Source organism: Bactrocera oleae, chromosome 2 (genome assembly GCF_042242935.1).
Source record: "Bactrocera oleae isolate idBacOlea1 chromosome 2, idBacOlea1, whole genome shotgun sequence".
In the NCBI taxonomy this organism is placed as follows: domain Eukaryota; kingdom Metazoa; phylum Arthropoda; class Insecta; order Diptera; family Tephritidae; genus Bactrocera; species Bactrocera oleae.
Window position 1 is genome coordinate 36,559,806 of NC_091536.1, and position 144,179 is coordinate 36,703,984.

Consider the following 144,179-nt stretch of genomic DNA (forward strand, 5'->3'; position numbering starts at 1 on the left):
CCTGAGGTGCATAGAAATTGGCACCAATGATTGAATTAGAGACATCTGCCGATAGAGACTGCCGATAGAGACTAGGCCGATGTTTAAAACGATTGTTACGACACCGTAAGTATTAACGGGTGTTCCGTTAACTGCGATGAGTTGGTAGCCGGTCGCCATCTTCGTATTTGTTGCTCGTCTGTGAGGGTAAACTGTAAGTTCGGAATCTGTCCACTAGAAACTGCGTGTGTAAGTGGTGATCCGTAATGAAGAGGCGATATGATGGTGGAAGATAGGCGCTTTCCCGCTTGTTTGCAACTAGGTGTGCTTTTTTGAGCCAGGTTGCCAAACTTTTTGTGGTACCAGCAGGTGTTGCTGATTGACATGGCAAGAGAGACCGATCTGCTTCTGTTGATATTATGTTAACGAAAACGTTTTCGTCCAGTGGTTTGATGGGTGTACAAAATCTTCTGAAGATATTTCATGGTGTGAGCGAGTTGTTGTTCTACGTCTGTAGGATTGGAGTCTTGAGATTTGTATGCGATGTTGCAGCAATGTGTTGCCCTGTTGTGTGAGTCGGTCGTGCGTTGTGTAACCAAGCACGCTCACATTGGGTCTGGGAAATGTGAGAGCCACCTTGTTTTTAACACTTCCTCATCTATGTCTGGAACTAAACTTCGAAGGTGTCGAAGATGAGGGCGTTCTGTCGCCTAGGCACTCACCGTCTAGAAGTTGTAGGATTTTCGCATCTCTCGACTTTGAGTAGCAAGCTATTAGTGCGGTCTTTAAATGTTGATATGGCTTATCGGTTGGTGGATTTAAAATGACATACTCAGAGTCGGCAGCTATGCGTGTGTCAATCAACGGGATTGTGTGGTGGAATTTGTCCACTTCGTTCGTGAAATTGTGATTGCGGATCTGTGATTCTAGTTGTGCAAACCAGAGGGCTGGCCTGTTTGGGTAAAGCTTAGAACACGCACTGTTGCAGGGCTGGAATTGTTTTCCAGGAATACGGAAGCTTTTGGTAGGTGTGGTGTGTCATCGTCGGCAGGCATTTCGGATAATATTTAATTAATAAATATAGAAAATAACGAAATAATAGTTACGATATGTTTGCACTGATAACGCAAAACGCTGCCAGATGATAGTTAGGTGGTGTGACTTTAGCCTGATGTCACCTCGGCAGGCATTTCGGATAATCTTTAATTAATAAATATAGAAAATAACGAAAAAATAGTTACGAAATGTTTGCACTGATAACGCAAAACGCTGCCAGATGATGGTTAGGTGGTGTGACTTTAGCCTGATGTCACCTTCAGTAGTGTGATCGTTATTGGTAACGGGGTGCTTGCTATAAATTCCACCGTTGATCCAAGGTGACCGCTAAAGTCCACGTCGGCGTCAGTAGAGTGATCATGAACCACTAAGAGTAGTCGCTTACATGATTAAATTTATCCAAAAACTTAAACAAATGGTTAAATGAATAACAAATGAACCTTCCCTACAACTAACGCATTCCGACCTGCAACATGCCAAAGGTCAGCCTTATTTATTTTCATTCACGAGAATTCAAAGTTAGCCGATAAGAGAAGCTCACTTCTCGTTTTAAATCCTTTTTTGGACACTAAAGGATTAAAGCCACAAATTAAAAGAACGATTTTTATGTGTAAACAATGCACATTGTACAAACACAAAATTCGCACGCAGATCATGGCAGCTTTACCACCTGAACGCTGCAATTTTGCTCTTCCTCTTAGCTTTACTGGGGTCGATTTTGCTGGACCTTTCTAACTACCGTTTTATAATCTGTACATGCAAATCTAGCACTAACAAACGCGATTAAAAATTAACCACAACATATATACGTATACATATATGTATATATAATTCAAAATTATGAGCCAAATCATATTTTAATATATTCCTATTTCAATAGAAATGGACGTAGACGATATCCACAGCACTCCCAAGACTGTGAGGTCCGTAATTGTAAGGTTCGACATTAATACGCTCCCGCAACGTGGTTTTCGTGGTATAAACAGTGAAAGTGAACTTTTCAAATTAAAAATTAATTTGCAAAAAAAATATAATAAAGTGATTTATTATTAAATTATTAACTTTTGTTCAATTCCCCTTCCTTAACTAAAAGTAAAGAAATAGTCAAGTGAGTATAACACTGCACCCAAGGTGAAAAAATAAGTGAAACCACCAGTCAGTACTAATTTTGTGCCATTGAAAAGCCGTGGTGGGTTCACATTATGAATCAAAACAACCTGACATTTAACTCATGCCCATGAATTCCAAATTGGATAATGCATAGCCTCCTTGACGTCGATAGATTTGCATGACACCAAGTCCCCCGACAACAACTGTTCTAGCATTGAATTTAATTCATTAACGTCCACAGTTTTTGCTGCCAAAATCGCTCTTTCTGCCAGCCATTCAAGACTTTTATATTTTGTGTGTACACTGTGTAATATTATATATTGGCGATGAGAGTATTTTGTGAGTTGATATTTATGCAGAAGTCAGTCAGTAATTTTATGCATCCAGTATTTTTATGTACAGCAACTTTTCCGTTGCCAATATCTAACAGTTGTTTTGAGAAAGTTCCGACAGATGAAAATGAAGCATATGAACACGCATGGTCACTGTCTGTTTTACTTTTTTAACATTACGCCACATTCGCTTTGATATCATCAGCGTACATTAAAAGTGTTTAAAATCACGTGCAAGAAGTAACAGAGTACCGCCAAATAGTTTGTTGGGTTTTTTTTTATTCAATATCCTATCCAATGCCCCAAGCGAATGTTTGTGTGCCATAGTGCCATTTTCGATGTATAAATGATACTTTCATACAATTTCAGCACTGTGGCCATGGACGATTGTTTTTTATGTTGCACACTGCATCTAATAAGGTTGCTGCAATGCCAGATGATGCAACGGGCAATGCGATTCCATTTTTGATCGTATCTCAGCAAGAAATAAAGAATGTTTTCCTATTTGCACCCAGCATAATGCGGTCGTAAGTTAATGTTTGTTCATCTTTTAGTAGTGGTACTTTGTGAGTAAAAGTCGCTGGCAATTAGGCAGTATCATATTGCGTTTTACGGCTTTAATTCTGTGGTCATTAAATCTGATTCATTCCGGGTTGGTGAACGATCATCGAATCTTTATGAATATCCAACAATATTTGTGCTCGAACCGGGAGTCATATCATGTGTAGTTTAATGCAGCTGCAGGAAGCATACTGTCTCAATGATTATCATCTTCTAGCAATCCTAGTGCAAGACATGCATCTTCATACGTTGGATACTGTTGTCCTTTTCTACACGTATACTTTGAAATAACAATGGTTCGGCGACATAAACCAACAACGGTTGCAGATAAAAGCACTCAGTCAGGATTTGGTAATTCGGTATTTCATTATTTTCATTTATTGGAGAAGCATTTACATTAGATTTTCAATTCTAAATTCACTTCCTTTATTCACATACTTGCAAATATATTCGATGCTCTTCATCGAACTGCAGAATTCAACATTAATATACATAAGTATTGAATGCTCTGCCAGATAATGTTAATGAATATTCTCTGGTTTTGTTCAGTAGTGGTGAATATAGTACCACCCAACGATTGACTGCATTATCGATACTTTTAGCCCTAAGAAATAATGTTAAATCCATTATTAGAAAAAAATTAACTTGAGAGTTGCATTGAGAAAATGGATGTCGGCTTCGTTTTCATTCTTACTCCGTAATGTTTGCTGGGTCAAAAGTGACAACGGGAGACACCTGGCGGTGATAACTGATTGATCGATATACTACAATTATTATATCGATTTCCATCTTGTCGATCTGTGGATGAAACGGAATAATATAAAATTTTATTAAAATCGGTTCAGTCGTTTCGGAGGGGATTGGCAACAAAGTTCAGGAATCAAGCACCAATGAATTTTTCGGATACACGTCCAAAAATTGTCGAAATCAGACTCGTACTTAACTTAACTTCTGAGCACATTTTCACTTATTATGACATCAGAAGCATTAAATGTATAGTGATGATGGCACGGTAAAGTTCCACGTGAATCAACAACAACCAAAGGGCGTGGTATCACTAATTTTTTGGTCAAATCTCAGAAACTCCCCGACCAATTTTATTCAAATTTAAAGCTACGCACCCTGAAATTATATTATATTAATGTCTGAAAATCGACGAAATCGATGTACAACCTCGCTCCTTCCCATCTATGGGATATTATATTACATCTGATTATTTCATTTAACACTATATAAATCAAGCATCAGTGAATATATCGGAATAACATTTTACACAAGTAGTGCATTCAAAATGGATAAAATCCAATCATTCATTCCAATCAACTTAACGCGGTATATACCAGTGAATATAATAATAATAATAACCCAACGATTACCCTCCTCCCGCCCAACCGACGCGAGGGGCGCAATCCGCATACGTGCGGAATTAGTCGAGTCAGAAAAGGCAAGAGAGTTTTTTAAGTGTTGAGATCTAAAACTGCTCAGCTACAGAAACAAAAATTTCAACAGCTAAGATCTAAAGTTACAATATAATAAATTGTTTCATTTTCATTTATTAAGAGAAAACAATAAAGTCTTTTTAATTTTGAAAAGTGAGTCAGATAAGTCAAATGTGCTGGAATGAGAATTAAAATCATGACATATACGGCGGAATGGCTCGTTTAGTTCAAAATTTGATCTACAGGATTTTAGCAGTAAAGGTCTAAACTGCCTCGAAAGGCGAACCAGGATATTAAATTTAATTTCAGACAGGAGAAAAGAACTGCAAACAGTTCCATTCAAAAGTTTCACTAAGAATATTATACCAAGCATTTCCCTACGACTAGAAAGTGTAGGTAGATTAATAAGTTTTAAACGACAAGTGTATGGAGGTAGACTTACCCTAGCATCCCATCGGAAATGCGCTAAGGCGAAAAGTAAAAACCGACTCTAACTTGTCAGAATGGATTTAGTAGCTAGGGTTCCATACCACAGAGCCATATTCCAATATAGGTCTAACCAAAGTTGTATAAAGTGTTTTAGTAATATACGGATCTCTAAATTCTTTAGACCAACGTTATGTGATTTATCTTAGAAAAATTCAGAGAGCGTATAAAAATGTAATGTCAAAAGTTATGTACTAAAATCAAAATTATTGCATACTTTCAAAATCTGCATGGATTGAATTTATTCGGGTTGTGCAAAATTCCTCCAGACTACATTCAACACAGTGAGCAGCTCATGTTGCACTTCCAGAGAGAATATGAAATTAGTCCAGTATTAAAAAACACTCCGGTGTAAAAGTATATAATACTTTAAAATTTTCGTACGAAATATGCAAATTATCCTTGTAAATAGTTTGCAACGTCAAACATTTTACACATGCATATGATCTAATTAGAAATTCAAAATAAAAGGGGAGGTCCGCTGTCCAAAGACATACATATTTAGTTGCGAACATATTTAAACATTAAAATTACATAATATTTAATAAAATAAATACATTTTAGACAACAACATTTAGCGATGTTTCATCAAAATGAAACGTCAATAAAGAGCTTTAGAAAATTAGTTAAACATCGTAAGACTTAAATATATAATATAAAAACATAAATTGGGAATTTTAAAATATTTGGTCTACAATATATTAGTTTACTTATATATTATAGCACAACAATAATTTTGTTGACGTGTTTGGATGCTAAATTCATTATAATATGAAAATTATGTAAAAACCAGACATTTTAAATCCTCCAAAAAAATTAATGTGAATTTTCGAATGTGAAAATTCGAAGCAAAACCGTTTTTTATCATCTAAGAAAGAACCTGCCAAAGTACTCAAAAGCATCAATTGGGTTAATTTTTGATTTATACCATTTTAAATTAAAAACACGTTATATTGAAGATATAAAACGATCTAATTCTAGAAATCAAAATTCATCGACCAATAGTTAAAATAAGAATAACGGTTAACTAGATTAAGTATTAACACTGACTTAACAGTTTATTAGAAAAAGTTTGATTTATTGAAAGCATTTGTATTTCAATTTATACTTTTCACATAAATATCATAACTGGTTGAGTCTCTATTTAGAAAATTATAAACAATATGATCTATACATAATAAAACTGATTTATCCGTAATGCCACTGAGGCTCTACAAATATACTATACATATGCTCAACCGTTTTCACACCGATTTATACATATGTACAAGTACAAGTATGTACATATATCTGCTTAAAACCAAAATCACATTAGTACAAGTAAGGAACAAGTAAGTTCGGGTGTTACCGAACATTTCATACCCTTGCAATTTGCAAATATCAAAGCCAGGGAAATACCTTCAGGTCTTGGCAAAACTTCATATTAAAAACTGTTGCAAATTCAACATTCATTATTCGACGAAACATATATTTAAGTCATCCTGAAATGAGAGATATATAACGGAAGGCACTAAATTTAATAAAATATATTCAGTTGATGTGAAAAAGGTCCACCAGAAGATAGGAATTGATGATATTACGGATATGAGATTAAGACCAAAGTCTAAACCAACTCATTCATGTTCAGCGATAAGTCATTAATATAATAAGGTTTGTTAGAATAACGGAAATTATTATATGTAGTGTAGTTTCAAATATTTTTGGCATTAAACTAAAGTACATCCAATATTATACGTTCAGTTAATTTTGCTAAGATATCTTACTATTGACCGATATATACTGTATAAGTCCAACAAGTATCTGGGGGCTTGAAGAGTTATGGTCCCATTTTGACAACATTTAGATGTGAGATATCATACCTTAAAGGCAATATTTGTGCAAAGTCTTATTCCGATATATTAGTTGGTGCTTGATTTGTATACTGGGAAGTGAAAAACTCGATGAAATTTAAAGTTATGTTATATGGGAAGTAGGCATAGTTGCAGTCCAACTTCGCCCATTTTCGCAGCGTAACATGTGAATGAAATAATCCTATGTATCAAATTTGGTTGAAATTGGTCAAGTAGATGTAGAGATATGTCATTTTCCTAAATGTGGCCGGTGCCACACCTATGGTCTAATTTTGACATCGGTTCTTATAAAACGCTCGTGGGCCATCCTAAATGTAAAATTTAATGTTTCTGACGCATTGAATTATCGCACTTTTAGTGGTTTTTAACAAGACCATTATATGGAGCGTGGGCGTGGTTAGCTTCTGATTTCACTTAATTACACGCTGTCCGAAGAGGTGTCAAAATGATTTGTCCTGTGCAAATTTGGGAGATCTAGCTTGAATGATGTGGGAGATATATACATTAAGCGGTTAAATGGGTTTTGTCAAGCAAAAAACTGCAAATTTTCAATAATTTTTTATTTATGTAAAAATTAAATATTTTATTCAAACTTTCAATTATTCCATAAATACATATTTTTCAACGATTTTGTGAAATTTTCAAAGGAAAATATTCAAAACTCAGCCAATTCGACGTCATTTCCGGCAGTCTCTCGGAGAAAAGGTGCCTCCGTGTTGACAAGATCATCAAAAGTAAAAAGAAAAAAATATGTGCTTTAATTAAGACCATAAACTAGGTATTGCACGAAGGCAAAACAAAACAAATGAAAGTGGTTTTTTGGCAGACGTGTTAATAAAAAAAGGGAATTTTTGGTCATATTTATCAACGTTTTTCCTATTTGTTGAACAGGTGTAATTGAACAAAAAAAATCCTTCGTTCAAGACCTTGAAAATTATATCTCGAAGATCTGTGTAAAATTTCACTAAGGTCGGTTGACCAGTTCGCAAGAAATATTGACAACCGACATTGAAAACACAGTTTCGAAAAAAGAGCGTTTAAAGTTTTAAGTAAAGACAACTGGCAAACATATGGTTGTTTACCATTCAGAATTTACTGCCCTGCGTTGTCTTAGTGGTATGCTTGCGACATGTCCAGTTTTCCCAACAAAAAACGGACTACGATTTGCTTGGAAATACGCATGAATCTACGATCTATCACCGGTCACGATGCCATAGACGTGTTTTGAAGCATTGCTATAGTAATTTTTTTTAACATGTCTCTTGAGCAATGGACACGAGCCTTCTATTGAGAGGTTGGCAAATTGTGTGGGCTCCACCGAGAACAATTTTTTTTACAATCAAATGTTCATGCAATATTAATTGTATCGCGTTTTAATCCAATTATGTGGCCGATATGAATACTTTAACAACACAAATAGAGCTCGTATGTCGTTCTGATTAAGAATAACATCAAAAATGTCAGAGTTTATGATAAAGTTCTCAGTTGCCAAATTGCAACACTAGGGTTGCCAAACCCCGAAGTATAAAAGGCAATCTATGTATAGCGGACCTCGAGTGCGCAACTGTTCATGTCTGTATCTACAAAACTATTACTCCGATCAACTATAGAATTTAGCACAATATTTTAGAGATGTTATAAAATTCAATAAGACAATAAAAATGTATTTAATTTGAAGCCGTATAACCCATTTAACCCCTTATTAGGGGCGGAGCCACACCCACTTTTTAAAAATTCTCAAACCACAGGTGTTCTCGCTATTGCGATTTGTTGTGCCAAATTACAATTTTGTATCTTAATTTGCGGCTTAGTCAGCGCTTTTTAGGGCTTTCGATTACTGGCGTTTTGTGGGAGTGGCAGTAGTCCATACGCTACGTACTCGTCTTTTATTTTCTGCCAAAAAACACGTATATCAAGTTTCATTAAGATATCTAAATTTTTAGTTTATATTCACATACATATATAAGCCTTTATATGACTCGATTATTTTTAGGTGATACAAACAACCGCCAGGTGAACACAGCTATTATACTCTGCAGCAACAAAAAGCTAATATTGTATCATTATACTGTATAATTTAGTGCACCAGGAATGAATTCCATAAAATGACAGTGTCACTGAACACAAATATAATATTATATAAATGCGTTTGCATTTTTCATACAGATGTTTTGTCAAATTAAGTAGTTAAGTAAGTTTGTATGGCAGCTATAGTGCTCCGGTCATTTTCTTTAAACAAATTTTATACCGTATTATTTATTATTTAATGAAGAACCATACTCAAAAAGAAAAGAAAACATTCACTTGATTAAAAGTTAAGGAATAAATTGTTCACTTCTTCGAATAAATAATATTAAAATAAATTGTTTGTATTTTTTACAAACATTGTTTTTTGCAAAAATTCGTAGTATCAAATGAAGCAGGACATTTTCACTCACAATCGTACCTGTTAATTAAAATATATACCTATAGCAATAACTTTCAAAATTTTTCGAATTTCGAAAAACTGACGAAGTTTTATTTTTTATTTAGGACCAATAAAGTTTGTGGTACGAGAAAAGCTGTCATGTACTTTTCACAAGATGTAAGTATTATCACAATAAGCAAAACAATTTGAACATGTTAAATTCCATGGATAAAATATTAATCAAAGATTTCATGAAAACTCGACCAAATATTACCAATAATTTCGGAAATAAAAAAATCGATCACTATTTTGACCTAACGTTAAAGCGAATAAATATGAATAACTTTTGTCGTTTATTTCTTTAGAAAATAAATCATTAAATAATTATCATTTGAAACCTTAAAAAACGTTACATACTACATATATTCAAAATTCAATAGATCATTATTTTACACATGGGTTTTTATATGTATATTACAGTGTTGCACTACAAGTATTGCTAGTGTTTGGTTTTGATCGCAATCAGCTTTCCCTCACTTGTTTTAACTCATACTCATTGGGGTGGTCCAGAAAAGCTTTATTATTAATATTTCCCTAATTACCGTGAAATTACTGTACGAAAAGACCACAAAAAATGCTGGTAAAATTTGAGCTCTTTATATCTTTATATTAATACAATATTAATAGAAAAATAACACAGGAAGCTCTTAATAAAAGGTTTTTCCAGTCCAGTCGAGGATCTGTGGGGAATATTTGCTAGAGCTTTTAAAAATGGACGCCAGTTTACTACCGCAAAAGAGTTGAAAATGGCAATACACCAAGAACTTGCTTCAATCGGAAATAAAAGAAAGCAGCTTATTAACAAACTTAATTTATCAAAATATTTGCTAAATGTAATAAAGAATATATATGATTTTGAGGTACTACTTCGAAAAATAACGTAAATATTGTAAAAATTGTCTTTTACAATTTTAGAATGGACTTTGACTTAAAATAACTTTTGAACAAGTAGACTTAGCTAAATTTGATTCCGGACATTTTTTGTAGACCGTTAAACTCTCTACAAAAATAAGTTTTCATTTTTACTTTGCATCAAACATCCCAATAAAATAAAAAAATATTCCTGTGTTATTTATATGGGAAATCAAAAATTACAATGCGCCTCTTATTAATACCAGCAGTTTTTGTGGTCATTACGCATCGTATTTTCACGGTATCACAGGATTTTGTTTTGGTCCACCCTAATACTAATTTAGGTGTATATGCATGTATGTACATTTATCCTTTAAGCTTTACTAAACAATTAAGAGTAGAAAAACTATTTGTATATCAATTTGCTTTATACGGGCTAAGACCATAATTCTATAAAACTGATATTTATTTGCATATATATGCTAGTAGCGTAACATGTACAAAAATCATTAATTTATCAGTGTTAAATGCGACTGCGGTAAAATTTACATGCGCCTTTACGTGAATTTAGTGGACACCTCTTTTAAATGCGGAGTTTACTAGCGACATTTTTTATGTTTTGCATTCTTGTTCGTGAACTATTTATTATTGTTTAATTTTTTTCGCCCTTTACCACGCTCTACCTTGTAGAGGCAAGTAACCCGTGCACTGTTGCTGATGTCCGTTTGAAATAAAGTTATTTTGATTGCGATATGCCATGGCTAAACTGTTTGACATTAATGAATTATTGCATGATTGCTGTTGAATTTGATTGTGGCTTCCAATCGTCCCATTATAGCTAGCAATAAGGGAGTTTGATGTATCTGGTGAATGGGAGTTTGTAGTTTCACCCGTTATAAGATTTAAGCCACCAGTGATGCTGTTATTAACTTCCGTGGTAGCGATATTCTCATTTATGTTAGTGTTGTTATTACTGGTATTACTTGTATTACTAGCGGTACAAGCCTGTTGAGATAGTGGTGTACTGCTATTACCCGAACATGGCTTACCATCCTTTACGAGAACTGGTACTGCTACACGTCTGGGTGAACTAGAAGTCTGTAAATGAAAATATATTTTATCTTTAATTGCTTTTTATTATTTGTAATGTTGTATTAAAAGTTGTTTGAAAATTAGAAATTGAATAACTTTTATTTAAATGGGCACATTGCGTGCAAAAATCGTAAGCAAAATTTTTTTGAGAACTTTCGCAATTTTCAATGATCAAAGCTTGAGAAATACTTTCAGGTGTAGGCAAAACTATATTAAAACGAGTATTGACATAATCTTATATAAAAAAGGCAAGTAATTCAGTATTAGCTATTCTACAAATTATAAATGGATAAAAATCGTATCTAGTGTCTTATTAATTTATATTATAGGTCGAAGGCATACTGGGGGCTAGGATAGGTATTGAACCATGCTCCAATTTTGATACAAGTGCCTATAAAGTCTTCCTGTACCATCTTGGCGATGAAATTTAATGAAGGTGGAATATTTATTTAGCGAGTTATCGAGATGGAATATTTAGTAAATTTCAACTTAGCGTTATATGGAAAGTGGGTGGGGTTATCATCCATTTGCTCAAATTTGTGCCAGCAAATGCTTCAGTTAAACACAAAAACGTTAACTTTGATTGCTGAGGCTAAAAATACAAAAGATTCCATACAAGCACTTTATTCCGATCGAAGTTACTTTATATAGCATCTATATGCTATAGTGATCCGATCTGAACAATTTCTTCGAAGAATCCATTAATGCCTTAGACAATAGCCCATGCTAAATTTTGTGAAGATATTTTGTCAAATAAAAAAGTTTTCACTGAAAGCAACTAATTCCGATCGTTCAGTTTGTGTGGCTAGTATATGTTAAAGCGATTCCGATAAATGAGCAGCTTCTTGGTGAGAAACGGACGTGTGAAACATTTCAGGCCGATAACCCAAAAGCTAGGGGACTAGTTCGCGTATATACAAACAGACAAACGGACATGTTTAAATCGACTCAGCTCGTCACGCTGATCATTCATATATACATAAGTATATCTTATACAATAGAATCTCCGAAGTTTCCTTCTTGGTGTTACAAACTTTGTGACGAACTTAAAATACCCCTACACATTCAACAGGGCGTTATTTAGTATTCCTACTAAAACTCCTACTAAAAACATCATAGAAATGAGAGATTATATCAATACGATAAATTTATAAACGAATATTTTTGGAACTCGGCCATATGATAAAAGTATAGTATCATTAGGTGGAGAAAACGAACGCATATTATGTACCAAATTAAGCTGTCATCAAACTCAAACGTTTAATACCCAACTCTGAGGAACTTTGGAGTCCGTATGATTTTTTGACTCAAGATAGTAATAGTTATTAAGCTTTAGATAATAATGTGATGTGATTCTAAAAATGGATAAAATCGGTTTAGTACTTCTAGGCAAAGTGCCCCGATATATCCTGATTTTGATTACCAGATCCTGAACCTAGTATAGATGATTTCGATCCTCACTTTCCCATAGTTCCCATAAACGCCGATTGAGAATTTATGTCTAATAAAGAATGATGTATATAATTTTCGGTTGCACCTTTACCTTTCTTATATACACATAATAAATATTTGTTGTCCCTTATGAATATTTCACTCTCTTTTAATCCTTACACGTTACGAGACGCTACTCTACGAGATTGCGCCAGAACATAGCTCATGCTTGCGTGTTTATTTTATTATTCATGCCCTGAGCCGTAAGCACTGTGAATACACAAAATAGAACTTACTGAAAATCTGCACAAGTGTCTAAACTAACGATTTATATAAACGACGTGATAGTTTTTTACAATGATTCATTCATTACTTCTGTTTTTATCTTCAAAAACTAGTCAAACTGAAGTTTCCTTTACATCTACAGTTTTGTGCTGGTCGATTAATTAAAATAATTAGTAAATAATTAAATTCTAACTTAAGGAACATTACGCACCTGGTTTTGTTGGCTTTGTTCTGCCATCGCCTTTTCCTTTGCTTGACGCTTGCATTTATACCTGTGATTTTGAAACCATATTTTAACCTGTTAAATGGGAAAATGTATTATAATTTTATAGTATTTTGAATACAAGTGCATGTATGTAAATATAAATAGATGCACTTAAATAATTTAGTTAAATTTGGTACATAAAATTATACTGATTATGTTCCAGTGTAAATTGGATGAAATCGGAATACAACCACGCTCACTTTCCATATACAACATTTTTTAATTCCATATGATTCTCTAACATTAGATTATGTATATAAATCACCCACCTATGAAATTATCGGAATTTAACTTTGCACAAATATTGCCTTCAAAGATTTGCCAAAGGTGCACATGGTTGGCTTTTTATCGAAAATATCGTTTAATCTGTAAAATAAATATATTACAGAAGTTCAAATAATAAATTTTCACGATACTAATGTGTCCTTATGCCTAATTTGGATAAAATCAGGTCAATACTTCCCCAACCCCCAAATACCTAATATAAGGATAATCGCAGAGATCAATACATCGGGTATATTGGGGCTAGGCTTAGTCTACACTAAGCATTAACGTTTGCATTACTCAAATTATATTCAACTAGTAGCAACCGCTTCTTAGCTAGCCAACTGCGCGAGTGAGCCGGGCTGCACTTTATTTCTTGACATTATCTCCCCTCCCGTGCCCAATGACGCATGCAAGTACTTCGCATATTATTTTTCAGCCTACTCGAGCCGGATGAGCCGCAACCACTCGACTTTTTTCTAATACTTACATTTTTAAATTCGTTATATCATTCGAATGGAACGTCCGAATCGAATAAATCAAAAAGTGATATAAAGGTATTGAATCAGTCTTGAATACTAAGTAATTTATTTTGATAAGCCACAACACCAAGAAAAAAAAGAAATTTTATAGGGGCATCATTTTAATTAATTTTTTTTTAAATAAAAGTACACTTGTTGTGACGTAACTATAATATAGTATAATAAACCCAACGATTACCCTAATCCCGCCCAACCGACGCGAGGGGCGCAATCCGCATACGTGCGGAATTAGCCGAGTCAGAAAAGGCAAGAGAGTTTTTTAAGTGTTGAGATCTAAAACTGCTCAGCTACAGAAACAAATCATTCTATCACACCATGCAACCAAATTGTTTAAGTCTGTTTGCAACAGACACCTTTCCTCAGTTGAAGTGTATGATTTAAAAGGCTTTACGTCGTCAGCGTATAATAAAATTTTTGAGAATTCTATTACTGAAGAGATATCGTTAATAAACAACAAGAACAGAATCGGGCCAAGATGACTACCTTGCGGAACACCTGAAGAAACATTAATTGTATCTGAAGGTGTATCCTCAAATATCACTCGTTGTGTTCTATTATAAAGATAGGAAGATACCCATTGAAGGAATCTTGGCTGAAAGCCCAGCAGATCAAGTTTATGTATGAGAATCGAGATATTTACTTTATCGAAAGCCTTGCTAAAGTCTGTGTATATAACATCCGTATGCTTATGTTCCCTAAAACCCAATGATACGTGGTTTACAAATTCAAGTAAGTTTGTTATAGTCGAATTCCCTTTACGAAATCCATGCTGAGATGAGGAAATTAACGGAGAAATCGAAAAGGTTATATGGTCAGTGATGATAGCTTCAAAAAGTTTAGGTATAACTGATAGTTTTGCGATACCTCTATAGTTTTCAATGTTGGATCTAAATCCACCTTTATGCAAAGGGATTATAAATGACTGTTTCCATATTGCAGGAAATATACCGTGTTTAAGAGAGGAATTAAATATCCTTGTCAAAGGCAGGTAAATATATTTGGCACTATTTTTTAGGAAGCATGAGGGTATCATGTCTGGGCCATAACTAAAAGATGGTTTTAACTTATTTAAATTAAATAGGATGTCTTCTTCAGAAATAATTGGAGCGTTAATTAAAGTATTCGAACACAGCACTTGCTGATAAGAAAAAGTTTTGGAAGAATTATTACAGTAGTTTGACTTGAAAAATTCTGCAAACATATTGGATATAATATCATTGTCACTTGAAATGATAGATTTGTATTTCATTGCGGACGGAAATTTGGAAATCCTGCGTTTGGAGTTGACGAAATCATAAAACGATTTTGGATTACTTACAATATTTTTTTTTACATTATTTAAGTAATTCTTATAACATTTTTTGTTTAGGTCAAAATATTGTCGACGCAATAGAGAATATTTAGAATAGTCGACAAGTGAACCGGTTTTTTTAAAATGTTTAAAGGCTCGAGTTTTTCTGTTTTTCAATTTATATAACTCTTTCGAAAACCACGGACTTATACTTTTGCTTTTATTAACAATTACTATTGGAACATACTTTTCAAATAATTTCATAATAATGTTATTAAAATGAGAGACACTCAATTCAATGTCACCATTATAATTAGGCCATGTTATTTTAGAAAGTTCTGTATTTAACTTTTTAAAATTAGCTTTTGCAAAGTTAAACCGAGTACAGAAGCACGAAGTTTGAGGATTATTATCCCGTACAATGCCTGAGATTTCGACAGATATTTCCAATGCAGGATGATATGAGTCCTCTGGTAGAACAAGAGGATTACTCTGAATAACGGAACACTTTGCAGAGGTATCAACGTATACTAAATCTAAGCATTTACCAAATTTATTCGGAATCAAATTAATTTGGTTCAGACCCAACTCGGACATTTTTTGGAAAAACTCATTAAAACATGATCGATTGCAAATCGGCACGATATAGTCATCGAAAGGTTTCCACGAAGCACACGGTAAATTGAAATCACCTAATACAATTATTGAATCTGCATTATTTGCCATCGAGGTAGCACTATTTATTAAAGAAGCATGCTGCATGTATACAGATAAGTCGGAATGGGGTGGTATATAAGATAGGGTTAAATAAATAAAGCAACTATTAACGTATACTCTAATACATTTAAATTCAAATGAGTCGGTCCCTGGAACAAGAATATTTTCAGATGGGATAGAGGAATGCACGGCAAATAGAACACCTCCACCGATTCTGTTCAGTCGATCACATCTAAAAATTTGAAATTCGCTGTTTAAAATCTCATTTTCAAAAAAAAATAATAGTTAGACATATGCTGCCGCGTCATTTTTTGTAGATGATTGTATGTTCTGCAAAGTCGTATTACATTATTTGGTTCTATAATCAATAGTATTCGCTGCGGACGCTATGTAAGGAATTTTTATGTAATATTTTTACCTTAGGTAACATTATTGGCGTTTAACTCATTAGCGCCCGCCGTACTCCTCGGGTAAGTCTTGGTTTTTCAATACTTTTGTATTTACTTAGTATAGTATAATATATATATTTAGTTATAAATAAAGGTTATATTGATTTACCAAATAAAGTTTTGTTTTTTTTTGTGCAAATGTAATGGACTTTATGTTATCATCAATATATATGTACATTTTATATACTTTCAGTTAACATACATATTTTACGAAATGGCTCAGCGACGAGTATTCACGAGTGGTGATGGGTTCTGATTATGAAAATTGCGATGAGGAGCCCCTAGTCGCTACAGCTTCTACCTATCAGCCACCGAAAAAAATAACTAAAAATTTTCAATCTAATCCATCTGATTTACCGGTGATAAGAATATGTGTTCCCATTCCTTCCTTTTCTTTCTCGGTATTATAATCTATAGCTATCCAAGAACGACGAGCTAAGATCAGGGAAATACTGAGTGATAAATATCCTGTTCAAATTTTCGAATCGCTTTTTCATAACGAAGTTTTTGACCTAATTATTTGTAACAGTACGTTATACGCTGCACTATATAACAGAAACGACTTTTCATTGAATCCTAATGACTTGAAGCGTTTTCTGGGCATCCTGATATTGTCAGGCTATCACTAATTGCCACGAGAAAGGTTTTATTTGAGTTTTGATGAGGATCTTGGCGTGCCAACTGTTTCTATGGTTATTGTATGTCAAGAAATCGTTATTTAAAAATCAAAAGGAATTTTTATTTTGCTGGTAATGATCTGAGGCATCGTCCACATCTGATAGGATGTTCAAGATGAGACCATTTTTTGAAATACTTGAAAAGAACTTCTGTCAATGGGTAGTTTTCCATCAAGATTTATCGATAGACGAGTCGATGGTTAAGTATTATGGACGTCACCCTGCTAAACAGTTCATAAAGGGAAAACCCAGGCGTTTTGGCTATCGTAATTGGGCTGTTAGTAGCTTTTGATGTCTATTGTGGGAAATCGACTACTCCATATTTTGATCCATTGGGTTCCAGAAAGGTGAAATATTTGCTGAGTAAAATACCAACGCAGAGCCAAAATAACACATTGTGTATTTTGATAATTTTTTTTGTTTACAAATTATGTTCTGCTCCTTGACTTGAATTCTATGGGATATAGAGCCACTGTAAGAGAGAATAGAAACAAAAAATATCCAAATCTATCTTGTAAGGATATGAAAAAGAACCTCTTGCTGTATTCGATTATAGGATTGACAAAAACAAGGAAATACTATTTATTTGCTGGAAAGATAATGACGTTTGCACAATTGGAACGAATTTTGATAATTTTGAATCTGGCATTTTTGATACTGAGTTATTGCACTTTTATTAGTTTTCAACAAAAAAGTTATATGGGGAGTGGGCGGAGATATCATCCGATTTGACCTCTGTAAATTTGGTTGATATAGCTTGAGTGATTTAGGAGGTACAGCCTTTTTTTTAAGATTTTCAGACCGGCATCTATGCTCCCTAATACGATTTGTTGTGCTAAAATAGAGCGTAGTTGTGGCAATTTATACGTTTTCGATTAATGGTATTTAGTTGGCGTCGCATTTAACCGACTCCGTCTGGCAGGCGGCGTGGCCATGCCCCTAAAAAATTTAATGTGTATATTTCAGACACCATTCAAGATATAAATAATAAATATACTTGTATATATAAATAATTATATTAATAACATAAAATTTGCACATTGAAAATAAGTGAAAGCGGATGATAACACCTTATATAACGGTTTTGTTAAAAACTTCTTGAAAAGCGATAAGTCAATAACTAAATCCGTCATTGACATTCAATTTTACCTCGAGGATTGCACAAGATTCATTGGAGCAGGTGTCAAAATTGGACAACGGGCGTGGCACCGCCTCACTTTAGGTGAAATCACACATCTCCGGACCTATTATACCAAATTTAGTATATAAGATAATTGTGCGAGAAAGGGCGGAATCGGTTTGCAACCACACCTGCTTCCTATATATGACAATTTTAAAACCCATTTATCCAAATCAATTAATGTATCGGGATAGAACGAATAGCAAGTCTAAAAACTGAAAAAATCGGACCATAACTATTCAAGCCCTCAGATACCGGAAATATGGACCCCAAAGCCTTTGGCTGACTTTTTACCGAAAATATCGGTCAATGTGAAATATAATTGAAATTAGGAGAGAATCCTTCCTGGATAATACAAGTAGTATGCCTATATGTCCAAAATGGGTTTAATCGAGTCAATATATCCCTTAGCTACCTAATAGAAAGATTTTCAAACTTCCGGCTTTATACCCAATATATTTGCCAATGTATGAATTATCTTAATTAAATTGAGTGGGCGTGTTTGTTTTCTAACGATTCAGCTCTGAACCTAAAATAGATACAATTGGGAAAAAACTTGACCCAGCCCCGTTATAACGAATATCAGGATTTTCAAACATTCGGTTGACTTTACTCCTTACATATTGTTGATGATACGTGAGGCACCTTAATGAAACTTAGATATCACCTGTTTCTGTTAATAATACGTATTTCACATAAAAGTAAGCAGCGCCTGGCATGTTTATTTATTTATTTATCGTGCTTTTAGTAGTTTTCCACAGAACCGTTATATGTGGAGTGGGCGGGGTTATCATTCGATTTCATCTATTATTACAGCGTTGGTAGAAATGCTGAAGGAATTTGTGCTGCGCGTATTTGGTATACTTACTGTATGCGCAAAAAATCTCTTGTGAGCTTGCACACGAAGACTTTTGTTTTATAGGCGAGGAGGCGACGAGTTGCTCTTGCTCGGGCGACATGCTTTATGTTCTTATTCGTAACAGTGCATTTCTACGCAAATCGGTATTCCTTATCGTTTTAAAATTCTTTCCATTGTTGTAATTGCGCTCAGTTTCTGGTGTATAATATTAATCTATTAATCCTATTAATCCCTTATGATGGACTGCTTTATATGCAACCTCAGAAAGTGGTAAATGGGGAATACAATGGCATTGCGGTAGTTATAAAAAAAATATAAAAAGCTATTTGTAGAGACCTACGATGTTAAAACTCGGGCTGGTGTATCAGCCCAAACGTCGGTGGGAGGAGAGGTTGCTACCACCGGTGGTCACAGCGGTTTGCCAAGCTGTGTCGCCGGCGGCCACACCACCACTGCAACGGAAGCAGGTTGCAGTGTTTGTAATACTACTGCCAACCTAGCTCTACAGGGCACTGGTACCACAGACCACGAAAACATCGACCGAGAGAACGCTGTAAACATTAACACGAAAAAAGAAGAAGTGCTTCTGCGCTCTCCTGAGCAGGTGACTGAGGGCTTCAACTCTGGCAACAAGAGAGGGCCCTGGAAAAAGCTAACCAAAGAAAGGCTGAAGGCTTAAAACGATTCAAGGAGGCGGTCGGGATATGTAGCCGACTCGAGGACAAGCTCAACCTAAAGAAGGGCTTGGGTCTAAGAGGTGGTGAAAAACGGTCGGGCACATTTAGCCACACGGAATTGGTGCAGTGCCTCGCATTCAGCGTTTGCGAATCAGTGAAAAGAGGCAGCGTTCGACAGAGAGTAAACCAAAGGCAACCTCGAAAAATAGAAAGTGCAGAGACGTAGACGAGAAGCTAAACGTCAAGCACGACAACGTCCAAAGCAGCGACGGCAGATGTCACAGCAGCAGTGGAAAATAGAGGAAATGAAGATATTGGAAGCCCTCTTCTAGAGGATGGACTCAGAGCCAAACGCATCCACGCCGTCATTTTATGGAGTAAGATGGTTTAGCGGAGTCAAAATCCTGAAATGCAACGCTGACCCGTCTCTGACATGAGTGAGGGTAGCTGTCAGAACTCTTCCGAACCTATGGGAAAACGAAAAACTGGAGCTGGTGAACAGCAGCAACATTCCCGCTAAAGCGAAGGTCATCGTACCTCGCATGGTAGACCCGGAACATGTGCTGCGACTACTACAATGATACTGAGCATGGCGAAATCTCCAAATGAGGATGAAGGCCAAAGCTACATCCTCGAGATCAATAAGAAGGCAGATGACATTCCCTATGCGAGGCTCGGGAAAAGATCTCTCCCAGCGTATTCCTTCACCTTAAGAAACGCCACCCCCAACGGTAACAAAAACAAGATGGAGAAAGATGAAGTGGAAAAGGATCTCGGCATAAAAGACATCATGGTGAAGACGGATCCAAAATGGAGGGCTGAAGGTACTTCAGGTCTTCAATTTTCACAAAAGTAGGATCGTCTATTCTGAGCTTCTTCTTAACCTAGATAAGGGTGGTTACGACGTGGCTACTTCCAGAAACGTTCCAAACAAAACACTGTACCAGTGGAGATGCAATGGTAGAGAACTGGAGGGTGCTAAGCACACCGTTATTCTCTGACCACAGGAACATCTACTTCTCCATCAGACCTGAATCAAAGATAAGACACGAGATAAGCCTAAATCCCGAAACTCAAACTGTGATCTCTACAGGCAGACCTAGTCAGTGTGTACATTAATGGCTGTAAGGCCGTGATTAGTCCGATCTATGAAGAAAATACTACTGTCAACTTTCAGGAATACATTACTACGGAGAATAAAAACTGGCAATTCGCACATTGGACCCACTCATATCTCCCGTTACAGATGGAATCATTCCAACCATGTTGCAAAATTCGCTTGTCTATCCGTGCCGTGGCTTAAAGCGATTTTTGGAGCATGCCTGAAGTTTAGATATTTGTCTCACTGATGGAGAGAGGCTAAGGTAGTTTTTTCACCTACTCTAAAGAGCTTAGACCTATAAGCTTAACTTCCTTCCTGCGGGGAGCATTAGTAAAACTTTAAAAGTGCATCGCAGGCGCTCACAAAAAGCAGATTAGTAGAGACAGCATTCCGTACACAGGTATTTAATATCCAAAGGGAGCTTGAATATAAGGAATACGCTTTTGGAGCATTCCTGGACATTTCTGGAGCATTCAATAACGTTTCTACATAACCTATTATATTCTATTTAAAAATTTAATAATAGAAGAATAAATGCATAAGTATCGGCAATTACATACATATGTACATATCAGTCCTTTAAGTTTTAACTTTTACAATATTTCAGTCAAAGTTATTAACCCATATAACTGACAAAGGATCTATAAACATATCTAAGAATCATAAATAATATTTTTTTACTTTATGCACGTTTTGGAAACCGTTCTGTAATAGGCAAAAGTCTTACGTGGAATTTCGTGACATTATTATTTTTTAGTTAGCTGATTGTTTAGATTATAAACGTAAACAATAATTACAAGCAAAAAAGGGTTAAGTTCAGGTGTAACCGAGCATTTCATACTCTAGCAACTTGAAGGATCAAATCCGGGGAAATACCGGAAATCATTATAAACGGTGTATAGGCAGCAATAAAAATCTGGGCTGATCTTACTAACTTTTGACATTGCTCAGGTATTAAGATATCTTAAATATTGATCGATATTTACAGTATAAAGTCAACCGGAAGTTTGAAAAATTGTATATTAAGTAAATCAGAGATAGTATTGAGCAGCTTTTATTTACTTTACCACATATTAATAACAAAACAGATGACCTCTGAGATTCATTATGGTACCTCACATGCTATTACCAATATAAATGGACTAAAGTCAACCGAATGTTTTAAAATCCTGATTTTAGTTATATGGCGGCTTGGGCAAGTTTTCATCTGATTTTATCCAATTTATGCACAAAGATGCATTGTTATTAGAAAAAGACGCTATTTCAATTTGATTAAGATAACTTTCCTATTGACCGATATTTGCGGTATAAAGGCAGACGGAAGTTCGAAATTCTTTTTCCAATTCAACCCATTTTTGCACACGGGCATATTAGGAGAATTCTCTCTAAGTTGCTATAATATAACTCACAGATTGACTGATATTTTCGATATAGAATTCGCAGTAGGAACTTTGGTCCATGTATTCGGTACCTGAGGGCTTGAACAGTTTTGGTCCGATTTGATTAATTTTTGGTCATAAGCTGGCACACTTTAAAGACGCTATTTGTGCAAATTTTTATCCCGGTACATTCATTTGTGCTTAATTTGTATACAGATCTTAAAATTATGTTATATGGGAAGTATGCGTGGTTGTGGACCGATTTCCTTCATTTTCGCACTGTAACATAGGAATACAAAAATGTTATGTACCGAATATGGTAGAAATTGGTCGAGTAGGTACCGATATATGGGTTTTCTTCTAAATGCATGGTTTTATTTAGTTTTTAGACCACAGGTGCCTGTTACTACTGCCATCACCTGTACCGAATTACAGTTTTGTATCGTAATTTAGTGCTTCGATAAGGCACTTTGTAGGTTTTCGATTAGTGGTAGTGGTACGATTACGTCCATATACGAACTTGTCCTCCCGATTTGACAAAGGAACAAGCGTACCAAGTTCATTCAGTTTCATCACGATTTCTCAATTTTTACTTAAGTTACAGCTTGCACAGACAGACACCCGGATTTCAACTCGTCTCTTCATCCTAATAATTACTTGTAATATATACTTACATTGTGACCCGAAAGTTTATGGAAATTGTCATTTAACTGCCCGCGCTGATTATTCTTCATAATTTATTTTTTGTTAAGTTGATGGCACTGTCCTTAATTACTATGCCAAAGCTGAGCGCGATCTATTAACCAGTTTGTTTGCAGCAGCTGTTGAAATCAGTCGACCTCAGTAGAGTTTTGCGATTTTTACAATGGAAAAAAATATTGAACAAAGAATTTGCATCAAATTTTGTGTTTCGAACCAAATTTCGTATGCGGAATCAGTGCGAATGTTAGAAAAGGCTTATAGTAAATCTGATCTTTCGAAAACCTAAGCCTACGACTGGTACAAAGACTTTAAGGGTGGATAAGGACATGCCTCTTTCCGGTCGTCCTTCGACGTCTACCACTGATGATAATATCATATCAAAAAAATAATATCAATATTAAAAAAATTAAGGAAATCGTGCTTGAAAATTATCATACGAGTGCCAGATAGATAGAACTTAAGCTAAACATCGGCCGTGAAGTAGCTTGTTTGATTTTGAACGATAATTTGGGCATGAGACGCGTCAATGCTTGGCTTGTTCCAAAAGAACTGAGTTTTTTTCAAAAGGACCATCGTGTGCAACGATTTTAGGACCAAAAACTCGTTCTATACTATCGATTAACCGCCGTATTCAGCAAATTTGGCCCCATGCGACTTTTTTTTCTTTCCAAAACTCAACTCAACTCCGTGGAACCCGTTTCGACTCGATTGAGGCCGTAAAAGAATATTCGCAAAGGGAACTGAAGGCAGCGCCCTGTGGTGACCCCTGAAATATTTTTTTTTGGGCTGTCCACCATCAGTAGTGCTACAAAGTAACCTTGTTGGTATGCACTTTGCTAGTCTTCCAAGATTTGAGCTGTTTCTCTAGCATCCATTTCTTCACTCAACCTTTGATGGAGCTGAATGGTATGGGGCAGCTTAGGGCAATTGCCTTCCCAGCTGCGAACTCGTCTGCCTTTTTGTTTGTTTCTATTCCTATATGACTGGGTACCCAGAAGATATTAATTAAGTTACATACTGAGTGTCTAGTTATTGCCTGCTTGCATAACCTAACGCAGGGAGACTTAGTATAGGCGCTACCGACAGCCATAATTGCCGCTTGGCTGGTTTATGGACTTGTCGGAGCAGAAGCCCACGTGGGATCTTCTATTATGCCATCAATTTCTGCCTGAAAGAGTGAATTGTAATCATTTAGTTTGAAGCTACATTCTGCGTATGAATTACTACGGAAGAAGCCTGCTCCAGTTCCTATTTCAGCCTTTGATCCATCGGTGAATATGTGGATTTCACAGTTAGAACTGTCGTTCGCTGAACCATTGGTCCATTCTTCTTTACTGGGGAATAAAAACGTTGAGTTTAATTTCTCATGGATTTCCTTTTCTCGCTCGTATGGCCAATTTAGCCCGAGCTCATTAGCAAGGTCGAGTATAATACCATGCCCACAGTGATCCCGACTCTGACTCCATGGCCAAAATCAAGATGCATTAAGCATTGCATCATACATCACTTGAATATGTATTGGCCGGATAGCGAGGATAACCTCCAGAGCCTTTGTTATTGTAGTTTTTAATGCGACCGCAGTTCCGTTGAATCTGTTGAATCTGTTGCAGGGGTTTAATGCGGTACTTTTTTGATCGTTTTAAGTAAGTTTTTCGTCTTGAAAAAACGATTAAGATTCATCCCTGTACAAAAGAATAAAGCTCTCTCTATCGAGTAGAAGTATTAATTCATTGATCAAGGTGAATCCAAGCAAGAGGGATAAGGTGCCTGTTTGCAGGGTGGCACACGTGATCTGGCGAACGATTTTTTTCTTCCTTCCTTTCCCATCGTATATAGCTTGTTTATTGCTTAACATATGACTTAACCAGGCCAGCATGTTCTGATTAATGTCAAAAGATGCGAAAGCCGATATCAGTGCAGCCGTACTAGAGTTGTTGAATGCACCTTCCACGACAATGAATGCCGCTAGGGTAATTTCTCTTTTTTCTAAGGAACTTTCTATTGTCCGAACTACCTCGTGTGGGGCGATGTCAACCGATTTCCTTTTGACCTACGCGTGCTGCCTGAAATATTTTGGACGCATGCAATCAATTATGTATTCAATTGTATATTTATAACCACTACTCAGCTCTTGAAAACAATGGCTTTGGCAGTTTAGCCAAACTTAATCCATTTTAGCAATGGTAAAATGTTTGCCAAATAAGTAAGCGGTTTTTAAAGCAATGTCTTTTAAATGAAAAACATACAAAAAAAGTCTACAGACACGGGAAATGGCGAACTACAAATTGGTACACGAAGACCACTCACTATCCTAATGCCTCTAACGAAACAATCGTGGACCATTGCTCAACAAAAATAGTATTATAGCAAACTAATAGCGACGAAAGGGGAATATTGCAAAATTTCTTTAAAATCAACACAGGAGTCGTGAAGAAGACGAGTTAGGTTAAGACACCTCGAAACTCAAATCTTCAGTATGCAGGTAAGCAATATAAAATCTCTAAGAGTGTTCAAGTCGCCATAGAAGTTCTTCTAGCTTCTGGAAAGACCTCTTTCAGCAGTCAAAGAACGAGCCCTATTTGAAAAACAGCCATAGAATCTAACCTAAACATCTAAGTGAATGATGAGTAAGAAATATGAATGACAAAAATTTGTGTTGAAGAATTTTTTCTATAGAATGTTCAAAAACTTCACGTTACTGCTGTGCTGGCTTCCTTAACTATGCATAGAATTGATTTCTTTAAACACCTACAATTCTGCGAGCAACTGTGCTGATGAACTGTTGCGGTTATATCGAATGTTTAATTGAACAAATGTCTTTTGAACCAACGTCGAACTCTAGCAAGTCATATAATTCCGGCGTTCAAATTCCTAATTCTTATTTTTTCTAACTTTAGTGTTTTTTTCCCCGAAAACTTCGAACTTGCTTTCGTCAGAAAAAAATACATTATTCCAGAATGTTTTGACCTTAATTTTATCTTTTTCCGCAAATTCTAATCGACGCTTTTGGTTCTGTGCAGAGATTAATGGTTTTTTTCTCGGTACTCGGCCATACAAACCATTAGTATGCAATGCTCGCCTATTCGTGCTGGTACTAGGACACTCTGGACACTTCTCCAGACATTTGTACGGCACTGACAGTTGAAGTTATCTTTGCACCTCTCACAATTGATCGCTTTTCTGTATTACTGAGTCGCCTTCGCTAACCCGAACGTGTTCGATCTCCTAGTTCAGCAAATTTTTTGGCTTATCAATCATTTTTTTGACTATATTATGACTTCTTCCAATTATCAAAGCAATTTCAGTAAAGATTTTCTTCGTTTCATAAAGTTTATCACTAATTTTCTTACGTCTAGTGAAGTTTGCTTGTCCATTGTCAAATTGAGGTGCTCTACGCTAATTTCCAAAAGCAAATAATATTCTATCCTCACGAGGGTAGTAAAAAATATTAGAATGAAGAACTTACAATAAAAAACTTGATAACGGTACATTTTTTGTATAAAATAAATATGCGAGGCCTACTACCGTAATTGCACACTTATTATTTTGACCCGTGAAATGCTGAGTATATTTAGTTTTGATTGCGGTTTTTTGTATTTGTAGATTGTTTTTAGATTGCAGTTAATTTTTTGTAAGAACAGTATTTAGTCATTTTTAAATGATAATTTATTTGAAAATTTAAAATTTTATTATACTGAAATAGGGAGCGAAATGTGGTATAAAAAGAAAGCGCACACTTTCTTTTGGAAATTTGTATACAAGTTTAGTGGAGTTTCGATTTCATAGACTGATACTTTATTAGCTAAATACTTTAAATACATTTAAAACATGAATAAAAACACAAATTTGTCGTCTAAATTGTATCTTTCGAGTAAAATAATAAAAGGGTAAGAGTTATAATAACTTAAAATTTAGTTGCATATGTATTGTTTTCTCACAAAACTTCTCAGATAACAAAAGCTGTGTTTGGTTGGTCAAAATTATCGAGTTGAATTGAAGCATCTCATTAGAGTCGTATAACTTCTATCTTCAATGCTGCCAAGTTTTGTTTTGCTTATTTTAACTCAATTTTACTATTGTAAATGGTTTAAATGACAAATGCAAATACAAATTTCTTTTGTTTCTTTGCGGTGCAATCCTGCGCTAGCATGTCTTTCTTAACAAAAACTAATTTTGTCGCTTTAAAGAAAAAATTGTATATTAATTTGTCATTTGAACTATTCAAACAACATAAAAAATTAGATTTAGCTTAATCAGTTCTATTTTTCATAATAATATAGGTGAATTTATCGAAAATCTATTTGAGGCACAATAATTTTAAAAGCCGAAATGGAAACTAACAAAAATAAGAAGGGAAGGGCTAAGTTCGGGTGTCAGCGAGCATTTAATACTCTTGCAACTTGCAAAGATTAAATCGGGGGAAATTACTTCAATTAACTAATTTTATAAATATAATATATAACTTATACATTGACCGACATAATCCGGTTTGTTAAAATAACGAGAATTATTATATGGGCTATATGAGGATTTGGGTAATTTGTAGACCAATATCAATATTTTCGGCATTAAATTATGTATATTATCCGTTCAGTTAATTTTGTTAAGATATCTTACATATTGACCGATATAGGTATACGGCATAAAGCCAATGAGAAGTTTGAAAATCTTATATTAGATATTCGGGAGGTAGGAGTACTATTGATCCGTTTTTGTCTATTTTGGGAATTAATACATATTATTACCAGAAAAAGATGATCTCTGAGTTTCATTGAGGTACCCCACATACCATCAACAATATACCATACCAATAAGGAGTAAAGCCAACCGGATCTTTCAAAATCCTCATATTAATTATATAGCGCTAGTGCAAATTTTAACCCGATTTTATTCATTTTAGACACAGAGAGGTACCGTTAGTAGACAAACAGGCTTAATCAATACAATTAAGATAACTCACATATTGATTGATATTTGCGGTATGAAGTCAGCCGGAAATTCGAAAATGTAGGTATATGGGTACTAAAAAAATTATTGATCCCATTCATTTTTTGGCACACGGGCATATCAATCTCAGATAAATATTATCTCTGTGTTCCTATAATATGTCTCACAGATTGACCGATATTTTCGATAAAAAGTTCTCAAAAAGAACTGGGGCCCATATGTTCGGTATCTGAGGGCTTGAACAGTTTTGGTTCAATTTGGATAATTTATGTTTTAAGCTGGTATACTTCAAAGTCAGTATTCGTGCAAAGTTTTATTCCGAAACATCGATTGGTGCTTAATTTGTATACTGGAATGTGAACGATTGTACGGACCACGCCCACTTTTAAAAGTTATTCAAACCGCAGGTGCCCCTCCTTTGAAAGATTTTAAATTTTGTGGGCATGGCAGTGGTCCGATTACGCCCATCTACGAACTTGTCCTCCCGATTTGACCAAGGAACACGTGTATAAAGTTTTATTACCTCAATTTTTTACTCAAGTTGCAGCATGCACGGATAGACAGACAACCGGAACTCATCTCGTCATCCTGATCGTTTATATATATAAGACCCCATTACATCTCAATTAGCTTTAGGGGGTACGAACAATCGTTAGATGAACAGAACTAATATACCCTGTAGCAACATTTTTTTCATTTTGTGCAGTCCACATCATAAATAAATTACCTTTTTTAGAATGCATGTAAAGCGAATTGAGGAACATTTTATTTAGTTGGTTTGTTTTTATTACAGAAAAGGAACATGAACTAATGAATTATCTGAAATTGTTGCACTCAAACTTAGTTCAATTTAAAAATATTTGGTGGAAAAACAGAGGCAAAAAAAGAACAATAAACAAACCCGACTTAATCAATGAGAAGTATAACAGAATACCTCCAGTTCCATTCACTATCAGCAACATGTTGAAAAATGGTTCAATATCTGGTTATCAAGAATCTATCAGTTACGTAAGTATTGTTAAGCTTTACCGTAAGAAGGAGTCTTGGTTAGCTTCTAACCAGAGCAGGAAATGACAGCTGTCTGTCAGCTGTAAAATCTACAAGAAAAATCAGCTTCATAGACGGCGTTCAGACGGGGACACCTTTATCGCTCATTATCATTATTTATTATACCTATTTGCATTCATATATTCATATTACATACAAAAAAGGGGTAATAACACCTAAATTTCCGAACATAATGAGCGCTGTTGCAACCATGAAAGGAATTTCAAAGTGAAAAGGAATGGCGAATTTCGTAGCAGCAAGCTGAACAACACAAAGGTCCCTTCGTCTTTCCATGTGGTCTATTCATCTACGAAAACCGGCTTGAGCGGCAAAAAGAGTCCTCGTCTAAAAATGCACATACATGGCTGATATCGTTTTCACAGTTTTTGTGTGTTCACGTTCAAGTTTTATAAACTGTTTTCCTCACGCACTCACAATAATCAAGCTATCTGTAGGTAACCTAACCACAGCTTGGTGAAAACGTTAGTGTCGGTTGGCGCTATCATCCAGTTAGAAGTGTACATTTTGATATGTGTCATCAACGTAGTAAAAAAAATATTATAATACTTGTGTTATTATGGTATTGTTACCACATGTCTGTCACAGGCATTAAGCTAACAAAGGTTTGAGAAGGGCCGAATATTGAGAAAAGTTCCTCGTGCTCTGTAAACCGAATGATTTCATACATTTTGAAGTCGTTGTATTCCTCATCGAAACTGATGTTTGAAGCAAATGACAGTTATTTTCTACTGATGTAGAAATATTTTATTTTTCTCAAACTAACATTAATGCTCCCGTGAGAGTAGTGCAAAATAAGGCCTTCACATAACAAAAGATTCGAAGTAAGTTTTAAAGGATAATTCAAATTCGTGTTGCTGATGTGCAGTATCGATTTCTTGCAAAAAGACGTTTCCACAGACCGTTGCGAAAGATGCAGACGTTTGATTAGGAAGAAGAATTGTATCGCAAGTACTTAGTTTACTAATAGAGGTTTTTGAACGGACATTGTAGAATGGAAAATGCATGATAAGGATATAATAAAATCTAAGCTACATTCCTTAGACGTATGTCAGGTAATTACTACAGTGTCGCAGTGGCTGTTGAGTTCAGTTGAAAATTCCTTCCACAACTTTTCAATTCGTATTTTGATTCTTTATAAAATCCTTTAGCGAAATCTTGATTATTTCTCATAAAATTGAGTACAACTGTTTAATATATAAATTTTAGTTTGTCCCTAAAAAGTACTAAATACATACATATATGTATGGACAAGATTATAAAGGTTTCATTATTAATCAAATATCACACGTTAGGTTACTATAGGTTAGGTAATTAGATTGATATCCGTAAAGTAAAGAATGATCCCACTAGGACAGCTAGAAATGCTATTTCGTTGTGTCCAATTAGTACTCCTATCATTGCTGTCATGGACGTACTGGTTGCTAACGCATACTGAACTCTCACAAGATCCACAGATACAATGCTAGAATGCAAGATGAAGCGGAGTACTGACCAGTCTGATGAGATTACGGTGCTCTTCCTTGCCAGCTTTGCATTTTCCAACGATTCCGCTGTGACTCGACTTCTAGAACAGGTAGATGCGATTAAAATTGAATCTCTTCGTTTGTATGTGAACATGAAATACAGAACATAGCTCATTGTGAAAATTTAAAACTGAACGCTTATTTCTGTTGTTATAAACTAAGATTAAATGATGCAATGTTATTTTTAATTTTATACAAAAATAATTGGCAAAGTGTACATACATAAATTTGCAGATAGGTCTTTTACCTATTGGTCTTAATTTTTCTTATTATTTATCTCATATTCCTCATTGTTTCTCACAATGTTTGGTTTTGAGCTTGGCTTAACAATTGATATTTTTATTGCTTTAACTTTTAATTGTAATCATTGTAATTATTATAACTATTATTAATATTGAATATTGATTAAATGTCAATATTTTATATATTACATTTCGTTTTACTTAGTGGTGGTTATTTCAATATTGTAATCTTTTCATCTTGTCGTTTTATTATCATGGCTTGTAATATTCCAAATTTCAATATTAAAGGCGAGTTTGAGTTTGATCGTTTTGTTTCATGCTGACTATCAGGTAGAATCTTAGATTCTATTCACGATAATTACTCACACAAGGTCCGGATGGTAGAGGAATGTGTTGGTTTTGCTTAACACGTTCACCCCGGCGCATATCACCGGTGGCTCGCGCTAGACCGCCTCATCGGGCGGCGTGTACATTGGTTTTGTCAAGGCTTTCGATAGAGTAAGTCACTTTACACTTCATTAATTATATTTCTTCTGTAATAGAGACCTCAAAAGATGAATTATTTTCCGACGGTAAAAACTGTCTGTTCCAAACATACTTAATAATTTGGTTTGTGATAGAAATGACATGCCACTGAAGCTTAAATGTTAGACGATCAGCTTTAGCGTAGTTATGTGAACCCTTCTGCCTATGTAATAAAAAAACTATAGTCTAGAGCAAGAATTTAACTTTGTTGATTTGGGAGTTACTATGGACTTCTGAGATTAATTTTAACCTTCACGTGAATACCATGGTTTTGAAAGTTAAAGGGCTCTTAGATTTGTTAAACGTTGGCCGAAAGAATGTAGATATCTGTATGTAACTATAACTAATTTTACAACTTTGGTCAGGCCCTTTATGGAATATGGAATCCTAGTTACCAATTTCTGATAAGTTACAATTCGTAAAAAAACAATTTTTTACTTTCGCCTCAAGGGACTTGCAATAGGATTCTACGTAAAGCCTTTTTCCATACCTCTAAATCTACCTACACTCACTAGTCGCAGGAAAATGCTTCGCATAATATTCATTGCGAAAATCATGAAAGAAACAGTATGCAGTTATTTTCTCTTATCTGAGGATGAATTTAATATTTAGCATGGGTTTAAATATCTGTTAAAATCATGTAGATAAAATTTTGAACTAAACGAAGATTTCCGCCGTATGATTTTAATTCATATTCCTACATATTTGATTTATATAGCTCCTTTTTCACTATATTAGTTAATATACCTATATATAGAATCGCAAAAGTTTATTATAACATATTTTTTAATCTTTGCTGTTGAAATTTTTGTGTCTGTAGCTGAGGAGTTTTAGATCTCGCTTAAAGAACGCCGGTTGGACGGTAGGAGGATAATAGTTAGGTAATATATTATACTTGTAGCTAAAATTTAGTATAGCTAATACCGCTTTGTACTGTCATATGCTTTTATTCATAAATATAATATAAATATTAAAATATTGAAAGGTAAAAGTTGGATGAAGGAAACTAATATAAGACCTTAGTATCAAATTTATGAAAATTTTAAAATATAAACTGATACTTGAAATAATACAAAAATTAACAACCCTAAAACATATGATTACTATGAATATGGCATTTGAAAGAATGACAGCATGAGCCTGAGCATGTTCAAGATATAAAATATGCTTAATCATAACCTATCACGTTCGTTGAATTGTTTTTTCTTTTCTTTGTACTGAAGAACAAAGAATAACTCAATAGTTGTTGTTATGGGAAAATAAATGCATACCTACCCTAAAATATCAGTTGTCTATTGTAATGTCATGTCTTATTTAAGGGATGCTTTAAAGTACCTTTGTGTTAGGTACTTCAGTTCAAATAATTGTGGTTTTATTCACATACATCATAAATACCACTTCCTTCAATATACATATGTATAATTTTTATAGTTTAGAAATAATAGCGTTTAGTGCGATTTTTCACTTCATTGACAAATTTTAGTAACTTTGTTAAAATGTTCATATATAATATATGCATGAATATATATTTTTTTACACGCACGTACTACATATTGCTTGTGATAATTGTTTGGAACATAAATTTCTGTTCCAGATTGCTTAGAATGTAAAAACGGATTTATTATGACACTCTCTGTGAATACGACGATCTTTGCAATGGATAGCAAGGGAAGGTTACCATAAGACATATTAATGAAATTTGTTGTCCAAATTAAAGTAACTAAATGGTTAGACATACTTTTAAAGTTGAAAAGAACAGCATCCACTTAGTTTTGCGATATAAAAATGCCGCGTTCTTGTTCTAAGAATTTAAGGTTGAGATATACTTATATAAATATATATATTGTACATATATTGATTGCGTAAGTGGAATGGCAAAAATCAAAAGATTTTTATCAAAAGACCTAATGCAGACCGCACTAATGGTTGACAGCCAAGTTAGCGGGGCACTTTACATGGAGTACTGAAAACAGATATTACTAAGTACACATTTCTCACGGTCTAATGTTAGACATTATCATTCTGTCAGACTCCTTAGTCAGGATTATGGCCTTAGCCAAACAAAAATTCACTCTAGTGGTTTCTAGAGGGATATAGGCTGGATGATCCCCGAAAGACTTCGCTAAATCTTAAATTAAAAAGAGTTAACCATCCCGCTTTAAAGATCATGGTGACAAACGTGATGATAATATTTGCGGTTTAGAATATAAGCTGGTCATGTGCGGTTATACAAGAGGCGACTTAAGCAGCTCCTTTTAAATACGTAGTCAAAACATTTTTTCCAAGGCAGCAAATAGATTATGGGTATACAAATGACACAGAAGTTGCACTTGCTGCTGCTGAATGGCATCCCAAATCGGCTTCAGAAGATCGCAATATATCAAAACCCAAAACGCTTAACAGAGGTCTACACAAAATGTTTAATTGATAGTATACACATAATCCGGACTTAAGAGAAATTAAAAACCTTGGCATATTTATTACGGATAATAAAGAGCTATCTGTTTCACAGACTACTGTTATATGACACTAATAAAGCGTTTAGTACGTAGTTAGAGACATTAATTCATTGGTAAAGGCGGACTAGATACCATTTTTCGTTTTTATATTCTGAACAGAGTATATTAAGTTTACAATGATATTTGTAAGACCCAAAAGGAAACGTCGGAGACCTTATAGAGTGTGTATATAAATGATCAGCATGACGAACTGAGTTGATTTAGCCATGCCCGTCTATCTTTCGGTCTGTATATACGCGAACTAGTCTCAGCTTTTGAGATATTGGTCTGAAATATTGCACACCTCTTCATCAAGGAGCTGCTCATTTGTCGGAACCGCCGAATTCGAACCACTAGCGCATATAGCTGCCATATAAACTTGAACATACAATTTTGCATAGATTATTATCCAAGGTATTACTACGATTTTCGATCATATTGTTCAGATCGGACCACTAGAGCTTATAGCTGCCATCCAAATTGACCGATCACCTGTGAAGGGTTTTATTAAGTCTCCGCTCATCAACCAGAACACAAAAATATCAAGTAATTATAAAAAGTTTAATAGCTGGTGGGGTAGTCTCAAAATTTTAGAGCTTCTGCTAGACGTTTAGGCATGGAATGTACTAATTTTCTCGTATATTGGGCTGCAATTTTACTCCATTCATCCAATATAACGGTCTTGAGCATTTCTTTGCTGGTAATCGTATGTGTGCGAAGTCTGCGCTTCAATAGAGCCCATAAATGCTCAATTGGACCGAGATCAGGTAACTGTGGAGGTGAATGTAGCTGTTTTATAGCATTGTAAAGAAGCCAAAGGCGAACAAGTTCCGCTGTATGCTTAGGGTCATTGTCCTGTTGGAAACAAAACACATTTGGCAATCAGCACTTTGCTTCATTTGTGGTTTTAAAATATTTAGATAAACAAATTTATTCATTATATTTTCGATAAATTCAATGCCACCAGCTCCACTTGCTGCCATACATCCCCTCAATTGAACTTCACCCCCACCATGCTTTACGGTTGAAGTAAGATTTCGCGCTTCAAAGGCCGTACCAGTTTTTCGCCACACTATCTGTCTACCTTTTTTTCAAATATACTATATTTGGTCTTATCCGACCATAAAACTGGTCCGCAGGAAGATATAGGTTTGCGAATACGGTTTTTTAAGGAAATTAATCGATTTTTGCGTGCCACTCGCCCATGATATCCAACACTTTTTAATATTTTTCTTGCTGTGTCGCTGCATGTTGTTTTTTTAAATCGTATTTTTACAACTTCTGCTATTTGGGAAGCGGTTAAACGCGGATTAACCTTTACAAGAGGTACAACTTTGCGTGTTTCCCGATCAGTCGGACGTTCAAATCGAGGCTTTGAAGTAAAAATTCCCGTTTTTTTGAAAATCTGGATGGCGTATCACACTGATGACTCCGTTCTGTTGACAACTCACCCAATTTCACGAAAGCTCCCTTTATTTTAATATTATTTTCCGCTCATCAACACTTATTTCCTTGCCTTTTGCACTCATTTCGATTAAAGCTGAATAATTCGAAAAATTTACTCACAAAATACAGATTTATCCTTCGATTATCTAAATCTGTATTATTGACAACAACGCAAAAAAATTATCAGGTCTTAAACGCGTAGAAACTACAATAAACGAATGTAATAAGCAGTGAGCGGATACTTTTTCTGCTTATTCTCCATTAGTAGAATTCAAAAAATGCTGTTAACTTTGCAAACGCACATAGGAATTCCATAAAATTTGGCGACTGTAATGCTATTAGCATGCGCATCTGATATTCTGAAAAGAACTTCTAAAACGCAGGTATTTTATTAATATTTTTATTGAAACACAATCCACGGATTGGTTAGCGGAGGCTTTTTCTACCTAGTGTATATAGACTGAAAAGGTGTTTCTTAAGTCTAAATGATCTATTGTTTCAACTCTTGACTGAACAACGTTTACAAATCGTTCAACTTTATTACGAAAATTCACGTTCTGAAAAGAATATGTTTCGTGCGCTTCGCTCAACTTATGGTGAACATAATCGGCCTACTGAGTGTACTATTCGGAACACCATCACCCATGTTGAGACTCAGCATTCATTATTTAATCATATTCGACCGAATAGATCACGTCCAGCACGCAATGAAAAAAATATAGGGGCCGTAGCTGAGAAAGTCCACGAAGACCGTGAAGAGTCGGTTCGGCGCCATTCAGCAACTCGGACTGATGTATGGAACGACTTGGCGCATTTTACGTCGAAATTTTAAAATTAATGCATACAAAATACAGCTTATGCAAGAACTGAAGCCGCCATACCTTACAATTTTGTTCAGCGATGTGGTCCATTTCTGGCTCAATGGGTATGTAAACAAGCCAAATTGCCGCATTTGAGACGAAGAGCAACCTGAAAGATTCAAGAGCTGCCATTTAATCCAGAAAAAATAACGGTTTGGTGTGGTTTGTGGGCCGGTGGATTCATTGGTCCATATTTCATCAAATATTATAAATGTATATTTTCTACCGGCAGACCTTGTTGTCTCTAGTGATGTTCGGATATAGTACTATGTAAAGTACTGTAGAATGATAAACGATTCTACTTATTTTCAGTTAAAAACAAAAAAAAACAACACATAGCTAAACTTTATATGTAACAGAGTTGTAATTTACCATAATATTAAAAATAATTCCAACTTAACAAAACACAAGACAATACCAAACTTTATATGTAACAGAGTTATAATTTAACACTATATAAAAATAATAATTATATATTATATATGTTTATTTTTAAACCACACTAGCTAAGCAGCTGGAGCATGTTCAAAGAGCGCCCCTCATCGGCATCTTGGAGCACTGAGGACTACCCCAACAATGGCACTTAATACCATTCCAAACTGTATACCGGTAGACTAGCTGGTAGGTGCTTGGCGGGAAGCTGGGTATATGATAGGCCCCGGACAGGGACACACTGAAATTCTTCACGGCTTCGATTGCATTTCTTCCTACCAAGATCACTGCACCGCAGAACCTTCTTCAGACGGTTCCTTCTCGGCTCACACGCATCTGCGAGGGTTTTGTGGGAAGGGCGAAGCCGTTGGAGAAGGGGTGCAGTGAGCTTCTTCAGGGACGGATCGAAGTTAAGGGGAAATGTAGGTGGTGAGGTCTTCTGTCGGGAACTCTCCATCAACACTAGTTTCTGACTCTTCCCAGCGGAGTTGGCTGCCATCAAGGCAGCAGTAGATGTACAGCCTCCTTTAGAGAAGGGTGCATTCACTCCGACAGCCGAGCGGCTGTACTAGATTTGAGCTCGCTGACTTTGCGCTCAAAACTAGTAAAGGAGTGCAGGACCTCATTAACAATAGCTTCAGGCTCTTCCATATTAAACAGGTATAGGTGCCCGACCCCAGCGAAATCATTGGAAACTGCAAAGCCGCTGAGCTGGCTAGGAACTGCATCCTTTCCTAAATTGCGTCCGATTGGAGTTGAGTCGGTTCTCCGATGTCTGCTTGCATTCTGGCATTGGACAATTGGACCTCCAGTGAGATCAGAATTAATATTATTGTATTCAGATGAAAGCCGATTTATTTTTTGAGAAATTATAAACCCTGCTTTGAAAAATAGATGCTCAAAAGGAACTGACGTTGCCACTATACAAAATAAGAGTCGAGCAATCTTATGAAGTGATGGGTAGTGGACTTTTGAGCCTTATCACTCTAAAATGGTGTTGCGTTTAAGAGGAGAATGAAAAGTTGCTAATGAATTAGAAATTTTGTCCATATGTTCCGTTTGCTTCTTTTTGGCTAAAACAAGTTTGCGGTGGTGTTTCCAAAATCATAAGACACCTCAATATCTGCATACGAATCACTACTGCTTTTTGATTCCGTTTTTACAAGCTCCCTCAGCCTTTGAATAATCTTAGCTCATTCCAGTGGATATTTGAAATGTACATGCTTATATCTGAAGTACGGTAACCATTGGAATACCACTATGGTGCTCAATTTGACCAAAACGTTTTTGAATTTCTGAAGTAAGTATTGCTATCATAACTGAAATAGCTAGGATTGAACTTTTCATTTCCTTAATTTGGGAAGTTATACAATTAATAGTTGAATTTTTGATAACCTAACATAATTTTCAGCAGAAGTTTCCCGGTATGCAAATTCGAAAGGTTTTAGTATTATTATTACTTATTTAGTTACCTCAATTTCACTTCCTAAATACATTTCGGGCCTATTCGAGGTAAAAGAAATCATCTGACAACAAATTGAGACCGTTTCTAAAAATCTTTGTAACATATAGTATGTAAAGTTCCATCGGGTTTTGACATCTAGCTTAAACTTATTTGTTGCACCTGCAGCAACGCCTGCTTCCATCTGTGTGCGTCGAAGTCTATCTAAATTGATGACACTATTTCTTATCCATAAAACATTAGCCCTTACTTTAGAAATTACATCTTTAACGTCATTTAATTTTAAATAAGTTTCCAAAGTTATGTTTAGAGTGTGAGCAAAACATGGTAAATGGCCAGATTTTCCCGTCAAATAAACTGCGGCATTTACCATGTTTTACCCATTATCAGTTACAATCCAGCGTATTTTGCTTTTTTCTACATGCCAACTCATAAAAATCGAATTTAATATGTCTGCAATGTTGTCGGCCTCAATTTTAAATCCTTTGTAGCAAGGTTGCAGCTTTGTATATTTATGCTGTCGTTACGTTATACTCATATCGTTACGTTATACTCATACATGAGAATTGTCAAATATCAACGATAATAATAATAACCATGTTAAATCAGCTACAAACTCTTTACTTGGATTTATTTAAAATCTCTAGTAAAAATCATATTTTTTAAACAAAATAAGAGAACCAAAATAATAGTTATAAAAACTAAACATATAGGGGAAAACTTGGCTTTTCAGTTTTTTTATGCATCAGTATAAAAACGTTGAGGTCATGTAAAACCACCTTATATATAATGTTTTGACTGAATTTAAAATAACCGGTATTTATTTGTATATAAATTTTCCAAGCCAGTGTTATGGCGCTTTGCATGCTTATAGGTACAAGTTTGAAGTATTACCGCAAAACTTTATCACACATTTGCTATGAATGCATTTAGCATCCTTTTCGTTAATTTTTTCGAAATGTTCCCAAATTTATTATAGGATTTTCTTGCCCTCTACCGAACGTTTCTTACAAAAATTACGAAATTTTGAAATACATATGTATGTATGCACTAAAAAGAAATTGCGAAAAAAAAGTTCTAACGGGTTTATTTTTGAGCTTTGATAGACGGTTAATATTTCGTTAAATAGCTCTTGGATTTTTTAATTGCACTCAACCTGGAATGGACTTTATCAGCTTTTGGGTCACTGAAGGTGGAATCTTGCTCCATTCTTCGATTAACGCAGCTTTCAAAGATTCTTTGCTGGTTATTTGGTGTCTTCTGATTTTTCTTTCTAAATAATCCCACAAATGCTCGGTAGGATGGACATCAGGAGATTGGGCTGGTGTTTTTAATTGTTTGGGTGTCTTGTAAAGAAGCTATTCCTTAACAACATTCGTCTGACCTTACTCCATTTGATTGGTGATGGTATATGAGGTACATTAATGAAAGAGTGGGAGTTTTATGCCGGATATTAATAATTTTTTTCTCAAAGGAGTATATCATTTGACTTTACGAGAGTATATGATGTTCGGTTACATCCGAACTTAGCCCTTCCTTACTTGTTCATTCTGTTTTTATAATCTTGCAACTTGCAATAATCAAAGCCGGCTGAATACCTTCAGGTGTTGTTACTTTATATCAAAAAATGTTGAAATTCTGAATGGATTACAATCAAATTCGGTAATTTATTAAATCATATTATAGGTCAGACTAACTCAGTTTTATTGCTAGATTTAATTTCGCGAAAGCTAAAATTATATTAAAAACATCTTCGAATGTGATAAAAACTGAACCGGAGAAGCTTAATTTAATAATGTGGAAAACTTCAACCAGAGCATTAAACCAAGGTGAACCAAATCGTTACATATTCAGCGCTAAATCATTAATATAATTTTTAAGGAAAATTGTTCTCTTAATTTCATTAAAATATATCACATATTTTAAACCTAAACGGTTTAAAGTCAGCTTGAATGTTGGAAATCACCATACAGGGTATATTGAGGGTACAGAAAGGTTGTTGCATTAACCTTTGAAATTATTAAGGCATACTCGAGAACATATTTTCAAGCAATTTCATAAATAAAACTTACTAAACTCTCACGCTCACCGACATATACGGTATAATCTTTGTAAAAATACCAAAACTCATTTTACGTACATATAGATTTAGGGGTAATATGGACCCAATTTAATTAAGACTTGGCATCACTACACATTGATAACGGAAAAAATGCTCTCTGAGTTTCATTCAGATACCTTACTTATAAAAGTTGGAAAATTTTTCTATTGGGCATATGGGGGTCTATTAGGTATATAAGAGAAGTATTGACCCGATTCAATCCATTTTTGACATACAGACACAGTATTATCAGGAATAGATTCTCTCCGAATTCCAATTACATATTTTATACATTGAACGGTAATTTCGGTTAAAAGTCAACCATGGACTCTGGGGTCCACATTTTCGGTATACGGAGGCTTGAACAGTTTTAGCCCGATTTTGACAATTTTTAGATTTGAGATGGCATATACTGAAGGCACTCTTTTTCCCGAGTTATATTTCAATATGTATATGTATATGTATATTTATTAGTGCTTGACTTGTATACTGGAGAGTCAAAAAATTTTACGGAATTTAAATTTTTTTGATATGCGAAGAACGAGCTCGTAGGCGTTGTTTTACGCCGATTTCAAATTTGGTTGTTTTCACCTAAAAGTGGGCGGTGGTACGTCCATGGTAAAATTTTTGTATTGGCTCTTATAAAGTTTGATTGTACCATTCTATGTCTAAATTCAAAGTCTCTGACTTGTTAATTTAATGAGTTACCTCACTTTTAGTAGTTTTAATCAAAATCGTTATATAAAGAGTGCGCGGGCTTATCTGCCGATTCCATCCATTTTCACAACGTCGGTAGAAGTGCAAAACAGATTTGTCTATAGGTGAAATGCACATTAGAATTTAGGAATGTGCGGCCACGCCTACTTATTTAAAACAAATTTAAACTGCAGATGTGCCTCACTAATGCAATTCGTTATGCCATGGCGTTTTGTGGGCGTGGCAGTGGTCCGATTACACATATCTACAATACCAGCCTTCATATGGTGCGAAGAAATATGTGTACTAAGTTTCATCAAGTTATCTCAATTTGTACTCAATTTATCACTTGCACAGACGGACGGACGGACGTTCAGGCAGACAGTAACCCGGATTTCAAGTCTTATCTTCATTCTTATCATTTATATATACATAACCCAATATCTAACTCGATTAGTTTGAAGTGAAAAAACTATCATACTCTATAGCACCATGTTGCAAGAATATAAAAATTAATAGAGTCGATGTATTACAGTAGCACAACAAATGTACCCCAAGGCCGAATCTGCTCCGGTATCCCCTATAAAATGTTTGGTTACACCCTAATTTGACTCTTACTTACTTGCTTTTCAATTACAGTTTTAGTATTATCGCATGTTCCTAGACAAGATTAGCAAGCCCAACTTAACGTGAAATTGGTGTGCAATCGTCACAATTAAAACGTACGCCACCGCTTGCATATACAGGAAACAAACATAACATTTAATCATTGCAGAAGCCTATTTATATCAAGTCAAGATGACTAAGCCCGGAAAAGTACCACACATTTCAGCACCACATCAGAACCGACGTAACATTAAAAAGTGAATTATAATATTTTTTATTAATAGCTTCAAAGATAAAACTGAGAGATCTGTTACTGCCGTTCAAGATCACTAATAAAACATATATAACAACAAAAACAAGTAAGGAAGTTCTAAGTTCGGGTGTAACTTAACATTTTATAAAGATAAAATTTAAAGTCAAGCACTATGATTCATCGCGATTTTAGTAGTTTTTAACTATACCGTTATATGGGGAGTAGCCGGGCTTGTCACCCGATTTCACCCATTTTGTCACTGTTGATAAAGTGCTAAAAACATTTGTTCGGTTTAGGAGATATGCATATTAAACCTATTAGGGTTAAATTTAAACTGTAGATGATCCTCCCTAATGTGATCCCGTATACCGAATAACAATCTTGTATCTTATTGTGTAGCTTAGTTATGGCAATTTATTCGTTTTTGATTAATGGCGTTTTGTAGGCGTGGCAGTGTGCCGATTATTCCAATCTGCGTCTTAAGGTACCAAGAAACATGTGTACCAAGTTTCATAAAGATATCTCAGTTTTTACTTAAGTTACAGCTTGCACGGACGAACGGACGGACGGACAGTCGGACAGACAGTCACCCACAGTATTTATTGTTGAAAGTTCAAAAAACGGTTGTTTTAATGTATCAATCACAAAAAAGGATATTAATAGTTACTCGATATATTAAGAGGTCAATATAATAATGTTTGATCGCCATAAATGTTGGGTATTTTAATTTAAATACCCAAAATTTTAGATTTTGCCTGTTATTGCAAAATGTTATAAAAAACGCAAATTTTATGGTATTGTAATACTAGAATGTGCTGGACATTTATTTATTACTATCTTCCCTCCTTTTTCTCTCAAAAGCGCTCCCAATGTAGTGATGGACTTTGAAGAATTGATATCATCAATAAGTAACTTAGAACACCAGTGTGAAAAAATTGCAAAAATGGTGCCTATTGTCGTTGTTATAAAAATTTATTACAGTGAGTTGTTAATGCCAGCAATACGAAAGTGTGTGGTTGGATACAAGGAGAAAGATAAAGACAGGTTAGTCCAAACGTTTAAATTGTTAGTTTTTTATTAAATAATTAAATTAACAATTTCAATGAATTAACTTTAATATACCTATAATGGCATGTGAAAGTAAAAAGTGAATCATAAATATTTTTATGACGCTAAAATACTAGTTTTTGATAGGTTATTTTCTAATCTTAATACATACATACAGATGAACAATAGTATTCTTAATACATACATACAGATGAACAATAGTATCGCCACTGAACATGCTATACCTGAATTAAGCTCAAAATTTGAAAAAACATAAGTGAAATATTATATATTCCATGTATTAATTATTGACAATAAAACCGTAAATGAAAAATAATAAATTATAATATATATTTAAACTAAAAACACCAAAAAGTTGAAAAACTGCTTGGAAAAAAGCCACTTACTGTATAGGAAACCTACTGTCGCCTTATGGAATGAAGCCGCCACTTTTACATAAAATTTGTATCTGGCAATACCATATCTTGCATCATATGTGAATATGTGTCAGAACAATATACTGTTAGTTTGTATTTTGCCACATAAAGTAAAAATTAGTCGTAAAGGTAAAGATACCACAGAGAGAAAAATAATCGTGCATTTTTTTATTGGAAAATATATAAAAGAAGTGTGCTCTATTGTTTCAAGACCGCGATCAATCGTGCGCAGCATTTCAAAACGTTTCGAAGACACCCACGCACAGTTTGACGTAGGCTGAATGAAGCTGGGTTCAACACCAGGGTTTGCCGCAAAAAACCTTGCATGAGTAATATAAATAAGAAGAAGCGCTACGTTTTTGCAAAAGAGCACCAATCTAAAAGTATTTAATTTTGTGAAAAAGTGTTATTCTCCGATGAAAGTAAATTTAGTATCTACCGCTGAGATGGCCGCATTTTAACATGGCGGAAACAAAATACAAAACCTTAGAACTTGCAAAGCACAGCGAAGCACGGAGGTGGTGGGGTTATGGTATGGGGGTGTATGGCGGCGTGAGTAATTTCATTTTCATAGATGAGACTATGAAAAAATAAGATTACTTGGCCATTTTAAAAGCCAATTTAAAAACCAGCGTTAACAGTCTTTGGTTGGGAAATGATTTTTATTTTCAACATGATAATGATCCGAAGCATACGACTGAAATTGTGCGGCTTTGGCTTATTTATAATGTTCCCCATTAACTTTGAAAACCTCACCAGTCATCCTACCTTAACTTTATCGAGCATCTCTGAAATTTGCTAGATAAAAAGGTTCTAAAATATAACATAACGTCGAAAGGGCAGTTTAAAGGAGTCCTGTCGGAGGAATGGCTGAAAATCGGTGCGGATGTTACAAAAAATACAGTGCGTTCAATGCACAATCGTTATCAGGAAGTCAGGGGTTGCAAACTAAATATTAAACTTTGTATAAAAACTTACTTAAAATAAGATTGTTGAAATTGGCGAATACTTTTATCCAAGCAATTTTTGGACTTTTTGGTTTTTTAGCTTTTGGTGTTTTTAGCTTAAATATTACGATTTATTATTTTTCATTTAAGTTTTTTTGTCAATAATGAATATATGGGATATTGTTTATTGAAATATAACGTAAAACCTAACATTTAAAATATTTTTTTTTATATTTTGAGCTTAATTCAGGTACAATATGTTCAGTGGCGAAAGATTTTGTTCATCTGATATATTAACAGTATATGCTTCTTATTGAATTTTTAGACGTACACAGTTAAACACATATATTTCCTTTTTATTAAAATATTAATTGTAACGCTTATTATAGGAATGATGTAATATACAAAATATTATATATTAGTTTAAATAGAATACTATATATTAATTATTGAAATTAAAAAAATATATTTTGTTTTTAGCAGTTTAATTGGAAAAGTATGGATCTAATAGTACAGGGCTGTTGAAATTTGATAAATTTGATTTTGATTGTAAAGCAGAGTTTGGGTGTAGGGCATGCAATCAGCTCTTATCTGTAAACTTGAAGTGGGAAAAAAGGTAAGAATTAATGCGGTTCTGGACATCATTTACCAAATGTAAGCGAACACAGTTTAGTAAAAAGGAATGTTTTTAATTTCAATCAAATTATCGAATTCGGAAATAAGGATATATTTTACCAATTAATGTTTTGGAATGATTTTTCTAATCATTTAATAATTATAAGTTTCTGTGGTAAAAGAAGCCCCGCAGGAAATAAAGTTATTTGAAAGAGTGAACTATGCGGAAATAGAAGTAACAAATTAACTTGATATCAGGAGCCCTTATGGGACAGAAATTGGTGTATGAAAATTATTTAGAATTCTGGACGAATTTGTTTTCGGAATGGCCCGTGATCCAGGATGTATTAGCAGTTGAGATGCCAAGGGCTTAGTCAGAAATAAAAAACGGTGACGATTTTATGCAACGAAATGACACTTAAGAGTCATATGCAATATTTACCTAAATTTGATAAAATTGTGGAGGTTGAGAAATATGGCGATAGGTAAAATAGGTAATAGTGCCATGACTGTGATGGTGTAAAATTGTATCATTTTATTTAAATTTTAAAGACGTTACTTCATCTTTCAACTACCTTAAGGGTTGGATCCTTAATATAAATAGTTTAAAACTAATCTGGCAATTCCTGTCGAGCTCGGGCATTTTGAAAATGATTTTAGACAAATTAAAAGGGGCGGTGGTAGATGTGTTAGGGTAACATTTTAACGAACAATTATATATGTAAATATTATCTATAGCCCTTAATTATTTTACCAACATTAGTAGGTTAGTTTTCCATACAAATTAAATTTGAATATTGAAACTGAAAATAAGAAAAAACGTTAACTTTGGTTGCACCGAAGCTAAAATACTCTTCATAAATACAAAAGGTTCCTTACAAGAACTTGATTCCGATAGTTTGTATGGCAGCTATACGCTATAGTGATCTGATTAAAAAATTTTCTGCGGAGATTACATTGTTACCTTAGGAAATAACTCGTGGTAAATTTTGTGAAGATACTCGTCAAATGAAAAGGCTTTCCAATAGATTAGATTAGATTAGATTAATTTTGAGGTATGCACCGCGACCTATGGTCTGTTGTGCCCTCCCCTAAGTCATATCGTATCATCTAGGCCCAGCATGTTGATAAATTCCAAAATTCTGCTGGGTGCTAGTGATGCGATACAATCCCTGTGTGGAAACATTGGATCCCAGGGCCTTGATTCTGCGTCTGCAGACTGCTGTGCAGTTCATCAGCAGATGTTCAGGGGTTTCCGGCTCTATGTCGCAGAACCGGCAGTTTCCATGCAAGCACTTTATTCCGATCGTTCATTTAATATGGCAGCTACATGCTATGGTGACCCAATCAAAACAATCACTTTGGTGATTTCCTTAAATAATGCCTTAAATAATGACCCATGCCAAATGTCGTAAGATACTTCATCGAATAAAAAAGTTTTGCATACAAGCACTTGATTCCGATTGATCACTTTGTATTGTAACTATATGTTTTAGTAGTCCCATATCGGCCGTTCCGACAAATGAGCTGCTTCTTGGTAAGGACAGGTGCACAAAGCTTAAAAACTGAGGGACTAGTTCGTATATATACAGACAGACGAACAGACAGATGGACATGGCTAAATCAACTCAGCCTATCACGCTGATCAATTATGTATATATTTTATAGGGTTTCCTTCTGGGTGTTATAAACTTTTTGGAAAACTAATATACAGGGTATAAAAAGGAAATAGATTAATTAAGTCAAAAAATTATATTTGAAAGGTTAAAATTTTATGGAAAAGAAAAATATAGATATTGAGCATGAAAGTAATTATTACATCTGAGAATTTTTAATTTTATAAAAAATAACATTTACACTGGACTAAAATATAAATATTAAGCATAAGTGAAAGTTAAACTTTAATCCAAAACTAAAAATAATATAATTTTTAAAAGGGCGTAAACCTATAATAATTATAAAAGTCACTGCTTTCGCAAAAAAGGATAGGACTACTGATTTTCTAAATAATATAAAATAATAAAAATAATAATATTTTATACCAACTAAATTAAAAGAAAAATTAAAGTTCAAGCGATAGATATAATATCTTTGGTCAATAACAAATGTGAAATATGAAATTTCAATATCAAGTCTATACTATTGTTTTAATCAAACATTAAAAAAAAATTATATTAGATACAAATATTTATTGGAATTATTGAAGCGAATCAAATGTCCACCATAGCAGCAACTGCATTGCATTTATGTTTGATGTTAGGGAATCAAGCATACCGTACCAATAAAGGGACAAAGAGAGGACAACAAAACACCTTCAGAAATCAACACAATAGACCAGTGCCAGTACCGCGTTCCGACCAGCATAAATCGCAGGCTATCAAATAACTTTTTAGGTTAGCCACTACAAAGGCCATACTTTTCTAATATAGGTAACCAATTCGAACATAATCATAACGTATAATGACCAATATACCAAACCATCATATCGTCCTATGGCAGCAAAACCACAACCGCGACCAAAACCGATGGATATTGACAGAAATAGTCAAACTAAGTAGAACCGGCTACAATTTTATTAAGGTTAAAGACCATCCATTCCAAGTACCGGAAGGAATTTTAATATTCAGACATACACTTACCAACAAACAGATACAGAAAAACCACTGCCAACTATTGCTGCTATTTACAAGGCTATTACAAGTAGAACAAGAAGAACAGAGAGATTGACATGCTGAAACAATCCATTCTATATTTAACGAAACTACTGGGGTAAAAACAACTACACGTTTTATGCAAAATGTCTTGAATAATCTTGGATTACGAGCGCGACGTCCAGCTAAAAAGCCACTTCTCATTACCCGAATAAAGAAACAGCGGCTAGAGTACGCAAAATCACACAAAACTTGGACTGCATCAGACTGCGGAAATGTTATTTTTTCCGATGAATCCAAATTTAATAAAAGGTGAGCGTTTTTAACAAGGACCGCAAAGAAATTAAAACTTACAAACCAGGGCAACAGCTATTTGTAAAACAAAATAGCATATTAGGATTTAAACTTTCACCACGATATAAAATAGAAAATTTGTTCACAAAAGAAACATTAGAAATGTCTAAGTGAAAATCTGAAGGCGAATAAAGCTCAAATGTCCAATACTCTTAATGTCGCTGCCCATGTCACATATTATTACAATTTGTAAAGGAATAGAGAAATTACAGATGTCATCCATAAAATAAATTCAATTAATAAATCTTCAGCAAATAGAAGTCGAACTCGTAAAATAGAGCACTCTCTGCATTAAACACACTCACTTGCCAAGGCCGCCGAACTAGATCCATATATTGGATTGGAGCCACGAAATACGATGCAGGAAATCTTGATCATGATGATTTATCAATTGTACAAAACAATCTCAATTGAATTAACTGAATGATAAAAAATACAATTAAGAAAGATAATAATAATAAACCTTAAATACGCAATTTAATGCGCAAATCTATATATAATTAATACTTTACTTCAAAACGAAATAGAACTGCACACAATTTTTCAAAAAAATAATATAGCAACCCTATCAGTTGAAGAAATATCAGAGCTGATACATGTGCTGTCGTACATAACAAAACAGCAATAGTTTATATTATAAAAATTCCAGAATAAAAACCACCTATCAAAATTTATTTATAAACCAGTATTAAAAAATAAACTAAGTTCACTTCGAAACAAATTAAATATTTTTGTCCAAAGATTCCGTGGTAAAATAACCAAAAATTTTAAAATATCCACTAATATAAAACTCTGTGAAAAACATGAATAAAAATATTATTTTTAGTCCCAAATTTTTGAATTAAAAAATCACAACCCTGGACTTTAGTAATGCAGGATCATATCCTGGAAAGCGAAGAGATTGGCAACATCTTAATCTTAATACAAAGCAATATACGAGGTGTGTTCAAAGGAAAATTTGAATTTTGATTTTTCGTGGGCTGTGTACATTCGATTATCGATATTTTGGTTTTGTTATAATCTGACACATATGTTTATCATGTGCTTGCATTAGGAGCCAGTTTCGATTATTAGTTTGTTTTTGATAACAGAAAAAGGTTAGTCACGTTTTAGTATACTCTTCGATTTTTTGTTCCAAAAAAGCTAAATTTTGATTAAAAGCAATGTCGCATTAGTATCGCTCAGGAGTTGTTAAATGACGTCAACAACGATCCGGGCTGGCTCAAACGGGTCATAACTGGTGAAGTAACGTGGGTATACTCGTATGGTTATGACGTCGATCAATCATCCCAATGGAAGCTGTCAGATAAGCCACAACCGAAAAAGGCACGTCAAATTCGATCAAATGTGATGGTTTTGCTCACTTTTTTCTTTGGTTACAATGGTATGGTGCATCATAAGTTCCTGCCAAAAGGTCCCAAAGCTAATAAGGAATACTACAAGGAAGTTATGCAACGTTTGCGTAATCATTATTTCTGTATCACTATAACGCACCAGCGCACACATCAATACTTATTTGTGATTATTTGACCAAAAATAAAACCGTAATCATGCCTCAACCACCGTATTCACCAGATTTGGCTCCTTGCGACTGTTGCGACCCAACACTGAAGAAACCAATGAAAGGAAAACGTTTTGCCACAATTTATGAGATCAAGTCAGAATCAAAGAAAGAGCAGATTTCCATAACGAAAAACGCATTTCAGAGGTGCTTCTAGGATTGGAAAAAGCGTTGGCACAAGTGTATTAACTAAAAAATTAAAAATTAACCTTTTTCTGAGAACACACCACGTAACCCGACATCTGAAAGAACATAACTCATACACTATTGAAATGAGACTATAAGCAACAAAAAATTCAAAAACAAGAAGAAAACAACATTATCGAAACATCACCAAACAATTTGACCAAATAAATACTGAACGCTGCACTGATATCAGCTATCGCTTTTATTGACATTAATCAGAACCTGCTGACCTGGTTAAGTCATATGCTTAGCACTAGATGAGTCATATACGATGGGGAAGGTATAAAAATCGCCCACCAGATTACTTGTACCACTCCACAGGGAGGCATCCTCTTGCTTTGGATCATCTTGATCAACGAATTATAAAAACTTCTCGACAGGGAGAACTTCAACGTCGTCTGCTACACGAACGACGTCGCTGTCCTCTGTTCAAGGATGAATCTGAACCGCCTATCCCTTCTAATAGAAACGGCCTCTTACAACTAGGCCGAGGGTCACGGCCTAAGTGTTAGTCCGGAGAAAAGAAAAATCTATATTTTCACAAGAAGGACGAAAAACTGACAATTAAATATCTCCTACTTACGGGACAGAACTACTGTACTCTCGAGTTTTGTCAAATATCTGGGAGTTATGGAGCTGGAAAGAACACATTGAGGACAGGGCTTCCAAAGCCTTTCGAATCTGGACCTCCTACAGAAGAGCCATTGTCCCGAATTGCGGAATACGACCACATATGGTATGAAACAAGTACAGGAGCGGGTTTCTTCTGTAGTAATCCGTACACGAAAGGCAGCTTCAAACTAAATGACAACAATTCGGTCCTTCAGATGGAAATTGTGGGCATAGCAGAAGGTGCCAAGGGGGATTCTATTCTAACCAGCAAGTCCATAAACATCCAAGTGGATAGACAAGCGGCAATTAAGGCCACACGTAGCATCAATACTAAGTCTCATTGCCTTAGACTATGCAATCAAGCAATAGCTCGACTTTGAGTAGGTAACTCGTTTAAAATCATTTGGGTACCCGGTTATATAGGAAAAGAAGGAAATGAAGGAAATGAAAAGGCAGACGAGTTGGTCCGTTGTTGCCTCAGACCTTATAGGAACATCTCAGGTCTTGGAACACAAGCAACACAGGGTATACTACAAAATAACGTTCGGAGAGTGTTGATGGTGACCAGACCAAAAAGTTCCTACTTTTAGGCAAAAGGGAGCTTAGCAACATTGTAGGAGTTATCACAGGGCATCTTCCCTTAAGCTCAAATCTTTAGAAAATGGGAAAAGTGGATTCGGCGGAATGCAGAGCATGCACAAAGGATGATGAGGCACTGGAATATTATCTTTGTGAATGCCCAGCCTTCAGCCGGATGAGAAGGGATATATTCCACAGCTCCCAATACTCCAACTTAATAAAATTTGGGCAGCTGGAAAGTAAAAGAGTAAGAGAAGGAAATCAGGTTTTTTACCATATCCTCAATCATTTTAAAGTGCATGATGTATTTATTTAGGTTTTTGGACATTTACAAAAATCACTGCGAGTTTGTAATCAATGAATTCGTTATTAGCAGGTATGACTTTATTGCATCTAGGTATACTATTACGAAAACTCCAAGTGGAAAGTTGCTGAGGAACATAGTACTGACATCGCCGTCGACGGCCTAGAACATTTAGTGGGATACATTTTTAAAAAATTAAAAACAGTGGCTGAATTTGATAAAGATCGAAAGCATACATGGTTTAATAACGTAAGCGCGGGCGGAGTGGTGAAGCCAACTGAAAAAAATAATGGAGGTGATGTCCCAATGAGAAAAAATATTTGAAAATATAAAAGTCTTTTAGACAATAATATAATAATTTTTTGTTTTTCAAACTCGTCTCACTGTAAGTTCGATGATTTTGGTTTAATGACGTCAATGTTGTCGCAACCGTGTATTCTATGAACGATGATGATCATCGTTATTGACTCAAAATATATGTGACAAAGTGTGAGTGATTTAAAAAACAAATATCAACAAAAATTTTCATTCTTTAAATTATTTTTAAATTTGGAACAAATGAAGATTTTAACTTTTGATCAATTAAAAATTACACAAGGTCAGATCAAAGAGAGAATGTGGTTTCATTAAAAGCTCAAACTGAAATGTCGGCCAATTTCTAAAGTCGGCAAATCATAAAATGAAGTGACAAAAGCTTAGATATATCGAATCGAAATAACAAGTAAGGAAGGGCTAAGTTCGGTGTAATCGAACATTTTATACTCTTGCAATTTCCAAAGAAAAAACCGGGAAAATACTCTTAGGCGTTGCCAAACTTTTGTTTAAAAAAATTCAATAGACATTATTCGAAGAAACCGAAAGAATAACAATCAAATTTCTATCTTATTAATTTAAATTATTGCCCATAGGCTCATTTAGTTTCATTACTATTTCAAATAGTATCCAAAATCTCAAATTTAATATATTTGGGAAATAGTCAACCGAATAATCGGAAGTCATTGTATTAGCGATATGAAGTTTAGGCCAATTCGATTAAATTCGATTAAATTTTTAATTTCATTAAAATATTACAAATATTGACTGACATAAAAGCTTTAAAATCAGATGGAAAGTCAACATGACTGGAAATCACTACATCGTGTACAAGTTGGTTGCGAAATTTATACCCTCAACAAGAAACAGCACTACTAGCTTATGGTATCGGTTTTTTGGGAAGTAAAAATAATTTTGTTAATTGATTTTATGCAGAAAGGTAAAACAATCAACTCTGAATATTATTGTAGCCTTTTGGATCAGCTTAATGAAAAATTCGTGAGAAAATACCTGGTTTGCAGCACAAAAAAAAATAATTTTTCATCAAGACAATTTAACAATGACAAAATTCACTGAATTAAATTACAAAACGAATTGCTTGAGCATCCACCGTATTCACCAGATTTGGCTCCCAGCGATTTTACGGGTATTTTACAGATTTTCCGGTAAGTCATTATAGGGATGGCAAAAAATTATTAGAGGATCATTGGAATAAGTGTATTGAAGTTAAGGGAGGCTATATTGAATAAAAAATATATTTCGTACCAAAACCATTTTTTTTTATTTCGTGCCAACCTGTATATAAAGCAATGTGAAAGGTCAATGCAACAAGCCCAGAACCTTATCTGCCCCCAATATACCCGGTTTAGTGATATCCAACTTTCTACCTAACTTTAATCTGTTTAGCTTGGTGAAAGTGTATGAAATTTTTATGAAATTAAGTGCACAAGTTTTCTTAAAAATTATAAAATTGAATATGAACGAAATTAATTTAGACTATGCTCTAATATAATGAATTTCGATCTCCTGGTTAACGTTTCCCAGATTAACTCAATATGTATAGTTAAGCCTATTCGGTTGAATTTATAACTGATGTTAAAATGATTTTAATAAAATTTCACGCTCACGCGAAGTAAAATATATAAATAAAACTAACTTGATTTGATTGTAATACATTCAACTTGTTGCTACAGAGTATAATAGTTTTGTTCACCTAACGATTGTTTGTATCACCTAAAACCTTGGTATCTTGGTACCGTAAGACGGTTGGTATTGCATATGGGCGTAATTGAACCACTGTCACGCCCACAAAACGCCATTAATCAGAAACAAATAAATTACCATAACTAAGCTCCACAACAAGATACAAGATTCTTAGTTGGTACACAGGATCACACTAAGAAGGGGCATCTGCGGTTAAAATTTTTTTTAAAGTGGGCGTGGTCCCGCCTCCTAATAAGTTTAATGTGCTAAATACTGACTATATAACGGTACTGTTAAAAACTACTAAAAGCGCGATAAATCAAGTACTAAACAAGCCAGAGACATTAAATTTTATCTCTGGGATGGTATAAGATGATTTTATAGGAACCACGTTCAAAATAAGATAGTAGATAGGGCGGTGCCATACTTTTAGGTTAAAACCCATATTTTGGGATCTGCTTAACCGATTTCAACCAAATTCGGTACATAATATTCTTCTCATATTTCTATGTTATAGTACGAAAATCTTACCATTTATTGTTCTAGCAATAACACTAATTCATCTTTTATTCCTCCAATAAAGTGGTTCTAATAACTCAATTGAATTAAATTATAATATTGATAAAATCCCCTTCCACCCTTAGAAATTTAAACTCCATCTGATTTTTTCAATTTCCAGTATGCAAATCAAGCAACAATAATTATGTCGGCGTAAAACCTTGCGTGAAAAATACGTTTAAAGTATGCCACCTTGTGACCAAAAATTATCTAAATTGAACCAAAACTGTACCCATAGGTACTGAATAAGTGGACCCGAGTACCTATAGTTGACTTTTTACCGAAAATATCGGTCAACATAGAACAAGGCGGCAAGATCCACAAAGAAATCTAAAACGAGTATACCATTTAACTTTGCGAGAGTATCAAATGTTCGGTTACATCCGAACTTAGCCCTTCCTTACTTGTTTAATATAAAATGTTGTCAATACCTGAAGGTATTTCTCCGGCTTTGAGCATTGCATGTTGCAAGAGTAATGTTCGGGTGTTCCCGAAGGGGTAAGAGGAAGGGGTAATCCTTACTTGTTACGAATCATGTTGTTTTTTTAGGGTTTATATATTATTTTTGTTATGTATTTATACATAACTTTTATTTATTTTATGAATTACAAAATTACTTATTTATATAAGCACCTAGCTTTTCATGAGTTGCTTTTTGACCTTCCTATAATTTTTAAGGTTTATATACTATTATAATTATATATATCCTTTTATGTAACTTATGGGTGATATAGGCCTACTGAGGAACCGATCAACCAAGTATAATATCAATAACGCGCTAATTACATACCCCAATGGTATTGTGGAAGTGGCAAAATACTCGAAAGCTATTTTTAAAATAACCAACATAATTTTTTCGGCAGTAGCACTATTGGCCAAGGTTATAAAAAATGTGAATTTTGAAGGGTTATGGTTTTATTAAGGTAAACCAGGTAGTATAGTTCTGAGTATTTTAAAGACCTTGTTTTCATGCTCAAATTCTGATTTTAGACATTGAAAAACACTGGAATTTATTTTTTAGCTCCTAAATTTTGCTTTTGCCATTAAAGAAATATGAAAAAAAGTTTCTACAAAAGCAAATTTTAATCAAAAAAAAGTGTTTTCCCTTATTTTTGGTGTAGGAGAAACTGAAATTTAACATGCAGAAGCCAGACCCAAAAATTATGTCGACCAGTATACCATATTTAATGTTCCTTTTATGCTACAAAACTCTAATTTCACAAAAAAAATAAAAAGAAGGGGATTGTGTTGCTCAAATATTTTGGAGGAGTGGACGTGGCTCCACCCTTTATTGTGTTAAATGCAAGAAATGTTAAATTATATAGCAAATTAAATGTATATCAGTTATAAAATATAACCGACGTGGTTTTGTTTGAAGGTGAGCAGTATTTTACTACCATATAACAATAGTTTAAATATTATTCGATTATTCTACTTTATCATAGGTATCTTAATACGCATCCGATTTATGGCAATTCTCATTTGAAAAGGACTAAAGTGGACTCATACCTTTTCTAGCCCCCATGTACCGAACATGAGAATCTATTATATATGATGCATATCCTAATAAAAATAAGTCGTATTCAATTAAGCAATATATTCTTAAACATTGGCAACGAAAAATTGATAAAATCGGTCATTCCCTAGTTAAGACCAAATGTAATATCTTTCGCTGTTCGGGTTTTTTCGAGCATAATTTAATTTGATGTGAGTGCGAGCAATCAGCGCGCCCTTTATCTCGCTTCTATAACCCATTATATTCAACCCGTTTGTCTGCTTGAATTATACCATACTTGTACAAAGATTTGTGAGACTGATATCTCGATATAATCAATGGAGAATGAATTATTAGGGTTCATATCTCCTCAGCGTTAATTAAATGAATATAGTGATTTTTGTGCTTAATGTCGATCTTAATGTGTGAAATATATAACTAAATTAAGATTAAGGTTAAGTATGCAGGCTCTCTTAATCCAAATATAATATCTCTTATTAACCGCGACAGTATATACTTTTCTGGTATACCTGAATTTAGGCTTTACTTGCCGTTATTTGTTATAGTTACAGTAATTATTACCTGAGTTGGTGTCAAATGTATGAGACTGGCTAAATGCTCTCTTTCTGGTGCGGATAGGTACCTTTGCTGCTTAAAGCGCCTCTCTAATTCGTACACCTACAATTTTAAGTAAGAAAAAACAAAATAGTTTATTAACATATATTAAAGCAGCTACTAGATATCAGTCATATGAATTTGAAATAAAGAAGCAAGAAGTACTTATTTTTTGCCTGTACAATTGAACAGCCTCTCGGACTAAACATATTTATTTTATGTCCTTTTATATATAATTTATTTTTATATAAGTGAAGTAATAAACAGATAAAATAAATAAATACAAATTTTTTGTTAAATATTATATATAAAATGTCAAAAAGAATTCAACATTTTTTTACAATAAAGTTTTATAATTATATCAAAATATTTTACACGCTTTGACTTTCGAGACCACAACATATTCGACTGTGCCCTAACTTATATACCATATGTAACTCTCAATTTTTTTTTTCTTTATATGAAGACTAATGAAATTTATTTCGTATCTGGACTAATGTATTTAAGTATGTAAGTTTTTCCGCAAGGTAGTCATCTTGGCCCGATTCTGTTCTTGTTGTTTATTAACGATATCTCTTCAGTAATTGAATTCTCAAAAATTTCATTATACGCTGACGACGTAAAGCCTTTTAAATCATACACTTCAACTGAGGAAAAGTGTCTGTTGCAAACAGACTTAAACAATATGGTTGCATGGTGTGATAGGAATGATTTGCCATTAAATCTGAATAAATGTAAGACGATGTGCTTTTCCCATAGATCTGTGTACCCCTCTTCTTATGTCATAAAACACCATATTCTGGAGCAAGCTTTTAACTATGTTGATTTGGGGGTTAATATGTTGTCCTCAGTTTTGTTAAACGTTGGTCTAAAGAATTTAGAGATCCGTATATTACTACAACACTTTATACAACTTTGGTTAGACTTATATTGGAATATTGCTCTGTTGTATGGAACCCTAACTACCAAATCCATTCTGACAAGTTAGAGTTTGTTCAAAAACAATGTTTACTTTTCGCCTTAGCGCATTTCCGATGGGATTCTAGGGTAAGTTTACCTCCATACACTAGTCGTTTAAAACTTATTAATCTACCTACACTTTCTAGTCGTAGGGAAATACTTGGCATAATATTCTTAGTGAAAATATTGAATGGAACATTTTGCAGCTCTTTTCTCCTGTCTGAAATTAAATTTAATATCCCGATTCGCTTTTCGAGGCAGTTTAGACCTTTACTGTTAAAATCCTGTAGATCAAATTTTGAACTAAACGAGCCATTCCGCCGTATATGTCATGATTTTAATTCTCATTCCAGCACATTTGACTTATCTGACTCACTTTTCAAAATAAAAAAGACTTTATTGTTTTCTCTTAATGAATGAAAATGTTACAATTTATTATATTGTAACTATAAATCTTAGCTGTTGAAATTTTTGTTTCTGTAGCTGAGCAGTTTTAGATCTCAACACTTAAAAAACTCTCTTGCCTTTTCTGACTCGGCTAATTCCGCACGTATGCGGATTGCGCCCCTCGCGTCGGTTGGGCGGGAGGAGGGTAATCGTTGGGTTATTATTATTATTATTATTATCTTCTCTAAATTTCCTATTGCATTTTCATGGAGCAAGCTCAAACCTTTAGATTCAGTTATTTGTCGATATGTCTTTATGCACCTAACTAAATCGGTTGAAACATAATCTTCATTTCAAGCACTACTAATATATTTAAGTATGGTTAAAAAAAATTAAATCACATGCTTTTAAAGCACATTAAACTAAAACCTTACCTTGCATACCATCAAACCATTATTCGAATCAGCTGTTTACTAATGTGACAAAACTTGAAAATGACTAAGTTTGATATATTGTAAATACTGAATAAAGTATACTAAGTCATTTACTTGTATGCTTGTATACATGCTTACTTTACAAATGTATATCACATTATCGACTGAATAAATACGCATTTGGGTGTTAAATTAAGTTTATTACGTTTTGTAAATCCTCTTAAAATATCTGGATTTTTCCATAAACTCAATAATTATAAGATTTTGTGTTTTATTTTTATATTTCCTCCTATAAAAATAAAGATAAATTAGATTGTAAAAATAATAGAAATTATTTTCTTAACTTACATTTCAAACTTTTCAGCGGCTCTCCTATGGCTTTGTTTCTGATAACAAAACCGTTAAATTGGTTTTCGTGACACCCAAAACCGATACAATTTCTGTTTCGTACGTCAAACCAACAATATCTGAACACATGACACCTACTACATTTTTTTATCAGTTTCAATTCTGATTCCGACAACTATGAGATTCTACAATACCCCTAAATATTTCAACAGGAATATGTCCGTTATTATGTACATGGGTATCACAAAATATGTAGACAAGGAGTAATCAGATTAAGACGGGTAACTAAAAAACCGAATAGGGTAAATACAGTCAGAGGAAGCTTTCCAAGGAAAAATAGAAGTATATATCTCTTTTTAAACGACATATACTGATTATTCATTCCTCCCAATTTTAAATGACGGTTAAATAAGGTTAATGTTGCAGATGGTATTAATCCCACCATTGCCACACACCCAGAAGATGGCGTTAATAAAGTTCTTTAAATAAGTAGAAAAGTCGAGTGCAGCGGAACATTTCAGCCTCTTGCAACTTGCAATGCTCAAAGTCGAAGAAATACCTTCAGATGTTGGCTAAACTTTATATTAAAAAAGCAAGAAAGAGCTAAGTTCAGGTGTAACCCCACATTTCATACTCTTGCAACTTACCAAGATCAAAGCCAGGGAAATACCTTCAGGGGCATACGGTTTGTTAGAACCAAGAAATTCAATATATGTATGTAGGATATGATAGTTTAGGGTAATTTGTGAACCAATTTCACATATTTTCGGCATTAAACAATAGTATATTCAATATTATACTTCCAGTAAATTTTGCTAAAATATCTTACTTATTTGCTGCAATATGCGATATAAAGTCAGCCGGTAGTTCGAACATCATTCTATTAGGTATATGGGGGCTAAAGGAATTATTGAGACGATACAACCCATTTTTGACATACAGGCATACGAGTATTATTATCAGAAAAGGATTCTCTTCGAATTTCTATAACATATCTCACAGATTAAATTGATTCATCGCGCTTTTAGTAGTTTTTAACAACACTGTTATATGGGGTGTGGGCGGGCTTGTCACTCGATTTTACCCATTTTCTCACTGGCGATAGAAGTGCTAAAAACATTTGTTCGGTTTAGGAGATATGCATATTAAACCTATTAGGGTTAAATTTAAACTGTAGATGATCCTCCCTAATGTGATCCTGTATACCAAATAACAGTCTTGTATCTTATTGTGTAGTTTAGTTATGGCAATTTATTCGTTTTTGATTAATCGCGTTTTGTAGGCGTGGCAGTGGACCGGTTATGCCAATCTGCCAAGGTACCAAGAAACATGTGTATCTTTTTTACTCAAGTTATAGCTTGCACGGAAGGACGGACGGACGGACGGACGGACAGTCGGACAGTCGGACTGACAGTCACCCGGATTTCAACTCGGCTCTTCATCATAATAATTTATGCATGTATATATATAACCCTATATCCAACTCAATTAGTATTAGGTAATACAAACAACCGTTAGATGAACAAAACTATTATACTCTGTAGCAACATGTTGCAAGAGTGTAAAATTGTTGTGAAAGCATTTAGTATTCATTATTCGACGAAATCGTGAATGGATTTCAATCAAATTTGGTATTTTATTACGTTTTATTATAAGTAATAAACTCACTTAGTTTTTTTGGTATATTTTACTTCGTGTCAGCTAAAATATTATATTAAAATCAGTTTGAAATGAGATATTTGTGATTTAAAGGCAATCGAAAGGACAAAATTTAGTAAATTGAGTTGATGTGGAAAACGATCGGAATAATTTATATTAAGGACATGAGGTTAAGACCAAACTCTAGATCAACTTAATTAATATTCAACGCTAAACCCCTAATATAATTTTATAATTTTTAGGAAAACTGTTTTACTAAATTTCGTTAAAATATCACAAATTTTGACCAACCTGAACGGTTTAAAGTCAGCTGGAAAGTCGAAAAACCACTATACAGGGTATATTGTGGGCGTGTTGCATTAACTTTTGACATTGCTTATGTCTACTCAAGAACATATTTTCAAACAATTTTATTAATAAATATCGCACACACTGACCGACATATTCGGCATAAGGTTTGGTAGAGTAACGAAAATCATTATATGTAGTATAATACAATTTCATATATTTTCGGCATTAAGCTATAATATATCCAATATTATACTTTCAGTTAATTTGGCAGAGATAATTTACATATTGACCAGTATAAAGGCAGCCGGAAGTTTGAAAATCGTATATTAGATAAGTATATGGGAATAGGGGTAATACTGAACTGATTATATCTATGTTTGGCATTTCTACATATTGCTAATAGAAAAAGATGCTCTCGGAGTTTTATTAGGGTACCTTACATACCATCATTAATATATAGGGATTAAAGTCAACCGGATGTTTGAAAAACCTGATATTAGTTATATGGGGGCTAAGCCAAATAGCCCGATTTTCCCCATTTTAATTCCAATGATGTATCCTTATTAGAAAAACACGCCCACTCAATTTTACTAAGAAAACTAAAATATGTATACACATTGGCCGATATATGTGGTACAAAGTCCACCGAAGTTCGAAAATCTTTCTATTAGATATATGGGGGCTAAGGATTTTCTGCATACAGACATATCGCTATCAGAAAAGGATTCTCTCCGAATTTCAAAAATATATCTCACACATTGACCGATATTTTCGATAAAAAGTCAGCCGTAGCCATAGGTGGTCCATAATTTTCGTATATGGGGGCTTGAACAGTTATGGTTCGATTTTGATTATTTTTAGAACTGAAATGATTAAGATATTCCCGGCAGTATTTGTGCAAAGTTTTATCTTTAGTGCTTAATTTATATACTGGAAAGTGAAAGAATCGGATGGATTGTAAAAATTGTGTTATATAGGTCCGATTCGCTCATTTTCGCACTATATCACAGAAATGTCAGGATAATATTATATTAGCCACGGAATTTGATTGAAATTGACCGAGTCAGTTCGGAGATATGTGATTTTACTTAAAGGCGATCGGTGCAACGCTCATTGTTCAATTTTGACACCGGCTCCTATAAAACTCTCTTGGGCTATTCTATATGTAAAATGTAATACCTCTGACGCATTAGGACTTGGAGCTACTCTCACTTTTGAAAGATTTTAAAATCACAAATGCCGCTTCTTAATGCGATTCGTTGTGCCAAGTTTCAGATTCGTATATTAACTTGTGGTGTTGTGGCGTTATGTGGTCTGATCACGCCCATCTACGAACTCGTCCTTCTGATTTGACCAAGGAATACGTGTGCAAAGTTTCGTGACGATACCTTAATTTTTATTTAAGTTACAGCTTGTACAAACAGACGTACGGTCGAACAGACGGACAGGCAACCGGATTTCTACACGCCTCGCTATCCTGACTATTCATATATATAATATATATTGTACATATATGTGCTTTTTTTTAACTATTTTTTTTTTGCGGTCCCATGGTGAAATTTTGTTGGAAATACCAAAAAAAAATTCCCTGAAAGTTTGAGCTCTTAATATTAAAAAATTAGGTTTGGGGGCCCGTACTACCACCCCGCAGGTGCAAGTTATAACTTTACCGCAATGGAGACTTTTGTAGAACGTTCAATTCTGTGGAATACCTAATGACGGTTGAGATAGTTCCATCATAGTCCGCTGAGTTATAAAATTAAAAAGGAAAAAATCAAGTTTTACGTGTATTTTAGATGGAAAATCTTTACAGGCCTTGGTCTAGTACTTACTATTAATATTAAGAGCTCAAACTTTCAGGAAATATTTTTTGTTTTGGTATTTCCAACAAAATTTCACCATTAGATCGCAAAAAAAATAGTTCAAAAAGAAAAGCAGCCTAATATACAAGTATATATACTTGTACATGTATAACGGATGATCCAAGTAGAGGTACTTTTTCAATAACCTTTCTTTGACAGATCAAGGGATGAGTCATGTCAAGCTGTCATGCTATTTTTGTTCATTATTGTTTGGCATTTGATCATGAACAACATTTACAAATCGTTCAACTCTATTACGAAATTTCACGTTCTGTAAATAATGTGTTTCGCGCGAACGAATAGACCACGTCCAGCACACAGTGAAAAAAATATAGCAGCCGTAGCTGAGAGTGCACACGAAGACCGTGGAGAGGCAAATCGACACCGTTCGCAGCAACTCGGACTGAGGCATGGAACGATTAGGCGCATTTAATGTCGAGATCTTAAATTCGAAGAGTACACAATAGCTTTTGCAAGAACTGAAGCCGCTCGATCTTTCCAACTGACATCGCGACGCCCTATGGGCTCATGAAAAGTTCCAAGAAGATCCGACGTTTTCGAGCCAAATTTCGTTCAGCGATGAGGCACATATCTGGCTCAATGGGTATGTAAACATGCAAGATTGCCGCATTTGGAAGAAAGAGCAACCTGAACAGATTCAAGAGCTGCCATTTAAGCCAGAAAAAACAACGGTTTGGTGTGGTTTTTGGGCTGGTGGAATCATCGGTCCATATTTCTTCAAAAATGATGACGGTGAGAACGTAACCATTAATGGCGACCGTTATCTCACCATGATAACTTTCAATAAGACGGCGCCACTTCCTAAACATCGCATCAATCAATGGATTTATTAAGGCAACACTTCGTTGAGCAGATAATTTCACGTTTTGGGCAGGTCGATTGGCTACCAAGATTTTGTGATGTCACACCATTAGACTTTTTCCTGTGGAGATATGTAAAGTCTTAAGTCTATGCGGACAAGCCCGCTTCGACTCAGGTCTCAGAGCAAAATATCACGCGTGTCATTCGCCAGTTACCAGTCGGTACAATGCTCGAACAATTTATCGAGAATTATTGTTAACTTGATCCTGCTTTCTTATTGTTCCTGTGCACTAGTTATATGCTAAGTCAACCAGGAAGTAGAATAATTTCGTTTTAATACCTCATAATACACTTTGAGAATGGATAAAATCGAATAATAAGAACGCATCTCATACAATTCAACACAATCGCGGCTGTTGCATCTTCAATTCAGGCAAAAATACAGTCATTATAATGAATTATTCATGATGACTTAAATCTGTTTCCGTACAAAGTTCAAATAGCAAACCAGTTAAACCCTCTAGATTTGCCTATTCGCATGGATTTTTGTAATAACTTGTCAAATTTCCTGCTTATGTCTGATAAGAGCCATTTTGATCTTAACGGAAATGTAAATAAGCAACAGTGAATCATATACAGAAATAGTCCGAAAGATGGAACTTCACCCAGAACGAGTCACCGTGTGGTGCGCAGTTACATCAAGCTGTATTGTCGGGCCATACTTCTTCGAAGAAAAGGGTGTAACAGTAACTGTCAATGGGCACCGTCAAAGACGTATCCCTTTAAATAGCGTTTGGTTCCAGCAAGATGGAGCAACTGCACACATAGCCAAACTTCGTTTATTAAAAATTTTGCATAGGCCTTTTATTCTTAAAAACCATATTTTCACATATAATATTCGGCTGCATCCGAAAAGTTATCTTTCTTGTTCATAGTAAGTTTACATTGGTTTTAAAGATGCGTAACACAAAATAGTAATATTAAATATTCTGGGGAAAATCGTAGAATTAGTGTAATCATTAGTAATTAATTGAAAGGGTCGCTTGAAAACTAGGTTTGTTGACATGCTTTTGAGCACAAAAAAAATTTCATCTACAGAGTGTCCCCAAAACAAAGGTACTTTATTTATAAATCATATAGCATACACCATTATCTATTGAAAATGTGCTCTTTAACACGCACCTAATATCATGTAAATCGGATGACATACCAAGTGTATCGGCAGAAAATGTAGTTGATTATAGAGAAGGTACACAGTGCGGCCATTATCAAAATATTTCACTTTTCGCAGGGGAACTGAAAACGATGAGCGTGTTTCACCACTTTTGGGAGGGGTACTGAAAACGATGAGCGTGTTTCACCAAATGGCCACAATTAATATCAGGGGACTGAAAAATAGCAGAATTGAGCATTTTCAATGGTAATTGAGAAAAGTAATGCTAATTTCAATGTTAAGAATTCGTATATTTACAATGCGCAAACGACTTTGCATATAATTTGAAGATATTCCGCCTATACAGGGTGGCTAACGAACCGTGCTACAAAATTAACCCGTAATAAGTTTCTTTTTAGTCAATGCATTACATATATTTTTTTTATTGCATTGAAAATTTTATTTTATTTAAACAATTAATTATTCCTCCATGCTCAACCACGCATACCCTAATTCGGGATTGCATCAATTTAGTCAGATTCCTGGGTTTGATTTTGTACACCTCTTGCTTGACATAACCCGATAAGAAAAGACCAAGCGGTCGCAAATATTCTTATACATAATATTATAATATATGTATAATTATGTGTGCATGTAAACAAATAGGAAAGTACCTATTATAATTGTTAATTTGTGTATATGAAACGTATGCATGTAAATAAGTACACCCATTGTTTCATACGAAATCTCCGTTGCCACGGACAACCAATGGCCGAAGCTCCCGCCTTTTGTTTTCTTGTCAAAGAGTCACTGTGTCGAAGGACTGACTGACAAAGCGTCACAACAATGTTTTAAAATTGAAAAATATATTAAAATTGTAAAATATTTTAAATCGACAAAAGCTTTGTTGCCAATTTTGTAATTTTTTTTGTGTTTTGTGGGTTTGCGGGGTTGCAACTTTTCCCTTCTAGAGGAAACATCAGAAATTTGTTGAATTTATGATTTTGTGTAATAAAGTGCCACAAAAAAAGTGCCACGTAAATAATAAGGAACTTTAAAAAAAAAAAAATATATAAAGTGCCACAAAAAAAAGTGCCACGAAAATAATAAGGAACTTTTAAAATAAAAATATAAAGTGCCAAGAAAAAAAAGAGGAAATAAAATAAACCACCGTGGGACAAGTATTGTCACTTCCAGGGAAAGAGAAAGTGAACAATACCAGCGAATCAACAAAGGAAAAAATTACCGACTAAAAAGTGTGAAGTAGGAGGCCCCTGAGTAGCAGACGCAAAAAGGACGACGAGGGAAAAGACGTCAGCCGCTTCACCAGAACGATGGTCCTATTATTGTAAGTTCTAGATATATATAAATAATAAAATAATAAATAAATTCAGAAAAAAGAAAAAAAAGCTAGATCTATAGCCCTAATAAATGTAAAATCTTAAGAATTCTATACCATAATTCAAATTATGTTTGCAACATTGTAATTGTTTTACCACTTACAAATATTAGTATATCAATTTATTTTAAAATATTTGTGACTTATTTCAAAATATCTAAACATAAAACCAGGGTCGTACACCCTATAAAAAAAAAAAAGTATATTCAAGCTGCGATTCACCACCTACGGGGGGACCCTCCAGCTTATAACAAAAAATAACTCTGCGATTTACCAAAAACGGGACCCTCCAGAGATTATTAACAAATAAATAAAAAAAAATATATATACTTATAAACAAAGACTTGTACAGTCTATAATATTGAAAGGAAAAAAACATTTATAACAAAAAAATAACTCTGCGATTCACCAAAAACGGGACCCTCCAGAGATTATTAACAAATAAATTTTTCAGAGCACAATATGCCAATAACCAAAAATACAACTACCCACAACCCTCTCGACAACAACATTACCCACAACAACAATTCATTCAATCAAAATATTTCCAACCAAAATATACCCAAACAACAAACAAAAAATTCCTAGAAAATAAATTCCATCCCGAACTAGCATTCCACCACCAAATCAAAATTTCAATCCTTACAACCGTTTTCAAAATAACAATTTATTCAACCAACAACAACAAAGATCTCCCCCTCCACCAAAACCTCCTCAGCCAATGGATGTAGATGTTAGTTTAAGAACGAACGCTATAAACTATACAAACCGACCACCAGCTCAAAATTTCGGCAAAAGACCATATCAGACATCTATAACTAACCACCCACAACCGAAAATTCAAAGAAACTTCCATGTAAACTCAGAACTCGAACCGAACAATGAACACAATTATCAATACGGTAATGACTGCCAAAATAACGACTACTTAAATAGTGACTATAATTACAATCCTTCCGATACAATACAGAGGTATGAGAATGAACCATTCCTAGATCTGACAGATGTACATTTTTTAGGTTAAATAGCTCTTCGTTGCCTTATTTCAAATGCAAAACGAAGAGCGGACAAATTTTAAAAATATTAGTAGACACAGGCTCCAATAAAAATTATATCCAATCAGATTTAGTACCGAATCCTAAAAGAAATGATAACCATTTTTATGCAAATTCTGTTGGCGGTAAATTAAAAATTACACATCACACTTTTTTAAATTTATTTAACATAGAAGAATGCAAATTAAAATTATTCTTATTACCAGCTCTTTCAACCTTTCATGCAATACTTGGAAATGATAGTCTAGAAGAATTATCAGCAGTAATACATACTAGAGAAAATTTTATGATTGTAGCAAATAGACGGAAAATTCAACTCCATCAATATAAGGCTCAAGATGTTAATTCAATCCAAATCCGTGATGAGCACATGAAATCTTCAGAAAAGAACGAATTTAAACAACTTATACAAAAACACAAACACCTATTTTCAGAACCCAACGAAAAATTAACTTATACAACAAAAGTAGTAGCAGAAATCAGAACAAGTTCAGACACACCTATTTATTCAAAATCTTACCCATATCCGATTAGTTTAAAACAAGAAGTAGAAAAACAAATAAATAAATTACTAGAAGACGGTATTATTAGGAAATCCAGATCACCATATAACTCACCCATATGGGTTATACCCAAAAAAGACGACGCATCAGGCGAGAAAAAATTCAGACTGGTTATTGATTACAGAAAACTAAATACGGTTACTATTGCAGACAGATATCCCATACCAAAGATAAACGAAGTACTGTCACAATCAGGGGAAAATCGAGTATTTTCGGTAATCGATTTAAAAAGTGGTTACCATCAAATTCCTCTTAAGGAATCTGACGTGGAGAAAACAGCTTTTTCGGTGAACAACGGAAAATATGAGTTCACTAGACTACCATTCCGACTAAAGAATGCCCCATCCATATTCCAAAGGACATTAGATGATATACTCAGACAACACATTGGAAAAATATGTTATGTCTATATAGATGACATAATAATATTTAGCAAAGACGCAAAATCACACTCAGAACATATTGACACAATTTTCGATACACTCCGTAAAGCTAATATGAAAGTTCAAGCAGACAAATGCGAATTCTATAAAGATCAAATAGAATTCTTAGGATTTATAATTTCATCTGCTGGAATTTCCACAAACCCATCTAAAGTAAAAGCCATAGAAAATGTCCCATATCCCAAAACACTCAAAGACCTTAGATCATTTTTAGGACTCTCAGGATACTATAGACGCTTCATAAGAGACTACGCAAAATTAGCAAAACCACTTACGAACTTACTTCGTGGTGAAGAAGGCAGAATTTCGAAAAATATTTCAAAAAAAAAAAAATTAATATTCAATTAACAGAAGAATCCAATGAAGCATTTGACAAAATTAAATCCTCTCTCATTTCAAAAGACGTCATACTTCAATATCCTAATTATAATGTAGAATTTAATCTTACAACAGACGCTTCAAAATACGCAATAGGCGCAGTACTAGAACAAAACGGTAAACCCATTACTTTTATTTCTAGAACCTTAAACAGAACAGAAGAAAACTATGCAGTTAACGAAAAAGAAATGCTTGCCATAATCTGGGCACTCAATTCTCTTAGAAATTATCTGTATGGTCAAGCTAAAATTATAATACATACTGATCATCAACCACTAACCTATTCACTTAGTAACAAAAACAACAATTCAAAACTAAAGCGATGGAAATCAATTCTAGAAGAATATAATTATGAATTAAAATATAAACCTGGAAAATCCAACATAGTAGCGGATGCACTCTCAATACATTTTAGTAATTACAAAGTTAGACACACACAAACAAAAGTTAAAAAACAAATTTTAGAAAAATTTTATTTGCCAAAAATGTTACAAAAAATCAAAGTAATAGGTAAACAATGCAGCATTTGCGCAGTAAACAAATACGATAGACACCCTAATAATCCAGAAATTCAAACAACCCCAATTCCAGAATATCCAGGACAAATAGTGTATATAGATATATAGGTACATAGCCGACAAAAATTTAATATTAACAGCAGTTGACAAATTTTCCAAATACGCACAAGCAAAACTAATAGAATCAAGATCTTCAGAAGATATACGAGAACCACTTAGACAAATCATTTTCAATTTTGGGGTACCGCAGAATATTATAATAGACAACGAAAAATCTTTAAATGCCAACTCAATAATTTTTATGTTAAAAGACCAACTTAGGATTAATATACATAGAATACCTCCACACACCAGCACAGCTAATGGACAAGTTGAACGTTTCCACTCCACTTTATCAGAAATAATAAGATGTTTAAAATCAGAGAATATAGAAAGATCCTTTCCAGAACTTCTAGATAGAGCAGTTTACGAATACAATTATTCCATACATTCAACTACAGGACAAAAACCTGTCGAATCATTTTTTGGACGAAGAATATATACCAACCCTGAACAATAAGAAAAAGCAAGACAGAATAATATACAGAGACTGAGACAGAAACAGGAACAAGATTTAACTCTTCACAATAAAAACAGAAAACCATTTAATAACTATAACATTGGACAAACAATCTATATCAAAATTAATAAAAGATACGGCAATAAACTGACTTCAAAATATAAAAAAGAAATAGTAAAAGAAAATCATAACTCCACAGTTACAACACAATCCGGCAAAATAGTCCACAAAAGTTTTATAAAAGGATAAAGAATAATAATAAAAAATAAAAAAAATAAAATAAAAAAAATAAATAAAAAAAAATACTATTTTGAAAAATAAAGCCCTTATCCTCTCCTTTCTAGATTTTTTGCTGCGGTAACTACAGCAAATGTGCAAATTCTAGATTACAGTTCTTCCCAATTGATAACAATAGACAACGGACCAGCAAAATTGCAAACAGGGAATTTTAAAATTATTTATATTATAGAGTCAGAACAGTACGAAAATATAATTAGTACTCTTGAAACAATAGTAATGGAAAAATTAATGGCACACCCTCTTCATCCCATTCTATCATCCCTGCTAAACCAATCCAAAACCTACTTAAATTCAATTAAAATTAATAAAAAATTACAAAAGAGATCACTAGATTTTATAGGTACCGCGTGGAAATGGATGGCAGGAAATCCTGACCATTTTTTTTTTTTTTTTTTTTTTTTTTTTTTGCGGGTGAGGGGGTGGAAAATGCCTTCCGCATCATCAGTGCTGTCGTCACAGCAACGGTATGTGCCACTTGCAGGTCACTAAAAATCCCCCCTCTAGGGAACACAAATAAATTAACAAAAACAATTAAAGAAGACAAAAAGGTGGAATATGACTTAGTTCTAACCATTAATTTCAAATTAGAAATTATAAAAGAAGAATTAATCAATACGGCTTACGCAATTCATTGGGCCAAAGCCAATATAGTAAATTCATTTATATTGTCAGATAAAGAAATGAACATAACAAAAAAAAATTATAGAAAATGAAAATATACCATTTTTTAATATAGACGAAGCGTTCGAATTCGCTGAAGTCAAATTAGCAGCAAACGAAAATTATTTAATTTATATAATAAGTTTACCGACAACGGGATCTGAAGAATGTAGGTCTACAGAAACACGACCAATAAAGAAAAACGAAGTAATAAATAAAATAATGTTTAAACTAATATTATTATGTCCAAACAAAGTTTATGGCATATATACCAATTGTAAATCATATAACAGCATATCAATTTGCCCTAAAAACGCAGTAAAAGATATATCGGATGATGCATGTATCACACATTTATTAAATAGTAAAACGGAAAATTGTACGAAAATTAATAATGAACATATAAAATCGGTCGAAGAAATTTCAAGCGACTTAATACTTTTAAATCAATTTAATGATGTAATAAAAATTAATAATGAAAGTTTAATGGTAAATGGCACATATTTAATAAAATATCATAATGCTAGGTTAGAAATAGATGGAATATTGTACAACTCAAATATGATAACAGGAAAAAAGCCATTACCAGCAATATTACAGCCACTATCTAAATATAATAATTTAGAAGAAATATTGTCATTAGAATTAATAAAAAAATTTCAAACTAACGAGACTATACATTTGAATCTATTAAAAAAACAAAATAATGTATTTTTTTCAATAAATATATTATCAATGTTTGTAATATTAATTTTAATAATATTAATGTTCAAAAAAATGAAAATTAAAAATAATTCTAATATAACTGAAACCAATACAAATGAAATTGGTATTCAAAATTTGTCAAGATTTTTTGTAAGAGCGTCGAACGAGGACGTTCGAATTTAAGGGCGGAGGAGTTAGCACCAAATAAGCTATCCCTCCCTAATAATATCAAACTCGCAAACTAAACGTAAAGTGCAATACGACTCTTCACCTGAAGGCCATATTGCACGCGCAATTAAAAAATGCTGACCGAACACTTGTTTCCTGTGGGAACGGAATGTCAACCGTTTCCCGTAAACAACAGCGGCAGCGCTGCTTTAGAATTTAAGCTTAATGTTAAGTAAAAATAGAATTAAGATTGAGTGTAAATTATTATTCCAACCAATAAAGTTATGTTCCACTAAAAAAATATACCTTTATATTTTTTTACGGGTTTTAGTAGAAGAAAACCTAACTTACATAGTTACGATAGGTTGTCCGTGGCAACGGAGATTTCGCATGAAACAATGGGTGTACTTATTTACATACATACGTTGCATATAGACAAATTAACAATTATAATGGGTACTTTCATATTTGTTTACATGCACACATAATTATACATATATTATAATATTATGTATAAGAATATTTGCGACCGCTTGGTCTTTTCTTATCGGGTTATGTCAAGCAAGAGGTGTACAAAATCAAACCCAGGAATCTAACTGAATTGATGCAATCCCGAATTAGGTGTCGCATATGCGTGGTTGAGCATGGAGGAATAATTAATTTTTTAAATAAAATAAAATTTTCAATGCAATAAAAAAATAAATGTAATGCATTGACTAAAGAGAAACTTATTACGGGTTAATTTTGTAGCACGATTCGTTAGCCACCCTGTATAGGCAGAATATCTTCAAATTATATGCAAAGTCGTTTGCGCATTGTAAATATACGAATCTGTAAGCGTACATTTCTTAACATTGAAATTAGCATTACTTTTCTCAATTACCATTGAAAATGCTCAATTCTGCTATTTTTCAGTCCCCTGATATTAATTGTGGCCATTTGGTGAAACACGCTCATCGTTTTCAGTTCCCCTGCGAAAAGTGAAATATTTTGATAATGGCCGCACTGTGTACCTTCTCTATAATCTATATTCTATGCAATAACCTTACAGTCATTGATCAAACAACATCGTATTTTGTCATTGTGTTGAAAATGTCAAATTTCGTACCGGAAAGTGATGATTTGCGGAAAGCATTAATTTTTTATTTCTATTTGAAGAAAAGGGTAGCAGAGTCGCATCGAATGCTTGTCGAGACATATGGTGATCATGCTCTATCAGAAGTAACATGCAAAGGATGATTTCAAAGTATCAGAGATAATGACTTTTATGTGAGAAATGAAGAACGTGGAAGACCACAAAAAAAGTTTGAAGATGCCGAACTGCAAACAATATTGGATGTAGATGAAGCTTTGAGTCAAATGCCAATGGCAGCCATCGAATTGTTACTGGCGATGAAAAATGGATTTATTTTAAGAATCCTGAAAGGAGAAAATCATGGGTTATGTCGGGACAACCATTAACATCGACTACAAAAATAGATCGATTCGGTAAGAAGGCAATGCTCTGTGGTTGGTGGGATCAGAAGGATGTGATATATCATGAGCTTCTAAAACCTGGTAAAAATGTTAACATTAATCGTTACAGACAACAAATGGTCAATTTGAACCATGCATTGATCGAAAAACGACAAGAATGGGCCAGAATACACAGCAAAGTAATTTTGTTAGACGACAGTGCACCTACACACAAAGCAAAATCGGTTCAGGACATAATCAAAGAAATTGGCTGGGAGCTGTTACCCCATCCGCCGTATTCACCAGACTTGGTACTTCCCGATTACCATTTGTTTTCATCGATGGGACACGCATTGGCTGAGTAACACTCCGATTCCTACGCAGAAGTCGATAATTGGGTATCCGATTCGTTTGCTTCAAAAGACGAACATTTCTATTGGCATGGTATCCACAAATTGTCAGAAAGCTGGTCAAAATGTGTAAAAATCAATGCTGAATACTTTGAATAAATTTTTTCCACATTCCCATTCAAAATTAGTATTTCGTTTTCACAAAAAATTAAAATTTTTCTATGTATTTTTCAAAAAACAAATATAAAGTCTTGAGTTAAACTTGAAAAAAAATCGCTGAGACAAACGAATTGATGAAAACAGCTTATGGTGATGATTGTATAAATCGTACTCAAGCTTGTACTTGGTTTAAACGAACGGTCGTTAGGATTTAAATGACAACCAAAAGCCAGGTCGTCCAGAAGATAGTAGTGTGCTGAATTGGTGGAAAAAGTCCGTGAAATTATTGGTATCGTATAAATTTTACTACGAGCATGTTGACTCCCGCAGCCAACCAAGGAATCCAAACACTATTTAGATAATTTTTACTGAACATTTGGGTACAATAAAGGTTTGTGCGCGTTTTCTTTCAAATGAATGAGAAACAAGTAAGGAAGAGCTAAGTTCGGATGTAACCGAACATTTTATACTCTCGCAAAGTCAAACGGTATACTCGTTTGAGATTTCTTTGTGGATTGACTGATATTTTCGGTAGAAGGTCAACTATAGGCACTGGGGTCCACATATTTAGTACTTAGGGGCTTGAACAGTTTTGGTTCAATTTAGACAATTTTTGGTCACAAGGTGGCTTACTTTAAACGTATTATTCACGCAAAGTTTTACCCCGATATAATTATTGCATTGCTTGATATGCATAGTGGAAAGTGAAAGAATCAGATGGAATAAAAAATGGTGTTATATGGGAAATAGGCGTGGTTGAAGTCCGATTTAGCCCATTTTCGCACTATAACATAGAAATATGAAAAGAAAGTTATGCACCGAATTTGGTTGAAATCGGTTAAAAAGATCCCAAGATATGGGTTTTCAACTAAAAGTGGGCGGTGCCACGCCCACTGACTAATTTTGAACGCGGTTCCTATAAAGTTATCTCATACTATTCCAGAGATAAAATTTAATGTCTCTGGCGTGTTTATTGCTTGATTTATCGCGCTTTTAGTATTTTTTAACAGCACCTTTATATGGGGAGTGGGCGGAGTTGCCACCCGATTTCAACTATTTTCACACTGTAAGTAGAGGTTCTGAAAATTTTTGCTTGCAGTGAATCTTGTTATTATAGCGTTAGCGGTTTAGGAGATATGCACATTAAACTGGGGACCACGCTCACTTTAAAAAAAAAAATTTAACTGCAAATGCCCCTCCCTAATGTGATCCTGTGTACCAAATAAGAGTCCTGTACTTATTGCGCAGCTTAGTTATAGAAATTTATTTGTTTTTGATCAATGGCGTTTTGTGGGCGTGGCAGTGGTCCGATTACGCCCGTCTGCAATACTAACCGTCTCACGGTACCAATAAACTTGCCTACCAAGTTTCATAAAGATATCTCAATTTTTACTCAAGTTAGAGCTTACACGGGCGGACGGACAGGCAGTCGCCTGGATTTCAACTCGTCTCTTCATCCTGATCATTTATATATATATAACCCTATATCTAGCTCGATTAGTTTTAGGTGATACAAGCATCCGTTAGGTGAACAAAACTATTATACTCTGTAGCAACAGGCTTGCGAGAGTATAAAAACGGATTTCTCTCTTCAACCATACCTCAACGGAGGTGCAGAAGGACATTCCTATAAATGACATTAAAAAAATCTAATATATTGAGTATATTGAAACCTATTTTGAATAAATTATACTTGTAACTTGCAAAGATTATATAATGTGCAAAAAGTTCGGATATTTTAAGGACACACCTTGTATGTTATTTGAACAAACTGGTTACAAGCTGAGTCAGTTTCAGACTTTTCTAAAAGAAACGTTGAAATGAAAAATAAATGCTAAGGTACCTAATGTAAAGTTTTCACCCAAATTCATATATCTTATTTATTTTGATACAATGTATATAAAAATAAACAAAAACATATTTAATTTTAGGTCTAAGCTAATAATTCTTACCTGAGCTTGGGTAAATAATACTCTCCGTTTACGTCGCTGTGTCAAGGGGAATTGTAATGGCTTCGAATCAGTTACACTACATGTGGCTAGGCTTCCCATATTGGCCATATGTCCCATCGAAGTAGTCGCTGACCCACCCATTAACCTGGTAACTGCGAAATTGAAATACATACTTAAATTAAGTTTTTAATGTAGTATTTAAATATTGAACTACAATTATTAGTATACATAGCTTATTAGAATAATTTAGTCCTAACCATTATTAAGATATGTTGTTGGATGGAAATAATATTGGCCGAGTAAGTATGTAGTATGAATATATTTTCGAATATAAAAAAGTCAATAGAAAGAGCAACAATACAATAAGCAACAATCTAATGAAAATATAATATTATATTTCTAATCTCAACAAGATGTAGCATTATTACTAAAGCTATTTTGCAAAATTTCATCAAGTAAATAGTTGCCTCCGAACAACATTCGAAATTCTAACAGTTTCAATTCAAACGTTTCAGAACGCTTCTTCATTAAAACAACGATTGAATTCCAAACTTCAGTCGGTTAACCCGCAAATAGGTTTAATTCATCGACAGTGGACGAAAAAATTAATAACTCCCAGGAAAAAATTTTCTGTTCAAATCCATTACAAACCAGGATGGCGCACGTTTTAACACATACTTTTTGAATTTGCCCACACTCCACGATGCAATTCACAATTAAAAGTGGGTTTAGTTGTCTTTATTCTTCACTATTAGTTAACTCGAATATTATAAACCCGTTAAATCAAATAGCGATTTTATAATTTACTTTCGTACAGTGAAATATTCAAACTGTTTAATCCTACAATTTCTTGAAAATTAAAATTAGCGAAATGAAAAGTATTTTTTTTTTTACAATATTGTCAATATATATTATATTTGTGTTTTATTTTAGGTTCCATTTTTACGACTGGTTGTGTTACTTCGTAAATATTTTTAAACCGGTCGAAATTTATTTTTAACAACAATTCATGGATTTATTGTCGTATATTTATCTTGCTGCTCTTTATTATTATAAATGGATTTTTTAGAATATGCTGAAATTAAGTTTATGGTACTAGTACCTTATTTATACGATAATGCTAAGATAAAACTATAGTATTGACTATTTTGTGTGGAGCTTAATAGAGAGTTTACACGTAAGTTTGGGTAGCACTAACCTCTTTATATTATATTATACATTAATTGTTTCTGTTATTTAATCGGTGATTTCACTACCCTCGTGAGATATTATATTTATAACCTAATTATTTCAAACTCACTAAAGTTTTATTAATTCGGTATTAAGAAACTGTGTGCTTTAACGGCTAGCTATTTTGCTGGGTAAATTAACACATGCTATGAGTAAGGTAAGGCCGCAATGAAACGATAGGTGATATTGTATTTTTGTAAAACATTTATTTTAATAAAAAGTTGGACCAGCAAAGCTACATTCAGTACCATTGTACAGAGAGTATAATAGTTTTGTTAACCTAACTACTCTCTGTATCACCTGAAATTAAAAAAATTGTTACCTACGAGAAGGAGTTTTAAATTATGAATATTGAGTGGTATCAGAGAAGAGTATTATAGACACGACGGAAGTGTTTAATAAAAGTACTGCGATAGTGACGGCAAACGTATTATTATTTATTATGTAAGTAATTTACTATTAAATTCAGTTTTGTACAAACTTGCTGCTTTCTTTTTATTACATTTTTGTTAATTTGAATTTCTCTGGACTGTAAGGACTAAACATTACATTGCAATACAAAGCAAAATTCAATTTTCAAGTATTGATAAGAAACAAAATTTTGGTCAGAATGGCTTTAAACAGTTCCTATATTTTGTATAGTTTTTTCAAGTGGCACACACATTTTCTACACAAACAATCACTTTTATGTATTGAGTAATCAACCTAAACAAACAATGACTTTGCTGATGTATATGTTTGGATGGATTCCACTATTTTTGGCGAGTCATCATGACAATGGAAACTGTTTAAAAAATATATAGAATACATAGTAAATAGAAAATATTAAAACAAGTAAAAAAGTTAACTTCGCCTGCACGGATTTGCTTTGTTCATGCAAGTATAATAGCTTCGAAAAGAAATAAAAAATTGTAATGTTATTTGTAAATTGAATAATTGATAACAAATACTTTATCAATTAATTTCGTTAATTTTCATTATTTTTTATATGCAAAATATGGTATATGCAAAATATATATAAGAAAGTACCATTGTTAGCTGTAATTCTTAGTTTTTTTTTATAGCAAAAATTAATTTTTCATAAAAAGTTTATACTTCACATTTTTTGTTTTATTCAAGGAAAGGCTTAGAAAATTATTCCGAAGCAGAGCTTTCGGAAATACAGCTGTCCGGTAACTCATTCGCATCTAAAAGAAGCTGCTTGACCACATCATCTATATAAGTGTGTTTTTTAGAGTATTTCGAGGTAATTTTGGATTTGGAGGTTATGAGATAGTCTGACGAAGCCAATAGAGCGTACATTAAGTCTTTCAGGGTGTGCAGGCCCGAGATTTTTCGAGTGTGGTTTAACATATGAATATTTTATTATATTATATTGAATATTTTGATTAATTCCACTTATACGCCAGTTACCATAGAAGCCAAAGTCAGATGCTGAAATTTGATTATTACCGCTGTTTGTGTTCCTTGAGCCCGTCATTTTGATGTTCACAAAGATACACATTTCTCTTTTTAGTTCAAGTTGAATTTTTTTCTTTGTTGCTTCAATAACTTCCTTACTTTCTCCACGAAAGTCTCTCTAGTTTTTTAATGGTAGTTTGTAGGCGATTTGAATTATGCACTTGAAACACCGTATCCAAGCATGTAGAGTTGATAATCCATATTCGAATAAATGTTGCGCAGCCGAATCAAATTCAAATTGTACATTAATCTTGGAGTCGCCCCAAAATTTCCGCAAGCCAGTGATGATGACTCCGCTATGGCATTGAATGTTCTACTATGGCATTGTATGTTACTTGCGAACGATTCGATGCTGTTGGCAGAATTCGTGCAATTTGCCTATCCACATTTTCAGCTCTAACCCAGCTAATTCCGGTGACAATTTTTCGTAATTTTTATAGGTCTGGTATTAGGATCCATTTTTTATTAGCAAAGGTACAATACAATACATACAGCAAACAAATTTTCATCAATTGGTCCAGTTTCAGGAGCACGAAAGCATTGCCACTAAGTAGAATGGTCTCTGCTACCATCACACCCCCATTTAAATATGGCTCTTAAGCAATCATTGCCGAGGCTCTCAAATTCTGGTGAATAACCTTTTATTATACGTGCAACAGTGTGGCCAAAAAGATAATGTAAATTCACTTTAGCTTATTGTTCAGTTACGCGTATGCCATTGGGATAACACTCCTTTGTACTTTTAACCAAAATATCGTAACTCGGACATATATGGAAGTTTCGACCTTTGGCACCTTATTGCATCAATTTATAAGAACTTTTTGTGTAGCCTCCATCTAAAAGTAGAACCAAAGCCTCAGGTGTGTAAGGAATAGGGGTTTTTGTGTCAATATTTCAACTTTAAATCATTTTTGATGCTATTGCAGATTCAGAGCTCAATATTGAAACAATTTGCGAGGCATTTTTTATTTCGCTCTGCAAACAATACCATAATCCTATGACTCCTTTTCCACATATCCATCAATTTATTAGATGTTGATATTGCTCTTCATTAAATTGTGAGGAATCAATAACATTAGAAAACATTGTATCTAAAAAACGCAAAAAATAAAAAAGGTGCAAAATCCTGCAGCGAATTTTTGAACTTCACATACACAATAGATCATATTATATTAACGAGATTAATCACTAAAACATATAAGCACGGATCACAAAGAAATGTTTTTCATTTAAAACATAAACGAAAATAATTAGTGCACTTGTTTAAAAATATGTTAAGTTTGAAAGCTCACAGGTGGGCGAATATTGGGAGCAAAACAAAACAAAGAAAACCCAATAATCCATTGATTTGTTAGTTGTCAAAAAACAAAGAAATTTCGCACTCGAACTCGAACATTTATGACTTCCAATCTATCCCCGCCAAATTGGGCATGGCTTCCACTGAGCGATGCTTTAATACCCCTCACCTCGAAGGTTTGTTTTTGCCAGCGCTGGACTTATCTTAGGTGCTTTCGGTACCCGCGGCAATATTTAAATTATAATATACGTTTACTTCGCGTTACGGTGCATTTTCCGAAAAGTATGTGAAAAATGTGATACATGAGAAACTAACTATTTTCACTAATAGAATATGAAATTCTGGTCACTGTAACTTTATAGTATATTCAATGTCAATTACTTAGAGATTTCTAAATTGTACATTTTTCTTTTCACAGTAATACAATGTTCATTATAAGACTCACTTATCGCAAGATGCTTATCTTGAGCTTGCTACCTCATTTATCGTAAAGTTTTGCGTGTTATGATGCGCTTGCTTACTAACGATAAACGAGATGTTATCGTTTCACAGATCTTAAAATATACAAGGTTGTGCTGTAAAAAGTTTAAAAGTAATTTGGTTATCGTCATCTTTGAAAGTTTCAAACAAATTCACTTCTTCGACGACCTTGCCTAATTCAAGTTTGAATTACGTGCCTCAGCATACAGAGAGTATTGTTTGCATTGTTTTCTTATCACCCATTCTATCAAGCTTGATTTTCTTTGCGATAACCTAACACCCTTAAAATATCTTAAATAAATTTACAATTATCACTGAATTCGGCAACTAAATTTCGAAGATATTCACGAAAATTTTAGAACATTTACAACTCGGACCTCGAATTTTAATCATTTTATTAGCTGTGACGAATTGCAACGCGAATGTTCATTTTCATAATTGAGAAGGGTCAAAAACCATTTGCGATTAACTATGAATGGAAATAGGTATTTCAGCTGTTTTGTGTATTTTTTGTATCAAATAGTCAAGCTGTTTTGTGTATTAAGTCGGTTTTACTTGAACGCTTGGATTGTGAAGATAACAATAACACAGTCCAACAAATTACGGCTTAATTTTTTCCGCAACGATGAGATAGTAACTTTCGGAAAGAGGAGATTGTTCTGATCATTTTATCCGAAGAAAGATATAGACTGCTACGTCTCAGTTTTTTGTTACACGCTTTTGAAGTTTGAAGGTCTACTGAGTACTTTAAACATAATTGTTTGGGTTTATTCTTTATAAAAAATATAATAATTAATAATTTGCAAACATCGAGATAATTTTTGTTATATTTGCGGTAGATATACTCTACCTATTGAAAAAATAAAAATAATGTCTATTTTAGAAGAAGCGAATACATTGTATTTTAGTGCGGGTTGTTAAAATTTAAACACATACTGGACACCACATTTTGTGTGTAAATCATGCCAAAGTGCTTTGTTAGGATGATATAAAGGAGAAAAAGGAAGCTATGCTTACTGCATTTCACGCAATATACCTATGTGAAGATGTCTCTAAAACTTCATTTTCTTGATTCTCATCTAAATTTCTTCGCGGAAAACTTGGGAGCCGTGTCAGATGAGCACGAGAGATTCCATCAGGAAATAAAAACAGTGGATGAACAATTTAAAGGAAAACCAAAAAAAAAAAAAAAATCCGTGAAACTAATCATGTTGAACATTCCAGAAAACATGAATACGCAATATATACTTAATATGCACTTAAATCTATTATTCTAAAGTTAAAAATTAATTTCAATTAAAAATAAAATTTGAAATAATATTGAAATGTTGTGTTATGTTAGACGTTGTGTATATTTAAGCGTGAAATTGTGGTCTGAGAGAGTTTTGTTGCATAAGAGCCCTCCTAATTTTTCATGAGGAACATTTTTGCTGAAAATTTTTTAGGTTTTAGATCAACCATTTAACTGCAGGTTTTAATTGAAAAATTAACGATTTTTTTACTTTTTTTGTACGGTGGCGCCCTCTAGATTGTCTACAATTGTAAATTATACCCAAAATTCGAATTCCTTGTCCCCAAAAACCACCGGATACGAAGTTTAAGCCAAAACGGTACACAAAAACCAAGGTTTACAATGTTTCATTGATGCTTAAACCACTCCGTAGACCTTCAAACTTCAACTGTGTGTAACAAAAAACTAAGACGTAGCAGTCTACTACTTTCTTCGGATAAATAGAGGACAATCTCCTCTTTCCGAAAATTACTATCTCATCACTGCGGAAAAAATTAAGTCGTAATTTGTTGTACTGTGTAATTTATGGGATACCATAATAACAAGTAAGGAAAGGTTAAGTTCAGGTGCAACAGAGGATTGCTCAAAGGCGGGGAAATAATTCTAGGTGTTGCAAAACATTATATTAAACAAGTAAGGAACGGCTAAGTTCGGGTGTAACCGAACATTTTTACTTTTGCAACTTGCAGGAATCAAATGCCTTCAGGTACTGGCAAAACTTTATAAAATGTTGCCAAAGCATTTAACATTCATTATTCGAAGAAATCGAGAATAAGTTACAATCAAATTTGGTATCGTCTTGACATACAAGTATATTGATAATCATTGGACTTTATTTTATTGCTATATTTTAGTTCCCGTCTGTTAAAACTACAAGTATATTAAAAACGTATTCAAATGAGATATATGTATGTAACATTAACTCGACCGAAAGGGACTAAGTTTAATAAACTTGCATATTGAGTTGTTGTGGAAAACATCAACCAGAAGATTGGAATTCATCATTTTAGGGATATGACATATATACCATTGTCTAGACCAATTCTATTCTTATTCAGCGTTAAACCACAAAATTTTTAAGAAAACTTGTCCATATAATTTCATTAAAATTTTGACCAACCTGAGGGTTTAAAATCATGTGGAACGACGGATATCATTATATCGGGTATATTGGGGGCAGAGAAATGGAAGGGCTGATTGCATTAATTTGGACATTGCTCAGGTATACTTGAGAACATGCGAGCATTCGCCATAAAACGTGTTAGCAAAATTGTAAATCTTCATATGTAGTATTTGGGTTTGGGGATAGTATTGACCGGATTTTTTCTATTTTTGCCAATATCACTTATTATTAACATGCCACAGACTAATAAAATTCCCCAGGGTTTCATTCAGGTACCTCACATACCATCACCAATTGTGGTCCGATTTCCTACATTTTCGCACTGTGATTATATATCGAATCTTGTTTGAAATCGATATACCAGGCTCCGAGATATGTGAATTCACTTAAATGTGGTTGGTTCCCCGTCCATCGACCAATTTTGACACCGGCTCTTGTAAAGCTGTTTTGTGTCATCCTGGACGAAAATTTAATGTCTCTGACTCAATGATTTATCATACTTTTAGTAGTTTTTAACAAAACCGTTGTATGTGGAGTGGGCAGGGTTAGCATCCGATTGCATTTATTTTCACACTATTGTAAGAAGGGTTAAAAAAATGTGCCCTGTGCAAATTTGGGTGATATAACGTTATTGGTTTGGAAGATATATACATTAAACTTATTAGGAGGCGAGGCCACGAATAGTTGTAAAAGTTATTCAAACCGCAGGTGCCCTCCTTAAAGTTAATCGTTGTGCCAAATTTGAGTTCTGTATTTGCGGCTGGGTTAAATTTTAAATATATTTTTTTTCAAATAACATATTTTTAACCAATTGTGCGTTAAAATTTACATCAATTTCGTACTCGAATGCAGTATCTTCTTGATCAATTAGGTCATTCAAATAAGCGTTCAATTAACCGGGGGTGATTTAAGCAGGGGATACTGTATATATTTACTACAAGAAGATATCTGGAGGAAACTTAGTGCACGTGTTCCTTGGCACCTATGGGGGGCTGGTATTGTAGACTGGCGGAAACGTGCATTGTCACGCACAAACAACTCCATTAAACGAAAATATATTAAGTGCCATAACTCCCCAATAAGATACACAATTTTTTTTTTGGATCGTAGGATAGGGGCATCTGTGCCCGTAATAGGATTAATTTACATATCTCCCAAACCACTATAGGTAAATCAACCACATTTGCTTGGAACAAATATTTTCGGTATTCCCTCCGACGATGTGAAAATGAAGGAAATCATATAAAAATCACGCCCACTCCCCACATAACGGTTATGTTGAAAACTACTTAAAGTGCGATAACTCACTAAATATGTGCTACAGAAACGATAAACTTTACACATAAAATTGTATCAAAGGGTTTTATAGAAGCCGGTATCAAAAATTTACAATGGGCATGGCACCGCCCATCCCATATCTCAAGACCTGCTCGACCAATTTTAAATTCGGTAGGTATAATAATATATTATTGAAATTTGGTGATAATATTTTGCTGATAATATTATACCCTTGCGTTAAAAATGGGTCAATACTTTTCTTAGCCCCCATATACTCGTACCTAATATAAATATTTTTGAACTTTCGGTTGGTTTTATACGCATACTCGTATACCGGCTAATATCTGAATTATCTTAAATAAATTAATGTATTTTTATACCATATATATCGTTCCATTTGTGAGATACCTTAGCAATATTAAGTAAACGTATAATATTGGATATATTATAGTTTAATGCAGATAATGGGTAAAATTGGTACCAGAATGTGCGATGCGTCACGCGAACCAATACTTTGGTAATAAATTGTACGAGTTGTAAACTATGTTCCGGAGTACGTATGTTCATTATGAAATGGCAAACCAAGTGAGTATAAATCAAGTAATAGCTGTCAACCGACCAACTCCGAAAAAGTACTGCCTCATTGAAAACTGCACATATAAAGAAAAACCTTTATATGGTAAGCTGAGGCAATTTGTTGACCAAATTTATTTATATTTGGCATTAAACTATAATACATCTTATTTATTGACCGATATATACGGTATAAATGCAACAGGAAGTTCGAAAAACTTTATAGTAGGAATATGGGGGCTAGAGAGAGTATTGACTCGATTTTTAATACGAGGATACGTTATTGTCAAGAAAAGAGTCTCTCTAAACTTCAATGACATATCTCACCGGGTAACCGATATTTTCTCACAGCCATAGGCATTGAGGTCCACATATTCGGTGTCTCGATACTTGAAGGGTTATGATTCGATTATGAAGCGCAAAGTTTTAACCCAATATTTTCTTTGGTGCTTGATTTGTATACGGTAAAGTGGATTTCACAACATATAAATATTCGTATAAAGTTATGGACAGGTTGTGATTGATCAAGTCGCGATCAAAATACAATCAGGAAACGTTTGTAATGTGATATGTGGTATAACGGTGCAGGCAGGAAGAGAGTAGAAGACCTTCTGCAGGAATAAACGGATAACTGTGCAAATTTGTACGTCGTTCCGTAGGAGCTTAATTATGGTTCTTTATAAGAGTTAAGTTTGGTGGCATTTTGTGGGAATGGCGGTATTCCGATTAAGCCGATCTGCGTTACAAACATCCCTTGTGTTGCAACATGTTGAGTGTAGAAAGGTAAAAATATACCATATCTATGTGGGCATCTAAAATAACTATTTATGCGTTAGGATATCATACATAATTTTATGAAATTATTCAGAATCGGACAAAGAAGTAGTGGTTATAACGTTGTAAATCTTGATAAGGTATGAAGAATTCGCAAATTTACAAGTTACTATTACAAAGAGTAAACAAGACAGAAGTAAAGAAATGGAGAACTATCAGAAATAAGCTGAGAAAAAATTTAATATCTTTTTAATAATCATATTATATCAGCACTTGAAAATTGCTCAATAGAATATTTATTTTCACAATTGAAAAGTATTAAAAGATAGAAGTATTACAGAAATTTCACAGCAGAACGTAGCAGCTATGTATCTCTGTATCTTACGCTCTCACCTTGTGCTCTCCTCTGCTAGTTTTTTGGATTAAGAAACGTTTTTCCAGCAGAAGCTTTGCTATTTACTGATACTTAAGAAACTTATTTATTTAAATCAAGTTTGTGAACTTCTACTATAAAAATATATTTTTTGTCTCAATTTATCATATTTTCATTGTACCTAATATTCATCAGCACTTACGACGAAAGTACAATTGATTTAAAATCTTGCTTCTTATATTGCTTTGGTGTTTAAGGCTTGAATTGATTAATTATTAAAAATAAGGAGACTTACTGGCAAATCTGGGATCATTTGTAGTAGATCCATACCAAGACGCCGAACCTCTCATATCAGAATAATGTCCTGCTAATGAAAGATTATCTGCTGGCCCGCAATAACTTTGGACTCCTGGACTATGATAAAGTGAACCCATCGCGTAGGGATTTGCCATTGTCGAAGATCCTAATGTATTAGGTGAAGTGATACTACTTTCACTGGAATTCGTTCTAAAATAAAATATTTTATTTATAATTGTTTGGTGATATATTTTTTTAAATTTTATATTAATTTAGATATTATAATAAATTTGATAATATTATAAATATTATACGATAGTAAATAAATGAATAAATAAATTTTAGCAAGTGAAAAGTGAGAACAAAAGTTACTGGTCAGCGTATGTTGGCGATAAATTTGCAATAGTCATACAGTAATATAAATGAAGTTATTTAAAACAAGTAAGGAAGGGCTAAGTTCGGATATAACCGAACATTTTATACTCTCGCAAAGTCAAATGGTATACTCGTTTGAGATTTCTTTGTGGATTGACTGATATTTTCGGTAGAAGGTCAACTATAGGCACTGAGGTCCACATATTTAGTACTTACGGGCTTGAACAGTTTTGAAAATGATTGAAATTGGATTATAACCCCCTATAACTACTAAAAGCGCGATAAATCATAACTTCTTGCAGGCCATTCAATGTCACGATTTCTTAAAATTTTCAAATCAACCAAATGTTGTCAAGATAAACTTCTTCCAATTGTGGCCAAAAAAGTTTGGTTATCATCGATCACCGTTCTCCATTGACAGTAACGGTGTTACCAGCTTTATATCGAAAGAAGTACGGGTCGATCATTCCACCAGACCAAAAAAACAAAACAAAAAAGTGAACCTCATCGGAGAAGATGATTTTCTTTAAAAAATCGTTAGTGTTTTCAAGTTGTTCCAAGCCAAAATCAGCAAATTCACGACGTTAACGGTGGTCCGATGGCTTCAGTTCTTGAGTGAGAACAATTTTATATGGATGAAAGCCCAAATCCTTTCTCAAAATCCGGAGGGTTGTGATTTAAGACAGTCTCAATTCTTGAGAACGTCTTGGAATCGATAAATTGCGATCTTCAGCAACACTTGCTTAAACAGTAGCAATATTTTTATTACTTCAAGCGGTTCTTTGTCTTATTGGCACTTTTTAAAAATGGCAAAAACGATACTTCAAAATCATATCATCCCCAAAAACCCGATAATAATATAAACCTAATACAAAGTTATTTTTGAACTTCCGTCTGACTTTATTTCGCAAATATCGGACAATATGTGAGTTATCTGAATAAAATTGAGTGAGCGTGTTTTTTAAACAATGGTGCATCTTTGTGACTAAAATGGATATAACAGTTTTTTCACGATTTTGAAACATCCGGCTTACTTTACTCCATATATTATATGTATGTATATTGGTGATAGTGAGTGAGTGAGGTACCTTAATGAAACTTAAAGAGCATCTTTTTCTGTTAATAATATGTTGCAAGAGTATGAAATGTTCGGTTACACCATTTCATAAATTCACCAACAGCGCGCATGGAAGAGCTTGTCGAAACTTTTTGCAGTACAGGTTCCAGTTTGTGGTTCTACGGTCCCGATAAGATTTTCTAGCGGGCATTCTCCGTCTATAATTGACCGATGTTTCTATGGATATGAACAATTTCTTCGGAGTTTGTATCATTACCTTAGACAATAATACGTGCCAAATTTTTGAACATATCTCGTCAAATGAAAAAGTTTTCAATACAAGCATTTGATTTCGATCGTTCAGTTTGAAAGGCAGCTAAAGTGATCCGATGAAAGTTTTCAATACAAGCTCTTTATTCCTATGGTTCAGACTCTAAGTGTGCAAAATTCAGATCGATATCTCAAAAAATTAGGGACTAGTTCGCGTATATACAGATTAGGGTCCTTTTCCTAACTAACAAAACCAACCAACCAGATTTCACGATGGGATAGTGAAAAGTTAAAAAAAATAGCGCCCTAATGTAGACCCTATAAAAGTTGATGGTTTCATTTGTATTCTAGAATGACTTAAGACCTTAAGGATGGCACCTGCCAATCTGATTATGTTTTAAAAATGTTGCGAATGGATTAAACATTCGTTATTCAACAGAAGCGTGAATGGATAACGAATATATTTGGTATCTTCTGAACTTATATTATAGATCATAAGGGACTCACCTACTTTAATTTATTTCGTATCAGCGATAATTATATGAAAACCATCCCTAAATGAGATATAAATATAAAAAACTTAAGTTAAGTAAGATATAAACTCAACCGCAAGGGCTTAATTTAGTATGTTTGATTGATATGAAAAAATGCAACCAGAGGACCGGAATTCCTTAAATTAGGGATTAGAGGTTTTCACCAAGATCTAGACCAATGCCATTCAAATTTAACATAATGTTTAAGAAAATTTGTGCACTTAATACGGTTTAAAGTCAGCTGGAAATTCGAGAAGCATTACATCGGGTATATTTTGGTTAAGGAAAGTCTAGACTGATGGCGTTAACGTTTAGCATTACTCAAATTATCATCAATCTACGCAATTTTGTGAAAATAATTATAAAAATTAGACATAAAGTCGGCTACAATACCGAAAATCGTCATATGTAGTAGAAACTGTGAGAATTTATGGAATTAAAATTTTCTTATGCTATCTTATATATTGATCGATATATACTGTATAAAGACCGGGAAGCTTTAAATTATAATATTATATAATTTAGTTATATCAAAGCTATGTGTAGTAATGACCCGATTTTTCAAATTTTTGGCATTACGACATTTCGAAAAAGACATGATCTCTGAGTTTTATTAAAATACCTCAATTATTGACCAATATAAAAGGAGTAAAGTCAACTAGAGTTTTGAAAATTCATATATTAGTTACATATATGGGGGCTAGGGCAAGTGTTTACCCAAGTTTAACAATTTTAAGCACAAAGATTAATTGTTATTGGAAAAACACGCTCCCTCAAATGCATTAATATAACTCACATATTAACCGATATATGCGGTATAAAGTCGAATGGAAATTCGAAAATCTTTATATTCTTGGGCGTAAAATATCTGACGTGTTTAGTTTGTAAATTATCTCGTTTTTAGCAGTTTTCCGTAGTAGTGGTCCGATTCTGATACTGAACTTCATATGAAATTCAGACAGTCACCCGCATTTCAACCCGAATCGTCGTTCTAATCATGTATATATAGTATATATAACTCTATATTTATCTAGATTAGTTCAAGGTGTTACAAACAACAGTTAGTTGTAACAACTTGTTGCGATAGTATAATGATCAGCATGACGAGCTGAGTGTATTTAGCCATGTCCGTCTGTCTGTATATACGCCAACTAGTCCCTCATATTCATTCATCGCTCTGAAATTTTGTACACGGAACCACAAATTAATCGTAACCGCCGATATCGGATCACGATAGCATATTGTTGCCATACAAAATGAACGATCCAAATCAAGTTCTTGCATCGAAAACCTTTTTATTTAGCAAGATATCTTCTCAAAACTTGGCAGGAATTATTGTGCTGAACAAATTGTTTGTAAGTTGGTAACTTTTTTCAGTGGCACTGATAGGCCACTGATAGGCCACTGATAGGCACTGCAAACAAAAACAAAATGAGCATCAACTATCCATGCTGTCATTTGATTAACAAATTTACTTAAACACATCCTTAAAGAAAATGAAAACAACACGTGTGACTAAATAATAAATATGGTTTAAAAACACGCTTTTAAAGCACTTCAAACTAATAAGTGAAAAATAATTCTTAATATAAACTGACATTAATATTGACCGAAAAATACTAGTACTATTGTGAGAAAAGCATGGGGTGCTTTGTGCCATATTTTTCGTATATCGAGCATACCACACTTTTCTCGCAAATATTACATTTATAAGTTATTTTCTGATGTTACATTACATTATTGCTATTAAATATTCCATTTTTTACAATCCAATGCCGTTTTTGCCAAAAGTAGAGCATGTTTACTTAGATATTCGAGTATGGGAAAATATATTTAGTACTTTCTTAGAGACAATGCTTCCCTATACTATATTCATGTATTTTTAATAAAGTCTATGTTGTTTTAAGTCATATTTACCTAAAGGGTGATGGTGGACTGCAATTTAACTCCAGTTTCCGATACGAGTCCTCAATTGGACTTAAAATATCTGTTACACTAAAAGGCGTGGAATGCGTGCTGTTAAATATGACGCTAGGTTGTTGATTTGACAAACTTTGCATATGATGAATATTAGAAAAATTATGTTGGTGAATCAACGTAGTTGAAGGTGCTGAATTAGGATGTGTGGAAAGCCCCGAAGAAATGGTGTGCTTCAATAAATGTTGTTCCAGCTCATGTTGATGGGTTATTTCCCCTGAAGATAATATCTTTGAAGATGAGTTCATAACCAACTTGACGCCATTAATAACACTGGGCACGTTGTCAATATAAACTGATTTAAGTTATTCTGCAATTAATTCTGAGTGACTTAATAATGTTTCTCTTAATGATGACTGCATGCGCGATATAGATAGAGTTTAAAAATTTGGTAGTAAAGCCGTTTTCTGAAAAAGTAATAGATCAGGTAATATTTGTATTTATAATTCTATTTATTATTTATGTAACATGTTCATGTTAGGATATACGCCTATAACAATCCAACAATGTGGAAACATTTATTTTACTAAACAAATTTAAGAAATATTGTTCACATTTATTTTTTTAGATATTTGGTCTCGGTTTGATTTTTATTTGTGACGTAATTTGTTTTAAATTTTTAGTATATAATTTAAACTCTTAAAGACCTACTTAAAAATTAAAATTTAAGCACGATATCAAAAAACAGCTTCTTTGCAATTAAACAGTTTATTTCACATATCTGCTAGATAATATATATATAAGTATATATCTATATATAAAACCGTAGTCATCCCCTACACTATTAGCTAACCTATATACTGGAGTCCCAACCGATCTCAAGACACATCAAAAAGGCCAACCTTAATGCAGCAGGTGAAGAGAACTCTGGTCAGGAAACAGCGTATACTGATCGCCAGAAGTAGCCCTCAGGTCAGTGATTCCCATCCTGAAAATACAAATCCGTCTAAGACTACGTCATTATAGATGCTACACCTGTTGGAAGCATCCTCAGACAGTCTTAATTAATCTTTGTCTTGAATATAAACTCTGTGGAAGACATTGCAGTCATTCGCTGAAGTCTTTCGAAATTATGTGGCAAATTCAAGAAACGTTTATTATGAAGAAGCTCCAAGACTGCTTAAGAATAACTTTCCACTAGGGAGACGTGCCTGTAATATCCTCCGGCTGGGCGGTTCAATAACGTCAAATGTTGGGATAAATATAAAATTACATTTAGTAGATATTTGTAAGTACATGCTTATAATAACCAAAGGTAACTCGTGGCATATAAGCTACGAAGTTAGTGTAAGTGGTACAACAAAAAATAAAGGAATTTTATCAGAAACCATAAGCAGATAACACTAATTATTAATAACGAATGTTTCAGGAGTATACCTGGAAAATCCAGTAAAAAATTGTTAGATACATATTTTCTGCGGTCTAATGTGATACATTCTTAACCGAATCCGCTTAATATTTCCTAACAGTAGAGATTTGTGACCGTTTTGTTCCTTTCCAGGCAGCTTATGTATGTAACACATTGTGAATCCTCAAAAATGGACGTAATCACCTTACCAATTGGTAAGGAGTTAGTGCAACCTTGTTCGGAGCAAGTTCTACTGTTTCGACTGTTCCTTGGTGTTGAAATTATAAAGTAAAAGTACAAGTAAAAATATTTCGTAAAAGGGCTTTCTTCGATATGTAGATAGTATGAAAAGACAATTATATTATATAAATACAATATATATGTATGTACAGATAGAATTAAATATTAATTTGAGTTACTCTTGACTAAACAATTGAAGTAAAAGCACGTCGTGTTCTTTTTAATAAACTGTAGAAGTGATCGGACCCGAGACTTTTATTTTATTCCGGCCAACTGCAGTACAGTAAGCATTTTCAACAGGTTATGGGCCCAGAGAATAGGTCGGAATAAATATAAACTGTACGATTCGATTTCGCGTGTGTCGCATAACGTGTTTGTCACTTTGGAGTATGAGTAAATAGAAAAGTTGGATGATACCAACTATGATACGTGGTGCATACACATGCAATGTGTTCTGGTACATGCAGACATTTGGGCAGTGGTTAGTGGTCATTTTGCTAAGCCAGAGGATGCGTTATTGTTGGCCTAGTGGAAAGTCGAAAACGAGAAGGCTTTGGCAACATTTATGTTAAATGTAAAACCATCACAATTAGGATACGTAAAGAACTGTACCAGTGCATTAGAAGCATGGGAAAAGCTAAAAAATATGTATAAGCCCAGTGGCCCAATACGAAAAGTAAGCTTATACAAACGGCTGCTCAGCCTCAGTATGACTGAACGTGTGTCAATGGTTTAACATATACAGGAGATTTTTAGCGTTTCAGATAAGTTGGCAGAGCTAGATATCAAGTTAAGTGATGAGTTGCTGGTTGTCATTTTGTTATCCAGTTTGTCGAGAAATTTCGAGAATTTCGTGATTGCGATGGAGACGCGTGATTCATTTCCAACGTTTGAAATAATAAAGGTGAAGCTGTTGGAAGAGTTCGACAGGCAATCTCACAAGGAGAAGGAAGGCGTCGGAGTGGTCAGTCAGCAAGTTTTTTTCGCAAATTCCCAAGGGGAAAACAAGACTTCGAAGAAAAAGTTCAGTGGAAAGTGTTTTAACTGTGGCAAGTGTGGGCATATGGCATCAAAATGTAAAGCGCCGAAAAAGGACAAAAACGTTGGTTCTAATGACCAGTGTTCATTTGCAGTGTTAGCGGCAACAGACGTATCATGTTTCCGAAGATCTTCGTGGTGCATTGATAGTAGTGCGTCTACTCACATATGCAGTGAACGAAGTATGTTTATTTCTCTCAGAGAAAATAAAGAGAGAGTGATGCTAGCATCGGAAAAATACGTAAACGCTGTAGGCGTAGGAACGGTCGTAATTAATGCAAACTGCAAAATATATTTAAAAGATGTGTTATTTGTGTCGACAATGGCGGGAAACTTTATATCTGTTGAAAAAGCAATAATTAATGGTGTGACTGTTAGTTTTGAAAATGATTGATCCAAAGGGATATAATCTTTATATTAGGTCAAGTAAAAAGTTCGTTCGGTTTTTATCTAAGAGATGGCGTTATTGTCCATAGTATTAGTGCTACATGTCGCATCATGTCATACTATACGGCGCTGAAAATGTGTTTAATCGCGCTAAAAGTCTTTGACAGGTTTTCGATAGATTTACTCAGTTCGTTGTGAGCGCTCGTTAAAGATGGACACCAGCAAAGAGAAAATTCGCTATATTTTACAACTTTTCTTCGATCAAGGCGAAAAAGCAGCCAAAGCGGCTGAAAAAATTAATTTTGTTTATGGGCCAGATACTGTAAACGAACATGTAGCACAAAAGTGGTTTGCTAGGTACCGTTCCGGTAATTTCGATGTCAAAGATGCACCACGCGTCGGGAGACCTGTCATCGAAAATTGCAATAAAAACATGGAAATAGTGGAAAGACCGTCACGTGAGCACTTATTTAATTGCTGAGGAACTAAAGATAAGCCAGAAAACCATTTGGAACCATTTGCATAACCTTAGATTCAAAAAGAAGCTCGATGTTTGGGTGCCACACGAACTAACGCAAAAAAACATGATGGACCGAATTTCCATCTGCGAATCGCTGCTGAATCGCAACGAAATTTGCCCGTTTCTGAAGCAGATAGTGACTGGCGATGAGAAATGGGTCACTTACGACAACATCGAGCGCAAACAGTCGTGGTCAAAGCTCGGGGAAGCGGCCCAGACGGTGGCTAAGACCGGATTGACGGCCAGAAAGGTTTTGCTGTGTGTTTGGTGGGATTGGCAAGGAATCATCTACTACGAGCTGCTCATCTATGGCCAAACGCTCAATTCGGCCCTCTACTGCCAACAACTGGACCGCTTGTAGGCAGCACTCATCCAGAAGAGGCCATCTTTGATCAACAGAGGCCGAATTGTGTTCCATCACGACAACGCCAGGCCACACACGTCTTTGGTGACGTGCCAGAAGCTCCGGGAGCTCGGATGGGAGGTCCTAATGCACCCACCTTATAGTCCGGACCTGGCACCAAGTGATTACCATCTTTTCCTGTCCATGGCGAACGCGCTTAATGGTAAGAAGTTGGTCTCAAGAGAGGCCTGTTAAAATTGGCTCTCCGAGTTTTTTTGCCAATAGGAGCGCAGCCTTCTACGAGAGGGGTATAATGAAATTGGCATCTCGTTGGTTACAAGTTTACGAACAAAACGGCCTATATTTGACTTAAATCCGATAAATGTACACAAAGTTATTATCTTTTGAAAAATCAATAAAAAACCAAATGAACTTTTTACTTGACCAATAATTTGCACATTACCCGTTTCTGTTCCAAGTGGTGAACGTTCGTTTAGCGCTTAGCAGGGATCCGAAATCATCGATTACGCTCGTGACAGGGCAGGATTTCAGTACTAGCAACACTGTGCCTAGCATTCGCTGCCGAATACATTATACATTACTGATTTTCAAAATCGTACAAAACAAAACATAGGAATGTCAGTATAATATATCATACCAAGTTTGATCGATATTGATCGAGCAGGTTCTCAGACATGGGTTTTCACCTAAATGTGGGCGGAGCAACGCCCAACGTCTTATTTTGACCCCGGCCCTTATAAAGCCCTCTCGTACCATCAGGGGTATAAAATTTATTATCTCTGTCGTGTTTATTTATTGATTTATTGCACTTCTACTAGTTTTTAACAGACCGCTATATAAGCAAGGGGTGTGGTTTTACAGTGTCGGTAGGGGCTTAAGGGATTTGTATTGAGCGAATTTGGTTATAGTGCCTTAAATGATTTAGGATATATGGTATGTACATTAAACCTCTTAGAGGACGAGGCGACGCCAATTTTTTCAATAGTTTTACGTACAGGTGCCTCTTGTTGTTGCGATCTCCATGCCAAACACTATTTAATGTCTTGATTTAGCGCTTAGTTATGGCATTTTATACATCATATATGTACAAGAGAAAACACAGAAAATTAAAAGTCAATGGGGAGTGTTTGTTATCATTCAAAAGAACATTCTTTCGCATTTATTTTTTAAAGATTATCACTTTCAAATATTGGCCGCGTCTACGTATCAGATGGTTCATCCGTTGAGTCCAATTTTCGATGAGGCGTTCGAACATTTGACTGCTAACTGACGAATGACACTCGAATTATATATGTATTTTTATTTTGTGCCTTTTAGTTATATAGAAAACCACTTGATTTTTAGCGTTCTTCAATCAGACTGCCTCTCGCATCAAATCGGCAACTCGAGCTTGCTGCTATGTCCGGCTGTACCGCACATTCCAGCAAGCTCAAAATATGCTGAGTCTGCTGTTTGGGTCACGTATTGGCGTATCATGCGCTGTGGTACAGTGATGTTATACATAACTCGCGTGATGTTTTGCTTCGAGGCCTGAATCGAAGTGGGATTGTCCACATAGACTTCCTTCTGTGGGTAAGGGTAAGAATTTGCCCGCGATAAGGTATGCCTGTCATAACAGGCGACTAAAATCCAAATGCACTATGACTGTTATTAAACCTTGCCAAGAAATATCAGCATAGTTATGTCAGAAATAGTGCTATAATACTCAGCTTGAACTGATATTATTGACTTTAAATGAGATTCTAAATAAAAAGGTATTTGAAGTTCAAGCGACAAATGTCACCAGTCATTGAGTTGATGGGTAGCTCAACTGGCAGTAGCTTCGGCTACACAGTCTTACCGGAGGCTCAACTCTGGTACGACGGGGAGCAGAATGCCCTTGGATTTCGGTCCAATCTGCTCATTGGGTTTGGCCGTTTGTGGAGATTCGTGGTGGCTGTGGTTTAAACCTAAATGCTGGAAATTCAGTTCAAAAAAAGAAGTTGCACAAGCAACTGGGTTCCGTACCCGAAAACGGAAGAGGTTTTAGGTCGGCCTGGAATCCTACCAAGATGGTCGGTTTGCCCATACACACTGTCCGCTGGTAACCAAATAAATACTTGCAAAAAGCTCGTATTGTTTGGGGCGCTGATTACGCATTGTATTGATATGCTGTGCTTTTGAGCACCGTGAGGTAAGGCCGTCGCCGGCAGGTACTCACGCAAATCACAACGAAAGTTGTCCGCATAGACTTTAGATTTTACATGTCCCCACAGGAAAAACTCTACCGGTGTGATACCACACGATCTTGGTGGCCAATCGATCGGCCCAAACGTGGAATTATCTGCTCACCGAAGTACTCTCTCAATTAATCCATTGATTGGGGCGATGTGTGGGAAGTGGCGCCGTCCTTTTGAAACAAAATATTGCTGAGATCACGACCTTCAATTTCAGGCATCAAATAGTCGGTTATCACGGCCCGATAACGATCGTCATTAACGGTTACGTTCTCACTGACATCATTTTTGAAGAAATGTGGACCGATCATTCCACAGGCCGACAAACCACATCAAATCGTTGTTTTTTCTGAATGCAATGGCAGCTTTTGAAGCTCTTAAAGGTGCTCTTTGTCTCAAATGGGGTAATGCGGCAAATTTACAAAACGAACAAAATTTTACTCGAAAACGTCGGATCTTTTTGGAAATTCTTAAAAGCCCATTTGCACAACTGTATTTTGAACTCTTTCAATTTAATATTCTTTACAGAACGTGAATTTTCGTAATATAGTTGAACGATTTGTAACGTTGTTCATTCGTAAGTCGTGTAAATTAACGTGTAAATTTTCCATTTGAATATCTAATTTCTATAGATATAAGTCAGCCGGAATGCCACCACATAATCTTAGGTTGAAGACATTCGATTATTCAAGGGTACATTTTTGGCCATCACAAAGATCACCGGATAACTTTTGATCAAGTAAAAGTTTTCATATTTTTCTTTTTGCGTATAGTTCTTCATTAAATAATAAATAATACGTTATGAAAATGTTGTAAAGCGATTGAGAAGTTGGCTCTAAATGAATTTATTTAAAAACATTGTTTGTATTTTATATTTCATTTCTAAGTGTATGTATCCTACCACTAGAGTTTTTTATTTTCATGAGTGCAACTCTATCACTAAAATTGTAATTGTATGTGGATAATAAAGTACTCACTTTTTTCTATTTTTGGGTTTCCCTACACAGTTCTTTCAAGACGACCAGTAATGAAATCGTAAATTGTCGTATGGAGAAATTCTAAATGCATAAAGATAATTCCTATGCGATTCAATTCGGTAAATGTATATACTTTTTGTACTAATATTATATTATATTATTGCAATATATTTGAGAAACTAACTATAAATCACAACAACCTTTTCCTGTGCTTCGAATTTATGATTTTAGTGTGATTCTGACTGTAACTGCCGAATAGTAGCATTTATTTAAATTACAACTTATTGACTTTGTTTTACTAAGGATGGAAAAATCAATGGTCCATAATATAGTTCTGTTCAGATGTACTTTCGTTGCCTTAATGACATTCATGCTATTACATTTAGCACAAAGGCTAAAATGAATGATGTATTGCCCCTATCTATCTAGTTCAACTATCATGAGGACACTGAAAGATTCTTTTTTGTTTTGCCTCTTAAAAGAACCACAAAAAATATATGAATCGAGAGCACGGTTTTAACGAACAATATTCGCTAAATCAAGTATGGAAGGACTAAGTTCAGGTGCAGATGAGTATTTTATACTATTGTAAATTGCAAGTCAGACAAATGTTTTCAGGTGTTGGCCAAACTTTTCGAGGAAGTTTCGAATCGATAATAGTCAAAAGTCGCATTGTGAATATAGGAATTAGGGGAACATATAAAACTATTTCATCCATTTTTAATGTCATTAATATAACTTATTAACTGACATATGGGTCATTATAGTAAAACGTGGGCAAAGATCTTTAAATTCGGTATACACCAGTGTATGGGGACTAAGCCTGATCCGATTTCATTGAAATTCGACAGTAAATCTTTTAACTTCAACAAAATATCAATGACATGACTGACATATACCTTGTTAAGTCATACGATAGTTCAAAAATCATTATACTAGGTATACTATATTAGGAATTACATGTATTTTTATGCAGTGTTGATTTTGTTAATTTTTAGGACAAAGCAAGAATATTTTCAGAACTACATGTCTGCTTTTATTGTCGAAAGACTTTGTTTAACGTTCAATATCGGAAAGTTTTTTATTTGCTATATCTATATATTTGTTATCACTATATCTTATTGCTGTCATACAAACTGATCGATCAAAATAAAGTTCTTGCATGAACAACTTTTATATTTTATTTAGCTTTTATTTTTAATATTTTTAAGAAAAATTCAACGCAATTATATAATATTAGTGTTCAGTGACACTGTCATTTTCAGAAATTCCTTCCTCGTGAATTAAATTATAAAAATTAATGATATAATATTAGCTTTTTATGAAGCTTTAAATATTATATAATTTTAGTTTATACTTTTGCAACATGTTGCTGCAGAGTATAATAGTTTTGTTCATCTAACAATTATTTGTACCACCTAAAAATAATCGAGTTGTATATACATACAATAAATGATCACGATGACGAGAATCCCAATAGGAGCAACTATGGTTTGAAAAGTGGGTGTAGCCTCGCCCCCTAATATGGAGGTTACATGGGTTTCACGGCATCAAAGAAAGTAAGTTTTTTATTATCTTATTGAGTTCTATAACATCTCTAGAATATTGTGCTAAACTCTCAAATTAATCCTAGTAATAGTTTTGGAGATACAGCCATGAGAAGTTACTCACTCGAGGTCCGCTATAGATATGTTGCCTTGTATATTTCGGGGTTTGTCAACCCTAGTGTTGCAATCAGGCAACTAACAACTATCAGAAACTTTGACATTTTTGATGTTATTCATACTCAGAACATTTTGACATATGAGCCCCATTTGTGTTGTTCACAGTAACTTAAAGTATTCATCTCGGAATTGGATTAAATCGCGATATACGAGTGCGTTACAAAGTAAACAGGACTTTAAAAAAAAAGACAGAACAAATGGTTTTATCGACAAAATCAATTAATTTTATTCAAAATAGTCTTCTTCTGCTTTAATACAGCTTTTCTGCACGGTCCAAAAGCATGTAGAACAAGTATGGCTGAAAGTATGCCGGTGCAAGCCTTTTGAATGACCTCCACGTCTGCATAACGATTTCCTTTCATCGGCAAATGCATTTTAGGTAGAAGTAGAGGTAGAAGAAAAGGGTAGAAATCGCACAGTGCCATATCAGGTGAATACGGGGAGTGGTTGATTGTTAAAATGTGATTTTTGGTCAAATGAGACGGCGCATTATCGTGCAACAAGCGCCAACTTCCATCTTCGCAATATTCGGGCCGAACACGTCGAATACGGCGCACCAAACGCTTCAAAACTCCAAGGTAGAATACCGCACTAACGTTTTGGTGAAACAAATTCTTTGTGGACAATACCCTTGGAATCATATAAACAAATCAGCATTGTCTTTACTTTTGACTTCTCCAGGCGCGATTTTTTGGGTTTCGGCTCGTCCGGCGCCTTCCATTCAGCACTCTGGCGTTTCGATTCGGGATCATATTGAAAACACCACGTTTCGTCACCAGTCACAATTTTGCAAACGAAGTTCGGGTCTTATTTTGCCTCTTTAATGATGTCCTTTGAATGTTGAATTCTGAGCACATTTTGGTCGTCAGTCAATTTGGGCGGAACGAACCGTGCACACACCTTTTATAAGCCCAAATGTTCGGTCAAAATGTGATAAATCGATATTTCGGAGATCTTCAATTCTATTTCCATGAATTTCAATGATGATTTCGGCTGATTTTTTATGAATTCACGCACAGTTTCGATGGAATTTTCGGTGATCATTGATTTTAGTTGGCCCGCATGTTCATCGTCATTTATGTCCTCGTGACCACTGTGAAAACGTTGAACCCACTCGTGCACTCTGCTACGGGATATTCAATCATCGCCATAAACTTGTTTCATCAATTGAAACATTTCGGTAAAAGTTTTACCAATTTTAAAAAATAATGTTGGCTCTTTGTTCGAAGCTCATTTTCGCACCGATGACAAAAACATACTGACACTTAAAACGCAATAACTAGATGAAATGTCATGAAATTTTTACTGGAAGTCGATAAAGGATTACAGATTCTAACACACTAGTTTACATATAAATGGCGCCACTAGAGTTTACTTTGTTACTTTTTTACTGTTTACTTTGGAACGCACCTTGTAATAAATATTGCATGAACATTTGATTATAAAAAAAAATGTTCTCGTTGGAGCCCATACAATTTATCAATCGCTCACAAAAAGGCTCGCGTCGATTGTTCAAGAGAAATGTTAAAAAAACACTACAGTGATGCTTTAATACACGTCTATGACATCGTGACCGGTAATAAATCGTCAATTTACGAGTATTTCCAAGCAATTCGTTGTCCGTTTTTTTTTTGGAAAAACTAGACATGTCGCAAGCATACCACTAAGACAACGTAGGACAGTAAATTCTGAGTGGTATACAACCATATTTTTGTAGTTGTCTTTCATGAAAATAGAAAAACCCACCGCCGAAAACGGATCACACTTCATCACGACATTGTGAGCTCCTACACATCGACAACTGCATTTTTGAACACTCAAAATATGTTCTGATGAGTCATCCATCATATAGTCTTGACTTGACACAAAATGACTTTCTTTTATTTCCGTGTACGTAAAAACTTAACTAAGAGTCAACGTTTTCGGACTCCTGAAGAGGCGGTAAATGCGTTCAAAACGCATGTTTTGGAGATACCCCGATCAGAGTGGCAAAAGTGATTCGAAAATTGGTTTAAACGTATGCAAAAGTGTATAGATATTAATGGAGAATATTTTGAAAAACAAAAAGCAATTTTCGATGATTAATATTTGTTTTTGTTCTCTAATTCCGAAATATAAAAGGCAACCCGTGTATAGTCACTTAAAACTTTTAACGCTTTTTTCTCGAAACTGTGTTTCCAATGTCGGTGGTCAAAATTTTTGCTTGCAAACTAGGCAACCGATCTTAGTGAAATTTTACACAGATCTTCGAGATATAATTTTCAAGGTCTTGAACGAAGGATTTTTTTTGTTCAATTACACCTGTTCAAAAAATAGGAAAAACGTTGATAAATATGACCAAAAATTCCCTTTTTTTATTAACACGTCTGCCAAAAAACCACTTTCATTTGTTTTGTTTTGCCTTCGTGCAATACCTAGTTTATGGTCTTAATTAAAGCACATATTTTTTTCTTTTTACTTTTGATGATCTTGTCAACACGGAGGCACCTTTTCTCCGAGAGACTGCCGGAAATGACGTCGAATTGGCTGAGTTTTGAATATTTTCCTTTGAAAATTTCACAAAATCGTTGAAAAATATGTATTTATGGAATAATTGAAAGTTTGAATAAAATATTTAATTTTTACATAAATAAAAAATTATTGAAAATTTGCAGTTTTTTGCTTGACAAAACCCATTTAACCGCTTAATGTATATATCTCCCACATCATTCAAGCTAGATCTCCCAAATTTGCACAGGACAAATCATTTTGACACCTCTTCGGACAGCGTGTAATTAAGTGAAATCAGAAGCTAACCACGCCCACGCTCCATATAATGGTCTTGTTAAAAACCACTAAAAGTGCGATAATTCAATGCGTCAGAAACATTAAATTTTACATTTAGGATGGCCCACGAGCGTTTTATAAGAACCGATGTCAAAATTAGACCATAGGTGTGGCACCGGCCACATTTAGGAAAATGACATATCTCTACATCTACTTGACCAATTTCAACCAAATTTGATACATAGGATTATTTCATTCACATGTTACGCTGCGAAAATGGGCGAAGTTGGACTACAACTATGCCTACTTCCCATATAACATAACTTTAAATTTCATCTGAGTTTTTCACTTCCCAGTATACAAATCAAGCACCAAATAATATATCGGAATAAGACTTTGCACAAGGATTGCCTTTAAGGTATGCTATCTCACATCTAAATGTTGTCAAAATGGGACCATAACTCTTCAAGCCTTCAGATACCTGTTGGACTTATACCCTATATATCGGTCAATAGTAAGATATCTTAGCAATATTAACTGAACGTATAATATTGGATGTACTTTAGTTTAATGCCAAAAATATTTGAAACTACACTACATATAATAATTTCCGTTATTCTAACAAACCTTATTATATTAATGGTTTATCGCTGAACATGAATGAGTTGGTTTAGACTTTGGTCTTAATATCATATCCGTAATATCATCAATTCCTATCTTCTGGTGGACGTTTTGCACATCAACTGAATATATTTTATTAAATTTAGTGCCTTCCGTTATATATCTCTCATTTCAGGATGACTTAAATATATTTTTCGTCGAATAATGAATGTTGAATTTGCAACAGTTTTTAATATGAAGTTTTGCCAAGACCTGAAGGTATTTCCCCGGCTTTGATATTTGCAAATTGCAAGGGTATGAAATGTTCGGTAACACACGAACTTACTTGTTCCTTACTTGTACTAATGTGATTTTGGTTTTAAGTAGATATACTATACATACATACTTGTACTTGTACATATGTATAAATCTCAGTGCGAAAACGGTTGAGCATATGTATAGTATATTTGTAGAGAGTCAGTGGCATTACGGATAAATCAGTTTGATTATGTATAGATCATATTGTTTATAATTTTCTAAATAGAGACTCAACCAGTTATGATATTTATGTGAAAAGTATAAATTGAAATACAAATGCTTTCAATAAATCAAACTTTTTCTAATAAACTGTTAAGTCAGTGTTAATACTTAATCTAGTTAACCGTTATTCTTATTTTAACTATTGGTCGATGAATTTTGATTTCTAGAATTAGATCGTTTTATATCTTCAATATAACGTGTTTTTAATTTAAAATGGTATAAATCAAAAATTAACCCAATTGATGCTTTTGAGTACTTTGGCAGGTTCTTTCTTAGATGATAAAAAACGGTTTTGCTTCGAATTTTCACATTCGAAAATTCACATTAATTTTTTTGGAGGATTTAAAATGTCTGGTTTTTACATAATTTTCATATTATAATGAATTTAGCATCCAAACACGTCAACAAAATTATTGTTGTGCTATAATATATATATAAGTAAACCAATATATTTTAGACCAAATATTTTAAAATTCCCAATTTATGTTTTTATATTATATATTTAAGTCTTAAGATGTTTAACTAATTTTCTAAAGCTCTTTATTGACGTTTCATTTTGATGAAACATCGCTAAATGTTGTTGTCTAAAATGTATTTATTTTATTAAATATTATGTAATTTTAATGTTTAAATATGTTCGCAACTAAATATGTATGTCTTTGGACAGCGGACCTCCCCTTTTATTTTGAATTTCTAATTAGATCAAATGCATGTGTAAAATGTTTGACGTTGCAAACTATTTACAAGGATAATTTGCATATTTCGTACGAAAATTTTAAAGTATTATATACTTTTACACCGGAGTGTTTTTTAATACTGGACTAATTTCATATTCTCTCTGGAAGTGCAACATGAGCTGCTCAGTGTGTTGAATGTAGTCTGGAGGAATTTTGCACAACCCAAATAAATTCAATCCACGCAGATTTCTTCTTATCCGTCATACAATCAGTAAAATGTCGGTCCCTTATTAGTTCCCTGATTTGAGGACCGTCAAAAATACCAGCTTTAATTTTTTCTTCATACAGGGATATTTTCGATATTAGATATTTCGGATGTTAGACATAGCGGTTTGTTTATGAAATTTTGTAATTTCTTGCTATAAAAATTAATTAAAGTAAGATGAGTAACATATTACGTGTAGCATATTACGCGTAAATGCGCAGATATTTATTATGTAGAAAACCATTTAATTAAATAAAATTCCAATAAAGCTGTGTTTTACACAAAAATGATAAACGCAGTTTGGTTTTTAAAAGTATGAATAAGTTTGATTTTAGTAAAACTCTAACTGCAATTTGAAAAGCGTTACGCTCTAACGAAGATAAAGTTACTTATTTTCAAGATATATTTCGTTATCTTATTTTACATATCGTCACATTACCACTTTATTTGTTATTTTACTTATTTAAATATTGTATGTCAGCGAGTACTAACAAATTATTACTTATTAACAATTGATCGAAGTATTGGCGCTTAATTTTAATTAATTTTATTGATTCTACAATTTAATTTTATTTGCCTTTGTAGGGAGTTTTTCATTAAATTATTAACAAATTTGTAAAAACAATAAGGCAACATATTTAACGTTGATTATTATGCATTCTAAGTTATTTAAATGCTGAAGATTGCATTCTCCTAATTTTAATTGAAGAATATTAGTTATTGGTACCGGATGAGGGCGAAAAACCAGTCATCCATCCTCCAAGAATAATTTCAAAACGATTGACCGCCCAAAACCTGGACTTGTGAACTTTGATCATGGCAAAAATACCATTTTTTCAATAGCAAAAGTAGCTGAAATCAATAAACACAATACTTGCAATTTAGTGGTATAGCTATTAAATTAGCTATTAAATTAGAAAAGTGACAAAGTTGTCAACAACGAATATCATTAGAATTAAAAAATAAAAACAATTTTGGGAATTTAAATAAGGATGACGGCGATGATAACAATCCCAGTGAATGTACTCATAACTGTGATTGTGATACTGATGAATACCCATATATCGTAACGATAACAGTTAATATTAGTATGTTGCAAATGCGCTGCCAAATTATTGTATTAATGCGATTTCCACCCAAGTTAGCTCATTTATTGTTTGTACTTTAGAGAAGGCATAATAAAATTGGCGCCACAGTCGAATTATTGTCAAAATTATATTATAGTACAATACCATTTTTGAGACGCAATGTATAAATTTTGAAAAGGGAGAGTGATTTAATATAATCTGTTATTGTTCATATCATTTAAAATGGTTAAATTCGTCAGAGTACAGAGGTAATAAAACACATCATAGACTTAGCCACTTTCGAAGTCAATTGTAGAAAACCCCAATTGCGAAGCATCGATAGAGATATCACCGTTATAAATGTTCATAGCAATTTCAACATTTGACCATACGTTGTGGCTTCGCTTATAATTGTTTTGAACAATTTATCCAAGAGAGTTTACGGAAAAAGTTAAGTTTTTGGATGAAAACCCCGAATTAATACCTTGTATTTGAGTAAAGCAATTCATTTAAAAAGCTTTATAGGTATAAAATCCCTTCCAATATTAGCGTAACTACTTTTTTTTGGAAAATAAAGACTAATAACTACTTAAGTAGTAGAGATTTCTAAAGAAAAACTACGGTTTTTACAGCACTTGTAAATAAATTTATTTATCAAGCATTGATCAAGGTAAGCTTCATTACGTCTAATGCATATTTTGAGAAACTTTGGTGTATCAGTTAAATTAGTTAAAAAGCTTAATCACCGATGAGAAATCACATATTTTAAATTAGTCTAATCCAAATCCTGTGGAGCTTTTGGAACATTTACAGTTAACATGTAAACTAAATAGCAAAATACAACTAGGTGTACAACTGTATATCTTTTGAAATATACAATTTATTTAATAAATTACCTGATATATCAGATTCGAATGTCCATTATTAAATGATATTTCTTCACACAGATTTGGGTAGCCAATAGATTTGTACACAGTTTTACATAACTTTTAAATGAATATGCATATAATAAAAGCCAAAACTAAATACACTTTCACTATCTTATATCAATAATTTTTAGTAGCAATATAATAATGATAATACTCTTAAAAACCAAATTTCTTTCCGAAGACAATAATCGGATGTCATATACATATCTATTAAGTAATGTTTTATTTATTTGATATAACAATACACTCTCTTTGTAGTAATTACATTGTATTTGCACCTATTAAAAGTTATTCTTATAAATTCACTATCATAATTAAAGACGTGAATTGGTCGATTATACTAAAAACATTACAGAAAAAACTCAACAATTGTATTAGGCACATAGAAGAAGAACCCACATCAGTGAATTTATTATGAATATCCACTCGACACGAATCCGTCAAATGAAACAAGAGGTCTGAACAACACTGACGAGTACTTCTCAGATGGCTTCTGGATAGCCCTCGAATAAGTTTTTCCATTAAAGATGAACTCTGAGTTTTGGTTGGATGAAAAAATTATGTTTTTTTTACTTGCAGTTTTTGAGCACGTTCAGTCTAACACATACATTTCCCCTGCAGGCCGACTATTCTGGCTCTCTCTACGCGTTTAATATATTATGAAGAGTGAAAAAATATGATAGGCTGCGCAACAGCCAATCCAAACTCAATATGGATGTAGTGGTAACCTCCCCAAAAGAAAATAATATAGATGCAATCACTAGTACACCAATAGAATTACGGCACCACCTTTTACTTATACATATCCCTTCATCTTTATCTCACTTACGACATTTGGCATTCAAAATCAATATGCTGAATTAAACAGGCATAGAATATATGTTTACTGACATCTTAAAGTAAAAATATATTATGTATATAAAAACGATGAGTGTGTATTATATTTTCTCATTGAATAGCATCAGTGAATAAATAATACTTTTCCAACTCCCTTATTTTATTTACTATTAACTCACATATGCATACTTAGATGTGTGTAATATACATATATATATATATATATATACATAAATACATATATATGTAAACTTATCAATTACAACAAAAGATAAATAAGGAAATTTCACACAGTTACGCAGAACTGGTCCCTTATAAAAAACTTTAAATTATTGTATCGAGAAATGAAAGTATACCTATATGCTTATACACCAGTAAAGCTATTCTGCTATACTACTGTGAAAATATTCTAAGGAATATATAATATATCAGGGTTCATACCAATAAAAGGACGATTTCCTAATATGTTTTTATATTTCATCAATGATGAATCACTCAATAATGCTTTTATAAAACGGAGCATTGGTTCGGCTACATACATAGTTCTTTATACGTACATAATATGTAGATGTATATGTTTATTTTACGTAGCAGTTAATGTCTGTAGTCTTCAAATGGCTTTACTATTTCTTATATTATACAATACTAATTATACCATCAATATGGTATTCCTCAGCAACTCTGTGAGTAAAACTAAACATTGTTGACACACTCTGCTCAATGGCGATAGCCGTTACCATGTAACCTTTTTCGATTATTCACACTTTATTTATTAATTAATCTAAACTTATAAGTAATTGACTTTTGCCTTTATAATTACTTAACCTAAATGTAGTTAAAATATACCTGTTAAAATTAAATTAAGGGAAAAGGAATCCTTTTTAATATTATATATATTATTAAAAAACCAAGAGAGCAAAATTATCATAAAATTTTACTGACTTGGAGTGTTCAATTCTAAAATATTTTTTTAAGTATGTTGATATACATACATAACTGCCTCTGAAGTATGATAAAATTTTCATTCCTTACTTTGGATATTGCAGCCGCTATACTTAGACTACTTTTATGAGCTTGGTGATTTTCGTGTGACGTTTTCCTATTTCCAAAAATAAAAAGTTTTACAAGCTAGATGAAAATCTCTGAAAGAACTTAAGGCTATCCCAAAAATCAAGTTTGGGAAATGCTTCGACGATTGGAAGAAGCACTGGCATAAGCGCATAATATAGAATGGCAACTATTTTGAAGGCAACAACATTAATGTATTGTAGACAAATGAGTAAATGTTTTTTTCTTCAAAGAACGAAAAATCCCGTTTATTTTCTTAACAGGCCTCAGGTTTGAGGTACATCGTATATCAAACCAGTATTAATATAGGATAAGATTTAGGAACCGACTGGGAATCATTATATAATATTCAGATATTTGCTGTATCACTGTATCGCTGGTATCACGCCAAATCTCATTTTTGATGCGAATGGTTAGTGGTGATTAAAGGTCGTTCACTTACGACAACGTCAGGCGAAAACGGTCGTTGTTGAATCGCGGTGAGCCCGCGCAAACGGAAGTTAAGCCAAGGTTAACGATTAAAGGAATCATCTACTATGAGCTTCTACCCTACGACTAGAATAATGGCAAGGTACAGGCTTACATAGATAAAGAAGCTTGCTAGAAGCTCCGGGAGCTTGGCATTATCAAATTGCCTTCAAAATGCCAACGATGCAACGATACCAGTATTGTGTGCATTGTTATTCCTTTATTCTGCGTTGTGTAAATATACGTACCGAGTTCACTATTTTTGAAGATACTAACCTTACATACATATATTACCTTTTTGAAAATAATTACATGTAGAAAAGTGTGTTTAAAGATTTAACGAATATTCGGTTAAGATACTCTCTTCCTTATTAATAAATGCTTTTCTAAAATAGGAAAATAAATTTGACAAAACTTCAATGATTTTACTGAAAATAATATATTTAGCTAAAATTAGTATTAATAATATAATTTATAAGTGTCGTATTTGTGTATTTTAACATAACTTATTCCATGATACATGAATTCTGCCAATTTTCACTATGTCTATACCATATTATGGTTAACGCATTTTTATACCCTGAACAGGGTATATTAAATTTCTCACGAAGTTTGAAACACCCAGAGGAAAACGTCAGAGACCCTATAATGTTAAAAGTATATAAATGATCACCGTGCCGAAACGAGTCAAGTTTTAAGAAGTTCAGAATTGTAGAAGGGCGAATAACCTGTGGTTTTAAAAACTTGGAAAAAGTGGGAGTGGCCACTTAAGCTAAGTCAACCAAAATTGGTCAGAACGAATATTTTTTTAGAGCCTCCTCCGACACTGTTAAAACTGCCACTCACCATATTATTAAAAACTTCTAAAAATGCAATAATTCAATTACTAAGTGCGTTAGGGACATTAAATTTTTAGCCGAGGCAATACGGCACTGCCCATCTTAGGGTGAAAATCCATATATCAGGACCTGGACATTTCTATATTACGGTATGAAAATGGTAAAAATTAATAACAACAACGCTTTCTTCATGTAAAACATTATGTAAAGTCACATATGAATTTTTCATTTTACAGTATATAAACTAAGCGTTAATGAATTTATCGGGTTTAAACTTTGCAGAAATTATGCCTTTAGAATATGCCATATCAAGTCCAAAAGTTTTCAAAATATTTTTTACCGAAAATATCGTGGAAATGGATAAAATCGGCTTATTACTTCCCCTAGCCCCCATATACCTAAAATAAGGATCTTAGAAATTCCGGTTGACTTTATACCTTATATATTGGCTAATATGTAACATATCTTAAAGAAATTCAAATATCACTTTATCTAACAAACGCGTGTACTTATGTAATTTCCGTTTGCCTTTATACCGATATACCGGTCAATTTATAAGCAAAATTAAGTGAACGAATAATATTGCATATATTATACAAGTAGTTTCATGCGGAAAATGGCAAAAATTGTTCAACGAATTAGCCCAGCTACAATATACCACATATAATGATTTTTGTTATGCTATGATTTTTTTCCGCATATGTCGGTCAGTGTACTCGTATGTGTTATCTTCATAAAATTGCGTGGGAGCATGTTATCTAATGTACCAGAGTAATGTCACTAGCAAAGCAATCAGTCAAAACCTTACACACAATTAATTATTACCGTCTTTATAATATACTCGTATGTGATATTTCAATGTAAGTAAGTGGATAAGTTTTCATAAACATAATGTTGTATGGCGCTGAATATGAATTAAATCTGTCTAGACCGTGGTCCTTTATATCTAAAAATTTCCGTTTCACTGGTTGCTTTTTTCCTCATATACTCAGTTCATTAAATTTAGTCTCTTTGAATGAGTTCATGTCGTATATAAATATATCATATTATATAGGGATTTGAAGCAAAATAAAGTAAAAAGGCTAAGTGAGTCTACGACCTATAATATAAGATCATGAGATACGAAACATGACTGTAATAATTTCATACTTTCAACGAATAATGATTGTTGAATTATTTCGCAACATTGTTTAATAAAAATTTTTACCAACACCTAAAAGTAATTCCAAGACTTTGATCCTTGAAAATTGCAAGATTATAAAATCTTCGGTTCCTCCTGAATTTGCACTTCCTTACTTGTTATAGATTGCCTCTGATTTGTTTACCAAATAAAAATTTTGTTGAACCAATTTTCTTTAAAATTTTGGGTCATAACAATTTAATTGAATTTTGCTAAAATGTACTTAACTTTTTTAAAAACACAAATATTAAAAAATTTGTTTCCAATAGTTACGTGTCACAGTAGTTTTGTTTTATGAAGTTTCTTACCCAAAACAAAAACACTACAATTTTAGAATATATATTGCTTTTACTTAACATGAAAAAAAACTTTCTTTTATGAGGTTTTCTTGCATGAGTAAAAAATCAGTTTTGTTTGAATGCTTCAGCAGGATCAGTCATCATATTAACTTCCAACGGCTCTGTTATCGCTCTTCCATAGTGCGAATATCCTAATGAAAGCGTTTTCTTTGTTCTTCGCTGAAGTCGCCTAAATTTTCTGGGAAGCGGTTTAAATGGCTTCAACATGAGCTGCTCAATTTGTTGAATGTATTTTGCACAACCTTCTTCTTATCCGTCAGACAATCAGTAAAATGTTGGTCCTTTATTAGTTCCCTGATTTGAGGACCGTCAAAAATACAGCTTTAATTTTCTCTGTGTCCAATTTCGGAAATATTTATTGTTTAGTGCTTTTACAAACTGTTTTACCAGACCTAACTTTATATGAAGAGAGGGTAATATAATACGGTCTCTGGCAACTAGATGGGCATTCTTCACATTCATATTACCCGGTAATAATTTCACTCTCAAAGGCCAAACTTTTTTAGTCCAGTGTTCTGTCATGGCTCGGCTATCCCATATGTACATGAAACAAGGGTATTAGGTATATCCTCCTTGTTGACCCTAAAGAAAATTTACCACTTTAAGATCGACGCATATCAGTTAGTTATATTCTATGTATTTTATTTCCAAAGTTGTGCAAATAGGCATTTTTTACACAGTCAGACGCATTTAACCGGCATTCTCTAAACATATACATACATATACAACATAAGTACCACAAACAGCACACAAAATAATTGGATCATCCAAACAAATTCTTATTAATGTAGACATAGCGGTTTATTTATGAAATTTAGTAGATATGAAATCAGCGACGTCAAATTAGTAAGAAACAGTTTAGAAACTTCATAAAACAAAAAAGTTAAATTTTATTTAAGTGTAACTGATAAAATTGAAACTATAGTGCTTCATATTAATATTTTCTATCATTTCTTTCGATTATTTAAACATTATTTCAAAACTTAGTTTAAAATGCGAAAATAGCACTAATTTTTATACTCTTGCAATATGTTACTACAGAGTATAATAGTTTTGTTCACCAAACGGTTGTTTGTACCACCTAAATCTAATCGAGATAGATATAGGGTTGTATATATACATATAAAAGATCAGGATGATAGCATGAGTAGAAATCCGGTTCGGATCCATCCATTCCGTGCGTCCATCCCTCTGCGCAAGCTGTCACTTGAATAAAAATTAAGATATCTTGGTGAAACGTGGCACAAATTTTGTTAAAATAAATAAATTTCTCACAGAGTTTTTTTAATAAAATATTATAAATTATTCAATATTCGGAGTCATAATATTAGTAACATTATTATTATTTTGGTAAATAGCTACCCCACCTTTTGGAACAGTATCTCGTTTGAATTGAACAATACAATTGAAATTATGTATTTCAATCGAATTATCAATGGTAATAAATTTCCACTTATCTTGGCTGACGATTTCAACATCAACTTCGCTGATATTAGAGCAATTGACAACTTTTCTTTCGGGAAAAATTATTTTGAAAATGAATAATGATCCACAAGAATCCACAATATACAAATAACAAAAATATTTCAAACAATATTAACTTCTCATTTATTAAATAACAAAAAGTGTAACTTTAATTAATATCAAAGAAAAAAAAAAATACTGAATAAAAAATTAATAAATAATTATAAATGCATAAGTGACAAAAAATGCTATGCAATAGCTTTACCGCGGCAGTCCCCGAGTGACACACGTATTTTTTATTGGTCGGACTCCGATTTGCGGAGTTCTTTAACTAAGTTAAACAGATTAAACACAAATTTGGCAAGCATCAACAGTTTTGTTGTAGTAAATCAACACCTGGGTCCCACACAAAGCGAATTTGTTCATGGGATAATTTTTATAATATTCCAACATGCTGCTACAGAGTATTGTAGGTTTATTCACCCAACGGTTGTTTGTATTGCCTTAAGCTAATAGAGATAGAAATAGGGTTATATAAATAAATGATCAGGATGAAGAGACGAGTTGAAATCCGAATGTCTCTCTGCCTGTCCAAGCCTGTCTGTGCAAGCTGTAACTTGAGTAAAAATTAAGATGAAACTTGGCACATGTCTTACTTGGCACCATAAGATGGTTGGTATTGTAAATGGGCGGAATGGGACCATTGCCACGTCCACAAGCAATCAATCGGAAACGTATAAAGTGTCAAAACTAAGCTCCACAATATGATACGTAACTGTTATTTGGTACAACGAATCAGGTTTAGGAGAAGCATCTGCGGTTTGAAACACTTTGAAAATGTACATAATTGGTACACGTATTCCTTTGCCAAAAAAGAAAAACGTGTTCGTAGATGGGCGCCAAACCCACAAAATGCCATTAAACGAAAATATTAGGTAAAGTAAAAAGTTCATTCGGTTTTTTATTATTGATTTTTCAAAAGATGATAACTTTGTGTACATTTGTCCGATTTAAGTCAGATATGCGCCGTTTTGTTCGTAAACTTGTTGCCAACGAGATATCAACTTCACTATACCCCTCTCGTAGAAGGCTGCGTCCCTATTGCCAAAAAACTCGGAGAACCAATTTTCACAGGCCTCTCTTGAGGCCAACTTCTCACCATTAAGCGCGTTCGCCATGGACAGGAAAAGATGGTAGTCACTTGGTGCCAGGTCGGGACTATAAGGTGGGTGCATTAGGACCTCCCATCCGAGCTCCCGGAGCTTCTGGCGCGTCACCAAAGACGTTTGTGGCCTGGCGTTGTCCTGATGGAACACAATTCGGCCTCTGTTTATCAAATATGGCCTCTTCTGGATGAGTGCTGCCTTCAAACGGTCCAGTTGTTGGCAGTAACGGGCCGAATTGAGCGAAAGGGGAGCAGCTCGTAGTAGATGATTCCTTGCCAATCCCACCGAACACACAGAAAAACCTTCCTGGCCGTCAATCCGGATTTGGCCACCGTCTGGGCCGCTTCCCCGAGCTTTGAATAAATACGTTTTCAGCGCCGTATAGTATGACATCATGCGACATGTAACACTAGTACTATGGACAATAACGCCATCTCCCGAACTTTTTACTTGACCAATATTCTCAAAGCGACGCAAATATTCCAGAAAAGTTTTCTTAATTTTCGAGCATTGATGGCATTCAATAAGTTGTACGCAGCAAGAAGGGTTTCAAAATTTGCATCGTAAATGTGTCTAAGGTAAATAGCTTCATTGGACAACGTATCAGATACATAAACAAAATATTTTTTGTAAAAATTTTGCAGCTGCGTTTAGTTCATCTTTCAAATCATGTAACTGCAGAAATGAAAACGATTTATTTTACACAACAAAAAAATTTTTGAGTTGAATTCAAAACTCAGCAAAAGGACGTTTTTTTAATTTTCATAATATAATTGAAATTTATTTTTAAAAGTCCAGTTTTCTTCAAAAAATTAAAAAACTCAAAATAGCTCCATTTTCGAAGACCAAACAAAAAAACTTACACAGTTTGAATAAATTGACATTTTAACACTCTTTAAGGAAAATTAAGACTTTATATGCACATACATATTTGCCCTCTATCATGGTTTGCAGTCTTATATTCATAGAATGTATCAAACTTTTTGCAAGTTAAGGAGGTATATGTGGCCATATATCCTTAGAGCAGCCTTAATCTCATTTTGATACTCTTGCAACATGTGGCAACATAGTACAAGAGTATATATAGAGTATAATAGTTTTGTTCACCTAACGGCTGTTTGTATCACTTCTAACAAATCGAATTAGATATACATAAACGATCAGGATAAAGAGACGAGTTGAAATCCGGGTGACTGTCTGTCCTTCCGTCCGTTTGTACAAGCTCTCTACAAGCGAATTCAGTCAAGACAAATCCTTTTAGCAACCTTACCGACATTTCCCCATATAACGGTTTTGATTAAAATTACTAAAAGCGCGATAACTCATTAAATAAACATTAGGTGAAAATCGGCATATGATATTATTCGCATATTCCTATTCTATAGTGCGAAAATGGGCAAAATTGAACTACAACCACGCTTACTTCACATACAACACAATTTTAAATTCCATCTAATTCCTCCACTTTTCGGTAAAAAAATTAAGAGACAAATAATATAACGGGTTAAAACTTTGTACGAATAGTGCCTTTAAAGTATACCACCTAATTACTAAAAATTGTCCAAATCAAACCAAAACTGTTCAAGCCCATATACCGAATATGTGGACCCCAGTACCTATAATTGACTTTCTACGGAAAATATAGGTCAATGTTTGAGATTTATAATTGAAATTCAAAGAGGGACAGTACTTCCCTTAGCCGCCATATACCTAATATAATATAAATATGTGTATCTTTATGCCTAAAATGAATAAAATTGTGTGAAAACTTGACTAAGCCCCTATATAACTAATATCAGTATTTTCGAGCATCCGGCTGACTTTACTCCTTATGATTGGTGATGGTATGTGAATAAAACCCTGGGAGCATTTTATTAGTCTGTGGTATGATAATAGTATGTTGTATTGGCAAAATTTGATAAAATCGGGTACTACCCCAACTCTCAAAAACGACTTATAGTGATTTTCGTTTTTCTAATAAGTTTTATGCCAAAGATGTGACCGACAGTAAGTATTGTTGTGTAAAATTGCTTTAAAATATCTTCTCAAATATACCTGAGCAATGTCAAAATTAATGCAATCAGCCCGTCCCATTCTCTATCCCCAATATACCTCATAAAATGATTTTCATCTTTCCACTTGTATTTAAACCATTCAGGTTTGTCAATATGTATGTTTTTTTAATGAAAATTTATATATATGAATACGGATATATAGCTTAGCGCTAAATTAGAATGAAATTCGTCTCTGCCTTGATCTAAACCTCATATCCCTAATACAATGAATTCCGATGCTCTGTTTGACGTTTTCCACATCAGTTAATATCACATACATACATATATCTCATTGGAAGGTGTGTTTATTATATATATTTTTTAATACAGTTTAGCTGAAGCGAACTAAAATATAGCAATAAAATGAATCTAAGTTTATGGCCTTCAATGTAATATAAGTCAAGGAGATACCAAATGTGATTGTAATTTATTCACGATTTCATCGCATATGGATGTTTAATTCTTTCGCAACATATCTTAATATAAAGTTTTGATATCACCTGAAGGAATTTTCCAAGTTGCAAGAGAATAAAATGTTCTGTTACACCTGAACTTAGCCATTCCTTACTTGTTGCTATTAGCTTTGCGCTCTCGTAATTTCTTCTCCATATAGGCTCTGGCTTTTGCTTCCATTGCACCACATACGAACACAATACAGCTTCCACTATTTTTGACAGTACATATTACTTCAATTTTTATCTTTCAGGGCTTAGACTTTCTTACGACATAAAAATATACGACCTTCAGAACTAAATAAATTAAATTTCGACTCACCTGTAAAAATTACACAATCCCAAAATACGTTAGCGACAGCGGATATTTTGGGATATTCCTTGATACAATGAGCAACTTTACTTTCAGACTGGGACGTGCAATTTTTTTGAGCGTTTCGCTAGAATCAGTCTATTTGAATTTAACAATAATGAACTGAACAATAGTATGTGTGTTTTGAAAATATTGCCTATCTCACGAGTACTTTAGTTCTCTTGCCAATATTTGACTACCTTAGCCGGTAAATTCTGAGATTTTTGTTTTTTCACCATTTTTTCTTCAAAAACTACAACCGCATAAATGAAATTCGCTTAGTAAATAATACCTTCTGATCATATGCTAATAATAACAGACAAAAATAACGGTACCTACTTGATAACTGCGTTTAAAGTGTTGCCAACGTAAGTGTACAAGTTTCTTTTAGCTAACTGATTAATTGTTAAAAGTTTTATTAAAATACGAAAAATACATAAGATTATCATATTGTTACTCTTGGTTGCAGCTTAAAAGCTGAAATAGTTTAAAAGAAAAGTCGGTTCAAAACATCTCTCTACAATGTTTTTTTTTGGCTTAAGGTAGGTCGTTTTCGTGTTTTTTTCTTACTGATGGTAAAATCGCCTTGACATTCTCTGCAACCATTTTGCATTTATTACATGAAAATTGCTTTTCACTGGTGGCGCAGAAATCGCAAATCCACGAGAAGACTTTCTATATTTCTAATGTCAGTGTCGATTGATCTCTTAAAGAACCAAGATCTTTCATTGATTAACTAAAGGATTTTAAGCCATATGGAGACCATCAAAACGCGCTCGAATTTGCTCATACATTTTAAAATTCCATCAACTTCTCAACGAGTTTCTGTCGTTAGGTTGAGTTTTTTATCTTCTTTCAAAACGTTTATCTATCCGGGAAGATTTTTCGTAAATGACTTGATCGCCACGATTCTGGCAGACTACCTTTAATTTGAAAGACAGTGAAGTGAATTGGGTATTTTGGATTACAGAATTTCCAAACTTTATGTGCTGCTACTAAAAATATTGAAACATTTTTAACGACACCAAAAAACAGTTCTTGCTCAAGGACAGCATTCAGCCGATTCGACTCCAAGCAAATTCCGCGTGTGGGCACCACAGGGTGAAATAACTGCATACTTATTTTTACGTTTGATGCAATTTTGTGCTCCTTCATATTTACCTCATATTTTAACCCTTACCCTGGTTATCTTCGACAGAAATGTTGCAATTTTCCAATTTTTGCAAATTAAAGCGGCAATAGCTTTGTCGTGACAATATATAAAAACAATAAAACGTTCCTTTATCGGTAATTACAACGTTTAAATCAATGTTCAAGTTCAAAAGCATTCTAATTTTTAACTATTCACATATTTTTTTGGAAACTACGCTTTGAGTACCGACCCGGGGGAATTACAAACCGAACCCTCCCTTTGGGCTTGCTAATATCAATGTATCTTTGTGCCCAAAATGCATAAAATTGGGTGGAAATTTTTCTCAGCTCCCATTTCGTTAATATCATGATTTTTAAAAATCGGTCTTACTTTACTCCATACATTGTACATATATTGGTAATGGTAACTGTACATTAATGAAACTCATAGCGCATATTAATAGTATGTGGCATGTTAATAGGATGAATTATTGCCAAAATTGAAAAATACATCCTTTAGACCCCATATCTAATATACACTTTACAAACTTTCAGTTGACTTTACTAGTTAAATTAATAAACTTTTATTCTAAGTAATATAATGCATTTGCATAATTAGTGCATTAAATAATTTAGTTTTGTTTTCTGTGTTATACATATGTATGAATGTGCGTTTGTGTGTTTATAATTTTTGCTCGTTTAATATGGAAAAATATACAAGTTAATTGTCCATGCGAAGAGCAGTAATGTCGTAAAATTATTAAATATAAATAATTGTGCATCAATAAAAGTGTACATAGTTATATAATTATATATGTCTAGGTATACTTTATCACTTTAAATAATTTACTATAATGAAAATTATTCCTTTTACAGAATGAACCCAATGGAACAGTTCTAATTATATACATACGCATAATGATTTTCGTTTTTTTAACAAGCCTTATGACGAATATGTCGTTCAGTGTGTGAGTTATATATTTATAAAATTGCTTTAAAGTATTATATGTTCTCAAGTATACCTGAGCAATTTCCGAATTAAGGCACTCAGCACCCCCGCTTTCTCTACCCCAAAAAAAAAGCATACATATTGATTTTCCACTTGAAAAATATAATAAATAGGTATATGACCTTCAATATAAATTAATAAGATACCAAATTTGATTGTTATCCTTTCACGTTTTCGTCGAATAATGAATGTTGAATTCTTTCACAACATTTTTAGTGAATAACCATTAAATTATTTTTTTAGAATGAGTTCTGGTGAAAGTAGTATCACTTCACCTAATACATTAGTATCTTCGACCATGGCAAATCCCTACGCGATGGGTTCACTTTATCATACTCCAGGAGTCCAAAATTATTGCGGGCCAGAAGATAATCTTCCATTAGCAGGACATTATTCTAATACGGTTCTTGGTACGGATCTTCTACAAATGATCCCAAGTTTGCCAGTAAATTATCTTATTGTTAATGATCTTTTAAGCCTTAACCACCAAAATAATGTACGAGGGAAAATTTTAAATATTCATGTATCAATTGCAATTTCACCGTAAGTGTGGATGACTATTACAATGACAATATGTATACATGATTTAAGTTAATACGTTTCTTAAGCATCACTAGATAGCAAAAAAGGTTTCTTCATCCAAAAATCTAGCAGTGGAGAGCACAAATTGAGAACGTAAGAAGAAGAGAATCTTGCTAGCTTCTGCTAGTGAAATTTCTGTAATACTTCTGTCGTTTAATAACTTTGAATCCTGAAAATAAAAAATTTAATGACTAATTTTCAGGTGTTGAGATGATATGATTATTTAAAACGATATTCAATTGTTTCTTAACTAATTTCTTCTAGTTCTCAGTTTCTTTACTTCTTCGCTGTTCCACTCTTTGCAATAATAGCCTGAAAATTTTCGAATTCTTAACATAATAACCTCATCAATACTTCAACATTATGATCACTATTCCTTTGTTCTATTCTGAATACTTGATGTATGCTTGGGCCTAAAATAAATTAAATCGGACAAACCTAGCCCTAATATACCTAATATAAGGATTTTTTGAATTTGTACTTTATATATTAGTAAATCTGTGAAGTTTATTAATTAAACTCAGTGAGCATCTATTTCTGGTAATAATATTACGTAATACCAAAACTGGATAAAATCAAGTCAATACATCCCATATACCTTATATAAGAATTTCAATCTTCCGGTTGGTTGTATACCGTATATATCGGTCAATATGTAAGATATCTAAACAAATTTAATCGAGTTAGATATAGGGCTATATATATATAAATGATCAGGATGAAGAGACGAGTTGAAATCCGGGTGACTGTCTGTCCGTCCGCCTGTCCGTCCGTCCGTGCAAGCTGTAACTTGAGGAAAAATTTAGATATCTTTATGAAACTTGGTACACATGTATCTTGACACAGTAAGATGGTTGGTATTGCAGATGGGCGTAATCGGACCACTGCCACGCCCACAAAACGCCATTAATCAAAAACAAATAAATTGTCATAACTAAGCTCCACAACAAGATACAAGATTCTTATTTGGTACACAGGATCACACTAGGAAGGGGCATCTGCAGTTTAAATTTTTTTTTAAAGTGTGCATGGTCCCGCCCCTAATAGGCTTAATGTGCATATCTCCTAAACTACTAAAGCTATAATAACAAAATTCACTGGAAGCAAATATTTTTAGCACCTCTACCTACGGTGTGAAAATGGATGAAATCGGGTGATAACTCCGCCCACTCCCCATGTAACGGTACTGTTAAAAACTATTAAAAGCGCGTAAATCAAGCACTTAATACGCCAGAGACATTAAATTTTATCTCAGGGATGGCTTAAGATGACTTTATAGGAACCGCGTTCAAAATTAGACAGTGGGCATGACACCACCCACTTTTAGGTGAAAACTCATATCTTGGGATCTTTTTAACCGATTTCAACCAAATTTGGTACATAACATTCTTTTTATATTTCTATGTGATGCGAAATAGGCTAAATCGGATTACAACCACGCCTATTTTCCATATGACACCATTTTAAATTCCACTTGATTCTTTCACTTTCCACTATGCAAATCAAGCAACAATGATTATATCGACGTAAAACTTTGCGTGAATAATACGTTTAAAGTATGCCATCTTGTGACCAAAACTTCTCTAAATCGAACCAAAACTGTTCAAGCCACTAGGTACTGAATATGTGGACCCCAGTACCTATAGTTGACTTTTTACCGTAAATATCGGCCATTGTGTAAGATATATAATTGAAATTCATATAATAGAATAAATAAATGAAACTATTGATAATAGTATGTCTTTGTTTCAAAAATGGGTTGAATCGGATCAATAGTTCTTGTAGCCCTCATATATCTAACATAAATATTTTTGAACTACCGCGTGACTTTATATCGCATATGTGAGTTATCTCAATGAAAAGGAGAGAGCGTGTTTTACTCATAACAAGATCAAATCGGGTGAAAATTTTCCTTAACCCCGTGTAACTAATATCAGGATTTTCGAACATTCGTCTGACTTTACTCCATTTGATTGGTGATGGTTTGTGAGGTACCGTAATGAAACAGTGGGAGCATTTTATTAGTCAGTGGCATGTTAGTAGTATGTGGTATTGGAAAAAATTAATATAATCGGGTTAATACTACCCTCAAATTCCATATACTAATTGTAATGCTTTTCGTTATTCTAACCAGTTTTATGCCGAATATGTCGGTCAGTGAGTATTAATATTTTTTTTTATATATAAAATTGCTTCAAGATATGTTCTCGAGTATAGCTGAGCAATGTCAAAATTAATATATTTCTCTATCCCCAATATATACCTATATGATTTCCGTCTTTCCACCTGACTTTACACCGTTCCGGGTTATCAACGTTAAAATATCACGAAATTAAGTGGAAAATATTTCTTAAAAATTATGTTGTTTGACGCTGAATTAGAATGAAATTAGTATATAACAAGTCTAAACCTCACACCTTCATATAATGAATTCCGATTCTTTGGTTGACGTTTGCCACCTAAGCTTATAATATAAAGTTTAGCCACTTTGGTGGAGTTAATATCACATTCATACTTATGTATATCTCACATCAAGGAATAAAACTGAGACTAAGTGTATGGCCTTTAATATAAGTTAAGAAGATACCAAATTTGATTGTAATTTAATCACGATATCATTTAAAATTTTTTAATATACGGTTTGGAGGAATTTTCTGGTCTTTGATTTTCCCAGCTCACATGTACTACTTATGGTATAATTTTTTTCGTCAGTTTGATAATTTAATGAAATTAATGGACAGTTTTTCTTAGAAATAATGTATATCGCTGCATATGAATGAAATTGGTCTAGACTTTGTTTAAACCTTATAACCTTAATATACTGATTTCCGCTCCTCTGGTACAACAGCAACCTCATATACCCCACATATTAAATCTAACCCCTTTGGTTCAGTTTATATCACATATACCATGTTTGAGTTAAAAAAGCTAACATTTCGGAGAAAAAAAATAGTATTGACACAAAATAAATCTATGATCAATAACATAAGTTAATAAGATACCAAATAATAACCGAGTAATGAATGTTGAATTCTTTCGCAACATTTTTATACTTTCGCAACATGTTGCAACAGAGTATAGTTTTGTTCACCAAAGAGTTGTTTGCATCACCTAAAGTGATAGATATAGATTTCTATATACATATATTTCTTCTAATATTTGGTGATAATCAGTGGTTAGGTATACTTTCTCAGCCATCATGTTGAACTTATTATAAAATATACCAGACAACAATGTTTAAAACGTTTCTTAGAGTGCTGGACTTTGTATAGAGCAAAAAAATCTTTCTAGAAAAAATTGCATGAAATAAATATTAGTAATGTAGTATCAAAAGGGCTAAATACCCTTTTTATGTGGTTATAGATAAACTGCGACCCCATCGGTGTACATGCTACTGTCTATTATTTCAGTTTTGCGACACATTTTAATATGAAGGTCATGAGGTGAACTGTAAACTCAAGAAAATTACATTTTTACCTAGCGCCGTTGGCAGCTTATGAAAGGTTTAGATATTAAGACAGAAAGAAGAAAATCTACGTACCTACTCTATATATGTGTATATGTAAGTTATTGTTAATTTAGCCTACATGGGTAGACCCTTCAAAATAGGTACCATAGATCCCCCTGTTTTAGAAAGCGTTTAACAAAAGTAATTTACGGAGGGGTTTTCCGAGAACTTAATTTCAATACAATGAAATAAACTACTAATTTCTAAAATATAAATATAACTAAATGTTATGTATTATTATGTTAGTGAATAGCTAAGTAATATATAGGTGGCGAGCAAACACCTACACATATATGCACCTATACACGGAGTATTATCTCTCTCTCTTTATATAGAGATAGTGAGCAGTCAAAAAATACTGTAAGTCACGCTAATCGTAGATTAGATTCCGATGTACGTCTATCCGAACAAATTATCAATACAAATTAACATAGATCCAGGCGGGAAAATTTCGAGGTACGGTCTTTTGAACAAAATTTAAACATAATAGAACAAGGCGGCAAGATCTGCAAATAAGAGATACTCGAGGTCATAGGTCTCGTCGAGAAAATCCCGAGGTACGTTATGATGAACAAAGTAGGAACACTAGGGATCATAGACAACTTCGCGCAAGAAATCCTTTGATGAGGCTCAAGTTATACAAATTCACTTAAGAAGGCGTTTGGAATACAATCATGATTACATGATCGATACCATACGCCCCGCAAAGATTTTGGAAGCTTTGCAGTTCTTAGTGAATACCCCCCTGTATCGTGAGCACAATATACATATTAATGAGAACTGGAATTCAGAATTTAATAACCAAGAAGGAGTTCCGTTTGTTGCATCTGCAGAGGATTCCCGATTGGTTCAATCTTTTCATGCGGCACAAACTTCTCATGATAATCCCTCAGTTAATAATATTCCCACGGGTCTTTTACCTTCAGAGCTAAATCCAGGCGGTCAAGAAACTCTTTTGGACAATATTCCTATAGAAAACTTAGACGTATCCGTTTAGTTATAGCGCCAGGTGAAGGGAAAAGACCAATTGACATAATTCAAGATAATAATTCAAAAGAGTTATCATTTGGAACAATATACGTTGGGCAGAAACGTACATACTCTGAAACATATAGCTAGATAATACGTTCTTAAATTCGCCGTTTTCACGGAAGAGCGTGTAAGATTCCAAAGTTGTTTTATGGTTACATAAAATTTTAACTTCTACAAATTAAGAATAGTACATCCATTTGCCTTAGAAAGTTTTCAGATCGCAACCCAGTTACGGCCCAAAATCTATTAAACGAAAACTTTGTTCAAAACTTGATTCAATACGGTGATGGTTACAAGGTTTTGAAAGGCGTTAGATCCTCACCTGCGCACTGGGAAGCTGAGAAGAAAAAGGCAATCGCTATGATTCGCCAATTTGGGCTTCCAACCTTCTTTATCACTTTATCGGCTGCAGAATCTCAGTGGGTTGAGCTTTGGCCATTCTCTCTAAAACTGTTGACTCTAAAGATATTTCGGAAGAGAAAGCCAACAGTTCAACAACCCAAGATAGATATCGCTTAATTCGGTCAGACGCGGTTACTTGTGCTAGATATTTTGACTACCGCTATCGACAAATTCTTAAGCTTTTTAAAGATAACGCATTTTTGGAGAGCATTTTGTTACAAATTTCTACTGGAGAGTGGAGTTTCAACAGAGAGGTTCCCTGCATTTACATGGCATGTATTGGCTTAATAATGCTCCCAGGATCAACCTTCAAGATCCTAAGACATTCCCTGATGTCATTAGTTTTATTGACAATTATATTTCTACCGATGGTTTGATCAGCCACTTAGAAAATTATTTGGGTTATCAAAAGCATAACCACAGTCGGTCTTGTACCAGGGAAATAAAAAGACAACAGTTTTGTCGTTTTGGTATACCATATCCACCAATGCCTTCAACGCAAATACTGTTACCTCTTACAGAAACAAGTCAAAATTCAGAAAGACACAAGGAAAACTTTTTCAAAATTCAAAACATTTTAAATTCAAATATGACTACAGAAGAAATTTCTAATTTAAGAGATTTTGAACACTTCCTGTCTGATAGTAGAATAAATATGTCTTTTGATGACTATTTGTTAGCCCTTAATTCAAGTTTAATAAAACCCGAAATTTTTCTAAAAAGAAAATTACAGGATCGTTTTATAAATGCTAATAATCCTCTGATTTTGGACCTCCATAGAGCAAATATGGATATCCAATATATACTGGATGCATATGCTTGCTGTTCATATATAATTAATTATATTAACAAGTCTAACAAGGGAATTTCTAAGCTCTTAAATGAAGCTATATCAGAGGTAAATGCTGGAAATTATAATGTTAAGCAAAAACTTAAACATATAGGTCACAAATTTATATCAGGCACAGAAATATCTGCACAAGAAGCAGTATATTGCTGCATTGGGCTCCATCTTTCGGAAGCAAGTAATGCAGAAATATTTATAAATACCTCTCGTCCAGAGGAACGTGTTCGAATGGTAAAACCTAGAGCAGAACTTCAGAACCTTCCTTCAGGTTCGACTGAAATATTCGTCGCCGGTATTTTAGACCGTTATGTTCAAAGATCCGATCAGTTAGAAATTCTTTGTTTAGCTGATTTTGCATCTAGGTATAAATATTTTAAATCTAGTTGAAGAGCACAAGAAAGTGATTACGATTTTTTAACAGAAAGCGGGGTTGTCATGCCTCTTAAAGACGGTAGCGGTTTTGTTAAAAAAATCAAAGAAAATATGATGTTTTTGCACAAAGAGAACTTGAAAATGTTCTAGAAAGTCTTTATAATGAAATAGACTTGGATGAAGGTGTTCAAAATGAACTACCTATCGTGGAAAATGAGTTCAGAGTGTTGGCACTTCCAGAAATAAACCCAAATATAAATTTGCTGGACTTGCATGGCGAAGATTCAACAGATAATGGCACTGAATCTGATTGCAATATTAGACTTTTTAAACTACCCCCTTTAATTCCAGTTGAGGAATTATTTTCTTTAGTCAAAAGTCTAAATACTAAGCAAAGAACCTATTTGACACATTTGATGCACAACCTAAAAAATTTTGACTACCGCTATCGACAAATTCTTAAGCTTTTTAAAGATAACGCATTTTTGGAGAGCATTTTGTTACAAATTTCTACTGGAGAGTGGAGTTTCAACAGAGAGGTTCCCTGCATTTACATGGCATGTATTGGCTTAATAATGCTCCCAGGATCAACCTTCAAGATCCTAAGACATTCCCTGATGTCATTAGTTTTATTGACAATTATATTTCTACCGATGGTTCGATCAGCCACTTAGAAAATTATTTGGGTTATCAAAAGCATAACCAAGGGACTGCAATAAGAAATCTGCTCCAAGAAAAATTTTAGTTCCCCGCTTGGTGCAGAATATTCAACTACACCTGCCGGTACACAAATTGATTGGGCATTTTCAAACATGGATCCTTCCCGTGTAAATGCAATTACTTTTGAGACAGTATACAGCTTTCATGACAGTATTTGTGTCTCTATTTCAAACTAAAGTTTTCAGACTTATTGCAATAGTTCTTCATTTTTTTTTTCCAAATATAATCGAATTGGAATGGTATAGGAATTTTGACAGTAGTTTTTAAGACAATTTAAAGAAAAATATGTAAATAATCTAATTAAGAAAATTTAAATTATATATATAATTTGTTAATATATATGACATTATTGTATAAATATATGATAGAAATTAAATAGTATAAGGAAAAAAGAAATATAATTTGGATATATGTATAAGTATCTCTACAAAAATTTATGTTTAATATTGTAAATATTATATACAAATTAATATAATCATATTATATCATTTTTAAAGTTGTTAATATTTATTATTTTTAAGCTAAACATGTATAATAATATCGATATAATAAATAAAAAATGTTATTCATTGTCCAAAAACGATTTCTTTTCATACTTCTTAATACAGTTTTAATGCATTCTATATAAAATCAATTATAAGCGTATACAAAAAGCACAAGAACGATTTCTCATAATTTGAGTAAATTTAGTTTACAAATTGCTCCAATTATTTTCACTGTGAGTGAAAAGTAAATAACTAAGGCAACAGTTCCTACTGTATCCTATCATTTCTATCAACTTTATCTTTTACTTTATCGAAAGCTATGGTAAAGTCTGTGTATAAGCATCCGCTTATGTTCCCTATTAGTGATGATAGCTTCAAAAAGTTTAGGTATAACTGATAGTTTTGCGATACCTCTATAGTTTTCAATGTTGAACCTAAATCCACTTTTATGCAAAAGAATTATAAATTACTGTTTCCATATTGAAATATACCGTGTTTAAGAGAGGCATTAAATATCCTGGTCAAAAGCAAGTAAATATATTTGGCGTTATTTTTTAGGAAGCATGAGGGATATCATGTCTGGGCCGTAACTAAAAGATGGTTTTAACTTATTTAAATTAAGTAGGACATCTTTTTCAAATAATTGGAGCGTTAATTAAAGTATTCGGACACATCACGTGCTGATAGGAAAAAGTTTTAGGAGAATTATTACAGTAGTGCGACTTGAAAAATTCTGCAAACATATTGGATATAATATCATTGTCACTTGAAATAATAGATTTGTATTTCATCGCGGACGGAAATTTGGAAATCCTGCGTTTGGAGTTGACGAAATCATAAAACAATTTTGGATTAATTATCTTTTTAAAATTAGCTTTTGCAATGTTAAACCGAGCACAGAAGCACGAAGTTTGATGATTACTATACCGTACATTGCATATGATTTCGACAGATATTTCCAAAGCAGGATGATACGAGTCCTCTGGTAGAACAAGAGAATTACTTTAATAACGGAATACTTTGAAGAGGTACCAACGTATACTAAATCTAAGCATTTACCAAATTTATTTGGAAACAAATTAATTCGGTTCAGACCCAACTCGGACATTTTTTTAAAAAACTCGTTAAAACATGACCGATTGCAAATCGGTACGATATTGTCATCGAAAGCTTTCCACGAAGCACACGGTAAATTGAAATTTCCTAAAACCATCATTGAATCTGCATTTATTGCCATCGAAGTAGCACTATTTATTAAATAAGCATGCTGCATGTATACAGATAAGTCCAAATGGGGTGGTATATAAGATAGGGTTAAATAAATAAAGCAACTCTTTACATAGACTCTAATACCTTTACATTTAACATTTAAATTCCAATGAGTCGGTTCCTGGAACAAGAACATCTTCAGATTAGATAGAGGAATGTACGGCAAATAGAACACCTCCACCGATTCTGTTCAGTCGATCACATCTAAATATTTGAAATTTTCTGATTAAAATCTCATTATCAAAAATGTGAGGTTTTAACCATGTTTCTGTAAATCCAATTATATGTAAATAAAAATTGGAAGTGTTTAAATACAAGTTGGTTAATTCTGTTTTAAGACCTCTAACATTTTGATAATAAATGCTTAGCGAATTTAACCGACTATATAATGCCTGAAATTGAAGTTCGCGATCTCGGCGACTATTGGTTTCAACAAGACGGCGCCACTTCCCACACATCGCATCAATCAATGAATTTATTGAGAGAACACTTTGTTGATCAGATAATTTCACGTTTTGGGTAGGTGGATTGGCAAGTTAAACTTTTTCCTGTGGGGATATGTAAAATTTAAAGTCTATGCGGACAATGCCGCTTCGATTTAGGCCTTAGAGTAAAACATTACTAGTTGAAATGCTCGAACGAGTCATAGAAAATTGAACTCAATTTATGGACCATCTGAGATGCCAAAAAATGTTCTTCAGAATGGTAATAAACATTCCCCATTAAATTTGAAATGTTGTGTTTTTTCTTTAAAAATGTAAGGAACTTCGAAATGGATCACCCTATACTTAATAAAAGGTAACTCATGAATCGTGTACTAAAACAAACCGCAATAGCTTTTTTTTTAATCAATGCATTACATTTTTTTTACCGTTAGCAAATTTTATTTTATTTTATATAATTAATTATTTTCAAAAGTTATGGACCGAAAATTTCCTCCATGGTCAACCACGCATATGCGATTTTAGATTTAATGAACTGCTTTAATTCAGTCAAATTTCTGGGTTTTGCTTTGTACACCTCTTGCTTGACATATCCCCATAAAAAACAGTCTGGTGCAGTCATGTCAGGGATCTTGGGGGGCAGCGGGAAGTGGAATTTCTTGATATTAATTTGTTTTAAAATATTCGTTGGAGCTCCGCAATAACCGGTCAGGCTATGTGTGCCGTTGCTCCAATTTGCTGGACCCAAACGCTATTGAAAGGTATACGTCTTCAGCGCAGTTCTGGGTAAAAAAAATCATTCAACATCTTTAAATAATATAAAGGTGGCCATTGACAGTTACTGTTACACCGTTTTCTGCAAAGAAGTATGGCTTGACAATACACCTTGATGCGCACCACACAGTGAGTCGTTTTAGGGGAAATTCCGTCTCGTGGATTTAATTCACTCCATATACGGCAATTTGGCTCGTTTGCATTTCCGTTTAGATCAAAATGGGCCGCATCAAAAAGAAAACGGGCAATTTTCATATTATTGTCTTCTTCGGCCATTTCAATCAAATTCAGGCGAATAGTCAAATCTAGAGGGTTTAACTGGTTTGTTATTTGAACTTTATACGGAAACAGATTAAAGTCATCATGAATTATCGGTCATCATAATGACCGTCTACTAATTTCAAATTGCGAGTCGTAACTCTTGGATTTATCTGAATTGATGAAGCAATATCCGCGATTGTTTTGTGAACACAAACGTACGAAACTCGATGGTACGGCCTTTTTGCGATACTGCCAGATTCGGAAAGATGATTACCAGCCTCATTATGTTCTATCTACTCAGGGGAGAGCCGCCAAAATTCCCTTTGGACGGAAATGACGGACTGCAAAGCATGGTACCGCTGCACTATCCAAACCTACTTTTCGGCATCCCAAGCATTCATTTTTAAAAAACTTAAATAACAACCTACCAAATAAAAAGAAATTAGGTCGATAACTCACACAGGAAATAAGTTATTACGGTTTGTTTTCAAGCACGATTCGGGAGCCACCTTGTGTAGATATTTTCGAACTTCCGATTGACGTTATATCGCATCTATCGGTCAATATGTAAGAACCCTTAATGAAATTCAAAAATAATCTCTTTCTAATAACAGCGCATTTAAAAAACTGGGTGAAATCAGAGCAATACTTCCCCTAGCCTATATGAATACCTAACACACGGAATTTGAAACATCCGCTTGACTTTGTGTTTTTTATATTAGACAATCTGTGAGGTTTCTTATATATATTAAAAGGGCATATATTTCTAGTAATGATATGTATGTATGTCGTAATACGAAAACTGGCTAAAACTGGGCCAAATTTTTCTTAGCCCCCATTTAAAATTGATAAGAATTATGTAAGAGTTTCAAACTTCCGGTTGGCTTTATATCGTATATACTTGTATCAGTCAATATGTAACATATAGTAAGTAGTATAATGTTTTTCAAAACCAAATATACAATAATATAATATGTGCGATCTCGATCAACGAATCATACTAGCTCCTATATATCGACTACTTATAATGATTTTCACTCGTTCAGAATGAAGTTGGGATTTCCCATCCATTGGATGATGTTTTTCTCATACACGCCATATATTAAGACTAGCCCATTTGGTTAATTTTATATCACATATAATATATCTCATTTGAATTACTTATATTAATATCTCGGTAAAGCAAAATGTAGTAATGAAGCTGAGTAAGTCTACAACCCCCCGGACTTGGAGTTCTCAAAGAGGCCCTTTTTCCAAAAAATTTTGGGAATAGTTAAAGATTAGAATGCTTTTGATAAGTGCTTAATTTGAATATTTATTTAAATGTTGTAATTGCCGATAAAGGAATGTTTTCTCCCTTTGGCGATTGTAACGAAAAAACAGGCAAATTACCGGTTTAATTTGCAAAACAATAGAGAATTGCCGTGGATAGGTTTACGTTAATGGTAGTAATAAAAGCGGTACACATGAAGAACCGCAAAATCACTTCCAATGGAAAAATAAGTATGCAGCTATTTCACCCTGTGGTGCCACGCGCTGAATTTGATTGGAGTCGACTCGGCTGAATGCTGCCCTCGAGCAATAATTTTTTTTGGTATAGTTCAAAGATTTTTCACTATTTTCAGTAGGCGGATACGTTCTCGGGAGGTGGATAATGGCTTGAGTGGGGACCCTTAAAACACAGAAGAAAAAACCAAAAAGGTAATGGGTGGAAGTAGGAAACGGGCGGGCGGTCATTGCTTAAAAAGACAGAATCGCCTTTTAATCAGAGCAATGCAAGTACAACGGTTCTCCTTGAAAAGGGTGGTAAGGTAGTGTGAGTTGGCAAGAACCTACAAACGGGTAATGAAAATAGGGTGTCGGTACGAGGCGAAATAACCAGTACCAGGTCGAATCGAACCTCAAGCATCTCATACATTATCTTCCGTGCGACAGAACTGTCGTGCCGGAGTGAGGCAGTGCTTGTGCACTACAAAAGGTCAACAGGGGCAACCCGCAAGGGTTGAAATAACTCCGGGGACGAGGCTGTCAGGTAATAGCCTATGCAGATGATGGTGTTTTCATGGATAAAGGAAAATTCCTGGATGCTCAGTTAGCACTTGTGGGGTTGCGAAAGCCTTCTGGCCTAGAGTGGAATGCAAAAGAACCATGGAACTACTAGCTCTTAACAAGGTTCACATTGCCGAAATGATAGGTGTCCTGACTGAGCACTGGAACCTGTAATGAAAGACGCAACTTGTCAAAGTTGTAGGGAGGAAGATGAAGTGGAAACATATACACATTTTCTCCTCCACTGTCCAGCTTTCGTCAGATTAAGGTTGAAGCATCTTGGTTGCCATACTTACTATGAACCCGACGAACTGGCTGGAGTAGATAGTAGCCAGCTCAATAGATTTGTGGCGCGCTCTAGGCGCTTTGAAGATATATGATGGTATTTTTGAGCTGTACTTAGGAGTTCTGGGCATCACAGCGGAAACGCGGTCCAATTGGGATTAAAAATAGCCTATTAACCTAACTAAACCTAACCTTCAGTAGCAGAGCACAGCGTTGAAAAATTCTGAAATCCATAATAACCAATTCACTTCACTGTTTTTTCTAATACAAGGTGAACTGCCAAAATCGATGCCATCAAGCCATTTGTCAAAAATCTTCCCGAATTGGTTAACGCTTTGAAAGAAGTAAAAAACGCTACCTTATGGCAGAAACTCGTCGAGATGTTGATGAAATTTAGATATATATGAGCAATTTTGAGTGCGTTTTGATGTACATATAGTTTGACATTCAGTGAATCAATGAAAGAAACATGGTTCTTCAAAAGATCAATGCCACCATCGACGCTGAAGTTAGAAATATAAAAAGTCTTCTTGCGGACTTTCCAAATTCTACTATGACCTACATGAAGAAGTGGATGAAAATTGCTGTTAAGAAGAAATTGAATTCAAAATAATAAAATAAATTCTATGGCAGTTCCATGATATAAAAGAAGATGAACTCAACGTAGCTGCAAACAATTTTGCAAAAAAGTATTTCGTTGATGTATCTGATAAGTTGTCCAATCAAGCTATTCACCTCAAATACGCTTACGATGCAAATTTTAAAACCCGTCTTACTCCATACAACTTATTGAATGCCATCAATGCTCGAAATTTAGGAAGACTTTCCCAAATATTTGCATCGCTTTGATAATATTTTGCACTTTACCCGTTTCAGTTTCAAGTGGTGAACGTTCGTTTAGTGCTTTAGCAAGGATGAAAAATTTTTATCGATCATGCTCGTCACAGGGCAGGATTTCAGGGCTTGCTATACTGTGCTCAGAAGCAGAATTACCAAGAAGTTTTATTTCCAGACTATTGTCAACGCTTTCCCTGCCGCCAAAAGTCGAAAAGATGAATTGTGACTAATTGAAAATTGGAGGATTTTAAACTGCATCTTCAAAAACTGAATCATAAATCACTACGTCGTAAATTAATTATTCTTTAAAAATTAAATCTTTTGAAATTTCGAGAGTATATAAATTTATCGGTTACACTCCAAATTAGCGCTTCCTTACTTCTTTGTTTGTGTTTCATATATGGTGTAAAGGATACATCAGTATACGCATTAGTTTCCACTACCTGCTCAGGCGTTAAATATGAAGATTAATATCGAAATAGAGGTTGAGAAGAAATAGCAGCTTATTACTGGTACTTTGTGTATAAATCTCATCCGAAATATTTGTAGCAGTTTCTTGTGTACATCCAAAAATTTCAATGCCATTTAATCCTTTACCTAATTCATGGAGGGAATGTATAACACTGACCTTCAATAAATAAGGTCCATAATAAGATACAAGACCGTAATTTGGAACAACGCATTGCATTAGGAAGGGGCATCTGCTATTTTAATACTTTTGAAAAAGTGGGCGTGGTTTAATGTAAATATCTTCCAAGCCATTCAAGCTATAACAACAAAATTTACACAGGATAAATAATTTCGATAACTCTTACAACCCCACCTTCTCATTTAACGGTTATATTAAAAACTACCTACTACTATTGCGAACTTTTTACCGAAAATATCGGTCAACCTGTCAGATACACCTATATATGTATTATATTATTGAAATTTCGAAAAAAAATTCCGGCTTTAAACCTTGCAAATTGCGAATGTGTAAAATATTCGATTATACCTGAAATTAGCTATTCCTTACTTTCTTAAGAGAGTTTTGGCAACACCTGATAGTATTTTCCCGGATTTGATCCTTACAAGTTGCAAGAGTATTAAATGTTCGGTTACACCAGAACTTAGCATTTCCCTACGTGTTGTTGATGTGTTTTTATCTCTTGTCTCTAAGATACACTTTTGAAACATTACTCAGTGCATGTTTAGCAATTTTTATTCTCTTGCAACGGTTCTTTGTATCACCTAAAACTAATCGAGGTAGATATAGTGTTATATAATTATGTATAAACATATGTATTGAATGACGAGACGAGTTGAAATCCAGGTGACTGCCTGTCTGTTCGTCCGTCTGTGCAAGCTGTAACTTGAGTAAAAATTAAGATACCGTGATGAATCTGGGTACACATGTTCCCTGGCACAATAAGAAATTTGGTATTATAGATGGATGGAAGGGACCCCTGTAACACCCATAAAACGCCATTAATCGAATACTTATAACGTGTCATAAGTAAGCCACCAATTAAGATACAAAACTGTAATACAAAGGTATCTCATTGAAAGTGTGCGAGCATCCTTTTCTGGTAATAGTATGTCGTGATGCCGAAAATTAATAAAAGCGGGTAAATATAATATTAAACTTAGCTTCCATGTACCTATTATAATAATTTCGGCCTTCTGGTTGGCCCTAAACCGTATATATTAGGCAATGTATAAGATTTAAGCAAAATTAAGTGAACGCATAATATTGTATATACAAAACTTATACCATAGTTTAATGCAGAAAGGTGTAAGCTCGGTCCACAAATTATTTCAGCTGCCGTATACCACATATAAATACTTTCATTATTAGAGCATACTTGAGGTCGAATACGAGGTTTGTTCAAAAAATAACGGGAATTTTAAATTTAATATTTCACTGATTTGGAGAGTCCAACCATCAATTTTTTTAGTATGTTGATATACCTACATGCCCCTGATGTACGATTCAATTTTCAACTGTATTCATTGCTTACTTTGTCTGAAGCAGCAGCTAATGTTAGACTACTTTTATGAGCTATTTTCGTTTGTTAAGAGCTCAAACTTTGTTCCTTATTCTGGAATTCTTGGTCAAAAATAATACTGAAGCGATAATCCAATCTCTATATTCGCCAGACATGGCTTCAGGTGACATTTTCCTATTTCCAAAAATAAAAAGAACCTGAAGGGCCATTGTTTTACAAGCATAGATGACATTAAAAGCTCATCGCTGAGAGAGCTAAAGGCTATGCAAAAAAACTCATTTAAGAAGTGTTTCGACAATTGGAAGAAGTGCTGGCATAAGTGCCTAATGTCGAATGAAGAATATTTTGGAGGCGGCAATATTAATGTAGACAAATGAATTATAATTTTTGTCGTTGATCAATGCGTGAATTATCTTCACAAAATTAATTCCCCTAGCCCAATACACCAGATGAAGTTCTTTCCGACTTTCCACCTTGCTTTGTAGTGCTAACGTCGGCCAATTCGTGCGATGTTTTAATGGAATTAAGTGGACAAGTTTTTTTTAAGAATACTGTGGTTCGGTGTTGATTATGAATTAAATATCTTTGATATAGTGATTTTCGTCCACCGGTTAATGTTTTACCAATATACAAAAAACTATATTAAATTTACCCTCCTTGGTTAAACTTATATCATATAAAAATAGTAGATAGTACTGGAATTTATTAAGTATATTACCTTTATTATAAATTAATAATATACCAAATATGATTGAAATGCTTTCACGCTTCCATCGAGTAATGAATGTTGTCTTTCGCAACATTTTTATTCTCTCGCAACATGTTGCTACAGAGTGTATATAGTATAGTTTTGTTCACTTAGTAGTTGGTTTAATGTACATATTTCACAAACATCTAAAGCTATTTCAACTAAATTCGCTCGGTGGTAAATTTTTAAGTAATTAAATACTAATTTATGAGTTAACAAATATTATGAAACAATTGTTTAAATAATTTATGTATGTATTTACATGTATATGACATCAATATGGAGTCGAACAAGCATTGATTTGCCGTCGGCAATTTTGATAACAATGTTATGCCAATATTCATTATTTTAATAAATAATTATTTATCGTTTAAAAAATGTATATTGAAGTATGTGCGTTCATATAATTAAATATGAATGTCCTATTGTGCAATATATGTATATCTACATACATAAATACATAAGCTTTTATTTTTGTATGCATGTAAATATGTCACCTAAACTTGAACATAGGTACATACATATATATGTATGTACACATTCAGGAATACATATGTATATCATGATATTATCACTTATCAATTTACATATTATATGTGCACACACTGCTGTGTACGTATGTACATGTGTACAAATATAGGTATGAGATTGCAAAATAAGTAATACATACACATGTAAGTATGTCAGCCAATAGCAAAAAATACAAACATTGTTATACAAAAACAGAAATTGTCTCAAATAGAAACCGGACCAATTTTTATGAAATTTGATGTGTTTATCTGGTGAGTCTAAAAATCGGCCTTCATCTATTTTTATACCCCTAACTGTTTAGGGTGGTTTAACATTATTTCTTAGTGCTAAAAATATCGATAACGCAGACAATCGTTGGGTGGTCAACATATTAATGTTGACTTTCGCAGTTCGATGAAGAACATCAAATATATTTGTAAGTATGTGAATTAAGAGAGTGAATTTAGAATTAAAAACTAATGTAAATTACGAAATTGGCCGGTTTATCAGCTCCCATGAAGCTGCCAGGCGTATCATAATAATAGGGTCGTGTATATACAGTCAATTCTAGGCAGACTGAGTACTTTTATCTGCGACTGTTGTTGGTTAATGTCACTGGACCATTATCATTTCAAGGTATACGTAAAAAAATAACTACATAAATAACATTCAACTGCACAGGAACACAAATTCGTAATTTGCTTCTGTACTGATAACATGTTTCTCGGTCCGAGCGCAAATGTTGTGGGATAATCATAAAAGTCGATGACTGATGATATATTGTACCGAAATCGTTCACCAAATCGGAATAAATCTGATTTAATGAACACAGAATTAAAACCGTGAAACACAGTATGATACCGTCTAATTGGCAGCAACTGTTATTCGCAAAGTACCACTACTAAATGATGAACAAAAATTAACTTACGACCGCATTACAAGGTGCGTTCCAAAGTAAACAGGACGTTTAAATAAAAGACAGAACAAATGGTTTTATCGGCTAAATCAATTAATTTTATTCAAAATAGACTCCTTCTGCTTTAATACAGCTTTTCGGAATGGCCGACAGTATGCCGGTACAAACCTCTTGTATTTTTTTTTAATGGGCTCCACGTCTGCATAACGCTTTCCTTTCATCGGCAAATGAATTTTTCCGAAAAGGTAGAAGTCGCACCGTGCCATATCAGGTGAATACGGGGAGTGGTTGATTGTTAAAATGTGATTTTTGGTCAAATAATCGGCCACAAGCGTCGATCGATGAGACGGCGCATTATCGTGCAACAAGCGCCAACTTCCATCTTCGCGATATGCGGGCCGAACGCGTCGAATACGGCGCACCAAACGCTTCTACACTCCAAGGAAGAATACTGCATTAACGTTTTGGCCGGGTGGAACAAATTCTTTGTGGGCAATACTCTTGTAACCATAAAAACAAATCAGCATTGTCTTCAATTTTGACTTCTCCAGGCGCGATTTTTTGGGTTTCGGCTCATTTCTCATTTATGCCCTCACAACCACTTTGAAAACGTTGAAACCACTCGTGCACTCTGTTACGGGATAGGCAATCATCGCCATGAACTTGTTTCATCAATTGAAACGTTTCGGTAAAAGTTTTACCAATTTTAAAACAAAATTTAATGTCTCTTTGTTCGATGCTCATTTTCGCACCGATGACAAAAACATACTGACACTTAAAACGCAATAACTTCACTTCCAATAGATGAAATGTCATGAAATTTTTACTGGAAGTCGATAAAGGATTACAGATTCTAACACACTAGTCGACATATAAATGGCACCACTAGAGTTTACTTTGTTACTTTTTTACTGTTTACTTTGGAACGCACCTTGTATGCTGGCAGAGTTGGCAAGACAAGGGGATTATTTTTTGTTTTCTTGGACACATAAGGTGGAACTAGAAAAACATTATTTATTTTGATACTTCTTGCTGAGATACGAATAATTATGGTATCGCATTGGCCGTTGTCAATCTGACATTAGAGCAACTTTAATAAATGGAGGCAGAAGCTGCCATTTCAGCATTTAAGCTGCCATTAAACATTCAAAATAACCCAGATGCAGTGTCAACAGGGCTGAATCAGTATAAAAGTATCATTTATACATCCAAAATGGCACTATGGCACACAAACATTTGCTTGGGGCATACTGTAGGTAGGATACTGAAAGATATAAAAAAATAACCACAACAAACTATTTGACAGCACTCTGTTACTCCTTTCAGGTGATTTCAAACACGCTGATTAAATCAACGCATGCTTAAAATCATCGCGATTGTGTTCAAAAAGTGCAACTGACAGTGAATGTGTGCGTTCATATGCTTCAAGATCCGTCTGTTGAAACTTTCTCGAAACAACCGTTAGTTATTGGCAATAGAAAATTTGCCGTACATGAAAATACTAAAGGCATAAAATTACCGACTGATTTCTGCACAGTCTTCAACTCACAAAATACTCTCATCGACAATATATTTCTCAATTAAAAATATTGAATGATTGGAAGAATGTGCGATGTTGGCAGCAAAAAATGTGGACTCCAATTAATTAAACTCAATGATACAACAGTTATCGCCAGGGGACTTGGTATCATACAAATAAATCGGCACCAAGGAATCTGTTAATTATCCAATGGACTTTTTGAATTCATTGGATATGATGCGGATTGACTTCCTAAAAAAATATTTCTTGAAACAACATTTCCTAAAAATGACGTACGAGATTATGGCAAAACTACGTTTGCCGGGTCAGCTAGATATTAATAAATATCTGCGATGATTCATATGTATCGCAACCAAGTGCAACCGACTCACAACGCTCATATGAATATGTGAGTACATATGTATGTTATATATGTATTATAAGGTTGTCAAATATCTCCCTTCCTTTTTTGCCTTTTGAATTTCGCGGCTATGTACAAAGCGCTACATAGTACTCGTATCTGGCAACATTATACATAATTTGAAAGGTCTTGACATAACCTACAAAACAACGCTATGCATGATTAGTTTGGATATTGCGTTCAACAGTTATAGACGTGTAAACATGGAGTTCACTAACGCCGAAATTCGTGCTATTTTAAAGTTTTCCTTCGTTAAAGGCAAATCCGCTAGAGAAACGTTCCGTGAGATTAATGGTGTTTTGGGGGATGGTACTCTATCACTTCGAACCGCAGAGGAATGATTTCGACGATTCAGAGCCGGTGAAAACGACACCATGGATAAGCCAGCCGGCGGAAGACCTGTGACGACAAATACCGATCAAATCATGTAATACATCGAGTTAGACCGGCATATGGCATCTCGTGACATCGCCCAGGAGATGGGAGTTAGTCACCAAACCATTTTGAACCATCGGCAGAAGGCTGGATACAAAAAAAAGTTTGATGTTTGGGTGCCGCATAATTTGACGCAAAAAACCTTCTGGACCGAATCAACGCCTGCGATATGCTGCTGAAACGGAACGAACTCATCCCATTCTTGAAGCGGATGACATACGACAATATCAAGCGAAAACGGTCGTGGTCGAAGGCCGGTGAATCGTCCCAAACAGTGGCCAAGCCGGGATTGACGGCCAGGAAGGTTTTGCTGTGTGTTTGGTGGAATTGGAAGGGAATCATCCACTATGAGCTGCTCCCATATGGCCAAACGCTTAATTCTACCATCTACTGCGAACAACTGGACCGCTTGAAGCAGGCGATCGACCAGAAGCGTCCAGAATTGGCCAACAGGAAGGGTGTAGTGTTCCACCAGGACAACGCCAGACCACACACTTCGTTGATGACTCGTCAGAAGCTACGGGAGCTCGGATGGGAGGTTTTATCGCATCCACCATATAGCCCGGACGTAGCGCCAAGTGATTACCCTCTGTTCCTGTCCATGGCGAATGCCCTTGGTGGTGTGAAGTTGAACTCAAAAGAGGCTTGTGAAAAGTGGCTGTCCGAATTCTTCGCAAATAAGGAAGGCCGTCTAGATGGAAACAGATCATCGAACAAAACGGCGCATATTTTAACTAAATCCGATCACTGTAACACTTTTTATAAAGCATTGAATGAAGAGCAAAAAAGCGGAAGGGAGATATTTGACAACCTTTTTATATGGTCCTATTGAGAATTTTAATGATAATAATTTATTATATACTATATTTTAATACTTAATATCCCCATATATCTAATATAAATATTTTCGAACTTGAGGTTGATTTTTTACCGTATATATTAGTCAATATGTAAGTTATCTTAGCAAAATTAAGAGAACGTATATATTGGATGTACTTTAGTTTAAAAAACTTTGCGACATAAAATATTTAAGGATTTACATTAGTGCATGATAAAATTGGGATTTCTTTCTTTGGGTCGATATTTCGCTCATGTACCCCATATATTAAATTTACTAGATGGATCTTAATATTAATATTTTGGCAAATATTTGCAAAATGAAGTATTGAAACTAATGCACCTTGCAAGGATCAAAGCCGGAGAAATACCTTCAGGTGTTGGCAAAATTTCATATTAAACAAGTCAGGAAGGGCTAAGTTCGGATGTAACCGAACATTTTATACTCTCGCAAAGTCAAACGGTTTTCTTTATATATAATATTTTGCTTGATTTGCATAGTGGAAAGTAAGAGAATCAAATGGAATTTAAAATGGTGTTATAAGTTAAATAGGCGTGGTTGCAATCCGAATTTGTCCATTTTTGCACTATTACATAGAAATATGAGAAGAATGCTATGTACGGAATTTGCTTGAAATCGGTTAAGCAGGTCCCAAGATATGGCTTTTCGCCAAAAACAGGGCGGAGCCACGCCCAATGTCTAATTTTGAATTCGGTTAATATAAAGTCATCTTATACCATCCTAGAGATAAAATTTAATGTCTTCATTTATCGCGCTTTTAGTAGTTTTTAACACTACCCTTATATGGAGAATGGGCGGAGTTGCCACCCGATTTCACCCATTTTCACACTGCCGATAGAGGTGCTAAAAATATTTGTTCCCAGTGAATTTTGTTATGGGTGTATGCATTAATTCGTGCGGTTTTTCTACGAAAATTAAGACTTTATTGTGAAAAAATTGTTATACATTTAATGTTCAAAGTATTGCCCATCGGAAGCTATGATATTTCCCCATCTTTCTAGCAGTTTGTGGATCCCATCCCAAAAGAACTTCTCCGGCTTGGAGGTCAAGAAAGAATCAATCCAATTTCTGATACCCTGTTCTGAAGAGAAGCGTACTCCGGTGAGGGCATTCTGCATTGATCTGAACAAGTGGTAATCGGAAGGTGCTATGTCTGGGCTATAAGGCGGGTGAGGTAGAACTTCCCACCCACAGTTTTCCAAATAGTTTTTAACTGGCCTTGCAACATGTGGCCGAGCGTTGTCATGGTGAAAAATTATTGATTCGTGTCTGGTCGCATATTCTGGTCGTTTTTCCGCGATGGCCTTTTTCAAACGAATCAATTGTTTTCGGTAGAGGTCCCCATTGATCGCGTGACCCGATTTCAATAGCTCATAATAGAGCACACCCTTGTGGTCCCACCAAATACATAGCATAACCTTAGCAGCTTTCGGCTTTGCCGTGGATGTTGATGGTTGGCCGGGCTTCACATACGATTTCTTGCGCTTTGGGTTATCATAATGAATCCATTTTTCATCGCCAGTGACAATCCGATGCAAAAACGACTTCTTTTGGTGGCGTTGAAGCAACATTTCCGACATGAAGAATAGACGTTCGACGTCTCTTGGCTTTAATTCATAAGGCACCCAATTTCCAAGCTTCTGGATGAATCCTAATGATTTTAATCGTCTGGAAACGGTTGCTTGATCAACTCCTAATACTTTTGCAAGTTCTTCTTGCGTCTGGCATGCATCTGCGTCGAGCAATGTCTCCAATTCTTCGTCTTGAAGTTTTGTTTGGCTGTCCGGGTCGTTCTCCGTCGTCTAAGTCGAAATTGCCACTTTTAAACCGTGCAAACCACTTTTGGCACGTTCGTTCGGCTAAAGTATGGTCACCATAAACGTCCAGTAAAACACGATGGCTTTCGGCAGCACTTTTCTTCATGTGAAAATAATGAAGAAGAACTCCCCGCAAAAACACTTTATCTGGTACAAATTTCGACATTTTCAAATGAATGAAACAAATTGTTGTTCACGCTCAAACAATTTATATCTACTGAAAACGACGCGAAATGGCAGTACCTTTGAAATGAATATAGCCACAGATGAATACGACGCGAAATAATACTAGTAGAGCCCTCTCTTAGAAAACCGCACGAATAGCTTAAGCGGTGTAGGAGATAAAACTTATAAATAAACTTATTAGGAACGGGACCACGTCCACTTAAAAAAAAAATTTTAACTGCAGATGCCCCTCCCTAATGTGATCCTGTATACCAAATAACAGTCTTGTATCTTATTGTGTAGCTTAGTTATGGCAATTTATTGGTTTTCAATTAATGGCGTTTTGTGGGCGTGGGAGTGGGCCGATTACGCCCATCTGCAATACCAACCGTCTTACGATACCAAGAAACATGTGTACCAAGTTTCATAAAGATATCTGAATGTTTACTAGGACAGACATGCACCCGGTTTTTAACTCGTCTCTTCATCCTGATTTTCAGGTGCTACAAACAACCGTTAAGTGAACAAAACTATTCTGCTGTGTAGCAACATGTTGCGAGAGTATAAAAATGTTGTGAAAGAATTCAACATTAATTATTCGACGAAAAGTACAATAAATTAAAATCATCCTCTAATGAGATATATCTGACATAAAATTAACTGAAGAGACTTTATTTAATATATTGAGTAGATGCTTAGTACGTCAACCGGGAGATCGGAATTGATGATATTAAGGATATGAGATTGAGACCAAGGGTCTAGACTTAGCTGACCATTCATCTCGGTTCGGTACAGAGGACAGAGTTAAACGTTCCGGCCTTAGAAATTAAAAAAATAAATAAAAAATTCTGAATAAACGGACCAAAAATGAAACAATATAGATGGTCTACCCTGTATGTTGTATTTTTACATTCTACATTCAGTTTGAATGAATTGAATTATGTATTAGATTTTGGCTTGAACGTCTTTTACTTTCATTCAACATTTCAAGTGAAACATAAAATGATTTTGTGCATTTGAAGCATAAATTATTACGAATAAATACTACTGTATGAAATGTCGAAACGAAAGTGTGTTTTCAACGATAATTTGAAGAAAAGATATCCTTTTTTGAGAGTCACTACTGACGATTCCAACGTTCGTTGCGACAAATGTAATGCAACTTTTTCGGTTGCTGCCAACGCTTCCAATCGAAAAGTAATCAAGATGTTTCCTGTCATCATTCATTATTTTCTTCCATTATCTGGAGTGAATGTTAAAATAATTGAACTTTCACAAGAAAAAGGTGAAACGTCGGATATGGTTTTTTCATTGATTAAAAGAAAGATTGGAAAATTTGGATTTGACTGATAAATTGATTGCTCACTGTGGTTAATTACGGTCGCGTTGATCGGAAAAGTAAAGGAAATGTTTTTGCAAAATAAAGAAACTAAAATCGAACATAGTTGCTGATGTGCAACGCATATCGTGCATTATGCAATTCGTAACGCATGTAAAAAGAGAGCATTGTTGTTCAAATCTACACACTTTTTTTCACCCACACCATTCGCACAGAAGCATTAAGGTCAATCTGCGAGATTTCTGAAGACGAATACGATCAACTGATTGGTTACTGCAAAACTCGGTTCATTGGCTTGAGAGAAGCTTTTGGAAAATCATTCGAATGCTCCAACCTTTGAAAACGTATTTCGCCAACCTGCCTTCACCCCTCAAAAAAGCCAGATGTTTCAGCCATTTTTCCATCAACCATCGAAGCTCTGGTTAATTTTTGTTCATGATCAGGTGAATGAATATGTTTTTAACTGAAATTTTTCTAAAATCAAAAAATTATTTAATTATAATCTCATTGATTTAGGCCATGATTCTCGAAGAAACAATAAAGAAAGTTGAAGGCGTTGATATTCCACCAGTTGAAATTTACAAACACACAACAATTTGCAAACATCCAACCAACACAATTACATGAAGAAAGAAAACTATGACTTGAAGAAATTTGAAGTAGAGACGAAACTATTTCAAACTAAATATTCAATTTTACACCTCAATTTTGGTTTTCGCATTATACTCTCGCAACCTGTTGCTACAGGAGTTAGGAGTTTTGTTCACCTAACGGTTGTTTATATCACCATAAACTAATCGAGTTAGATATAGGGTTATGTGTATATAAATGATCAGGATAAAGACACGAGTTGAAATCAGGGTGACTGTCCGTCCGTGCAAGCTGTAACTTGAGTAAAAATTGAGATACCTTGGTATTGCAGATGCACAAAACGCCATTAATCGAAAACAAATAAATAACTAAGCTCCACAATAAGATACAATACTGTTATTTGGTACACAGGATCATATTGGAGAGGGGCATATGAAGTTAAAATTATTTTTTAATTGGGCGTGGTCCCGCCCCTAAGAGGTTTAATATGCATATCTCCTAAATCGCTAAAGTTATAATACCAAAAAACACTCCCCATATTGTACTGTTAAAAACTACTAAAAGCGCGATAAAGCACTATACACGCCAGAGGGGGATGGTATGAAATGACTTTATTGGATGCGCGTTCAAAATTAGACAGTGGGCGTGGCACCGCCCACTCTTAGGTAAAAACCCATATCTTTGCATCTGCTTAACCGATTTCAAACAAATTCGATGCATAAAATTCATCTAATATTTCTATGTTATTGTGCAAAAATGGGGAAATTGGATTAAAACCACGCCTATTTCCCATATAACACCATTTTAAATCCCACTTGATTCTTTCACTTTCCACAATGCAAATCAAGCAGCAATGATTGTATCGGGTAAAACTTTGCGTGGTTAATACTACCCTCAACTTCCATATACTACTTATAATGCTTTTCGTTATTCTAACCAGTTTTATGCCGAATATGTCGGTCAGTGAGTATTAATATTTAATTATACTCTCGCATCTTGTTGCTACAGAGTATAATAGTTTTGTTCCCCTAACGGTTGTTTGTCTCACCTAAAACTAATCGAGTTAGATATAGATATATCCGTGCAAGCTGTAACTTGAGTAAAAAATGAGATATCTTGGTATTGCAGATGGGCGTAATCGGACCAAGCCCACAAAACGCCATTAATCACAAACAAATAAATTGCCATAACGAAGCTCCGCAATAAGATACAAGACTGTTATTTGGTACACAGGATCACATTAAGTAGGGGCATCTGTAGTTAAAATTTTTTTTTTTTTAAGTGGGCGTGGTTCCGTTTAATGTGCATATCTCCAAAACTGCTCAAGCTATAATAACAAAATTCACTGGAAGCAAATGTTTGAAAAAAATTTTAAAATGGATGAAATCGGGTGACATATCGTTTGAATCGGATCAATACTTCCTATAGCCATCATATACCTAATATAAAGATTTTTGAATTTCCGGGTGGCTTTATTCCGCATATATCGGACAGTATGTAAGTTATCTCAATGAAAATGAGAGAGCGTGTTTTACTCATAACAAGGTATTTTTGTGCCTAAAAGACGAAATGGGGTGAAAATTTTACCTGGCCCCCATGTAACTAATATCAGGATTTTCGTACATTCGGTTGACTTTACTCCATATGATTGGTGATGGTATGTGAGGTACCTTAATGAAACAGTGGGAGTATTTTATTAAATTGTGGCATTAGTAATATGTAGTATTGGCAAAAATTGGTAAAATCGGGTTAATGCTGCCCTCTACTTCCCTATACTACTTATAATACTTCTCGTATGTCAGTCAGTGAGTATTAAAATTTGTTTTATATATAAAATTGCTTTAAAATATGTTTTCTATGCTCGAGTATAGCTGAGCAATGTAAAAATTAATATCTTTCTCCATCGCCAATATATATATGATTTCCGTCTTCCTTTCCGTCTTCCTTTTTCCGATTTCCTCTTGACTTTAAACCGTTCCGATTGATCAAAATGTGATATTTTAATGTAATTAAGTGGATAAGTTTTCTTAAAAATTATGTGGTTTGACGCTGAATTAGAATGAAAATAGCCAATAGGCCAAACCTCACACCTTCATATAATGAATTTCGATTCTCGGGTTGACGTTTGCCACAGAAGCTTATAATATAAAATTTAGCCACTTTGGTAGAGTTAATATCACAATTATATTTATGTATATCTTACTTCAAGCAATAAAACTGAGACTAAGTTTATGACCTTTAATATAAGTCAAGAAGTATCAAATTCTCGGTTCCGCCCTAGTACCCATTATCGGTTATATATTGACCCTAGCTCCA

The 144,179-nt window shown here is 34.1% G+C and overlaps 1 protein-coding gene and 1 pseudogene across 4 annotated transcripts; one reads left to right on the top strand and one right to left on the bottom strand.

The window, feature by feature from the left end:
* Window positions 1-9,554: 9,554 nt before the first annotated feature.
* scro (scarecrow) lies at window positions 9,555-104,806 on the bottom strand. 4 transcript variants are annotated; one of them, XM_036356767.2, is made up of 7 exons: window positions 104,707-104,806; window positions 88,590-89,056; window positions 84,436-84,647; window positions 74,261-74,412; window positions 55,648-55,743; window positions 13,152-13,238; window positions 9,555-11,230 (listed from the first exon to the last, which is right to left on the bottom strand). In XM_036356767.2, exons 2-7 carry the CDS (start codon window positions 88,895-88,897, stop codon window positions 10,802-10,804), a joined length of 1,284 nt encoding a protein of 427 aa, XP_036212660.1. In that variant the 5' UTR covers window positions 88,898-89,056; window positions 104,707-104,806; the 3' UTR covers window positions 9,555-10,801. The 4 variants fall into 4 exon arrangements, with proteins under 4 accessions (XP_036212660.1, XP_036212659.1, XP_036212654.1 ...); XM_036356766.2 differs by having other exon boundaries at window positions 104,573-104,796; XM_036356761.2 differs by having other exon boundaries at window positions 104,275-104,796.
* Window positions 19,283-20,658, top strand: LOC138855839 (uncharacterized; annotated as a pseudogene).
* Window positions 104,807-144,179: the final 39,373 nt, after the last annotated feature.

Excerpts from the sequence above, each read along its gene's own strand:
- scro (XM_036356767.2), bottom strand. The coding sequence starts at position 88,897 with ATGAACTCATCTTCAAAGATATTATCTTCAGGGGAAATAACCCATCAA. Across the intron at positions 55,744-74,260 it reads TATTATTTACCCAAGCTCAG|GTGTACGAATTAGAGAGGCG; the intron begins GTAAGAATTATT and ends TTAAAATTGTAG. Across the intron at positions 11,231-13,151 it reads AACAAAGCCAACAAAACCAG|ACTTCTAGTTCACCCAGACG; the intron begins GTGCGTAATGTT and ends TTTCATTTACAG.